Raw genomic sequence first — 137974 nt, forward strand, 5'->3', positions numbered from 1 at the left:
GAGGACCCAGAAAACGAGCTTCCACTGACTGCTGGACAATACCTTTACATCTTCGGAGACGTAGATGAAGATGGCTGGTTTCTGGGAGAGCTGACGGATGGCACAAGAGGACTGGTCCCTTCCAATCTGGTGGAAGAAGTTTCAGATGATGACCTGGATACGACTGTGCCTCCACAGCTTTGTGATCTCCTGCTGGATACCGACGATGACGAGCAACTAGGCAGCAGGAGCGGTGGCAGAAAGTGATGGTCACCATCCAGAAATCTGTGTCCGTGTATTGGCTGAGCCTGGGGGATGCGGAGATTCCTCTCCATAATACGGCAGCATCCCATCAAGATTCCATATTTTCATCCACATAGATGAAGAATACCTCCTGCTCCACTTGATGTTCAACTGAAGCATGGTCCATCGGCACAAAGACCTTGAAAATTTATCACTTGTATGACTGGGAATTTACTACATTTGGACTGAAAAAAATCTAAAAAAAATTAAAAAACACCATAAAATAACCAAACTCAAAACGCACGTGTGAAGTCTTCTTGTTTTCTGGCAGTCCGCTTTTGTAAAGGTATGAGGAAAGCAAGAGGCTGAGGAAAGCCTCCAAAGTCTTTCTCAAGCGCACTACCTACAAGTATTGGAATCGAGAGAGAAAGGAATCATTACTGCTTGCTTCTGTTCTTCGGGATACCTGAAGTACCTTGGAAGGCCACACTTCCTGAGCAATATAAACATTCTGTCCCAAAGCAGCTCTTTGACCGTTTCCACTGGGTGATAAGGCATAGCGCTTGCATCATCTGAAGGCACGGACTCAGGTGCCAATCCAAATCCTTAACTGCAGGTCCTTACATTCTATACATACATGCTCAAGCTCCCTCTTGTAATTTTCCATCCATCCCTACGTGTCAGCAGAGCGCTTAACAAGTCTCCTTTAGTCTAGACACCAACTGCGCACACAACTGAGACACAGCTGCACCATTCCTAGAAAAACAGCTTTACAATTTCCCATAATAAAGTACCCGGCTCGCTCATATCCAACTTACTATAGGACACAGATTTATGCCTTATTTGCCCATCTCTGATATTGATAGCACCTGCCAGCCCCCAGAAATTACTATTTTAACACAAGGCCCAGAGGCAAAAACAACAGAATCCTACTAGAAATCATTCCGGTCAATGAGAATAGTTTTCTGCTGTGCCTGTTTCGAAAACCCATGTAATCAGTGACACGTGAAAATACGTGAACAATAGTCACCGCATCTCTGCGGCACTACCTGAAAATATAAATTTGCTGGAAAGCATTAAGGTTTGAATCTCAGGGTTACCAAGTGCTTTGGTACAAAGCCAGCATTCATCCGCCCTATACCACGGTGAGGCATTAAATTACCAGAAGGAGCAACTCCACCTATTTCACTGATTACACTTTCGTCTTGGCCATACGTAATAGCTCAACTCTCTGCAACCAGCAGAGAAGACTGACCAGGCTTTAGGAAACGACATATTCATTGGCATCAGAGAGAGGCCTTTCTGACACTGACTTTTTTCACACAGCTCAGCTATCTCAAATGCCCACCCCCTGCCCCCTACACCCGGAAAAAAAACAGACAGACCCAAACAAAAAACACTTGCACATTGGACTCCTTGGGCTTGAGAGAGGCTTAACTGGCTTAACTTCTATTGTGCGCTAGTAACATGGAGCGCAAGAAAAGCTTTCCAAAGGGAATGAGCTGGAAACTGGGTATGTGAACAAGTAATCCTCAAAAAAGGAGCGCCTGCCGCAGCTGGCTGGGGAGGGCCTGCGTATACCCCGTGCCCTTGTGGGCTATCTGTCCAGCTGCAGGAGGACCAGAGAAGGGCAGCTGAAAAGATGAAAAGCTGCAGCTGAGCCTGATAGACCCGCACAGCTCTCGGGCCATCTTGCCGATGGCAGCTGTGACGCATCGATTCGTTCTATGCAGGTGAATTAATTTTTTCCATCTGCAAACTTAGGTGGAGAACTGCAGTTTTCGTTAGTCTTTGTGGAAACGCTGTAATGGTCCACACTAATCTCAAAACAGCAACTCTGTGCTGTGACTGCCTGCGTAGACCTGCTGGGGCCTAAATTTTAGGGCATAAAAAAGAATAAAAAGCCAAAAATGAAACCTGGAGTTGAAGAAAGGGAAAAATACATTAAAAGTAGGAACAAGACAGAGGCTGAGTGAACATTAATATGGCCCCGCGCTTTCTGCCAATGGGCTTTAATTTCGTTATCATTAAATTTGCCGGGCAGTTGCATTTTGGTCTGTGAACATTTAGAAACAATGCAACAGATGCTGGCAAAAAGAAAAAAAAAAAAAAAAAAAGAACTTATTTTTTCACAGCTACTTATAAGCACTTAGCAGAGCTTGCCTGGGTTTGGGGTAGTCTCTCTCTTTTTTTCTTCGTCTTTCCCCCCACAACGCCCCCGCTTCCAACTTCGCGCTCTTCTCCCGCCATCACAAGACAGAGAGAACGGGTCGCCAGGGGAGAAAAACGCGGGCCGATCCCGTCAGAAAAGTTCTTTCCGCGGTCTTTGCTGCCACCTCGTGGCCCATGCGCGGAACTGCCGCTGTCTGTCGCCGCGTCCCGCAAGCAGCACAACGCATGCGCGTACAAATGCGGAAGTGGCGTTTTAACCGCTCTGCGCAGCTAATGCGCCGCTCTCTATGGTGATCAGTCCTCCAGCTAATAGCGACCGTGCGCCCGTCCACTTAAAGACAGCAATTGTTTCGACAGACCACGACGGGGACGGGCAAGCAGTCGATTCCCGGGCCGCCGGCCCAGCGATATTCTCCCCCTTCTAATCCAGGATGCCCCTCGTCTATTTCCGCCCTTTTATGCCCAAGCCCACGCGGAAGCGGACCGGTTGGGCTCACAGCTGCCCCTCAGCGCCTCGTGGCATCCAACTTCCTCTCCGCCCCGGTGAACCAGCAAAGTCCCTTTCCACCCCCAGCCCTGCACCGTCCCCCAGCCGTTTAAAAGCCCTCCCAGCGGCAGTGGAACGCGAGCAGCTCGGAGAGTCGCGGTCGCGGTACTGGCGTGCAGCAGCACCGACGCGGCAGCAACCCGCGAGCAGCGAGCCTCGGGAGAGCAACGCGCACGCGCGAGCCCGGGCACTGCAGTGCGCATGTGCCGGTAGCGGCTCGGCGCTACGCATGCGCCCCTCTCGGCAGAGCACTACGCGTGCCCAAGCCTAGACGCTGCACTGCGCAAGCGCCACCCTCCGCACCGCACTACGCATGTGCCTGTTCCCGAGGCAGGCTCGAGCGTCAGACCGTCGGAGGAAATAGACAAGGAGCACTTCCGACAGCAAGAGAGAAAACCGTTGCTGAGCCAGCAGGAATTGACTGCTCGACTGCATCTCAGGGCTTGGTAGATTTGAAAGCTATTTATGAGTTCTCTGGCGCATGCGTGCTGTTGCCTGGAGGACTAACCCTAACAAAGCTCGGCAGATTCGCTGCGCAGAGCGATGAGAACGTACGTACGCCACTTCCGCGTGCCTGCGCGCATGCGTACTGCTGCCTGCGGCACCGAACATACGCGGCCGCAATTCCACCGATTGGCCACGAGGGGGCACCAGAGACCGCGGAAACAACAGCTCCGACTGGACTGACGCGGAGCCGCGCCGCAGCTTCTGGCGCTCCGCTCCTTCTCTCTCGTGAGGGCAGAGGAAAAACGCAGTTAGGTCGGGGTTGAGGGAGGAGAGAATTACGTCAGTTGGAACAAGACGAAGAAAAACAAGGAAAACTTCTCTATGCCCAGCAAAACTCTGCTAAGTGCTTAAGAATATCGGTAAATAAATAAATAACGTCATCATCAAATTGATTTTGTCATGCTTTTTTTTTTTTTTTTGAAGGCAACTGAGGTGATGAAAAAGCTGGTGTCAATTGGACAGGAGGGCGCAGTGAAGCCAAGGATGGCGAGGAATGATTAACAATCCTTAACGTTGCAAAAGAAAACAAACAAAAAAACCACCAGTAAAACAACTTCTGTACCTGGCCATGCAACTCTGAGATCCCGTCTGGGTCTCCCGGCGCTTGTAAATATCCACCGGGTCAATTTTGATATCGAGCGATTTGTTGTCAGTTCTTCCATTCACAGTCAATGCCAGGATCTGCCGCCGCAGGGCGTTCTGACCATGGGCACCACTGCTGAACTGTTTCAATATCAGTGGGATTCCCAGGCACGGTTTCAAGGATTTGGTCTACTTTTGACCCAAAGGGAGAATTGATATGAAATGCGAGGTATGCATAAGGAAAACAAACAAACAAACAAGTTTCATATGTTACCTGCTTGAAGGCGTATACCACTCTCACTCTTTAAAAGCATTAAAGAAAAAAAAGTAAAATGCATAGAGTAATCTCTTCCAACAACACGTGCATTTGGTCTGGGCAGCAAAGGGCGCAGCTCTGTATCACAAAGAACCGAAGGCATAAGCACCAGGCTCCTAAGTTCCAGCCAAACCAACCAAACGTGCCTATGGACAGGCAGAATCCTTAAGTAGGACAGCCAGTGAAAACGTCAAACAAAGCACCCGATTCTCAGCCTTCTTGTTCCTTTTTGAAAATCCAGAGGTCTCTGTGTTAGCTCCACCTCTAGCCTGTAAAGCCCGAGCTCGCCGTCTGGGGGAAGTCCAAGAAAAGGCTGGGTTATTACAGCGAGTCCCCAGTAGGATTGACATTTTTTCTAGCCTCAGGTCTCAGTTCTTTTACACATGCGAGGTATCTCTCAGGGTCATCTGGTGGTCTTTTGATGAAGGCCATGTCTTTCTTGCTGTGCACACTTGGACCTGGTTCAAGCTGAAGGATGCTTGACTCACTCCAGGCAGTCGTCTTATCAGCCACAACTCAGAAACCTTGCTGACAACACCAAGCTGTGGGGAGCAGCGACACGCCAGCAGTGACATGGGACGCCAACCAGAGGGACCCAGAGAGGCTTGAGCAGCGGGCACAGACAAACCTCATCAGCTTCAACAAATCCAGGCGCAGTGTCTTGCACCTGGGACAAGAGAACCCCCCACTACCAATACATGCTGGGGGATGAAAGGGCTGAGCCTAGGCCCGTCCCAAAAGAGCTGGTGGATGGCAAGCTGTACACGAGCCAGCAAAGTGCCCTCCCAGCCCGGAAAACCAGCCACATCCTGGGCTGCACCAAAAGACGTGCGGTCAGCAGGTGAAAAGAGGTGATCCTGCCCCTCTGCTCTGTGCTGAAGAGGCCTCACCTGGAGTACTGTGTCCATATGAAGAGCCCTCAGTGCAGAAGGGACATGGACCCGTTGGAGCACATACAGAGGACGGCCACAAGGAAAAAAAAAAAAAAAAAAAAAAGAACCAAAGGATCAAACACCTCACCTGTGAGGACAGGCTGAGAGAGCTGGGGCTGTTCAGCCCGGAGAAGTGAAGGCTCCGAGGTGACCTGGTAACAGCCTTTCGATACCCAAAGGGGAGCTAAAGGAAAGAAGGAGGGAAAATTTAGGTTAGATATAAGGAAAATATCCTTCATAGCAAGGGACAAGGGGAAACGTTTTAAGCTGGGGAAGGGAAGATTTAGGTTGGATGGCAGGGGGAAGTTCTCCACAGAGAGAGCGGTGAGGTGCTGGAACAGCTGCCCAGAGAGGCTGTGGATGCCCCGTCCATCCCTGGAGGTGTTCAAGGCCAGGTTGGATGGGGCCCTGGGCAGCCCGGTCTAGTATGAAATGGGGAGGTTGGTGGTCCTGCATGTGGCAGGGGGGGGGGTTGGAGATCCACGATCCTCGAGGTCCCTTCCAACCCGGGACATTCTGTGACTCTGCGCAGTGGACCAGGTTGCCCAGAGATGCGGTGGATGCCCTGTCCCTTCCAAGGTGACACGCAGGGCAACCTGATCTAGCTGTGAATGTCCCTGTTCATTGTGGGTGAGTCGGACTAGATCATCATAAATGGTCGCTTCCGACTCTAAGGAGTCTCTGGTATGATACCTGAAGCCATGTCCACAAAGGACATCGATGGCATGGTGAGCAACCAGGGTAGGTGGGGAAGCCTGTGTGCTCAACAGCTCCGGGGAAACTCACCAAGTAGTCCAGTCGGGAAGATTCACATCAGCCATAGAGCCTCTCTGTGCCAGTCCCAGTATTCAGCACACCAGAGGTACTGCTTCATCACACTGGTGGGTCCCACAGCGGCAGAGCTAGCTATTGAATGGGGGCTAGGGGATGGAAGGAAGAGGGGTGGGGAGGTTGGGTATCATACAGACTAGGAAACTAACAGCATCCCCTGACAATTGGGATGGAGATATCTGGGGTGATCCAGACAAAGTGGTCCAGTAGAAGACAATCCTTTGTTTCCTAGAAAGACGAAGCCGGATCTGCCATAAAAACAGAAAGAACCCTAGGACCCTGGGGTGGTCGGCCACAACGTGCTCTGAGAACTGTGCCCTGACATCTGTTACTACTGACAAATCTGTAAGGGAGGTCTAGGAGAGAACCAGACAAAACAGGAACAGAATACTCGTGTTCAGTATGCTCAAGTAGCGGAGACTGCATTACACTAAGCGAGGATGAAGAAAACGGCCACTGGGGCTGGGGCTTTTCTTAAGCTCAGGTCCCAGCCTGATACACGCACCTCACTCTATCACCAGCCACGTAGCTTATTGGGCTGGAAGAATAAACCCCAGGGAGCAAGGCGAGCCCCTTGTGACCCCCATTCCATCTCTAAGTGAGCGTCCCACAGCCATCACCAAACCCACCTGCATACAAGCGATGCATGAACAAGGGATTCATGGCGTTCCATTATCTGCTCCACAGATTTCACAGTGCTTAAACCACTAACTAGAGGAGCCCCAGAAACCCTTAAACCCCATCGAGCTGCAAAACAGAACGGGATCCAAAGAGACACGGAGCATAATTTAAATACGCGCCCTTAAACAATACTCAGCATGGGCGGAATTAATCCGTGGCAGAGGAGACACAGAGGGGACAGGGGCAGAGGACACAGGGAGAACACAAAGACACAAGTAGGACACAGAGGGAACGTGTCATAAAATAGGTTGGGACAGTGTGGTAGTTTGGAGTCCCAGGTCGATGATTGTGCAATGAGAGTCATGAAAGAGGAACGGAGACTTCACAAGAAGGTACTGGGCTTGAAAAGAGTTGCAAAGGAAACCTGGAGAATGCAGAATCTCTTTACAGAAAAGCACATTAGCTCCAGGCGTTTCCAGAGTTGCAATGCTCAGTCAGCCAACCAGCATTACCTTGGGGCTGATTGAAGCATTCCAGACATGAGATAAGAGTAAAAGAGAGGAATGAACGTCAGTCTCTTCATTACCAATTCAGAGAAAAGCAGATAACCCCTTCACTCCCCTCAGAGAACAATTGGAAGGCATCATAAGGAGAGGCATAGCGGACATAGCTACTCTAAACCAACTTAGGATCCCCACAGAAAGGCAGAAGCCAAAACCCTGCAAAAAAGAAAGGATCACTTACCTCTTTCCAAGAACCAGAGCTCACCCAACAATCCACAGGAGGCAGTCTCCAGGAAGAAACCCTGCCTTTGGGGCTGCCAGCCCTTAAATGAGGAGAGGGAGGGGCTGGAGCCAGGCTCAGCCTCATCTGGTTCTCTAGGTGCATTGCTTCCACCTGTGCTTGCAGGGCTACACCCCTCACCAGGTGCTCCGTCACTGCTTCAGGCTGTGATCTCAAAGTTCCCATAAAAGCATGAAAAAAAAAAAAAAAAAGTAATGAAGTAATGACTGGCAGCCAATTGGGCAAGGGGGGAGGGAGGGGGTTATCGATGGACAAGCTAGGATGGTCCACATGTTTTGATTCCAGTCTGTCCTCAATGGCAATTGGTGGCATTTCTAATAAATAGGGGAGCACAGATTTCTATACTGATACAGCAAGATGCTGAGAAGCTGCATGTGCAACAAAAGGGCTGAGACTACCGGTGTGAATGGAGCGAGTGCTGTCTGCCAAACTGCCAGGGTCAGCTTTGGCTCCCCAGTGAGAAATCTGTGTCATCTACTTGCACAGCAATTAAAGACCATTGTGAAATTATTTTAGGATTTGGTTCCTCAGTGGGTGAACCTGGCACCTGCCCGCATGGCAGCGTGAAGCCCTTTGGCTCAAACATCGATCCCAAACCCCAAAGAAGTCGGGAGGCTGTAGAGTGCGTACTTCGTGCAGCCCCTGCACTCCTCGAGTCAGAGATCACTGACGTACTGCAGGACCCCATTTCTGTTGCGGCACGACAGGGGATTGCTGAAGTCACTGCAGATTTGGAGAAAAGACAGATCATCTCCAGAATGCACTCCCCATACAAGCGGCCCACGTGTGTGGGGCACAAGCCCCATTCTGGGGGCAATGACCCCCACCTGTGGGGCGCTACCCCCACCCCACTGTCACAGCCGTGTGCGGAGGACACCATCACCCCACTGCGCACAGCCATCAACTTCTCCCAGGACTCCACGCACCCCACAGGCATCCCTGACCCTGCCCTCAACCCCACGGTGACATGGGCACGGAGCGAAGGGGGACAGGTAGTGTGGGGGGAGGTGAGGAGACATGAGGGGACATGTGGGGACACGGGGTTGATGTGTGGGGTCATAAAAAGCCAAAAATGAAACTTGGAGTTGAAGAAAGGCCCTTGGAAAAAAATACATTAAAGTATAAAGAAGACAGAAGCTGCGTGAACATTAATACGGCCCTGTGCTTTCTGCCAACGGGCTTTAATTTCGTTATCATTAAATTTGCTGGGCAGTTACACTTTGGTAATGCGAACATTTAGAAAAGATGCAACGGATGCTGGCAAAAGGAAAAAAAAAAACCTCTTTTTTTACAGCTATTTATAAGCACTTAGCACAGCTCTCCTGGGTTTGGAGAAGTTTCCCTCTTTTTTCTTCGTCTTTCCCCCCACACACCCTCCACTTCTAACTTCGTGTTCTGCCCCCGTCATTACGAGACACAGAGAGAACGAATCGCCAGGGACTGCGCCGCGGGTCCCCGGCAATCCGTCAGAAAAGTTCTTTCCGCGGTCTCTGCTGCCACCTCGTGGCCAATGCGCGGAACTGCCGCTGCCCGCTGCTTAGGCCGGCAAGCGGTATAACGCATGCGCGTAGAAACGCGGAAGTGGCGTTTTAACCGCTCTGCGCAGCTAATCCGCCACTCTCTGTGGTGATCAGTCCTCCAGGTAATAGCGAACACGCGCCCGTCAACTGAAAGATAGCAATTGTTTCGACAAACCACTACGGGGACGGGCAAGCAGCCGATTCTCGGACCGCCGGCTCAGCGATATTCTCCCCTTCTAATCCAGGATGCCCCTCGTCTATTTCCGCCCTTTTATGCCCGAGCCCACCCGGGAACGGACCGGGTCGGCTCAGGGCTGCCTCTCAGCGCCTCGTGGCACCCAACGTGCTTGCCGCCGCGGTGGAGGAGCAGACGTCCCGTTCCAGCCCCAGCTCTGCACCGCAGCGTTCCTGGAAAAGCAAGTCTCGCGAGAGCAACGCGCACGTGCGAATCTAGGCACTGCGCACGCGGCAGTCTCTCTAGGCACCGCACTACGCAGGCGCGGTTCTCGAGACAACAGCACGGAGTACGGACGCGCGGTTCATGAGAAAGCACAACGCATGCGCCAGTGGTTTAAAAAAAAAAAAAAAAAAAAACCACACACCACTACGCGCGCACTGGATTCTGCTCCGAACGGGGCATGCGCCGGATTCTGCCCGCCACGGCGCATGCGCCTGTCTGTGCCCCGCAATGCGCATGTGCCAAGTGCTCTGCGCACGCGCCAGCTGCAAGAGCGCATTGGGCATGCGCGACCGTTCGCACCGCTCTGCGCATGCGCGAGTCTCGGCACCGCGATGCGCATGCTCTCCTCACGGCCGCAAAACGCATGCGCCATCGTTTGCAGTGCGCATGCGGCAAGCATGTCACCGAACTGCGCGTGCGGCCGCCTTGGCACGGCACTGCGCATGCGCTTCTCGCGCGCGGATTACGGCGTACGCTCGTTTTCGGGCACGCACCTACGCGTTCGCTTTTTTCGTCGCCTCATTGCGCAAGCGGCGGGTGCACGGTCCGCCTAGACAGTACGTTCTGGAAGCAGACCGGGGCATAAAACCGCCCGAGGAAATAGACAAGGAGCATTCTGGATTGGAAAAGAGAGAATAGTGTCGCGGAGCCGGCGGTCCAAGTATTGCCTGCTCACCTGCATCTCAGGGCTTCGAAGAAATGGATGCTATTGGAAAGCTGGACGGCGCATGCGCACTACTTCCCGGAGGACCGAGCATAACGCAGATCGGCGGGGTGCCTGCGCAGAGGAGCAGGACCGTGCGCGCACCACTTCCGGATCAAACACCTCACCTGTGAGGACAGGCTGAGAGAGCTGGGGCTGGGGCAATACATGTTGGGGGATGAAAGGGCTGAGCATACCCAACCCCTTCAAAGCAGTGTCTTTCCACCCCAGTTTTTGGACTGCAGCACCAGCCCCACACAGGGTCCAGCCTTCTCCGGTTTGATCTCGTGCAGGATATTCTTGCAATGTGTGTGACAAAATATACATATATACACCTATATACAGAGCGGGCATTCCTGGGAAGATTTGGCTAGACGATAAGTGATGCAAACTATCTGAGATCTTCCCCAAGTTAAGTAGAAGGACTCCCCAAAAGAACTATGACAACGGAGTTCACGAAATATAAATATTATCCAATTCTAATGCAGAAACAACATTTGATTCCCACAACACCACCTCCTATCCGTCTCCCTCAGAGATTCCCAGGAGCACCTCAGGCTGCTGCTTTCTCGTGACAGCCTGGCCATCTGCCCCAGCAGCTCCTTAAGCAGAGTACGCCTGCAACTAGCTTCCTTTAACTGGCTGGTAGGTATGGTGAGATAGTTCCTTTACGGGAATCGAAATGGAAATCACAATGAGTTGGATGGCATCCTGCTTTTCTTCTCCAGTGCCAGAGAAGTCCACATATTCCAGCACCACAAAAGGTCATGCACACAGCCCAGTGCTGCGGAAGGCAGTTCTGTCCAACACCGCGACGTCTCTGCCACCCAACGCAGCTTGAAGCCACCGTGCCTCAGCCTCCATTTTGAGCTGGGGCCAGAAGGCCGCCCCGCCCTATAGCCCCACCCTCCCTTCATTGTGAGTTAGGCCGGAAGGCTGCACTGCCCAATAGCACTGCAGGCCGCTGCCCCACCCTCCATTACGTGCCAGGCAGGCACACAGCATAGAAGACTGTGGGCGCACCCCCCCACGGCATTCACTGTCTGCACACCCTTGCGACAGGGACGAGAGGCAGTGGGCGCTACGGGGCCAGGGGCAGCTGTCCTTGCAGGCCCCAGGAAGGAGAGTAGCTTTCAGCGGCCTTCGGCCACAGCTTTTGGAGGCTGAGGGTCTCTTCAGGTCCCTGCGACCATGCCGCAGAGACAGGCAAAGTGCTGCCAGCCCTCTCTGCGCCGGGGCCCGGCCCAGCCCCCTGCCTGCCCCGCACAGCGGGAGGAGCACAGGCGGGAGCTGGAGGCGCTGCGGGCCCAGCTGGAGGGCGAGCGGCTCCGCTCCCAGGAGATGCAGCGCCGCCGGGCCGTCGAGAGACGTGAGCTGCAGGAGGCGGCAGAGCGGGAGCGGCAGCTCCTGGCCGACCGACTGCGCTCCAACTGGGAGCGACAGCGGGCGTCAAAGCTGCAGCGCCTGCGGGAGCAGAGCCAGAGGCAGCGGGAGGCGGACATCCGCCAACTGCTGCAGATGAAGGAGGCCCAGCTCCGCCAGACGCAGGAGCGGCTGCAGCAGCGGTGCAACAACGCCAACCGCCAGGTACGGGATCTGCTGCGGCAGCTAGCAAAGGAGCTGCTGAGTGGCGAGAGCAGCAGAGAGGCCCACAGACTGCAGCAGGAAGTCCAGCGGCAGCTCTGCAGGAAGCCCTGTGCAGAGCAGGCCGCCCACGTCCTGCGCCTCCAGCGCGAACTGCAGGAGCAGAGGAGACGCTTCCTGCATTACATCCTGGAGCACGGACAGGGGCAGCCGCCCGCCTCCTGCAACGGGGCCAGGGCTGCAGCCGCTGGGCCGCGCACACGGCAAAGGCCAGCCTGCCGTCGGGCTGTAGCAGAAGCGGGTGTTCAGGCTGCAGAGCAACAACAGGCCTGCCCACCTGAGCACAGGGAGCTGCGGGAGCAGAGTGCCCATCTGCTGAGGGCACTGAAGGACTTGCAGAGACAATGCAGCCTCCTTGGAGAGGAGAACTGCCTGCTGAGGAGCAGAAGCTCTCAGCAGATGAGGGAGGAGGTGGAGCGGCTCAAGGACAAGACGCATACGCTCAGCCTCCTTACCAAGCAGCTGCGGGAAACAGTCCGGCAGCTCAAGGAGGCCTCTTCCACATCCAGAGGGGCCCCAGAAAAGGCAGAGGAAGCCAACCAGCTGCAGGGGCAGCATTTGGAAAAGGAGAGTGGGAAAAAGCTGGAGCCGCACGGAAATCCAGAACAGGAATGGCTGGAGAAGTCGGGAGGGTGGCTGATGGCAAGCTGCAGCCTGCATTCTCGCAGACGATCACCAGCACTAATTCGAAGATTCATAGCTCGTCACAGCTACAATCCTTTTGAGGGCCCTAATGAGGACCCAGAAAACGAGCTTCCACTGACTGCTGGACAATACCTTTACATCTTCGGAGACGTAGATGAAGATGGCTGGTTTCTGGGAGAGCTGACGGATGGCACAAGAGGACTGGTCCCTTCCAATCTGGTGGAAGAAGTTTCAGATGATGACCTGGATACGACTGTGCCTCCACAGCTTCGTGATCTCCTGCTGGATACCGACGATGACGAGCAACTAGGCAGCAGGAGCGGTGGCAGAAAGTGATGGTCACCATCCAGAAATCTGTGTCCGTGTATTGGCTGAGCCTGGGGGATGCGGAGATTCCTCTCCATAATACGGCAGCATCCCATCAAGATTCCATATTTTCATCCACATAGATGAAGAATACCTCCTGCTCCACTTGATGTTCAACTGAAGCATGGTCCATCGGCACAAAGACCTTGAAAATTTATCACTTGTATGACTGGGAATTTACTACATTTGGACTGAAAAAAATCTAAAAAAAATTAAAAAACACCATAAAATAACCAAACTCAAAACGCACGTGTGAAGTCTTCTTGTTTTCTGGCAGTCCGCTTTTGTAAAGGTATGAGGAAAGCAAGAGGCTGAGGAAAGCCTCCAAAGTCTTTCTCAAGCGCACTACCTACAAGTATTGGAATCGAGAGAGAAAGGAATCATTACTGCTTGCTTCTGTTCTTCGGGATACCTGAAGTACCTTGGAAGGCCACACTTCCTGAGCAATATAAACATTCTGTCCCAAAGCAGCTCTTTGACCGTTTCCACTGGGTGATAAGGCATAGCGCTTGCATCATCTGAAGGCACGGACTCAGGTGCCAATCCAAATCCTTAACTGCAGGTCCTTACATTCTATACATACATGCTCAAGCTCCCTCTTGTAATTTTCCATCCATCCCTACGTGTCAGCAGAGCGCTTAACAAGTCTCCTTTAGTCTAGACACCAACTGCGCACACAACTGAGACACAGCTGCACCATTCCTAGAAAAACAGCTTTACAATTTCCCATAATAAAGTACCCGGCTCGCTCATATCCAACTTACTATAGGACACAGATTTATGCCTTATTTGCCCATCTCTGATATTGATAGCACCTGCCAGCCCCCAGAAATTACTATTTTAACACAAGGCCCAGAGGCAAAAACAACAGAATCCTACTAGAAATCATTCCGGTCAATGAGAATAGTTTTCTGCTGTGCCTGTTTCGAAAACCCATGTAATCAGTGACACGTGAAAATACGTGAACAATAGTCACCGCATCTCTGCGGCACTACCTGAAAATATAAATTTGCTGGAAAGCATTAAGGTTTGAATCTCAGGGTTACCAAGTGCTTTGGTACAAAGCCAGCATTCATCCGCCCTATACCACGGTGAGGCATTAAATTACCAGAAGGAGCAACTCCACCTATTTCACTGATTACACTTTCGTCTTGGCCATACGTAATAGCTCAACTCTCTGCAACCAGCAGAGAAGACTGACCAGGCTTTAGGAAACGACATATTCATTGGCATCAGAGAGAGGCCTTTCTGACACTGACTTTTTTCACACAGCTCAGCTATCTCAAATGCCCACCCCCTGCCCCCTACACCCGGAAAAAAAACAGACAGACCCAAACAAAAAACACTTGCACATTGGACTCCTTGGGCTTGAGAGAGGCTTAACTGGCTTAACTTCTATTGTGCGCTAGTAACATGGAGCGCAAGAAAAGCTTTCCAAAGGGAATGAGCTGGAAACTGGGTATGTGAACAAGTAATCCTCAAAAAAGGAGCGCCTGCCGCAGCTGGCTGGGGAGGGCCTGCGTATACCCCGTGCCCTTGTGGGCTATCTGTCCAGCTGCAGGAGGACCAGAGAAGGGCAGCTGAAAAGATGAAAAGCTGCAGCTGAGCCTGATAGACCCGCACAGCTCTCGGGCCATCTTGCCGATGGCAGCTGTGACGCATCGATTCGTTCTATGCAGGTGAATTAATTTTTTCCATCTGCAAACTTAGGTGGAGAACTGCAGTTTTCGTTAGTCTTTGTGGAAACGCTGTAATGGTCCACACTAATCTCAAAACAGCAACTCTGTGCTGTGACTGCCTGCGTAGACCTGCTGGGGCCTAAATTTTAGGGCATAAAAAAGAATAAAAAGCCAAAAATGAAACCTGGAGTTGAAGAAAGGGAAAAATACATTAAAAGTAGGAACAAGACAGAGGCTGAGTGAACATTAATATGGCCCCGCGCTTTCTGCCAATGGGCTTTAATTTCGTTATCATTAAATTTGCCGGGCAGTTGCATTTTGGTCTGTGAACATTTAGAAACAATGCAACAGATGCTGGCAAAAAGAAAAAAAAAAAAAAAAAAGAACTTATTTTTTCACAGCTACTTATAAGCACTTAGCAGAGCTTGCCTGGGTTTGGGGTAGTCTCTCTCTTTTTTTCTTCGTCTTTCCCCCCACAACGCCCCCGCTTCCAACTTCGCGCTCTTCTCCCGCCATCACAAGACAGAGAGAACGGGTCGCCAGGGGAGAAAAACGCGGGCCGATCCCGTCAGAAAAGTTCTTTCCGCGGTCTTTGCTGCCACCTCGTGGCCCATGCGCGGAACTGCCGCTGTCTGTCGCCGCGTCCCGCAAGCAGCACAACGCATGCGCGTACAAATGCGGAAGTGGCGTTTTAACCGCTCTGCGCAGCTAATGCGCCGCTCTCTATGGTGATCAGTCCTCCAGCTAATAGCGACCGTGCGCCCGTCCACTTAAAGACAGCAATTGTTTCGACAGACCACGACGGGGACGGGCAAGCAGTCGATTCCCGGGCCGCCGGCCCAGCGATATTCTCCCCCTTCTAATCCAGGATGCCCCTCGTCTATTTCCGCCCTTTTATGCCCAAGCCCACGCGGAAGCGGACCGGTTGGGCTCACAGCTGCCCCTCAGCGCCTCGTGGCATCCAACTTCCTCTCCGCCCCGGTGAACCAGCAAAGTCCCTTTCCACCCCCAGCCCTGCACCGTCCCCCAGCCGTTTAAAAGCCCTCCCAGCGGCAGTGGAACGCGAGCAGCTCGGAGAGTCGCGGTCGCGGTACTGGCGTGCAGCAGCACCGACGCGGCAGCAACCCGCGAGCAGCGAGCCTCGGGAGAGCAACGCGCACGCGCGAGCCCGGGCACTGCAGTGCGCATGTGCCGGTAGCGGCTCGGCGCTACGCATGCGCCCCTCTCGGCAGAGCACTACGCGTGCCCAAGCCTAGACGCTGCACTGCGCAAGCGCCACCCTCCGCACCGCACTACGCATGTGCCTGTTCCCGAGGCAGGCTCGAGCGTCAGACCGTCGGAGGAAATAGACAAGGAGCACTTCCGACAGCAAGAGAGAAAACCGTTGCTGAGCCAGCAGGAATTGACTGCTCGACTGCATCTCAGGGCTTGGTAGATTTGAAAGCTATTTATGAGTTCTCTGGCGCATGCGTGCTGTTGCCTGGAGGACTAACCCTAACAAAGCTCGGCAGATTCGCTGCGCAGAGCGATGAGAACGTACGTACGCCACTTCCGCGTGCCTGCGCGCATGCGTACTGCTGCCTGCGGCACCGAACATACGCGGCCGCAATTCCACCGATTGGCCACGAGGGGGCACCAGAGACCGCGGAAACAACAGCTCCGACTGGACTGACGCGGAGCCGCGCCGCAGCTTCTGGCGCTCCGCTCCTTCTCTCTCGTGAGGGCAGAGGAAAAACGCAGTTAGGTCGGGGTTGAGGGAGGAGAGAATTACGTCAGTTGGAACAAGACGAAGAAAAACAAGGAAAACTTCTCTATGCCCAGCAAAACTCTGCTAAGTGCTTAAGAATATCGGTAAATAAATAAATAACGTCATCATCAAATTGATTTTGTCATGCTTTTTTTTTTTTTTTTGAAGGCAACTGAGGTGATGAAAAAGCTGGTGTCAATTGGACAGGAGGGCGCAGTGAAGCCAAGGATGGCGAGGAATGATTAACAATCCTTAACGTTGCAAAAGAAAACAAACAAAAAAACCACCAGTAAAACAACTTCTGTACCTGGCCATGCAACTCTGAGATCCCGTCTGGGTCTCCCGGCGCTTGTAAATATCCACCGGGTCAATTTTGATATCGAGCGATTTGTTGTCAGTTCTTCCATTCACAGTCAATGCCAGGATCTGCCGCCGCAGGGCGTTCTGACCATGGGCACCACTGCTGAACTGTTTCAATATCAGTGGGATTCCCAGGCACGGTTTCAAGGATTTGGTCTACTTTTGACCCAAAGGGAGAATTGATATGAAATGCGAGGTATGCATAAGTCATCATGAGGCGTGTTTCTCAGCATCACCTTTGGGAAACAAAGGATTTTTCATAAAAGTCTCAATACAGCAGTAAAATAGAACACTGTATAAAAACAATGAGAACGCTTTGTGAGCAGGCAAGGAGCTTTACGACCTCTGCCTGGGAAATCCAGAGCCACTTGCCCACAGACTCCTCTTTGGCAGCTGTTCTAGATTCAGCTGAACATTCTGTTCCAGAGCACAACTCAAAACTACAGAGGAAACAAAGGGAGTTCTACATAGGCAGAATAAAAAGAATGCTATGTTTCTTCAGTATTGAAAAACCAACAACAGAAGCCATTCCCCAAATTCCACTGCGGGAAACATAGCGGCAGAGAAGAAAGCATCCATATTTCCCCGAACCAGTGCTCGAAGGAAAAAAGGAAAACAAACAAACAAACAAGTTTCACATGTTACCTGCTTGAAGGCGTATACCACTCTCACTCTTTAAAAGCATTAAAGAAAAAAAAGTAAAATGCATAGAGTAATCTCTTCCAACAACACGTGCATTTGGTCTGGGCAGCAAAGGGCGCAGCTCTGTATCACAAAGAACCGAAGGCATAAGCACCAGGCTCCTAAGTTCCAGCCAAACCAACCAAACGTGCCTATGGACAGGCAGAATCCTTAAGTAGGACAGCCAGTAAAAACGTCAAACAAAGCACCCGATTCTCAGCCTTCTTGTTCCTTTTTGAAAATCCAGAGGTCTCTGTGTTAGCTCCACCTCTAGCCTGTAAAGCCCGAGCTCGCCGTCTGGGGGAAGTCCAAGAAAAGGCTGGGTTATTACAGCGAGTCCCCAGTAGGATTGACATTTTTTCTCGCCTCAGGTCTCAGTTCTTTTACACATGCGAGGTATCTCTCAGGGTCATCTGGTGGTCTTTTGATGAAGGCCATGTCTTTCTTGCTGTGCACACTTGGACCTGGTTCAAGCTGAAGGATGCTTGACTCACTCCAGGCAGTCGTCTTATCAGCCACAACTCAGAAACCTTGCTGACAACACCAAGCTGTGGGGAGCAGCGACACGCCAGCAGTGACATGGGACGCCAACCAGAGGGACCCAGAGAGGCTTGAGCAGCGGGCACAGACAAACCTCATCAGCTTCAACAAATCCAGGCGCAGTGTCTTGCACCTGGGACAAGAGAACCCCCCACTACCAATACATGCTGGGGGATGAAAGGGCTGAGCCTAGGCCCGTCCCAAAAGAGCTGGTGGATGGCAAGCTGTACACGAGCCAGCAAAGTGCCCTCCCAGCCCGGAAAACCAGCCACATCCTGGGCTGCACCAAAAGACGTGCGGTCAGCAGGTGAAAAGAGGTGATCCTGCCCCTCTGCTCTGTGCTGAAGAGGCCTCACCTGGAGTACTGCGTCCATATGAAGAGCCCTCAGTGCAGAAGGGACATGGACCCGTTGGAGCACATACAGAGGACGGCCACAAGGAAAAAAAAAAAAAAAAAAAAAAAGAACCAAAGGATCAAACACCTCACCTGTGAGGACAGGCTGAGAGAGCTGGGGCTGTTCAGCCCGGAGAAGTGAAGGCTCCGAGGTGACCTGGTAACAGCCTTTCGATACCCAAAGGGGAGCTAAAGGAAAGAAGGAGGGAAAATTTAGGTTAGATATAAGGAAAATATCCTTCATAGCAAGGGACAAGGGGAAACGTTTTAAGCTGGGGAAGGGAAGATTTAGGTTGGATGGCAGGGGGAAGTTCTCCACAGAGAGAGCGGTGAGGTGCTGGAACAGCTGCCCAGAGAGGCTGTGGATGCCCCGTCCATCCCTGGAGGTGTTCAAGGCCAGGTTGGATGGGGCCCTGGGCAGCCCGGTCTAGTATGAAATGGGGAGGTTGGTGGTCCTGCATGTGGCAGGGGGGGGGGTTGGAGATCCACGATCCTCGAGGTCCCTTCCAACCCGGGACATTCTGTGACTCTGCGCAGTGGACCAGGTTGCCCAGAGATGCGGTGGATGCCCTGTCCCTTCCAAGGTGACACGCAGGGCAACCTGATCTAGCTGTGAATGTCCCTGTTCATTGTGGGTGAGTCGGACTAGATCATCATAAATGGTCGCTTCCGACTCTAAGGAGTCTCTGGTATGATACCTGAAGCCATGTCCACAAAGGACATCGATGGCATGGTGAGCAACCAGGGTAGGTGGGGAAGCCTGTGTGCTCAACAGCTCCGGGGAAACTCACCAAGTAGTCCAGTCGGGAAGATTCACATCAGCCATAGAGCCTCTCTGTGCCAGTCCCAGTATTCAGCACACCAGAGGTACTGCTTCATCACACTGGTGGGTCCCACAGCGGCAGAGCTAGCTATTGAATGGGGGCTAGGGGATGGAAGGAAGAGGGGTGGGGAGGTTGGGTATCATACAGACTAGGAAACTAACAGCATCCCCTGACAATTGGGATGGAGATATCTGGGGTGATCCAGACAAAGTGGTCCAGTAGAAGACAATCCTTTGTTTCCTAGAAAGACGAAGCCGGATCTGCCATAAAAACAGAAAGAACCCTAGGACCCTGGGGTGGTCGGCCACAACGTGCTCTGAGAACTGTGCCCTGACATCTGTTACTACTGACAAATCTGTAAGGGAGGTCTAGGAGAGAACCAGACAAAACAGGAACAGAATACTCGTGTTCAGTATGCTCAAGTAGTGGAGACTGCATTACACTAAGCGAGGATGAAGAAAACGGCCACTGGGGCTGGGGCTTTTCTTAAGCTCAGGTCCCAGCCTGATACACGCACCTCACTCTATCACCAGCCACGTAGCTTATTGGGCTGGAAGAATAAACCCCAGGGAGCAAGGCGAGCCCCTTGTGACCCCCATTCCATCTCTAAGTGAGCGTCCCACAGCCATCACCAAACCCACCTGCATACAAGCGATGCATGAACAAGGGATTCATGGCGTTCCATTATCTGCTCCACAGATTTCACAGTGCTTAAACCACTAACTAGAGGAGCCCCAGAAACCCTTAAACCCCATCGAGCTGCAAAACAGAACGGGATCCAAAGAGACACGGAGCATAATTTAAATACGCGCCCTTAAACAATACTCAGCATGGGCGGAATTAATCCGTGGCAGAGGAGACACAGAGGGGACAGGGGCAGAGGACACAGGGAGAACACAAAGACACAAGTAGGACACAGAGGGAACGTGTCATAAAATAGGTTGGGACAGTGTGGTAGTTTGGAGTCCCAGGTCGATGATTGTGCAATGAGAGTCATGAAAGAGGAACGGAGACTTCACAAGAAGGTACTGGGCTTGAAAAGAGTTGCAAAGGAAACCTGGAGAATGCAGAATCTCTTTACAGAAAAGCACATTAGCTCCAGGCGTTTCCAGAGTTGCAATGCTCAGTCAGCCAACCAGCATTACCTTGGGGCTGATTGAAGCATTCCAGACATGAGATAAGAGTAAAAGAGAGGAATGAACGTCAGTCTCTTCATTACCAATTCAGAGAAAAGCAGATAACCCCTTCACTCCCCTCAGAGAACAATTGGAAGGCATCATAAGGAGAGGCATAGCGGACATAGCTACTCTAAACCAACTTAGGATCCCCACAGAAAGGCAGAAGCCAAAACCCTGCAAAAAAGAAAGGATCACTTACCTCTTTCCAAGAACCAGAGCTCACCCAACAATCCACAGGAGGCAGTCTCCAGGAAGAAACCCTGCCTTTGGGGCTGCCAGCCCTTAAATGAGGAGAGGGAGGGGCTGGAGCCAGGCTCAGCCTCATCTGGTTCTCTAGGTGCATTGCTTCCACCTGTGCTTGCAGGGCTACACCCCTCACCAGGTGCTCCGTCACTGCTTCAGGCTGTGATCTCAAAGTTCCCATAAAAGCATGAAAAAAAAAAAAAAAAAGTAATGAAGTAATGACTGGCAGCCAATTGGGCAAGGGGGGAGGGAGGGGGTTATCGATGGACAAGCTAGGATGGTCCACATGTTTTGATTCCAGTCTGTCCTCAATGGCAATTGGTGGCATTTCTAATAAATAGGGGAGCACAGATTTCTATACTGATACAGCAAGATGCTGAGAAGCTGCATGTGCAACAAAAGGGCTGAGACTACCGGTGTGAATGGAGCGAGTGCTGTCTGCCAAACTGCCAGGGTCAGCTTTGGCTCCCCAGTGAGAAATCTGTGTCATCTACTTGCACAGCAATTAAAGACCATTGTGAAATTATTTTAGGATTTGGTTCCTCAGTGGGTGAACCTGGCACCTGCCCGCATGGCAGCGTGAAGCCCTTTGGCTCAAACATCGATCCCAAACCCCAAAGAAGTCGGGAGGCTGTAGAGTGCGTACTTCGTGCAGCCCCTGCACTCCTCGAGTCAGAGATCACTGACGTACTGCAGGACCCCATTTCTGTTGCGGCACGACAGGGGATTGCTGAAGTCACTGCAGATTTGGAGAAAAGACAGATCATCTCCAGAATGCACTCCCCATACAAGCGGCCCACGTGTGTGGGGCACAAGCCCCATTCTGGGGGCAATGACCCCCACCTGTGGGGCGCTACCCCCACCCCACTGTCACAGCCGTGTGCGGAGGACACCATCACCCCACTGCGCACAGCCATCAACTTCTCCCAGGACTCCACGCACCCCACAGGCATCCCTGACCCTGCCCTCAACCCCACGGTGACATGGGCACGGAGCGAAGGGGGACAGGTAGTGTGGGGGGAGGTGAGGAGACATGAGGGGACATGTGGGGACACGGGGTTGATGTGTGGGGTCATAAAAAGCCAAAAATGAAACTTGGAGTTGAAGAAAGGCCCTTGGAAAAAAATACATTAAAGTATAAAGAAGACAGAAGCTGCGTGAACATTAATACGGCCCTGTGCTTTCTGCCAACGGGCTTTAATTTCGTTATCATTAAATTTGCTGGGCAGTTACACTTTGGTAATGCGAACATTTAGAAAAGATGCAACGGATGCTGGCAAAAGGAAAAAAAAAAACCTCTTTTTTTACAGCTATTTATAAGCACTTAGCACAGCTCTCCTGGGTTTGGAGAAGTTTCCCTCTTTTTTCTTCGTCTTTCCCCCCACACACCCTCCACTTCTAACTTCGTGTTCTGCCCCCGTCATTACGAGACACAGAGAGAACGAATCGCCAGGGACTGCGCCGCGGGTCCCCGGCAATCCGTCAGAAAAGTTCTTTCCGCGGTCTCTGCTGCCACCTCGTGGCCAATGCGCGGAACTGCCGCTGCCCGCTGCTTAGGCCGGCAAGCGGTATAACGCATGCGCGTAGAAACGCGGAAGTGGCGTTTTAACCGCTCTGCGCAGCTAATCCGCCACTCTCTGTGGTGATCAGTCCTCCAGGTAATAGCGAACACGCGCCCGTCAACTGAAAGATAGCAATTGTTTCGACAAACCACTACGGGGACGGGCAAGCAGCCGATTCTCGGACCGCCGGCTCAGCGATATTCTCCCCTTCTAATCCAGGATGCCCCTCGTCTATTTCCGCCCTTTTATGCCCGAGCCCACCCGGGAACGGACCGGGTCGGCTCAGGGCTGCCTCTCAGCGCCTCGTGGCACCCAACGTGCTTGCCGCCGCGGTGGAGGAGCAGACGTCCCGTTCCAGCCCCAGCTCTGCACCGCAGCGTTCCTGGAAAAGCAAGTCTCGCGAGAGCAACGCGCACGTGCGAATCTAGGCACTGCGCACGCGGCAGTCTCTCTAGGCACCGCACTACGCAGGCGCGGTTCTCGAGACAACAGCACGGAGTACGGACGCGCGGTTCATGAGAAAGCACAACGCATGCGCCAGTGGTTTAAAAAAAAAAAAAAAAAAAACCACACACCACTACGCGCGCACTGGATTCTGCTCCGAACGGGGCATGCGCCGGATTCTGCCCGCCACGGCGCATGCGCCTGTCTGTGCCCCGCAATGCGCATGTGCCAAGTGCTCTGCGCACGCGCCAGCTGCAAGAGCGCATTGGGCATGCGCGACCGTTCGCACCGCTCTGCGCATGCGCGAGTCTCGGCACCGCGATGCGCATGCTCTCCTCACGGCCGCAAAACGCATGCGCCATCGTTTGCAGTGCGCATGCGGCAAGCATGTCACCGAACTGCGCGTGCGGCCGCCTTGGCACGGCACTGCGCATGCGCTTCTCGCGCGCGGATTACGGCGTACGCTCGTTTTCGGGCACGCACCTACGCGTTCGCTTTTTTCGTCGCCTCATTGCGCAAGCGGCGGGTGCACGGTCCGCCTAGACAGTACGTTCTGGAAGCAGACCGGGGCATAAAACCGCCCGAGGAAATAGACAAGGAGCATTCTGGATTGGAAAAGAGAGAATAGTGTCGCGGAGCCGGCGGTCCAAGTATTGCCTGCTCACCTGCATCTCAGGGCTTCGAAGAAATGGATGCTATTGGAAAGCTGGACGGCGCATGCGCACTACTTCCCGGAGGACCGAGCATAACGCAGATCGGCGGGGTGCCTGCGCAGAGGAGCAGGACCGTGCGCGCACCACTTCCGGATCAAACACCTCACCTGTGAGGACAGGCTGAGAGAGCTGGGGCTGGGGCAATACATGTTGGGGGATGAAAGGGCTGAGCATACCCAACCCCTTCAAAGCAGTGTCTTTCCACCCCAGTTTTTGGACTGCAGCACCAGCCCCACACAGGGTCCAGCCTTCTCCGGTTTGATCTCGTGCAGGATATTCTTGCAATGTGTGTGACAAAATATACATATATACACCTATATACAGAGCGGGCATTCCTGGGAAGATTTGGCTAGACGATAAGTGATGCAAACTATCTGAGATCTTCCCCAAGTTAAGTAGAAGGACTCCCCAAAAGAACTATGACAACGGAGTTCACGAAATATAAATATTATCCAATTCTAATGCAGAAACAACATTTGATTCCCACAACACCACCTCCTATCCGTCTCCCTCAGAGATTCCCAGGAGCACCTCAGGCTGCTGCTTTCTCGTGACAGCCTGGCCATCTGCCCCAGCAGCTCCTTAAGCAGAGTACGCCTGCAACTAGCTTCCTTTAACTGGCTGGTAGGTATGGTGAGATAGTTCCTTTACGGGAATCGAAATGGAAATCACAATGAGTTGGATGGCATCCTGCTTTTCTTCTCCAGTGCCAGAGAAGTCCACATATTCCAGCACCACAAAAGGTCATGCACACAGCCCAGTGCTGCGGAAGGCAGTTCTGTCCAACACCGCGACGTCTCTGCCACCCAACGCAGCTTGAAGCCACCGTGCCTCAGCCTCCATTTTGAGCTGGGGCCAGAAGGCCGCCCCGCCCTATAGCCCCACCCTCCCTTCATTGTGAGTTAGGCCGGAAGGCTGCACTGCCCAATAGCACTGCAGGCCGCTGCCCCACCCTCCATTACGTGCCAGGCAGGCACACAGCATAGAAGACTGTGGGCGCACCCCCCCACGGCATTCACTGTCTGCACACCCTTGCGACAGGGACGAGAGGCAGTGGGCGCTACGGGGCCAGGGGCAGCTGTCCTTGCAGGCCCCAGGAAGGAGAGTAGCTTTCAGCGGCCTTCGGCCACAGCTTTTGGAGGCTGAGGGTCTCTTCAGGTCCCTGCGACCATGCCGCAGAGACAGGCAAAGTGCTGCCAGCCCTCTCTGCGCCGGGGCCCGGCCCAGCCCCCTGCCTGCCCCGCACAGCGGGAGGAGCACAGGCGGGAGCTGGAGGCGCTGCGGGCCCAGCTGGAGGGCGAGCGGCTCCGCTCCCAGGAGATGCAGCGCCGCCGGGCCGTCGAGAGACGTGAGCTGCAGGAGGCGGCAGAGCGGGAGCGGCAGCTCCTGGCCGACCGACTGCGCTCCAACTGGGAGCGACAGCGGGCGTCAAAGCTGCAGCGCCTGCGGGAGCAGAGCCAGAGGCAGCGGGAGGCGGACATCCGCCAACTGCTGCAGATGAAGGAGGCCCAGCTCCGCCAGACGCAGGAGCGGCTGCAGCAGCGGTGCAACAACGCCAACCGCCAGGTACGGGATCTGCTGCGGCAGCTAGCAAAGGAGCTGCTGAGTGGCGAGAGCAGCAGAGAGGCCCACAGACTGCAGCAGGAAGTCCAGCGGCAGCTCTGCAGGAAGCCCTGTGCAGAGCAGGCCGCCCACGTCCTGCGCCTCCAGCGCGAACTGCAGGAGCAGAGGAGACGCTTCCTGCATTACATCCTGGAGCACGGACAGGGGCAGCCGCCCGCCTCCTGCAACGGGGCCAGGGCTGCAGCCGCTGGGCCGCGCACACGGCAAAGGCCAGCCTGCCGTCGGGCTGTAGCAGAAGCGGGTGTTCAGGCTGCAGAGCAACAACAGGCCTGCCCACCTGAGCACAGGGAGCTGCGGGAGCAGAGTGCCCATCTGCTGAGGGCACTGAAGGACTTGCAGAGACAATGCAGCCTCCTTGGAGAGGAGAACTGCCTGCTGAGGAGCAGAAGCTCTCAGCAGATGAGGGAGGAGGTGGAGCGGCTCAAGGACAAGACGCATACGCTCAGCCTCCTTACCAAGCAGCTGCGGGAAACAGTCCGGCAGCTCAAGGAGGCCTCTTCCACATCCAGAGGGGCCCCAGAAAAGGCAGAGGAAGCCAACCAGCTGCAGGGGCAGCATTTGGAAAAGGAGAGTGGGAAAAAGCTGGAGCCGCACGGAAATCCAGAACAGGAATGGCTGGAGAAGTCGGGAGGGTGGCTGATGGCAAGCTGCAGCCTGCATTCTCGCAGACGATCACCAGCACTAATTCGAAGATTCATAGCTCGTCACAGCTACAATCCTTTTGAGGGCCCTAATGAGGACCCAGAAAACGAGCTTCCACTGACTGCTGGACAATACCTTTACATCTTCGGAGACGTAGATGAAGATGGCTGGTTTCTGGGAGAGCTGACGGATGGCACAAGAGGACTGGTCCCTTCCAATCTGGTGGAAGAAGTTTCAGATGATGACCTGGATACGACTGTGCCTCCACAGCTTCGTGATCTCCTGCTGGATACCGACGATGACGAGCAACTAGGCAGCAGGAGCGGTGGCAGAAAGTGATGGTCACCATCCAGAAATCTGTGTCCGTGTATTGGCTGAGCCTGGGGGATGCGGAGATTCCTCTCCATAATACGGCAGCATCCCATCAAGATTCCATATTTTCATCCACATAGATGAAGAATACCTCCTGCTCCACTTGATGTTCAACTGAAGCATGGTCCATCGGCACAAAGACCTTGAAAATTTATCACTTGTATGACTGGGAATTTACTACATTTGGACTGAAAAAAATCTAAAAAAAATTAAAAAACACCATAAAATAACCAAACTCAAAACGCACGTGTGAAGTCTTCTTGTTTTCTGGCAGTCCGCTTTTGTAAAGGTATGAGGAAAGCAAGAGGCTGAGGAAAGCCTCCAAAGTCTTTCTCAAGCGCACTACCTACAAGTATTGGAATCGAGAGAGAAAGGAATCATTACTGCTTGCTTCTGTTCTTCGGGATACCTGAAGTACCTTGGAAGGCCACACTTCCTGAGCAATATAAACATTCTGTCCCAAAGCAGCTCTTTGACCGTTTCCACTGGGTGATAAGGCATAGCGCTTGCATCATCTGAAGGCACGGACTCAGGTGCCAATCCAAATCCTTAACTGCAGGTCCTTACATTCTATACATACATGCTCAAGCTCCCTCTTGTAATTTTCCATCCATCCCTACGTGTCAGCAGAGCGCTTAACAAGTCTCCTTTAGTCTAGACACCAACTGCGCACACAACTGAGACACAGCTGCACCATTCCTAGAAAAACAGCTTTACAATTTCCCATAATAAAGTACCCGGCTCGCTCATATCCAACTTACTATAGGACACAGATTTATGCCTTATTTGCCCATCTCTGATATTGATAGCACCTGCCAGCCCCCAGAAATTACTATTTTAACACAAGGCCCAGAGGCAAAAACAACAGAATCCTACTAGAAATCATTCCGGTCAATGAGAATAGTTTTCTGCTGTGCCTGTTTCGAAAACCCATGTAATCAGTGACACGTGAAAATACGTGAACAATAGTCACCGCATCTCTGCGGCGCTACCTGAAAATATAAATTTGCTGGAAAGCATTAAGGTTTGAATCTCAGGGTTACCAAGTGCTTTGGTACAAAGCCAGCATTCATCCGCCCTATACCACGGTGAGGCATTAAATTACCAGAAGGAGCAACTCCACCTATTTCACTGATTACACTTTCGTCTTGGCCATACGTAATAGCTCAACTCTCTGCAACCAGCAGAGAAGACTGACCAGGCTTTAGGAAACGACATATTCATTGGCATCAGAGAGAGGCCTTTCTGACACTGACTTTTTTCACACAGCTCAGCTATCTCAAATGCCCACCCCCTGCCCCCTACACCCGGAAAAAAAACAGACAGACCCAAACAAAAAACACTTGCACATTGGACTCCTTGGGCTTGAGAGAGGCTTAACTGGCTTAACTTCTATTGTGCGCTAGTAACATGGAGCGCAAGAAAAGCTTTCCAAAGGGAATGAGCTGGAAACTGGGTATGTGAACAAGTAATCCTCAAAAAAGGAGCGCCTGCCGCAGCTGGCTGGGGAGGGCCTGCGTATACCCCGTGCCCTTGTGGGCTATCTGTCCAGCTGCAGGAGGACCAGAGAAGGGCAGCTGAAAAGATGAAAAGCTGCAGCTGAGCCTGATAGACCCGCACAGCTCTCGGGCCATCTTGCCGATGGCAGCTGTGACGCATCGATTCGTTCTATGCAGGTGAATTAATTTTTTCCATCTGCAAACTTAGGTGGAGAACTGCAGTTTTCGTTAGTCTTTGTGGAAACGCTGTAATGGTCCACACTAATCTCAAAACAGCAACTCTGTGCTGTGACTGCCTGCGTAGACCTGCTGGGGCCTAACACTACCCATTTTAGGGCATAAAAAAGAATAAAAAGCCAAAAATGAAACCTGGAGTTGAAGAAAGGCCCTTGGGAAAAAATACATTAAAAGTAGGAACAAGACAGAGGCTGAGTGAACATTAATATGGCCCCGCGCTTTCTGCCAATGGGCTTTAATTTCGTTATCATTAAATTTGCCGGGCAGTTGCATTTTGGTCTGTGAACATTTAGAAACAATGCAACAGATGCTGGCAAAAAGAAAAAAAAAAAAAAAAAAGAACTTATTTTTTCACAGCTACTTATAAGCACTTAGCAGAGCTTGCCTGGGTTTGGGGTAGTCTCTCTCTTTTTTTCTTCGTCTTTCCCCCCACAACGCCCCCGCTTCCAACTTCGCGCTCTTCTCCCGCCATCACAAGACAGAGAGAACGGGTCGCCAGGGGAGAAAAACGCGGGCCGATCCCGTCAGAAAAGTTCTTTCCGCGGTCTTTGCTGCCACCTCGTGGCCCATGCGCGGAACTGCCGCTGTCTGTCGCCGCGTCCCGCAAGCAGCACAACGCATGCGCGTACAAATGCGGAAGTGGCGTTTTAACCGCTCTGCGCAGCTAATGCGCCGCTCTCTATGGTGATCAGTCCTCCAGCTAATAGCGACCGTGCGCCCGTCCACTTAAAGACAGCAATTGTTTCGACAGACCACGACGGGGACGGGCAAGCAGTCGATTCCCGGGCCGCCGGCCCAGCGATATTCTCCCCCTTCTAATCCAGGATGCCCCTCGTCTATTTCCGCCCTTTTATGCCCAAGCCCACGCGGAAGCGGACCGGTTGGGCTCACAGCTGCCCCTCAGCGCCTCGTGGCATCCAACTTCCTCTCCGCCCCGGTGAACCAGCAAAGTCCCTTTCCACCCCCAGCCCTGCACCGTCCCCCAGCCGTTTAAAAGCCCTCCCAGCGGCAGTGGAACGCGAGCAGCTCGGAGAGTCGCGGTCGCGGTACTGGCGTGCAGCAGCACCGACGCGGCAGCAACCCGCGACCAGCGAGCCTCGGGAGAGCAACGCGCACGCGCGAGCCCGGGCACTGCAGTGCGCATGTGCCGGTAGCGGCTCGGCGCTACGCATGCGCCCCTCTCGGCAGAGCACTACGCGTGCCCAAGCCTAGACGCTGCACTGCGCAAGCGCCACCCTCCGCACCGCACTACGCATGTGCCTGTTCCCGAGGCAGGCTCGAGCGTCAGACCGTCGGAGGAAATAGACAAGGAGCACTTCCGACAGCAAGAGAGAAAACCGTTGCTGAGCCAGCAGGAATTGACTGCTCGACTGCATCTCAGGGCTTGGTAGATTTGAAAGCTATTTATGAGTTCTCTGGCGCATGCGTGCTGTTGCCTGGAGGACTAACCCTAACAAAGCTCGGCAGATTCGCTGCGCAGAGCGATGAGAACGTACGTACGCCACTTCCGCGTGCCTGCGCGCATGCGTACTGCTGCCTGCGGCACCGAACATACGCGGCCGCAATTCCACCGATTGGCCACGAGGGGGCACCAGAGACCGCGGAAACAACAGCTCCGACTGGACTGACGCGGAGCCGCGCCGCAGCTTCTGGCGCTCCGCTCCTTCTCTCTCGTGAGGGCAGAGGAAAAACGCAGTTAGGTCGGGGTTGAGGGAGGAGAGAATTACGTCAGTTGGAACAAGACGAAGAAAAACAAGGAAAACTTCTCTATGCCCAGCAAAACTCTGCTAAGTGCTTAAGAATATCGGTAAATAAATAAATAACGTCATCATCAAATTGATTTTGTCATGCTTTTTTTTTTTTTTTGAAGGCAACTGAGGTGATGAAAAAGCTGGTGTCAATTGGACAGGAGGGCGCAGTGAAGCCAAGGATGGCGAGGAATGATTAACAATCCTTAACGTTGCAAAAGAAAACAAACAAAAAAACCACCAGTAAAACAACTTCTGTACCTGGCCATGCAACTCTGAGATCCCGTCTGGGTCTCCCGGCGCTTGTAAATATCCACCGGGTCAATTTTGATATCGAGCGATTTGTTGTCAGTTCTTCCATTCACAGTCAATGCCAGGATCTGCCGCCGCAGGGCGTTCTGACCATGGGCACCACTGCTGAACTGTTTCAATATCAGTGGGATTCCCAGGCACGGTTTCAAGGATTTGGTCTACTTTTGACCCAAAGGGAGAATTGATATGAAATGCGAGGTATGCATAAGTCATCATGAGGCGTGTTTCTCAGCATCACCTTTGGGAAACAAAGGATTTTTCATAAAAGTCTCAATACAGCAGTAAAATAGAACACTGTATAAAAACAATGAGAACGCTTTGTGAGCAGGCAAGGAGCTTTACGACCTCTGCCTGGGAAATCCAGAGCCACTTGCCCACAGACTCCTCTTTGGCAGCTGTTCTAGATTCAGCTGAACATTCTGTTCCAGAGCACAACTCAAAACTACAGAGGAAACAAAGGGAGTTCTACATAGGCAGAATAAAAAGAATGCTATGTTTCTTCAGTATTGAAAAACCAACAACAGAAGCCATTCCCCAAATTCCACTGCGGGAAACATAGCGGCAGAGAAGAAAGCATCCATATTTCCCCGAACCAGTGCTCGAAGGAAAAAAGGAAAACAAACAAACAAACAAGTTTCACATGTTACCTGCTTGAAGGCGTATACCACTCTCACTCTTTAAAAGCATTAAAGAAAAAAAAGTAAAATGCATAGAGTAATCTCTTCCAACAACACGTGCATTTGGTCTGGGCAGCAAAGGGCGCAGCTCTGTATCACAAAGAACCGAAGGCATAAGCACCAGGCTCCTAAGTTCCAGCCAAACCAACCAAACGTGCCTATGGACAGGCAGAATCCTTAAGTAGGACAGCCAGTAAAAACGTCAAACAAAGCACCCGATTCTCAGCCTTCTTGTTCCTTTTTGAAAATCCAGAGGTCTCTGTGTTAGCTCCACCTCTAGCCTGTAAAGCCCGAGCTCGCCGTCTGGGGGAAGTCCAAGAAAAGGCTGGGTTATTACAGCGAGTCCCCAGTAGGATTGACATTTTTTCTCGCCTCAGGTCTCAGTTCTTTTACACGTGCGAGGTAATCATTCCTCCTCTTTGACAAAGATGACAGTAGCTAAGCTGAATAAAGCACAACTTTCTGCACGCACAATCCTCAGGATTACTTCCCATATCTGAGTACCAAATCAGAGTTTGTAGGCAACAAAGTTTTACTCTTGAACTCACTTTAAGCAGGTGTTTATAGCAGTTATCTTCACTGAGTTAAGAGGTAGCCTGGTAAGGGAAGTTCAATGCTTGGGTCACAAAGTACTTACCAGAACAAAAAGATCAACCATTCTGCATCGAATATAGTGACTAAAGTTGCTTACCGTTAAAGCTTGCACGTGCTGACACAGCTTTTGAAGTAAGGACTTGTGATCTTCTGCCCACTGAGAGAGAGTCTTAGGAGAAAACTGGAAAGAAAAGAAAAAAACTAATTGAACCTGGATTTTTTTTATACAAACATAACACTTCCCTAGAAGAGTAACCGGCTAATGTACCTGGTAGGTATTTGTTGGCGAGAAAGAGAACTTCTTAGGTGATGGAACTGAATATTTTACTTCCACGTGTGCAGCTGGTGAGATATTTCCGGAGGCAAGACTTCCCTCTTCACCATTCTCTCCAAGCTCCTGGATCACTGCATTCAGCATTTCCGTTACAGCTTTAACAGATACCGGCAGCTAGAAATGTATTTGAAATGCAAGACATGATCGCAATTCTTCCTCAGAGCAAGAAGCTGTGCTCTGATCTACGGCTGAACAGTTTGCAAGGCTTTCTGCACAGAAATTCTGGGTGTTTTTTGTTGTTTTTGTTCCCCCAGGAAAGCCCTATATCTGTTAACATTAACGTAAGACGACAACTCACACAAGCATTAATTCTTTTACTTACTTTGTCAGCTACTGACGGGTCAGAGGAGCTTTCGTCAGTGATCTTCATCAGGTAATGCTTTCTTTTAACAAGATAGGCTTTGTGTTCTTCTGGTAACGTATCATCACTCTCAACCTCTTCTGCCTTTCTTTGGTAAAGCTAAGTAACAGAATATGGATTAGGAGTAATCAGTCAGAATGTAAATAATAGAAAAGCATTTTGAGGTAATGCAATTTACAAACTTACAATGGCAAGATTCCAGTACGAAACCACTTTCTTAATAGCTTCAAACGCTAGTAAAGCATCAATTTTGCCTTCAGCTGCATCCAGCATTGCAAAAACTACACGTGCCTCTTCTTCATAGGCTGCAACCTGGAAGACCTACAACCAAAGCAAAAGACATATCACACATGACACAGTGTGGACACTTGGAACAGTCAGTGACTGTAAGCATCTAGTAAGTAGTTGTATAATCAATGAAAATTATATAAAGGAATATTATATAATCAAATAATATTAAGATGTTACAACAATGAAATAAGCAAGAGAGTTAGGCACAGCAAGACAAAGAGAATAAATAGGATGCTTACCCATATCGTGGGCTCGCTCAGGAAACTCCAGTGGAGTGGATCTTCCGAAGAGAGAAAGAGATCCTTCCCCACTGGTAGTCAGCTCTTAAATGGGTCTAGGAGAGGTGGAGCCAGGCTCCACCCCTTCCTGCAGCACAGGTGAATTGCTTTCACCTATGCTCCCAGGGCTGCCTCAATGCTCACCTCAGGTGATTAATCAGAGGTTCAGGCCTTGACTCAGCAATTCCCATGCAGTAGTCAAATAGGAGGAGGTACTAAGGCAGTTCAGAATCTTCCAATCAGAGTGTTTTAAAACTCAGAAGTTCAACAGAAAGATACTACCAAATCTCAGTAGTAGCAGTACAATGACAAAAACAAAAAAACAAAAAAAATAAAACCAACCACAACCCATCAACACACAAAGCCAACTGAAACAAAAAACAAACCAACCAGCTAACAATTCATATGTAAGCCTGTGACATACAACCCCTCTTACTCTCATCTTTGAATAATCCATCAGTACCTGGATGTCCACACTATTGAAATGTCTGAAGAGAGGATACGCAGGTTCGGGAATACTTCTGTGCTTTTTGATAGTTCTCAAGCTAAGCAAAGTTGTCTTCCAGTAGTAGACGCTTCTTCCAATATATTCTTTCTGGTCGTGGGAGTTAAGGCTAACGCCCTGTTGAAGAAAGAGAAATTCAAACTATCGCAGAATATTTAAATAGAGTGTTATTCATACTTATTCTTCTCTGATGCAGTTGAGAGTAGTGAGGTAAGAGTATTTGACTAGAGCAACTGCCTTGCATGACATCCCATCAAAATTAGTAGCAGCAGTTCTCAATACTACATTCTCATCTGATTTTATTTAGTCTATTAAGTTTGCAAAATTAGAGAAAAACAGATGATACTTATTTACAGATAATCTTAACGTACTGTTTTTTGCAGACTTCTTGCCCAATGTATAATTAAGGCAGGCTGAAGGCCGTGTTTCTCCAGGGCTCACACAGTACTTACTCCGTGATGTACAAGAAGCTTCAGTTTGGTTGCCGAGTCTGGTCTGAATATCAAAAGAAATATTCCTCAATTAGTATTCCCTCTTTTTCATCTGTTCACACGTCATTTGTTTGATGAACATAACAAGCAGCTTCAGTCCTAAGCTAGCTCTTCTTTACAAATGCACTGTCAGAAATGTAAAGCCCATTTTTATAAAGTTCTTCAGCATCTCACACGCCTACAGCAAAAAACATTTAACATTTAAAGGATGTCAAACAAAAGGAACTAGTTTTACGCAACCTATGGGAATCAATTCAGAAGCCATCTAGAAGGTTGGTTCCAATATTTCCAAACTGAAGCAGCCTTACGTTGTTTTTTTCTGCATAAGAGCACAAACAGCATCCCACCAGGATCTTTGCTTCTCAGTACAGAACTGTTTGCACAGCAGCAACGGTAAGAACAGAGGTTGATGTGTGCCACGCTGAGTATTAAACTTCTCTTGCAGTTCTAAGTTGCTAGTGAACACCATCCCGAGTAAAAAAAACCTGTTTTGGTGAAAACAAACAAACAGAAGGTATTAGGTAGCAAAAAACAGGCATTTAAATGCATTTAAGAACTTAGGAAGCTTGCTTACTTCAAGGTCCAACAGGCAAATGGACTCAGGAGCATCTGTTTCCAGTCTCGATGTCTCTTGGGGCAAGTGGAAAAGTTGTTGTAATGATCTGCGCAGTGGGAATAACACTGACATGGAATTCCACTGCAAGCCAAGCCATGCAAGGTGCTGGAGACTACCACTGTGCATCCGAACAGCACCTATGCAAAAACAAGGGTTGCAAGAAGCTAGGATCTGCGTCCTCGTTAGGAAAGGTATCATTCTATTCCTGTTACACTCAAATTCAAAGCCAGACTTCATCATCAAGTTAAGCCTAAAAAATGGGAAGATATCATTAGTTCACAATTCATCCTGGAATTATTTCATTTTTATGCCTGTCACCTGTGTTCATAGATTACACATAAATAATGTGGGCCTTCCTATCAGCACTCATCAGCATACAAGCACTTTCCAGCTTCAATTGGAAATGAGTCAGAACAGACTTGAAGACAACAGTGTGGAAGCAAGAAGTATGTGAGAAATTCTTCAGAACCTGGCATGATGATACTGCCCCTCAGCTACAGCTGAAAGTGAAACTTCTTGCAAAGCACCCTCTGAGTAGGGCAACCACGAGCAGCTATTACAGACACTTGTCTTTTGTGGCAAATGAAGCACTTGTAGAAGAACCTCTAATACAGAGTCATGCTTACGTTGAGTTTAAGTAGCATCTCTTACCAGTATCGCATTTACTCAGTTCTCCCTGCTCTGGTGCTTGGGGACTGACATCTCCCATATCATCTGTGCCGAGAAAAGACCTCTCTTTAGAAGCTCCACTCCCAAACAGGCCTTCAAACAATGTAAATAAACCACTTCTGTTTGCAAGCTTCCACAATCTCTTTCAAGAAGTCTTCCTTGCCGTGGCTTAAGTTCAGCAACATATGACCTAGAAAAACGTAATGTCACATAAGAACACTCAACTTAAACAAGGACAACAATATTTGATGCAGTGGGTTGTTCCTGCTGCTTTAGGCTGGGAATCCAGACTTCCCCTTAAGATATTTACAAATTTCTAACTTACACTCTCCCTATAATTAAGTCACCCTTTTAGCATATGGGCTGACAGCAGTCCCAAGGCATTTTCAAATCCAGTTCTCCAGAATTACTGTGTATTTTTATTACAATGACACTGCAATTGTCTTCAAAATAAGTAGCTGTCAGTCTCCTCTATTCAGGAACAATTCAGCCTGATGCCTGATGTTTTCTTCGTTTTCACCTAGAGCCCACAGACTGAAAACAACTACCTCGGCTTCACCAAAAAAAAAAAAAAAAAATGCACCAAACCTGTTGGAACAAAGAAGGGAACAAAAGCGACAGGAAAGGAGCAATATTTTCTTTTATACTTGGGACTAGCAATGCTTACAAATAGTATATTAGTAGGCAGAAACCAGCAGACTCGGAGACACTGATAGTTAAATTCTATCTTAATGTCCTGGAAATAAAAAGAAAAAGCCCGTTACGTGTCAGGATCAAACCGCTCTTTTGTATTTCATACGTAGCCAAAATACAGAACGTTTGATAGCATGTTCCAAGACACCAAGTGTGCTCTTTAACAAGCCATTAACTCTGACATTAACTGCTCATAAAATGGAACATTTATAATTCTTAGTTTTTATTACCAGACTGGCTTTTTCGGTCACAGGCCAACATTTCCAGCGCATCTTGCCCAGCACGATCTCCTCTTATTAGTTTTGACTTTGGTTTAGGAATCTGGCAAAGAAAGAAAAGAATTGCTACAGCTTCTTCTCAACAAAAAACAACTCACCCTCATTTAGTCTTAAAAGTTAGGAAACAAGCTTGTTTCTTTCCTGAAAAGGACACAAGGTGAGTAACTGAACAATTGCAAATAGCTGTAAGAGCGCACAAGAGAAAGCGATGTTTTGAACGCAAGCACTTGTGCAAAAGGGAAAGCTGATTTTATTCCATAAAGCAAAGAATTAAGCTTGATCAAGCTCTGCTGCTTATGCAATTAGTATATGAGAGCTACTCAGGTCATTCCCCTCCCCCCCATACTACTAACCTTAATACTAGTTATTTTAGCTGCATTACAGAGAAGGGAATAGCCTATAGGAAACACACTCATTAGCCCTTAGTCACTTTACTTCTGACAAGTGAAACAGATGAGATTTTCTTCACACTACTTGAAATCTTTTAAACAAGTATGGAAGGGTAAGATTTGGCCAGGAGACAGCCTCAAAAACAGTAGTTAGTTTTTGGAATGCAGGCGTTCAGTGCACGTACAGTGAGAGCATCCAAGAACTGCAACAATTACAGGCACAAACTGAACAGTGACTTACATGGAAACTTTTCAGATAACACAATGCTGCGAGTTCACATGCATCTCTCCATTGTGCCTCGTTGTTCTGGGCCGTTTTCAGCAGGAAAGTTCCAGCGTGCATGTAGAAGTGTCCTTTCATTTCAAGGAAGGTACGAGACAGCTCATCAGGTCCATTCGCACACGGCTTCACAGAGTGAAGCACACGATCAAAACTGGAACATAGAAAAGATTCATTTTCAACCAAGTCCTGGTCTCCCAGGATTTATACTAGACCCCTATCGCTGAGTCTTCTCTGAGGCCTTTAGCTCAGACACAGCTTGCGGATCAAGCCTAGCAACATTTGCCCTTTGCAGTTAGTACAGAGGAACTCCTCTTCCATCCATAAAACAGCTACTCACTGAAAACGATGCCTGCTAGAAGTTCAGTGACCCAGAAAAAATATTCAATTTTTTTCTTTTTTTTTTTTCTTTTTTTTAAATAAGCAGAACAGTTAAAAGAGTACCTTTCAAGGGCCCCTCTGCTTTCTCAAACATCTCTAGAAGCAAGCATCATTTTAACCAAGCTAGAATAGGCCAGCAGATGATCCTTCTTGACAGCTCTCCAATTATTTTTATCAGCCTCCAAGTCCCGTACTGATTGAAGGTATTCCTAAAGAATCAAGTTCATCACAGAATGAGGAACCGCCATCCTTCTATGAAGGCAAGAGTTTCTCCAGAACATCTTGCTACATAATCCAGTTTCCCAGGTGAGATGTTAACGAATTCTTCAGCAGCAATGTTCCAGGAACTATATGCCTCAGCAATTCCCTCCCTGATGGAGCTGCTATATCTAACTTAGTACCTCAGCTAGAAACTAAACAACTCTTTAAGGCTTAAGAAAATCCTAAATAAATCATTGTTTCCACAGACATTACATTTAAAGGAGTTAAGCCACTTGAGAATTAGCTGCCATTGTAACGATACTAAGAGAATAACACCGGTTTCAAGGACATGGGAGATTATGACAGGATCAAAACATGATTAAATACCTCAAATGTCTTTACGACGCACAAACACCACTCCAAGCTGGAGTCTACAGGTATTTTCTTCTCCGCCTCCTGACAATGAAGCACAGCATCTCTTAATCTATTATTTGAATGGTAGAGAGCAACCAGTCTGATGTTAAGGTAGGGATCGTCTGGTCTCGCATAGAGCTCGGTTTGAGTCATATCAAAGAGCTGATTCCAGCCATCTTCGCCTTTACGTTCCAGTAACTGCTCCTATCAAATACGAAGGCAACACGTTAAAATTTCATTCTCTACGAGAGCCTCTTCAGCAACTACGTTACCTGACTGTTTTCTCATTGCCATTACAGGCTACATTACTCAAACTGCTCTGGAAAGCTGGTAGGTGCTACAGAGAGTTTGACAAACATTTTAGAAGTGAGGGGAAAAAAAAAAAAACAAAAACCCAAAGCTTTAGAGTTTGCATCTTGTAGATGCTAAGTTAGATGCTAAGTTAAGACTGTCAAACCACCTGGTTCAAAGATGCCACACGTCAATACAGAACAGCTTGTCTAAAAAAATAAAATAACATAACCACACAAAAAATCCCAAAGCACAAGCCTCTCAAGACTTCAATTTCATTGCAGTTGCGCTCCAGAAAACTAACGCCTGTACAAAAGTGAGATTGTATGACTGAAAGCATTTACACAGTATTAGGGAATAACAGCATCTCCTACACTTGACAGTTTTCAACTCAAATTAAAAAAAACTAGAAAGCAGTGTAGTCATGTAATAGAGACAATACTTAACCTATCTAATCTTGACCTCTTGGGTAATATGGTTTTCCCATCACTTGACACAACAAAAGTTTCTTCTAGGCACAGAACAGAGATCAGAAGCTGGAATTTACCTTCAATCTGTAAGTAGCAGGATTCCCAGGGAAGAGCCTGGCAGCTTTCTCAACCCAGTACTCTGCTCTTCCATCAGCGATGTCGTTACTGCATAGTAACTCTGCAATCTTCAGTACAAGATCTTTCTGCATTGGATTCAGCTCCACAGAACGCTGGTTTTCCCCATGCATACACATAAGAAAAAAGGTTACTAGTAACTTGATCTTGCAGTCCACGTAGAACAAGAAAGAAAACATGTCAAACATGTCCCCCATTAAACAGACCCAGCAAGTCAAATTAGAACTATCAATAAATACTTTCTCACTACTTTAAGAAAAGCCTCCCTTTCAAGAAGGCCACCATTGGTTTGTAACACCCAGACAACTGCTGGAATTCAGAACACCGTAAGAGAAACAATGTCAAAACCAGCTCCTCTACCACCCGCTGCTGCTCTACTCAGACAGACAGACCAGGGGTATCTCTAGCCTAACCTAATACGGAGGCTTCCGGAAAACAGAATTAAGTCACAAAGACTGATGGCACTCAGTCACTGTGCTGGCAACAAGACTTTTGTGTGTATCCTCTCCCTCCCCGGTGCCCGAATAATGAAACACAGACTGTGAAGTTCACATTTATATGCTTACCTAATCGGAACTGTATTTGCCCCGTTCCCTCTACCTCTGAGGAAACAAACAAACAAAAAGCCCACCGCTAACAAGAAAAACAAACAATGCAACTGAAAAACACTCTCAGTCCAGTCTTTCAGTAGCAGGTGGATTACTGCTGTCACCATAATCCCTACTGCAGAATTCTACAGGGCTCAGATATTCTTAGTCCAAAGGGCAGCGGGAAGAAGACTATCAGAGCAGGAAGCACAAAGATCAAGTCCATTTACAAAGGAATAAAGCAGGACATCAGGGAGGTGAGTGAGGTGCTTACCTTGTAACACCCAAAAGCTTTTTCCGTGTTATCGTAGATCTGTCCCAGAAACCTGTGCGCTTTGGGATCTCTCTCTCAGACACTGAGATAAATAGATGTATATCTACAGAGTAAATAAAGAAAGAAAGAAAAACCAGAAGGATCAGTATTCCTCAGTATTACAAGTCCCCCCACACCTTGCAGCTAACGTGGGACTTTAATCTGTCATACAGGACAGTTAGCTGTATTTAGTTCAAGGGGCTTGATCTAGATCTTCAAGTGAGGCACAACATTATTGCTACACGTACAGATGTTGCATATTTGCCTGCAAGCACTGGCCTTCATTAAATAAAGCAGTAGCTCACAGGAACTGTAAGAAGAACGTAACACAGAATCACAGAATCACAGAATCATAGGGGTTGGAAGGGACCTCCAGAGATCATCGAGTCCAACCCCCCTGCCAAAGCAGGATCCCTACACCAGGTCGCACAGGTAGGCGTCCAGGCGGGTCTTGAATATCTCCAGAGGAGACTCCACAACCTCCCTGGGCAGCCTGTTCCAGTGCTCCGTCACCTCACCTAAAGAAGTTCTTGCGCACATTGGTGCGGAACTTCCTATGCTCCAGCTTCTGGCCATTTCCCCTTGTCCTGTCTCCACACACTGCTGAAAACAGTCTGGCCTCGCCACTTTGCCCCCCACACCTCAGATATTTATAGACCTGGATCAGGTCCCCTCTCAGTCTTCTCTTCTCAAGGCTAAACAGACCCAGATCACTCAGCCTTTCTTCATAGGGGAGATGCTCCAGGCCCTTCACCATCTTTGTGGCTCTCCGCTGGACTCTTTCCAAGAGATCCCTGTCTTTTTTGTACTGAGGAGCCCAGAACTGGACACAGTACTCCAGATGAGGCCTTACCAGGGCAGAGTAGAGGGGGAGGATCACCTCCCTCGACCTGCTGGCCATGCTCTTTTTAATGCACCCCAGAATGCCATTGGCCTTTTTGGCCACAAGGGCACACTGCTGGCTCATGGCCAACCTGTCGTCCACCAGGACACCCAGGTCCCTCTCTGCAGAGCTCCTCTCCAGCAGCTCATCCCCCAACCTGTACCGGTGCATGCAATTATTCCTCCCTAGGTGCAAGACTCTACACTTGCTTTTGTTAAACCTCATCTGGTTTCTTACTGCCCAGCTCTCCAGCCTGTCCAGGTCTCGCTGAATGGCAGCACAGCCTTCGGGCATGTCAGCCAATCCTCCCAACTTCGTATCATCAGCAAACTTGCTGAGGGTGGCCACTATCCCCTCATCAAGGTCATTGATGAAGATGTTGAACAGGACCGGACCCAGCACCGACCCCTGGGGAACACCGCTGGTTACAGGTCTCCAACCAGACTCTGCACCGCCAACGACAACCCTCTGTGCTCTGCCAGTCAGCCAGTTCTCAACCCACCTCACTGTCCACTCATCTATCCACACTTCCTCAGCTTCGTTATAAGGATGTCGTGGGAGACAGTGTCAAATGCCTTGCTGAAATCAAGGTAGACTACATCCACTGCTCTCCCCCCATCCACCCAGCCAGTGACAACATCATAGAAGGCTACCAGGTTGGTCAAGCACGACCTCCCCCTGGTGAACCCGTGCTGACTACTCCTAATAACCTCCTTTTCTTCCAGTTGTCTGGAGATGGCATCCAGCACAATCTGTTCCATCACCTTTCCAGGGACAGAGGTGAGGCTGACTGGCCTGTAATTACCTGGATCTTCCTTCTTGCCCTTTTTGAAGACCGGAGTGACATTGGCTATCCTCCAGTCTTCAGGCACCTCCCCCATTCTCCAAGACCTCTCAAAGATGATAGAGAGTGGTTCAGCAATCACCTCTGCCAGCTCCCTCAGCACCCGTGGATGTACACCATCGGGTCCCATGGATTTATGAACATTGGTGTTGCCTAGGCGCTCTCGGACCGCCTCTTCCCTGACTAAAGGGAAGTCTTCCATTCCCCAGACCTTCTCACTAACCACCAGGGCCTGGGATTCCCGAGGGGGAGCTTTTTCACTGAAGACAGAAGCAAAGAAGGCGTTCAGTATCTCCGCCTTCTCAGCATCCCCCGTTACCAGAACACCCCCCTCACTTAGTAGGGGACCTACATTCTCCCTAGACTTCCTTTTACTGTTAACATACTTAAAAAAGCCTTTTTTATTATCCTTTACCACCTTTGCTAGATTCAATTCCAGGTGGGCTTTAGCCTTCCTCGTCGCATCCCTGCAGGCCCTGACAACATTTCTATATTCTTCCCGAGTGGTCAGACCCTTTTTCCACATTTCATGGACCTTCTTTTTCCCTTTGAGTTTGCGCATGAGCTCCTTGCTCATCCACACAGGTCTCCTGCCACCCTTTCCTGATTTCTTGCTCACAGGGACGCACCGATCCTGGGCTTGGAAGAAGAGCTGTTTAAATGCCAACCAGCTCTCACAGGCCCCCTTACCTTCTAACACCCTAGCCCACGGGATAGTTCCAAGCAGGTCCCGGAAGAGATCAAAGTTGGCTCTCCTAAAGTCCAGGGTAGCAATCCTACTTTTTGCTTTGCTCCTTCCACTCAAGATCTTGAACTCCACCATCTCGTGGTCACTACAACCCAAGCTACCCCCAACTTTTACTTCCTTAACAAACCCGTCCTTATTTGTGAGAATAAGGTCCAGTAACACCCCTCCCCTCGTCGGTTCCTCCACCATCTGCATCAGAAAGTTGTCTTCGACACATTGCAGGAACCGTCTGGACCGCGCGTGCCTGGCCATGTTGCTTTTCCAGCAAATATCCGGATAATTGAAGTCCCCCATAAGCACTAGCACCTGGGATTGCGACGCTACTTTCAGTTGCTTGTGGAAGGCCTCGTCAACCTCCTCCTCCTGATCAGGGGGCCTGTAGTACACACCCACAACGGTGTCACCCATACCAGCCTGCCCCTTGATTCTCACCCACAAGCTCTCTACTGCTACTTCACCCTCCCCCAGGTGGAGTTCAATACATTCTAGCTGCTCTCTCACATAAAGAGCAACTCCACCACCCCCGCCTCGCCAGCCGATCTTTCCTAAAAAGCACATAGCCCTCCATGACAACATTCCAGTCATGCGAGCTGTCCCACCACATCTCCGTGATGGCAATGAGATCATGGCCTTGCGACCGCACACAGATCTCCAACTCTTCCTGTTTACTTCCCATGCTGCGTGCATTAGTGTATAGACACTTTAGGGAAGCAGCACCCCCCTGCCTCTCTCCATCCCTTTGAACTCCACCCTTTTCACCCATCGAACTCCGTTTTGAGCCACAAACTACCCGCTCAACCCCAGTGGCCCTCATTCTGTCCCCTTCCCCCTTCATACCTAGTTTAAACACCTTTCAATGAGCCCTGCCAGTTCCTGGGCTAGGATCCTCTTACCCCTTGGAGACAGGCTACTTCCATCTGCAGCCATCATGCCAGGCGCAGAGTAAATTGCCCTGTGGTCAAAAAAACCGAAGTTCCTGTGCTTGCACCAACTTCTTAGCCATTTATTTATGAGGCGGGTTTTTTGGATGCTGTCGGTATCCTTCCCTGCCACTGAAGGTAGGGAAGAAAAAACCACCTGTTCCTTCAACTACCCACCCCAGTCCCCTGAAGTCTTCCTTGATAGACCTCAGGCTTCTCTCAGCGACTTCATCGCTGCCAGCCTGAACTATCAATAACGGGTAATAATCAGAAGGGCCAATCAGACCAGGAAGTTTCCTAGCAATGTCCCTGACCCTTGCCCCAGGGAGGCAGCACACCTCCCTACAGGTAGGGTCAAACACGATGGCATAAAAGACATTTCTACCGGATGGGTTTTTACAGCACCACGCAACTACCCATGCTTTAAGTTGCCGTTTTAGGAAGATTTAAATGGCACCACATTTCCCATTTGCTGCTACCTTAAAACAGCATGACAACGGTCTTCATTTCTCCACTCTACTTCATTTAGCTTTCCCATCACACTTTAAAGAACAGAACAACATACGTAACGTTTATTACCTCTTAGCAAGTTCATATTCTTTTATCTCAAAGTACAGCTTAGCAAAAAAGAATCCTTTTAACGATCTCTGAAGAAAAAAAACCAAAAGGTACATTTTAAATATACAGTATTTTTGAAGTAATTGAGTAGGGAGACCCTTCTTTCCAGGGGTGCATAATACTTCCAAAAGTGTCTTCACAGTTATCAGCTCCAGTTCACTCCTTGTACTCTGGGCCTTGTTTTTGAAAGACACAGGAGTAAGAAAATAACATTTCTTCCCAGTAACTGGCAAAGGCTACCAAAGCGAAACTGAGGTTAGTAGCAAAGCAAGTCCTCACACTTGTTACTTTTCACAAGCACACTTCCGACTAAAGAGAGGAGAATGGGGTCAGCTACATACAAGCTGTTTCTCTTGCAACCTATCTACGTTGCAGAAGAAAACAAATGCCACAAATCAAGCTCCTCCTGTCCATGCTTCTGTCACCTTCCTCTCTCGCCTGCCCCGCCTCCTCGTAAACGGGGCTGGAAAGGAACTTCAAAAGAAACGCCGGCAGCCTCGCACAACCCTCCTCTCCAAAATCAACGCAACAGGAAGACCAGCAGCTACTTCCATCACCGACCGCGCTCCACAGCCAGTCGTTCCAGAGAGCAGGGGATCACCCGGCTGCCCAGCCACCAACGCAGGCAGCAGAGCTATTTCCCCCCGCCTCTCCCTCTCTTCCTGCCGGCGTTTCACAACGCCGTCGCACCCACGGCAACAGCAGCCGCACAGCGGCCAAACGAGCCCAAAGCCGAACGGCACGCGTTCCCTATTCCGGCTCCTCGAGAGAGGGAAGGCCGGAAGCCCGGGGACCGTGCCCACGGAACGGGAGGGAGCCGAACTCCGCCCCGCCGCCGGGCTCCTTCCGAAGCCGCCGAGGGCTCAGCGGCTTTCCGAGGCGCGCAGCTGCGGCGAACCGCGTTTCCGAGGAGGCGACTCCGCGCCCGCCCGCCGGCAGCCTCCCTCGGCTTCGACTCCCCGCCGGAGGAGCCCGCCCTCGGGCCCGGCACCCGCGGGAGGGGCGGAGGGACGGGGCGGGCGGGGAGCGGCCCCCACCGCGGCCCGGGGAAGGCCGAGGGAGCGCCGCCGGCGGCGCCGGCCGGGCCGCAGCACTCACCGCTCTGGGAGAGGAGGCGGCGGCCTGCACGGAGGCGACGTACCGCTCCACCTCGGGCCTCGTGCGCCGTGCCATGGCCGGGAGAGGGAGCGAGCGAGAGGGAGCGAGCGAGAGGGAGCGAGCGAGAGGGAGCGAGCGAGAGGGAGCGAGCGAGAGGGAGCGAGCGAGAGGGAGCGAGCGAGAGGGAGCGAGCGAGAGGGAGCGAGCGAGAGGGAACGGCGGAAGGCCGGCGCTCGCGCGCCACTAAGGGAGCTCCCCGCCGCACGCGGCGGAACGCCCTCCCTGCCGACCGCGGCGACGTGCGACGTCACAGCGCGGGGCGGGGCGGCGCATGCGCGGCACCGAGCGGCCGGTTCGCGCTTCGCGCGGCGGCGCTTTGAGCCGCGGGACGTCGGGCCGCTCGGCGCGGGCTGCCGGGCGCCGCGAGGGGCTGCGCGCGCCGCCGGTCCCGTCCTCGGCCGGCCTGCCCTCGCGCGTCTTACGGAGCTCGGCGCGGTGAGGCGTACCGAGCCGCTCTCCTCACCCGTAGCGACGCGCCGCGGAGAGCGGAAGCGTCGTTTCTGCGTCGGGTATTGGAAAGGGCGGTTGATCTGAAGAAGCGCGCTGTGGCGCATCCTTAGAAACAGCTGATGTGAAAAGTAGAAGTTCCGTGCGCACCTTAGTAACGTGTTTTAGAAACGCAGTTACCGAGTTAACGTGAGAAATCCTTTCTCACAAAGCTGCGGTAGGCTCTAGATGTCCTAAGCGATGTGGGTGTAGTGTTCTGAACCGGGAAACCCGCTGTGAGGTGGTTCGTTAGGCCAGCAGAAGTGAAACACATTGAACACGCTTTCAAGGAGCCAGGGCCTTTGCACGAAGCAGAGCTGTCCCACTCTGTGGGAACCTCAGGGTGCCGCAGGCGGGCTCCAAGACACTCCCCTCTGTCCTCCTTCCCAGCTTATCTCTGTGCGAGGACAGAGGGATGACCAGAACAGTGACCAGTGTAAAGGGCACAAATGCTAGGGGTAATTAAACAACTAAGAGCTTATGTTTCTGTGCTATCTTGGCGCCTGCCTGTCACGTCCCAACTCCTCACGGAGTGAGACAGTCCGGCCTTGTGTAGAGGCCCTGGCTTCTCTGATGTTTGCTACATCTGTTTTTCTCTTGCTGGCAGTTTCTTATCTAACAGAACAACTCTACAGTATGTTTTCTAATCCCTAACACGCTATACTCGCATTGTTTGGACCATTTAACAACTATTCAGTTTTGCAAGAAAGAATTAATCACATAATTCAGTAATAATGTTTTAAAACATGCCGCTAACATACCTAGTATTTTACTTCTTAGATCACTATTTCTAAGGATAAGTTACAGAATACAAATGCATGATGTTCTACTTCTTCAAACCAGCTGCTCTTATTAATGTCAAATGCAGAAACAACATTCCATTCCCACAATTCCCCCCTCTTTTTCTTTCAAAGTGTTGATTTCTGCAATTCCCTTTTTTTTTTCTTTTTTTCTTTTTTTAAAGGTACGATTCTAAAAACTTCTTCATTTTCTTCATTCTCCATTTTGTCTAATATCATCATTTTATCCGAGTGCGGTGGTGGTTCCACTGCTGTTTGCTTAGGCAGCGCAGTTTCTGTTAATCGCTGCACCAATCCCCCCACGCAGGGGATAATACAGCAACCGACGGTCGTCAGGACTCCTGCTGCCACAGTCAAAGAAGTAAATAAGGACACAATCATCCCTTTCCATTTGCCAAACCAGGACTCCAAACACCCAGTGAGGGAATTACCTATTCCTGAGTTTTCTGCTAATTCACTGGCAAGAGTAGTAAGCCCCCGTAATGCTCTAGTTATTGTGCTAGCTGGGGCTGTGTTATTTGCGATAAAGGTACAGCATTGGGTGCCCAACATCACACACACACACCCTTTTTCAGCTAATATCATGTCTAGGGCGATCCTATTCTCCCAGGCCATCCTGCTTGTAGCATCCAATTGTTCTGCAATTCCCTTTATTGCCTCCTTTGTATAGTTTATAAATCTCTGCTGATTGTAATAGATGTAGTTTATACAATCTACATTTTTGTTAATTGTCACCCACCAGAATAGAGATTCAAATCCTGCAGCAATTGATTTCTAGCCTTAAATTCATCAGGGACACCTCTGGGCACCCCAATTGAGTCTTTATATATTGTATCATCATCAAATGGGATTCCTAAACCTCTTCTGTTCCTTTTGCGAATGTGTGATAGATCCTTCTCAAATGCCAGAGTGAACGGTATAGCCAGTTGAACAAGTGCACAGGTACCTCCCCAATGAGATGGGAGAGTGGACCATAAGATCTTCCCACCGCAATGCCACCAGAGATCCGCTCTGGGGATTCCCAGCCTTGAATAGTTCCCCGCCAAATCCTTCGTAACATCCAAGGTTCCACTGCACAGTGAGAAATTCCCGATAGGCCTGGTAGCCCTCACACCCTGCCTTGAGAGACAAGCTGTACGGTTACCTATGGCCATGGAGAATGCAGGAGGGATTTTGGCATCTATCTCTGATATCCGGGGAAACAACAGGGAGAGTGATTTTCAGGCTTCATTTTCCCAGGCTGTTTTCTCCTGGTACAGGGCAACCATACATTGCATCCCTTGGGAATCCTTGGTCCACCCCGGAGGAAGGGGTACTACCTGAGCTACATGCCATCCCAATGCACAAGCATTGTCGGAGCTCGGTGGGAGACAAACACACGACCACAGAATTGATCAGAAAGTCTCAACTTTAATCAGAAGGTTGCGTGCATTTATGTTGGCGCTAATGAAGCTCATACACATTGCAAAGCCCGAGCTCCTGATAGGCTCTTCAGCTACTTGTTGCCCCAGCCCTTCTTTGTACTTTTTGTGATTAGACCATGCCATTCATCTTTCTTATTTCTACATTCTCCTGCCTTCCTACACATCCTGTTAGTTTGCTCAAGGTCTCTCTCCTCGTTAGCCTTGTTTACATCCTGTTACATTGCTCAAGGACTCTCGTCTCACTAGACAAATACTGTCTGTGTGACCTTTCTCAGCCAGCCAGGTCTCAATCACGCTCTCCACACCCACATTGTTCAGAACATTGAAAATGTACTGCAGTTTTGTGAGAACCCTAATCACACTACAAGGAAGGATGCATACATACAGCGATTACACACACCATCCCCACAAACAACTTCTTTAACCAGTGCAATTTGGGAAGCCAGGAAGTCACGTTGGTTTCAGCTCACATCGTCTTATGTTGTGCAGTATTTCACTCTGGTGCCATATCTTATCGCCATCTGCTTCAATTCTACCACTCTGACCTACATGAACACAACAATATCATTTATTGCTGCATGAACTCCTTCTTGTGCACCTAACAACATACCTGAAGCCCTTCTACATTGCAATACCACCCAGGCCAAGCTTTGGATGCTTTCCCCTCTTCCCTTCTTCTCTCCCCTCCCCTCCCCCCTGCCTGTGGCATCCTAACATTCCCACAGAGTGGGACAGTTCTGCTTTGTGTAAAGGCCCTGACTCCTTGTAGGTTTGTTAGATGTATTTCGCTTCTGCCGGTCTAATGAACAACGTTACAGTAGGTTTTCTAGTTCAGAATACTATACCCACATTGTTTAGAACATTGAAAATCTACTGCAGTTTTGCGAGAAAGAATTTGTTAGGTACTTCAGTAATTATGTTTCTACAACATGCCGCTAACATATACAGTATTTTACTTCTTAGATCAACTATTGCTAAGGATAAGTTACAGAATACAAATGCATTATGTTCTACTTCTTCAAACCAATTGCTACTTTTTAATATCAAATGAAGAAACAACATTCCCTTCCCTTCCCTTCTCCCCTTTTTTTCCCTTCTTCCCTTTTTTTTCCCGTTTTTCCATTTCCCTCCCTCCCCCCCTCCCTCCCTCCCTCCCTCCCTCCCTCCCTTTCTTCCCATTCCTCCCTCCCCCCCTCCCTCCCTATCAGCCTGGCTCTCACGCTGTTGTCCAGATGCCCGTCTTCCTTTTCCCACACCTCCATGCTCTGCCCACATCCCCCTGTTTGGCTGCATCTCCCTGCGGATGTCCCACCCCACAGCCCCACTCACAGCCGCCATCCCCGGAGCTCTGCCCTCCCCCAGTCGCTCCCCCACCTCCCCAGGAGATCCCTGAGGGCTCTCCGTTCCCCCCCCACCCTTCTTCGCCCCCCGCTGCCCCTCGAGCCCCACTCGGGCTTCAGGCCGTGCGTGCAGGCCGCGCTGCCACGGCGACAGCGCGCCCTCCCTCCTTGCGGCGCGGGAAGCCGTCCCCGCGGCGACAGCGCATGCGCGGCGGCGTCTCCATAGCGACAGCGCCCCGGCGCGGCCGTTGCTCGAGCGACGCGCCGTCCCCGCTCCCCGCGGAGTGACGTCATCACGCGGCGACGCGAGGACGCGGCCACGCGGAAGCGGAGCGGGGCCCCGCGCTGCTCCAGCGCCGCGGCGCAGCCCCGGGACTCCGAGCGCCGCCTCAGCTTCTACGAGTGGGTGTTCGGGGGCGGCGGGGGCACCGGGGGCACCGGGGCTGGGGCCGTCCTGTCTTGGCCGCGTGGGTCCTCTGCTGCTCAGGGCCTCTGCTCGGCGGCGGGAGGTGCCCTGTGCCCCCCGCCCTTCCCCCCCACCCACGGTGTTTCACTGCCTTCCCCCCACCTCCCCCGCCGCGGGTCGCCCACAACCTCCCGAGTCCCTCAATCTGACCCCTGGGCTTACGCTCTCCCCCCCCGTTCCCCGCCTCCACTTCCCCCATTCTCATCGCTGGAGTCCTCTTCCACCCGTCCCCTCAGTTCCTCCGTCACTGTCTGCCCCTGTTCCCCATTCTGACCCCCAGGGTTCCGTGTCTGTCTGTCTCCCACTCTGATCCCTTGTGTCCCCAATCTCACCCCCCTATGAGTCTTCTCGTTTTCTCCCCTAGATTTGTCTGCCCCCTGTCCGTTCTATCTGACCCCCAGAATTCCCTGTCCCCTCAAGTTCCCCTGCTCCAATTCCCCCATTCTGATCCATAGAGTCTCCTACCATCCCCCAGTCCCCTCAATTTACCCCGCAGGGTCCCCTGTCTTCCCTTACTCCCCCCGCTCCTCACCCCATTTCTGACCCCTACAGTCCCCTGTACCCCCATGCCCTCCTCCCTGCCCTCTGGAGTCTGGGACCTGATCCAGGTCTATAAATATCTAAGGTGTGGGGGGCAAAGTGGCGAGGCCAGACTGTTTTCAGCAGTGTGCGGAGACAGGACAAGGGGAAATGGCCAGAAGCTGGAGCATAGGAAGTTCCGCACCAATGTGCGCAAGAACTTCTTTACGGTGAGGGTGACGGAGCACTGGAACAGGCTGCCCAGGGAGGTTGTGGAGTCTCCTTCTCTGGAGATATTCAAGACCCGCCTGGATGCCTACCTGTGCGACCTGGTGTAGGGATCCTGCTTTGGCAGGGGGGTTGGACTCGATGATCTCTGGAGGTCCCTTCCAACCCCTATGATTCTGTGATTCTGTGATTCTGTGAGTCCGTTTCCCCTATGTTGGCCCCCAATTTCCCCGAACTGGACCCCCTTCATGTCCCAAAGAGGCCCCCCCCACAACCTCCAGTTCTCCCCTCCCACCCCTCCCTCCATCCCCAGACCCCCTTTCCACTCACGTGGTCAGCCTTGTTCTCCTCTTTTCATTCCCCTCACTCTCTTCCCCCAGACTCCCTTTCCACCCCACAGAAGCTCCACACAACTCTCCAGTTTCCCTCTTCCACCTCTCCCTCCATCCCCAGCCTCACTAGCTCATTTCTCCCCCTCCCACCCCCCGCTGAACCCTCCTTATCCTCCCTTGGAATCATGCAGAAGGATCTGCAGGAGAAGTCCTCGAGAGGTTTGGGTGCATCCAGGCGGTTCAGGACTCAACCAGAAGAGTCTGGAGATGTCCCAGGTGGGTTTTGGGTGTCCAGGGAGTCCCCAGGTTGATCCCATGGGCCCCTGGAAGGATCTGTGAGCTCCCACTATGTGTTCAGGAGCACTGAGAAGTCCCCGGGCTGATCTGAAGATGGTCCCAGTTGAGTCTGGTACGGTCCAGAGAGTCCTCATGAGGGTCTGAGTGATCCTGGAGTCATCCAGAAGGTCTGGGGATGTCCCAGAGAGGATTTGGCGCGTCTGGGGAGTTCTCATGTTGATCCATGGGGTCCGTGGGTTCATCCAGAAGGGTCTGGAGATGTCCCAGAAGGATCCTGTAGGGTCCAGGGGGTTCCACGTGTGCCCAGGACATCCTCGGAGGCATTCAGAAGCAGCTCGAGGACTTCCCAGGGGAAGTGAGGACACCGCATCGTGGTGTCACATCCCCAAACTTGGGGACACTCCCAGAGCGTGAAGTTGGGGACAGCCCTATGTCATCCCCACAGTGGCACACCCAAAAGCTGCGAACAAATCTGTGTCACCCCAATGGTGTCCCACCCCGAAGTTGAGAACACCCCTACAGTGTCACGCCATGAAGCTGGGGACACCTCTCTGTCACTCGAATGGTGTCACACCCCAGCGTTGGGGCACCCCCACAGAGTCAAACCCCAGGGCCCCATCCAATCTAACTTGAGCACCTCCAGGGATGCACGGGGCATCCACAAGCTCTCTGGGCAGCTGTTCCAGCACCTCACTACTCTCATAGGAAAGAACTTCCCCCGGACATCCAACCTAAATCTTCCCTGCCTCAACTTCAAACCATTTCCCCTTGTCCTGCTGTTATCTCCCCTTTCAAAGAGTGGACTCCTCCTGTTTGTAGGCTCCCTTTAGGTACTGAAAGGCTGCAATGAGCTCACCTCGCAGCCTTCTTTTCTCCAGGCTGAACAAGCCCAGCTCCCTCAGCCTGTCTTTGCAGCCCCCTGATCATCTTTGTGGCTCTCCTCTGGACCCTCTCCAACAGCTCTGTGTCTTTCTTGTCCTGGGGGCTCCAGGCCTGCACACAGTACTGCAGATGGGGCCTCGCAAGTGCAGAGTAGAGAGGGACAATCACCTCCCTGTCCCTGCTGGCCACCCCTCTTCTGATGGAGCCCAGGATCCCATTTGCTTTCCGAGCTGCAGGAGCAAGCAGCACTTGATGTGGGATTTGGATGTGGGATTGGGATTGAGATTAAGAATGGCACTGGGTTACGGACGTGGGATTGGGAGGTGGGACTGGGATATGGGATCGGGATTGGGATGTGGCTCGGGGTTGAGATTAAGATGTGGGATTGGGATGTGGGATATAGGATTAGTGATACGGGATTGGGATTGGAGATTGAGATTACGATGTGGGATGTAAAGAAATGTGCTCTGTTCACAGATGGATTGTGTCCTGTTGTGGGGAAGCGTTGCAGACGGAAAGCTGCTGTGTGGAGCCCCACACGACGAGCTGCAGAGGCCGCTGAAGGAAAAGGAGAATCAAGGCAATGTGCAGAGGTAAAGGCTGTCCAGCTGGCCTCAGATGCTGCTGAACGGGAGAGGTGGCCAGTGCTCCATCTTTACACGACTCATGGATGGTGGCAAGCGCCTTATGGGGGTGGTTCCAGCAGTGGGAAGAAAACAACTGGCGGCCCAAATAGGGCTAAATCTATTTGGGTTGCTGAGCTGTGGAAAGACATTGCTGCCCAAACAAAGAATACGGGTGTAAAGGTGTGCCATGGCGATGCTCATGTGCTCAGCAGTCGGGCCAGTGAAGGACAACAAAACAACCGTCAGGAAGATCAAGCTGCCAAAATTGAGGCTTCGTTTATTTTCCCTTGCTTTGCTTTGGTTTGCTCTTTTGTTCTTCCTTTTCACCTCTGCTTCACATTGCTTTGCATTGCTTTCTAGTTTTCTTTCTTTGCTTTGCTTTACTTTCTACTCTGCTTGTTCCCGCTTCTTCCCTTTGCTTTTGTTTTATCTTTTTTTTTAGTTTTTTAAATTTACTTTATGTTCTGTTGAGTCCTTTTTCCTTTTCTGACTCGTTTAACTCAAGCCTGTTCCCGTGCTTTCCTTCTGTGCTTGGCGCTGTTGCAGTTCTGTCTCAATGTCACGAGTACCTTTGCATTCCTTTGCACTGCTTTTTAGTTTTCTTTCTTTGCTTTGTTTTCCTTTCAGCTTTGCTGGTTCTCTTTCCTTTGCTTTTTTATTTTTTTCTCAGTGTTTTTTCATGTACTCTTTTTAGCTTTAGTTAGTTTTTTTTTTTCTTTCCCTTTCTCTGTTTGAATGCTTTACTTTGCCATGATATTGCATTCTATGGTTTTGATTTTTCTTTGCATGTCTTTTTTTTTTCTGTGCTTTTCTTCTGCTCTTTTTTTATTGTTTTATTTTTCTTTGTTTTTTAACAAATTTAATTTGTTTTGTTTGTTTCTTTTGTATTGTTTTGCTTTGGATGTTGTTGCTTTGCTTTGCTTTTTTTTCTCTTGTATTTTTACTAAAACATTTTAACATTTCTTTTATGTTGATTTGGATGTTGTTGGTTTTCTTTGCTTTTTTTTCCCGTTCTTTTTCCTTACTGCGTTTTTCTCTTTGCTTTCCACTGTTTTCTTCATTTTGTCATTTTTTTTTCTTTGCATTTCTTTCTTCCCATTATTGTTCTTTTTCTATGAGAATTCCTTTTCATCTTCCTTCTTTTCAAAAGATTTTTCTGTGCTATCTTTCACTTTGATTACTTTTTTCTTTCTGTTCCTTTTTTTTGTTTTTCCATTCCCTTGGTTTCCTCTTTTGTTTTTCATTCCAAATTTGCTCATTGTTTTTTAGTTTTCTTTCTTTGCTTTGCTTTCCTTGGCTTTCTTGTTTGGTCCTTCTCTTTTTTTTCCTTTGCTCTGATTTTTTTTTTTTTTTAATATATATATTTTTAACCTTGATTAAATTTTTTAGATTTCTTCCTTTCCTTCTTTCTCCCCTTCCTTGTCCCCATGCCTGCCTGCTTCCTCTTACATTGCCTTTACTTACCTGACATTAGTCCTCTGGATTCTTCATTTTTATCTTTCCTTTGCTGACTTGTTTAACTCAAGCCAGCTCCCTCTGCTTTCCTCCTCTGCTTGGTGCTTCCTCAATGGCTCAGCTGGCTTCCCGCCTCCTGGGTGTCCTTGCCTCATGCCTCGACATGGACTGGAGGCTTTCATCAGATGGCCGGCACATCCGTGCCCGGTAGCTACCCTTACCTCCTCCTCGGCATGACCACGAGCGCTTTCCCTTCCTCCAGAGAGATGGTTTGTCCTCATTAGCAGCCGCGGACTCCTGCACGGGCGCTAGCTGAGAAAGTGCATCTCTGGTGGAGGTCGCAGCATGCCCAGTAGCTACCCTTTCCTCCTCCCAGGCACGGATGGTTTGCTTCTGGCTGCACCACAGTCTCTTGTCATCTTTGCTGAGCCATCCAATTGAGGAGCAGATTTCTTTGCTCTTCTGTTGGTTGGTGTGGGTTCTTTTTGTTTCTGTTTCTTGTCTCTTTTTCCGCTGGGTCGCATTGGTTTGCTCTCGTTTGTTCACTTGATTTCATTTTCTTTACTGCTTCTTTGCTTAGGTTTCCAAAGTTTATTTCATTTTTATTTTTATTTTTATTTTTACTTTTATTTTTATTTTTATTTTATTTTTTCCTTTGGTTTGCTTTCCGTTTTGTTGTTCTTTCTTTTCCTTGGCTTTTTGGTTTTCTTGTTTTGCTTTGCTTTTCCTACTTTCTACTTTGCTTCTTCCCCTTTTTTGTCTTTGCTTTTTTTTTGTTTTTCCCTTTTTGGGTTTGCTTTGGATATTTTTGTTTCTTTTTTTGTTGTTGGATTTTTCTTTTTTATTATTGTTTTTCCTTTTTATCTTTTTTTCTCTTTACTGTGTCATTTTTGCCCATTTCTTTTTGCATTTCTTTTTTTTATGCTTAGTTCTTTTTTTTCCTGTTTGTTTTTTCATTTTGTTTTTTTTTTTCTTCATTTTGTGTGTGTGTTCTATGGTAATTTTTGTATTGTGTGTTTTATTGTAACTTTTGTATTTGTGGTGTGCATTGTTGTATTTGTATTCTGTTTTTTTTTTTGTTTGTTTTTGGTTTTTGATTTGTGATTTGTGCTCATTCTGGTTTCTTATTTTCTGTATTTGTGGTTTTTGTTTCGTTCCTTTTTGCTTTTTTGTTTCTATTTTATGCTTGTTTATTTTTTGCTTTTTTCTTTTTTCGTTTTTACATCTTTTTGGTTTTTTGTGCTTGTGTGTTTTTTGTGCTTTTGTTTTTTGCTTTTCTGTTTTTTATGATTAATTTTTGCTTTTCTTTTTAATTTTTTTCTGTTTATTTGTGGTTTTTGTTTTATGCTTGTGTGTTTTTGTTGCAATTTTTGTATGTTTGGTGTTTAGATTGGGGTTTTTTTAATTTATGTTGGTTTTGCTTTTTATTTTCTTGGGTTTTTTTGTTTTTGTGTGTGTTTTTCTTTTTGTGCTTTTTTTGTTGTTGTTGTTGTTTTTTTTTAAATATATCATTGTGTGTGTGTGTGTGTGTTTTCATTTTTTGTCCTTTTGTTCTTTTACATGTTTTGCCTGTTTTGTCTCTTTTTGTATTCTGGGTTGTTTTTGAACCGTTGTTTGTTCTTTTTTTTTTTTTAGGTTTTCTGTTTTCTTCCCTTTTTCTTTTTTCTTTGCCTTTTTATTTAGTTTTTACTTTTCTGTTTTGGTTTGCTTTCTTTTGTTGTTGCTTAGTTTTCTTACCTGTTGTTTTTTTTCCTTTGCTTTCCACTGTTCTCTTCACTTGGGTTGGATTTTCATGGCAGTTTCTTTCTTTCCATTTCTTTTCTCTTTTTCCTGAATATTCCTTTTCATTTTATTCTTTTGTCCATTGCTTTGCTCTCCTTTGCTCTTGGTTTTCCTTCCTACCTTTCCTTTGCATGGCCTTTCATTCTGCTTGCTTTACTTAGTTCTCTTTTATTCCCTTTCTTTTTCTTTTCTGTTTCTTTTTCCGTTTACTTCCTCTTGCATTAGTTTGCTTATTTTTTTTTGTTTGAATCCTTTGCTTTGCCATGATACAGCATTGTATGTCTTTGCCTTTTCTTTCCATTCCCTTTCGTAGTTTTGCTTTGATTTTTCTTAGTTTTTTTTTTCTCCTGCCTGTTTTTCTTTCATTTTGTTAGTTATTATTTATTTTCTGTTGGGCATTTTGTTCCCTTGGATGTCATAGGCTTTGTTTGCTTTTTTTTCCCCTCAGTTTTTCCTACTGCTTTCCAATGTTTTCTCTACTTTTGTTGATTTCTTCCTTGCAGTTTCTTTCTTTCCATCGTTTTTTTTCCTATGAATATTGCTACGAATTTCTGTGGATCTGGTAACTCTTATACATGCCAGAAATGTGTCACCCTTAACACTTATCACTAACACAAAATGGCAACCACTAGCCACATCCAAAAAAGGTAGATCTTGTGCCTAATGCAAAAGGGTATCCCTGAATCCTAAACCCCAATCCAAACCTCGAAGGGCAACCATTAAACCAAACCAAAAATGGGTACCCATCACTCTTACCGCTTCTCCAACACGGTAACCCTTTACCCTTCCGTAACGGCACAACCCCGAACCCAAACTGATAACAAGCCTAACCCCAGAGAGAAACCGGTAACACAAACCCCAAACTGTTTGCCTTAACGCTTCGCCCTCAGCCAAAAGGGTGACCTTTAAAGCTGACCCGAATGCAGAACGCTTGACACGTAACCCTGAAGCAGAACCCCATCTGGGAAGCCCTAAGCCGAAAGCCGAACCCAAGAGGGTAACTCAGCACTCACCAATCACACAAACGGTAACACTTCGCCACAACCCAGAGCGGGATGAGGCTGAGCTTCTCTGCTGCCGGGGCTGCTCTGAGGCACAGGGCACGGCGAGCGGCTGCGGGCAGCGCAGCTCACAGAGGAGGTGCCTGCACCCAGCTGCCTTGGGCAGGGCCCTCCGTCCTCATGGAAACGCACTGTGACAGCATAAAGGCTCCAGGGGCCCGGCTGATGTCATCTGTGCTGTGACGTGCTCTGTGCTGGTGCTCTGCCTGGCCTGGAGCCAATGCCTCCAGCTTGTAGTTTCATGGTGTCTTAGTGTTTCTTGTGTGTTATTTTCTGTTTGCTTTTTGTTTTTTCTTTTTCTTTTTCTTTTTCTTTTTCTTTTTTTTTTTTTTTTTTTTTTTGTCAGTTGTCATCTCTGCTTTGCCATGACATTAAATCCTGTTTCTTTGGTGTTCTGTTGGTTGTGTTTCTTTATATTTTGGGATATGGATATGGGATCAATTTGGGATAGGATACGGGGGTATGGACTTGGGATTAGATGTGCACATGGAATGAATATGGTCTGGGATATGGATAGAGGATGAGATACGGGATGGGAAAAGGGGAGATGGTTATGGGATGGGCTGTAGATATGGGATGGATTTGGGATATGGGTATGGGATGGAGATGAGGGTCTGTATATGTGTTATACATATGTATATGTATAAAACATATATATATTGCCCCCACCCCATGGGAACAGTGTGGTCTGTGGTGGGGGACACACAGAAGGGCCCCCCCAGCTTTGGAATGTGACACCATGGGGGGATGTGGGGGCGCCCCCAGCTGTGGGACTGTCCCCAACTCTGGGGTGTGACACTGTCAAGGTGACATAAAAGTGTCCCCAACTTTGGGGTTCAACACTGTGGCAGTGTCCCCAATGCTGGGGTGTGACACCATTGGAGTGACAGAGAGGTGTCCCCAGCTACATGGTGTGACACTGTGGGGGTGTCCTCAACTTTGGGGTGTGACACCATTGGGGTGACACAGATTTGTTCGCAGCTTTTGGGTGTGACACTGTGGGGATGACATAGGGGAGTCCCCAACTTCAGGGCGTCACACTCTGGAGGCATCCCCAACTTTGGGGATGTGACACCGTGATGCGGTGTCCCCACTTCCCCTGGAAAGTCTTCAAGCTGCTCATGGTGTCCCCAACTTCGACAGAATGTCCCCAGGGGGGTCCTTTTGTCCCCTCTGCGTGAGGATGACACCCAATGACAATGACACCCCGTCAGAGCTGTTCCACACTGATGTCACCCCTAGTCCCCTCTGGTGGTGGCACAGAGTTCACCCCTGTGTGCATCCCTGTCCTCGTGACAGACGATGGTGACAGCTCCAGAGGGCGCCGGTGTCACTGGGTCCGGCTGTAGGCAGGCCTGGAGGGGTGACAAAGGACAGTGTGAGACTCAGTGACAGCACGGTGACTGTGTGGGGCCACCTGTGCCTGCCCCCATGTGGTGGTCACAGCACAGGGAATGCTGTCACCTGAGAGATGGTGACACACAAGTGATGGTGATACAAAAGTGATGGTGACAAAAGTGACAGCCAGTGATGCGGACACTGTGCCACAGCTGTTCCACACTGAGGTCACATGCAGTCACCTTTTTAACAGTGTCACCAGAGTGATGGTAACACCCAATGACAGAGACAACAGTGACACCCAATGATGGTGACACCCCAAGGACAGTGACACTCAGTGGTACCCAGCGATGGTGACAACAGAGACACCCAAAAGCAGTGACACCCAATGATAGCGACACCTGAAGACAGTCACAATGGTGACACCCAGTGATGGTGACAGCTGTTGACGGTGAGACCCAATGACACCTGGAGGCACCCAATGACGGTGACATTCAAAGATGGTGATAACGGTGACACCCAAGTGATGCCGACACCCAATGACACCCAATGACGGTGACAGCAGTCACCCTGTGCCCCTCTGGGTCATCTCCAGACCCTTCCAGTAGACAACAGGTCCCTTGGAACCCACCTAAGGACCCCCCAGACCCTACAAGTCCTCTCAGGGACATCCTCAGATCCTTCTGAATCCCTCTGAGGATGTCCTGGACACACCTGGGACTCCCTGGACCCCACAGGATCCTTCTGGGACATCTCCAGACCCTTCTGGATGAATCCACAGACCCCATGGATCAACATGAGGACCCCCCGGACCCGCCAAGTCCTCTCTGGAACATCCCCAAACCATTCTGGATGACTCCAGGACCATTCAGACCCTCATGAGGACTCCCTGCACCGTACCAGACTCTACTGGGACATCTTCAGATCAGACCAGTGTCTCACTCCGATTTATAGGAGGGAGAGGAGGTTCTTTTAATATCTGTATACCCGGCGTGAGATTAAGAAACAACGGTTCAAATGTTGGTCCAACCAGTTTATTACAGATCTTAATTAGGGAGATGGGGAAGGGGAGGATGGATGCTATTATGAATTAGGGTAATGGGGAAGGAAAGGAGGGTGATAGAAAAGGTAGGAAAGAAGAAGCAAGGAGTCTTTATAGGAAGAAAGAGGGACATAGTCACCACCATGGATCCAGCGTGGTTCGTAGTTCAGCCTTTGATCTTCAGTAGTGGTGGGTCATCGGGCATTGTTGTTGATGGCGACGATGACAACGGTGACCATGGTGATGATGGCCCTTTTTCAATGCTTTCAAAGTGGTCGAGTCAGCTGTCTTTGGAGTGACAGCTCAAATCCAAAGTGGTTGAGTCAGCTCTCCTTGGAGTGGCAGTTTCTGGCTCTGGGATCTCAGCAGAAATTCCTTTGTTCCCACCTTCCGGGCCTTGCCAGCAGATAAGAGGGAGCAGGGATGCCCATCTGCATCCTGTTTTTCACAGGACACGATGGTATCGTTCCCCAATTTTCCCATACAAGGTTGGAGCTATTTAGTCACAGGCCAGATCTTCCGCCAGTAAGCACTTCTGAGCACTCTCTTCCAGAGGTAAGCAACTCTGGAGGAAGGGGCTTTCAAATGTTCCCAGAGGGATGTCAATTGTCACACGGTAGCACCCATCTCTTGCCTCCTCAACAAATCAATCAGAGTCTTATCACAAGAAATACCTCAGGAAGCAAGCTTTGAGCCAAAAAACAAAGAAAGATTCTCACAACCAGAGACTTCTCAGTGCTCCTGGACTCCTAGTGGGAGCTTACAGATCTTTCCAGGGGCCCATGGGATCAACCTGGGGACTCTCTGGATGCCCCAGTACCACTCTGGGATAACTCCAGACCCTTCTGGATGAGTCTGGAACCCCCTGGATGCCCCCAGACCTCTCCAGGACTTCTCCTGCAGATCCTTTTGCATGATTCCAACAGGGGATAAGGGGGGTTCAGCAGGGGGTGGGAGGGGGGGAAATGAGCTAGTGAGGCTTCTGTGGGGTGGAAAGGGGGTCTGGGGATGGAGGGAGAGGTGGAAGAGGGAAACTGGAGAGTTGTGTGGAGCTTCTGTGGGGTGTAAAGGGGGTCTGGGAGGAGAGAGTGCTAGTTGGGGGGGGGGTAAAGAGGAGAGGCAGACCACATGAGTGGAAAGGGGTTCTGGGGGTGGAGGGAGGGGTGGGAGGGGAGAACTGGAGGTCGTGGGGGGGCTTCTATGGGACGTAAAGGGGGTCCAGTTGGGGGAAATTGGGGTCAACATAGGGGAATGCACTCCAGAGGGCAGGGAGGAGGGCATGGGGGTACAGGGGACTGTAGGGGTCAGAAAATGGGGTCAGAAGCAGGGGGAGGAAGGGAAGACAGGGGACCCTGCGGGGGTGCAAACAGAGGGGACTGGGGAATGGTAGGAGATTCTATGATGTGAATGGGGGAATTGGAGCAGGGGAACTTGAGGGGACAGGGAATTCTGGGGGTCAGATAGAACGGACAGGGGGCAGACAAATCTAGGGGAGAAAACGAGAAGACTCATAGGGGGGTGAGATTGGGGACACAAGGGATCAGAGTGGGAGACAGACAGACACGGAACCCTGGGGGTCAGAATGGGGAACAGGGGCAGACAGTGACGGAGGAACTGAGGGGACGGGTGGAAGAGGACTCCAGCGATGAGAATGGGGGAAGTGGAGGCGGGGAACGGGGGGGGAGAGCGTAAGCCCAGGGGTCAGATTGAGGGACTCGGGAGGTTGTGGGCGACCCGCGGCGGGGGAGGTGGGGGGAAGGCAGTGAAACACCGTGGGTGGGGGGGAAGGGCGGGGGGCACAGGGCACCTCCCGCCGCCGAGCAGAGGCCCTGAGCAGCAGAGGACCCACGCGGCCAAGACAGGACGGCCCCAGCCCCGGTGCCCCCGGTGCCCCCGCCGCCCCCGAACACCCACTCGTAGAAGCTGAGGCGGCGCTCGGAGTCCCGGGGCTGCGCCGCGGCGCTGGAGCAGCGCGGGGCCCCGCTCCGCTTCCGCGTGGCCGCGTCCTCGCGTCGCCGCGTGATGACGTCACTCCGCGGGGAGCGGGGACGGCGCGTCGCTCGAGCAACGGCCGCGCCGGGGCGCTGTCGCTATGGAGACGCCGCCGCGCATGCGCTGTCGCCGCGGGGACGGCTTCCCGCGCCGCAAGGAGGGAGGGCGCGCTGTCGCCGTGGCAGCGCGGCCTGCACGCACGGCCTGAAGCCCGAGTGGGGCTCGAGGGGCAGCGGGGGGCGAAGAAGGGTGGGGGGGGAACGGAGAGCTCTCAGGGATCTCCTGGGGAGGTGGGGGAGCGACTGGGGGAGGGCAGAGCTCCGGGGATGGCGGCTGTGAGTGGGGCTGTGGGGTGGGACATCCGCAGGGAGATGCAGCCAAACAGGGGGATGTGGGCAGAGCATGGAGGTGTGGGAAAAGGAAGACGGGCATCTGGACAACAGCGTGAGAGCCAGGCTGATAGGGAGGGAGCGAGGGAGGGAGGAATGGGAAGAAAGGGAGGGAGGGAGGGAAATGGAAAAAGGGGAAAAAAAGGGGACAAGGGAAAAGAAGGAAAGGAAAGGAAGAAGGAGAGAGGGGAAGAGGGGCAGAAAGGAAGAAGAAAAGGGAAAAAGTCCAGAGCTTGGCCTGGGTGGTATTGCAATGTAGAAGGGCTTCAGGTATCTTGTTAGGTGCACAAGAAGGAGTTCATGCAGCAATAAATGATATTGTTGTGTTCATGTAGGTCACAGTGGTAGAATTGAAGCAGATGGAGATAAGATATGGCACCAAAGTGAAATACTGCACAACATAAGACGATGTGAGCTGAAACCAACGTGACTTCCTGGCTTCCCAAATTGCACTGGTTTAAGAAGTTATTTGTGGGGATGGTGTGTGTAATCGCTGTATGTATGCATCCTTCCTTGTAGTGTGATTGGACTGTGGAGATGTATCTCTAAGTATGAAAGGTCAAAGGTGGTGAGGATTAGGATGTGAACATTGTAATCCTCAAAGGAAAAGGGGGGATTGATGTGGGGTGCTCTGTTCAGCAGTAGGGATTAGCACATCAGTTTAAGAACCAGTGTATGAGTTTAGCAAAAGGAATCCATGAGTGATCGTTCTCAAACTTTCATTTCAGCTTTAGTGGGAGAACAGCCTCGTTCCTCCTCAATAACTTTCCACAAATGAATACTTCTACCTTCTGCCTCCATGACTGTGCCTCACGAGAAGCACCAGAGTCCCAGTAGAATACTTTTATCTTTTGCCTCAACACGCGCGAGGACATTTTCCTCAGGTCCCACATACACTGCTAGGAAAAAGTGGCTCACTATGGCCTTATCAGCCGCTCCGCTCGGCAGCCAGTAACGTCTGAGTGCGAAAACACAATGCGCTGATGGAACTGCATGTTAAGCTCTGCAAATTGCCACAGCGCTGCGTTCCTGCCAGGGCTGCTGTCTGTGTGCAGGGGTAGGATTAGGAAAGCCAAGGCACAGGTGGAGCTGAACTTGGTGTGGGATGTGAAAAATAACAAGAAGGGGTTCTACAGGTACGCAGGCAGAAGACAGGCCAAGGAGAGCGTTCCCCCTCTGATAAATGAGGACAGAGAACTGGCTTCCTCAGACATGGAAAAAGCTGAGCTGAGGTGCTCAATAAGTGTCTTGCTTCGGTCTTCATTGGTGGTCAGGCTCCTCCCCATGCCTGCCAGGACCTGAAGAGAGGAAAGTGGGACTAAAGAAGGCTTCTCTGAGAGCTGCCGCTGCACGTGCAGAGGTGAGTCCTTGGTGAACACAGACACGGCTCTTGTTCTTCTCAGCGCCTCCGTCTGTCAGAAGTGAAAGAGATTGCAGAGTCCCAAGGGAAATGGTGTCCTGTTACTACACTCACTTTGTTTCTTTCCAGTCCTCACACCTTCTTCTACTGTCGTCTTCTGCAGTTCCTTCTTCACTGTCCTCTCTCCTCTTTCTTCATGTGATCTTCTTTTACTGTTCTCTTCATAGCATGATCTGCTCTTCTTTACTGCTCTTTTCGTTTTCTGCTCTTCTGTGCTCACTTCTCTTCTGCTCTTCTCATTTGCCACTTTCCTCTCTTACCGTCTCTTGTACTTCTGCCAGACTTCCTTTCTCGCTTTTCCTCTTCAGCTTCTCTCCAACTTCTGCTTTTGTCTTCTCTGTATACGCTCTGTATATGCTAATACCTCTTTTGCTTTTCTCCTTGTCTGCTTGTTTTTCTTACCTACATCCTTTTTCTTCTTCTCTGCTCTTCTTTCTTTCTTGTCTGTTCTCCTTCTGCTCTTATCCTTCTCAGCGTCTCTTCCCTTTATTCTCTCCGCTACTGCTCATCTCTTTTGCTGTCTTGCCTGTATCCTATTGTGCTTTTCATCTTCTGCGCTTCTTCCTTACCGGTATCCTTAATTTTATCCTCTCTTCTGTTCTTTTTCTCTTCTTCTCCGTGTCCAATGCCTGCATCGCAACTCTGTCAGAATTAGTTTTGGGGTGGAAAAAGGTACCCAGATACATAGGTTTGTACAGTGGAACCTCTTACACTTTGCCTGAAAGGTGATCCAAAGGAGCCCTCAGGAACCAAGACCACAAAGGAGCTGCTTTTGAATGGAGAATTTTCCAGAGTTCCTTCCAGTCGTTGCTCAGAGGAACTGAGGTTTTTATCCTTGTATCTCTGCAGAAAAGCAGGGTGGAGGGAACACATATGGTGAGGTGCTCGGGTGAAATTGCCCTCCTTGCACAAACAGCCTGTTTGTGTCCATGTGATGCACGGTGAAGAGAAGCCTGCTGTTCTGTGAGTAAGCCTGCCAAAAGGGAGTTCTGGCCTTTTTGGCAAGTCTCTGAGGTGAGGTCTTTAGACAGGCTGGTTGTTTTGCAGGGGAAATGCCATTTCAGCTGTTTGTTGCCACGCTTGGTTGGTGCTTGTATGAAAAACATTCATCATCTAGACAAGCAGTGCTCTAGCACCAGGGAAGGGAAAAACCTCATGTACATCCAGTCTTCTCCATGAGCCTTATGTTGCCTTTCCACAGAGTCTCTAAATGCCTGTGGAAATCACGGGGGGGTGGGGGGGGCAAGGGGATGGGGAAGAGATGAGGGGCAGTTTGTGCGCATCCTGTGCCCACGGAGCAGGTATTACCTACAAAGAGCTAGGAACCCTTCACGGCATCCTGGACTTGTTTACTTTCCTTGTTTGAGCGTGATGGTTTTGTAGGTACTTTGTGCATTTTAAGTAACTGTCAACTCTGCTGAGACAACAGGCGTCCTAGAGAGAGCCTCGCCGTTCCCTTTTTGTTCGGGCTGTTTTATTCCCTCCTGAGATTAAAAGGGACTGTGGTCTTGCTTAGCAAAGGGAAGCGTGTGCATGCTTCCAAAGCAAAGGCAGGTAGGTGCGTGCTTGCTTAGCAAAGGCAGGTAGAGGCATGTGATGCGAAGGCAGATGGTTGCTTGTGAAGCCATGTCAGGTGGTGTGTGCGCTTCAGTGCTGGTGGGTCAGAGTTGAAGATGCACGAGCTGTGTGACAGCTCTGAGAGTGGGATGGCCAAGGAAGAAGCCTATGGTCCTAGCCCCCTGGGGAGAGAGTGAGATCACTAAAGGGAGGGAGGATTCTTAGACTCTGAGGGGTCTAGAAAGGGAGCTGAAAGGTTTGGGGCTCCCTTGCTGTGCTCTGCGCAGGCTGTGGCAGTGCTGGGGTTTATTTTGGAGTCAGTCTGAAAACAAAATGAGACAAGGGGGTTTTCTGTGCAGTTTGAAGCCCTGCAACTCTGCTGCCGGGGCTGCAGCCCAGGGTAGGCACCCTGTCCCCACAACTGCTGACCACGTTCTTTCCTTCTCTGCAGTGACCACGTCCAGCCCTACGAAGACACTTTACATCATGTCGGACACCAAAGTGTCTGCGCTGACCACGTCTGTGATGGGTGAGGCTACCTCAGTCCCTCTCAAACTGCCAGGCATCCAACCTTCCTCCTCCGCCAGCTCTCCTCCTAGCCCTGTCACCTTTGCCACCTCCCCATGTTGTGTCGTGTCATGGAGATCTGTGGTGCTGGGGCAGGCCTGAACTCCCCTCCCTGACAGCAGACGCGTTTCTGAAATCTCTGCTCATTTCCTCATCCTGCTGGCTCATTCTGTATTTACAGGTTTGTGTCCTTTACTTTTCTTGGGTAATTTAGGACTGGTTTAAAGCAGCTGTATTTGCTATTGCCTTTGTCTGCAGTTACCCTTGTGGGTGATGGTGATGGGATATACCCTTTTGGGTTAGGTTTTTATGGAAGGGGAAATGGTGGAATCACCATCCCCAGAGGTGTTCAAGGAGTGTTTAGGTGTTGTACCGAGGGATGTGATTTAGTGGGAAATGTTGGACTAGATGATCTTAGATGCTGTTTCCAACCGTGGTGATCCTATGATCCTAAGGTTTACACTTGTGGATTGTGATGAAGTGTTAGTGTTTAGTGCTAGAGCTAAGTGCTGAGGGTAACCCTTTGGGGTTAGGGTTTCATGTTACTGTTTTCTGTTAGATTTAAAGGTTAAGGCTTAACACTTGATGTTAGTGATGGTGGGGGTGTGCCCACCTGGTTGGGGGTTTATGGCTTGTCCTTTTTGTTAGGGACAACAGCAGCACTTTTGAGATGGGAATGAGGGTTAAGCGTTAGCATTTTGGATTAGGGCTGAGGAGTATCTTTTGGGGTGAGTGTTAAGGATTAGCCTTTTAGGTTAAGGTAAAGGGTTAAGGGTTGTCCTGTGGAGTTAATGCTAAGGGATGCTGTAGTGTAAATGCTGAGACATGGCTTGAAACCTGATTTTTCACCTGGTAGAAAGGCAGGGCCAACCCAGAGCATGCAATGTTCCAGAATGACAGAAGGGGTGGAGCCAGGATCCACCCCTTCCCAGCCCTCATTGAAGGGTTGGCAGTGTAGGCAAAGGAGATCCCTGCCTACCTGAATCCTTCTGAAGATAAGCAGCTTCTTGCCTTGATTTCTGTGCCCACGGCTGTTGCCTTTGAGCAAATTCTCCCTTGCTGCAGCCTTGGACCTTGCTCCTCTGCTGTCATGGCATGAGGCCTGGCCTCATGGGGCGCAACCCTGCTGACTGATAGATGTGTTGGTTTGGTTGGGGGTGGATGCCGTAGCTAATGGCAAAACCATTTCCTTAGTGCAACTAAGGAGGTAAGTGAGAAAACAAGAGAGTCTTGAGAGGAAAGAGTGACTGATGGCAGCGCTGTACTGGAAGCAATAGAGAGGCTGACAGTGGCTGTCGGTGGCAGTAGAGCGATCCGAGTCTGTGTCTAAATGGTTCTTAGAGCTGTGTCTGTTCCTTGGAGAGGCCAAACAGTGTGGAGGTACTTGTACTCACAGTTGTTTGACTTAGGAATGAAGTGTTTCTCAGCTCATGCACCTGACAGCGTTGTGTTTGCTTGTGCAGCTTTGCTTTGTGCATTGTAGAGCTGTCAGACAGATGTGGATTCATTTGCCACTCACTCAGCAGGAATGAGACTAGTAATACTTTCTGTAAATGCATTTCAGTTGAAAAAATGAGTTTGTTTTGGCTGTAGAAATGGTGTATTGGAGGGATTTTGGTGGATGTGGGCTAACAGGATAAGGATTCTATTGGCAACTGCTTTCTGTGACATGGAAAGGCTGTACTTTATTTTAGGGATGGAGCATGGGATTCTATTGACTCTTATTGAGAAAGGGGGAAATGGAAAGCCTCTGTGGGTAAGAATGTTTTGTGAGCTGTATTTTGGGTACTTTCATCTAAATAGGACTGTGTGAAAGGGTGTGTGTGATGGAGGAGAGAGAAAAGTGCCTCGTGTTGACTGTAAGGAAGGCATAACGTTAGAGCAGTGGAAAGGCAAATTTAAGAAACTGTGCTTGAAAACTTGAAGTTAGTGGCTGGCTGTGCTAAAATCTTCTTCCAAAGAGTTGCTCTTCAAGTATTTCCTGCTTTCTCTCTGCGAGAAACTGACGCCAGTGGCCTTCCACTGCAGCATGGCCGTGCGGAAAGGCTGGGGAAGAAGACAGAGCTGGAGAAAGCACCAAAGAGAGGTACAGATACATAACAGGCATCTGGACTTGATGCACTGTCTTTCTGCCCAGGCTTTCTGTTTCTTCATTGCTGGGACAGTTCTCTGCAGTTTGCATCCCAGCTTTCTCCCAAGTCCTGGCTGCACAAAAATGCAAGCATTCAGAGGAAAAGGAAAAAGCAGAGGAGTGGGCTTCTGAGAAAAGAGTTGAGGGGGAGCGTGAGGAGCTTGAGGCAGAGTTTCAGAAAAGTGGTGCTTTCACTTAGGATTGCTCTGAGATTTCCTTGCCCTGGGTTATGATTGAGTGTAGCTATTGGTTTCTTGGTTCCTGTGTATGCATTGTTGGTAGACAGATTAGTGTGTGGAAAACACAGCTGAGAATCCGGGACATGGTAATGTACCAAATGGACTGAACTACTGGAAGGATTGTGGGAATGAGAAGAGAACCTGGATTTCTCTTGCACAACAAGCCTGTATCAGTTGTGTCTCCTTTCACTGAGCTGAACGCACGGTGTGTGTGAAGCCTTCTGATGGGAAACCCACGGTCCCACAAAGTGGGCGTGGAAATGAAATGGAGCTGACGTGCATCTGTGTGCTGAGTCATACTGCTGAGGACAGAGAGGAGCCCCAGCTGAAAAAGCAGCTTTGGTAAGAATAGTGGTGAAAGTAGGAGTGGGTATGGAAGGTTTAGACTGCTCTTGGAGGAAAGGTGAAAGTTTCAAATGTTCTGCAGATTCAGTATGCCTTGGTGTGCCACATCTGCCTGCCCTGTCAGCACTATGTCAGGCTTTTTTTCCTTTCCTTTTTAAGGTAGGAAAAACAGTTTCTGGCTAGGAGAAGAAGAAATGCAAGTCTTCCCTGCATTGCTCCTTGGGCAGTGGGTGCTGATGAGCAGTCCTTGTATGAGAATAATGTATTGTCATTTGATCTGTCTTTCCATTCCTTCAGCAACTGGGGTGTTGATGCAGCTGCACGTATCTCCTGTTTTGTCCTGCTTTGTGTAAAAGAATAGTATAGTATGCAATCTCTGTGTGAAATTTTCTTAAAGTATTTTACTTTATTTGCCCCTAGGAAGCAATGGCTTGGAAATGATGGCAGTGTCACCCAGCAGCCCACACAGTGACCTGATGTCTCATTGCTTGCGTCTGTTAACAACCACCACGATGAGAAAAGAACGTTTGCATGGATTCTGTGCTGACTGTGTCAGTACAGCCCTTAGGAGTGGTGTGGACATGGCATGGCAGGGAGAAGGGAATTCCCTTCTGATGGGAAAGTGCCCGAGGAGTGTTGACATCCCGTGTGTTGGTGCCCCATGCCCACCCCATGCCCCAAGCACTTCTGAATGAGCAGCACAGCTTTTGTGTCATTCAGCCACCTGTGGCAGAGCAGATCAGGCTTTCTGCAGGCGTCAGCAATCATCCCATCGCTTTCTGCCTTATAAGGAGTTGAAAACCTTTTCATTTTGGAATCCTACTTCCAAGCTTAACCACCTCGAGTGAAGCAGATGTCATTTTTCTTGTATCCTTCAATTCTGAGTCCATATTCTTCCAAAAGCAAAAGAGTTTGGAGGTAACCACCAATAGTTAAGTGAGTGATTTCAGTATGTATTTCTGATCGTGACAATTACTTCAGTTTAGAGGTCACAGTTAATGTACTGTGCCTGTTTTAATTCTGACCAAGGTTGTAGTTGTAGCTGACTTCCCAAGGCTGCAGTACGTGGTGGTGACACAGCCGTGGGCTTCTGCATTTGCATTAATCCCACATTTCCTTGCAGGTCAGCTTGTGCTGGAAGTGGACGGTATCAGAGTGTGAGTGAAGGTCAGTGCAGGAGCAGCTGTTGATGGGAGTCCAGGCTAATGAACTCTGGAGCATCTCCCAGTACGGTACCGGAGGAGGCAGGAATGATGTTAAGGAGCTCCTCAGCAGGAAGGTGGCTCATCCAAATGCTTGCTGACAGTTTGAAAGCCCAGACCCTTCCAGCCTCCACCTCAGAGGCAACATCTCCTTTGTCCGATCATGCAGCACCTGAGCAAGAGGGGGACCTGAGCTGGCTACACAAGAGTCATCTTAACTTCTTTGTTATTTTACTTCAGATAACTCCATTGGGTGACCCTGCTGTTGGTTTCTTAAAATTTGGATAACGTCTGATGGAGGCCCAGAAGTGTTGTGGGCACTCACAGAGGTCACAACTGTTGCTAGGGTGGGAGCGTTTGTCCCACAGCTGGTGAGCAGAGCTGGTGCTGCACGCAGAGACTGGGCTCTGGGCCTTCCTTGAGAGAGATCGCCCTGTGAGAACCCGTCAGAAGCACTGCTGCAGCACGTGCATGAGCTGGGCACAGCTCAGGCTGAGCAGGCCGAGTGGGTGAACTGGGTTTGGTGCTGGGTGGTTGCTGGGAGGTGTCTCAGAAGAAAAGCTGGGCTGGGGTGGGCCCGCTGTGTCAGCCCTTGTCCCAGCTGGTGGTGAGAGCAGGGTGGAGGCTGATGGGTGCTGCCCACTGTCACTGCTGCTCTTACCATGTGGCACAGCAGTGCTCTGGTGTGTGAGCTGGGAGGGAGAAGGACAGCCACTGTGCCTGGCTAAGGCAGAGCTGAGGTCTGTTGAACACGTGGATCGTACCAGTGCAGCTATTGCGGCTGCAGTAGGGGTGGAAGACAAAGGGAGTTTTCTTCATGACAGCAACACCATCCACTTGCTTCAAGGTGTGTAAATGTTGAGGAGATGGAGAACACTTGCTGTCAGAAATCATGGCAGCTGTACAGAATCTAGTTGTATTTTGGGGATGGTTCTTGTAACCAGTTGATTTTAAGACACTGTCCTACTCAAGAGTCTAAAGTGCATGATAGAAGAAAGCTGGGAAAATGCTTCTCCTTACTATTTTTCACTTGCAGATTCTTTCTTTAGGGATTCTTTCCAAAAGGAGATTTTGGGGATTGAGGCAGTTGAAGAAAGAGTGAAGCCAGGGGGCAGTCCCTGTGGAGAGGACCCCAGGAACTGAGCTTCCCCACCACTGTCTCAATGAGAAGACAGACGCAGTTCCCATTCCTGCTCTGCATATGGAAAAGTATGGCTGGATTTATTTGTTTGGGTTTTCTTCCTTTCTTCTCTCATTCTGAAGGGGAAAAGCTGGAGCAGGGGGAGCACTACTGGTCCTTTGTTGCCTCCATAACCGGTTGGATTCTGCATGTGCTGCAACAGGACAGCATTGCCAGGCTCCTTAACCTGCTGGGGCAGGGTGGGAGCAAAGAGCGTGAACTGCCCTCCTGCCAGCTGCACCTAGTTATGGTTTGCCAGGTCCCTGCTGCCCTGAATTTCACCTGAAAGGTTTGTTCTAGCTGCTTGCAGTAGTAAAATTTAGGGAAGAAATGGAAGTCAAGAGCTAAGGCTCTGCACAATAACTTTGCGTGGATTGAACTGTGGCACCTGAAGACTGTTTCCTGAATAATGCTGGCATTTTGTAGGTGTGTTGGTTTAACCCACTGAACTGATGTCTGTGAGCGCCAGTCTTCTCCACCTGAACAGTAAGAAAGCTGGGATATGCCCAGAAATTGCAGCAGTTGCTGTGAATACTCTCCCAAATGTTTGTTTCCTTTAGTGGTAGCTAATGACTCAGCACTGTGATATCCTGTCTCTGGCACGATCTGGAACGCTGCATCTCTTTGCAGATGTTGGGTGCCCATTTCCATGGACCCTCCTTTCTTTCTCTCCTCAGAAGCAGCACAGTGCGGTTCCCTGCGTTAGAGAGCAGCAGCCAGCAGGCTGCCAGAATGCCAGCTGGGCCTTGCAGCGCGCAAAGGGACGTGTTGGGGATGGACCATCCTTAGCACCACGCAAAAGTGAGTCTCTTCAGTCCTCTGTCATGAAGTATGGAAGAATGCATTTTAAGTATTACTTCTGAGCGGGTGCAGGACTGTAGGGATGTCAGGTAACCATGGTGGAAGCACTGGGGAGGCCGACAGCAGCAGCTGATGGCAGCAGTGTGACAGAAGGCCGTGTATAAGTGGTGGTGCTCAGAGCTGAGTGCATTCCTGAGAAAGGCACTCTTGAATTTATGGCGTTTTCTTTCACCTAGTGATATGTAGAAAGTTAGTGAAGAAAGGAACAACAAGAACAAAAATACCCTACTGCAAGGGCAACTGCATTTGGATATTTACAGCATGCTAGAGCGTTATGTGAGAACCAAGAACTCCGTGACCTGTAGGATGCAATGTCTTCTGAGAGATTATTGGAGGACTTTGTGGACGGAGACGTGTTTAGCTCACTCTGCATCATCTACACTGCCTAAGGAAGTTACACTGCAGTAAGAAAACCATGCTCTCTGAAAGCACAGTTTCCCATTGAGAAGAATTATTTGGCTGACCACCTTGGGGTCAAACTATAAAGCGGATTACAGGGCAAGTACAAGGGGCGAGACAAAAACGCCTAAGGCATGGTTTATTACTTCTCAAAGTAGAAATTAAGAAAGGGTTAGCTGAACTTCTCCCTAGAAATGCCTGTTACTTTTGCTGGAATCCTTAGTGACTAATTCAGACAGACATCTGTGCTGCAAATGTCTGTAACTGTATGGATAAAGTTTATGATCTGCACGTCCTGTAAAGCTATAGCTACATTGTCTTTGATTTTTACTTAACAGATTGCAATGTCTTGCCTATGCTATATGAATTGCAAAGCTTGCCTGCAAGCTGGATCATCCAGCAGCTTTCACACTCTCCCTTTGTGGAAATGTAATCAACTCATTCAATGGTGGGATCATGAATGAGTCCAACAAGAAAGCAGCATCAACAGTGAAAGTTTGACTATAAACTGAAATAATGAATTACCATGGTTGAAGCTGAACCAGTAGTCCAGTAATAGTTCTATGAAGTCTCAACACCTACCAGATACTTTCTAATGAATTTAAAAGATTCTTAATGATAACTTCATAGTGCATGAGTTGGTTCCTTTACACAGGTTGGTTCTTCCTTAACTTATTCCATACAGGTTTTAGTATCACTCTAGGGATTTTTTTGATAGAAAAGGACTTCTTGAAGGTTATCACTTGTACATTATGCTTTTACATAACGTACAGTGTGGATTTGTTCCTAAGAAAATTGCATGAACAAAACGAGGAACAAATAAACTTTCATTTATTTCTTTCAAAATTTTTTTTTTAAATATGTATTTGCTGACCAACTTCCACACGGAGCTTTTGATCTCCTTGTTACAGCATGTAGATCATGGGATTAGTCAAGGGAAGACAACCGTATGGAAAAGAAAGGTTTCCCAATGGAAACCTTTTCCATTGGGACAGCCTCAGAGGGTAGGACATATATGTAGACAGCTGGGCCAAGCATGACAAAAACTACGATGATGTGGGAAGTGCAGGTGGAGGTTATTTTGTTCTTTGTTTTGGTGTGTCTGGAGCTTCAGCAAGAGGATTATGTAGGAGATGAGGAGAAGTGCAAAGCACATGACAATGACAACTCCATTGTTGAGGAACATCAGAAGTTCCGCCGTGTAAGGTCAGCACAGGCCAAGTTCGCCAACTGACGCACATCACAGACAAAGTCGTCCAGGACGTTGGGGCCACAGAAGGGGAGCTTGATGGTGAGAGCAAATAGAATGATGCCATGAATGAAGCCACCGCCCCACGAAGCTCCAACCAGGGCACAGCATACAGTCCTGTTCACAAGCATGGTGTAGTGGAGAGGTTTGCAAATAGCAACGTAACGGTCACAGGCTATGGCCAACAGCAGGAAAGCTGCTGCTGCTCCCTTGAAGTGAAGAAACAAAGGCTGGGTCAATCAGGCCTTGTAGGAGTTGATCTTAGGATTTGAGAAAAAGTCAGCCAGCATTTTGGGTGGGGTCACAGAACAGTAGCAGATATCCAAGAATGCCAGATTAGCCAGGAAAAAATGCATGGGTGATCCCAGCTGGGAATCCCCCTGAATTGTGAGAATGATAAGGATGTTGCTTGGGAGAATTATGATGTAGAACAGGAGGAAGAAGAAGAAGGGAATTGACTGGACTTTGTGGGATTGAGACAATCCTAGCAGAATAAACTCTCTAACTACAGTTTTCATGCTCCATTTTGACTCTTGCAAGCCCTGAAAAACAGACAGCAATAAACACACAATGCCAATATGTTGCAATATTTAAGCAACTTGGGCTACGCTTAGGCTACTGAAAATGCACATCCTGTGACCGTTACCTGGTTTTATGGAGGACCACATCCCTGTATGTAAAGGAACATCAGATTTATTGGGCCATACCATACGGCAGGCCGCCATTAACCATTCTATTATTGAATGGTTTTCATCATTATATTGATTACCTGCATATAATCTCTGTCTAAGAGCAGGATGGACGGTCATTGTGGCCAATTTGGCTATTTCCAGGCCATTCACCAGAACACTTTCTGCCCCAGAATCCCATAGTCTTAATAACCAAGCCGGCACACTTTCTCTAGGTTTCTGCCTGAATCGTTGGACTAAGTCCATCAGTTCTGTTGCCGTGTACGGTTGGGCTGTTACGTGCAAGTGGGTTTGAGCGGGGGGCCACTGATCAGGCGGCACCCCTGCTGGTCTGTCCTGTACCTTTTTTGTTTTTTGAGATATAACAGGACGGACTTCTAGTGCGTCCGTCAAAATTGGGGATTCAAGATCCGATTTAGATGGTTTATTTTCCTGATCAACACAGTCCGTTGATTCAGGAGCCTGGTCATTGTTTGTTGAAATACTACGAACTTGACCTATTGGAAGACGTAGAATTGGTTTTTTTTCCTGTTAATAGGCCAAGTTCCTGTTCTAACTTTTCAATACGATCTTTTAAAAGTTCATTTTCATTCACTGAAGTATTATTCCTTATTTCGGCATTGTTTAAAGCATTTAATAGCAGCCATGCCACTGTAGAAGCAGCTAATTGTCTTTCTCTAGTGACTAATATATCTTTGCCTAGTCCCTGAAAGTAATCCGCTAGGCGATATGGGGAAACGTTTCCCACAACACTTAGGGGACCCCATTTTTCAATGATAGTTGCCAATTCATAATAAGGGGATCCCGCAAATCCTGGGATCTGCCCTGGAATTATCTTATCTAGGGGGGTAGTGTTCTCCCCCTTGAACCATTTACAGAAATTCCAAAGAAAGGACATAGTGTAAGTTTCAGTATATTCGGCTTGCCTGCCTGGCTCGCCAAGTGTATAATCAATGAAAATTATATAAAGGAATATTATATAATAATATTAAGATGTTATAGTAATGAAATAAGCAAGAGAGTTAGGCACAGCGAGACAAAGAGAATAAATAGAAGGCTCACCCGTGTCGTGGGCTCGCTCAGGAAAGACCAGTGGAGTGGATCTTCCGAAGAGAGAGAGAGAGATCCTTCCCCACTGGTAGTCAGCTCTTGAATGGGTCTAGGAGAGGTGCAGCCAGGCTCCACCCCTTCCTGCAGCACAGGCGAATTGCTTTCACCTGTGCTCCCAGGGCTGCCTCATTGCTCGCCTCAGGTGACTAATCAGACGTTCAGGCCGTGACTCAGCAGTTCCCATACACTGAAGTAATCTACCTGGACTTGTGCAAGGCTTTGATATGGTCTCACTCCACATCCTTATCTCTGATTTGGAGATACGTGGATTTGAAAAGTGGATTAGTAGCTGGCTGTATGATTGCAGCCTGAGGGTTGTGGTCAGCAGCTCTGTGTCCAGGTGGAGGCTAACAATAAGTGGTTATATTAAGGAATCCCTCAGGGTTCCATCTTGGGACTGCTGTTTTTAATATCTTTGTTGGTGATCAAATAAATTCTTCACTGTGGGGGCTGTCAGGCACAGGAAGAGGTCCCCCAGAAAGGTTTTGGATTGCCCCATCCTATGAGGCATTCAGGGCCAGGGTGGATGTGGCTCTGGGCAACCTGATCTACTGCATGACAACCCTTCCCATGGCAGAGGGGTTGGAACTGTATGATCTTTAATATCGCTCCAACCTAAACCAGTCTATGATTCTCTGAATCTAACTCGGTTCAGTTGGTCAATCTGGGACCCAAATAAATATCTGTATAAACATGCCAAGGCACCCTAACAGCCTAACACAAGTGCATGTGGCTGGCACAGGATGGATCCCCTTCCACCCCAGTGCAAGGAGAAAGGATGAGGAAAAGCAGACAGGTTCTCAATGCCTTTTTTACATCTGTCTTTAATAGTCAGGCCCGTTATTCTCAGGGTACTCAGCCCCCTGAACTGGAAGACAGGGTGGGGAGCAGAATAAACCCTCCACAATTCAGAATAAAACAGCACGTGACCTGCTGCTCCACCCGGGCTGTCACACATCCGTGGGATTGGACTGGATCCACCTGAGGGTACTGAGGGAGTTGGTGGACGTGGCATCCTAGCAGCCCTAATCAATCAGGGAGTTCCCAGGTGACCAAATACTTGCTAATGTGGTGCCCATCTACAATAAGGATCATCCTGATGTCCTCCTATGACTACATACCCACCTGGTGGATGAGATGCTGTGGGTGGAAGCTACCTGGACTGGAGCAAAGCCTCTGACACCGCCTCCTGTAGCATTCTCCTGGAGAAGCTGGCAGTCCATGGCTGGGATGGGTACACTCTTTGCTGAGTAAAAAACTGCTAGGAGGGCCAGGCCCAGAGAGATCCAGATGGAGTCCAGTTCTGAGAGGCGTTCCTCAGGGGTCGGCGCTGCAGCCTGTCCTGTTCAGTGTATTCACTGACGAGTCGGATGAGGGAATTGGGTGCACCCTCAGTAAGTTTGCAGATGACACCAAGTTAGGAGGAAGCGTCCCACAGACGGACTGAGATAGGCTGAATGACTGGGCTGACTGCAACTGCATGAGCTTTAAGAACGTCAAGAGCTGAGTGCTGCTTTTCGGCTACAGAAACCCCAGGCACCGTCACTACAGGCTTGGGGCAGAGCGGCTGTAAGGCTGCACGGACGAAAAGGGTCTGGGGTGCTGGTGACAGCCGGCAGTGCCCTCCAGTGGCCAAGGAGCCCAATGGCAGCCTGAAATGGGGCAGTCAGGAGCGGGGATGCGATCGTCGCTGTGATTTGCCAGTGGCCCCAGGCGATCTAAATTGCTAGCGGTTGTCCTTGTCCCATCAACTGCAGCCCAGCCCAGCCCAGCCGCTCCCTACAAGAAGACATGGCGGCCCTGGAGTGTATCCACAGAGGGGCACCAAAGCTGGGAGGGGTCTGGAGCGCAAGACTTAACGGGGAGTGGGAGAGGGAGCTGGGATGGTTCCGTGTGGAGAAGAGGAGGCTCAGGGCAGACCTTATCGCTCCGTCCAGCTACCTGGAGGGAGGTTACAGTGAGATGGGACCTCTTCTCCCAGGTAAATAGCAATAGGACTACGGGGAATGGCCTCACATTGCACCATGGGAGGTTCAGATTGGATATTAAGAAAAGTTTCTCCCAGAAGGGGTGGCGAGGCATTGGCACAGGCTGCCCAGGGAAGCGGTGGAGTCTCTGGAGGTGCGTAAGGAAAGGGTAGCTGTGGTACTTCAGGACAGGGTTTGTTGGGCAGTGTTGGTGGCAGGTGGATGGTTAGACTGGATGAGCTTTCCAACCTTAATGATTCCGTGATTCTCCTCTCAGTACCTTACGTTTGCAGAAGTAGCACTAAATATACTGTGGATCTTTCTAAAGTGCAGAAGGTTACAGTGAGCTGTGTCTGTTCCATAATGTTCTTCCATTGGCTCTGGAGCATCGTTCTCCAATTGACGTGGATCCAGGGTGTCCCTTAAGGAGACCTGCATAGGCAGGAAGAGCAGTTGCTTAATCTGACACTGCATGGACAACGTGACTGCCCATCTCCCCAGCCCTGTCTGCTTAATGCCACCTGGCACTTGCCTTGCTTTTCCTTACATCAGACTTCTCTTCTAAAGTCTGCACTGAATGTTTCAGATCCTTTGTAGCAGCTGCCACCTGCTCTCCTCAGAGAACACGGGTGCAGAAGGGTTTCTCTTACCTTTAAACAAAGAACAGTAAGCGTAACAAAGCGTAACACAGGTTACCAAGAAATAGAACGTACTCCTCAGCTGTATGCCTCCACTGAAGTTCTCCTTCCCAAAAGATAACTGTACAAGAAATATGTCACGTACATAGATAGGAAATGATAAATATTAATATGAAAGGCATATTAATTAAACAGTTAGCTGGCTAAGGACACAGTGAGACAAACTGCTAAGGAGGGACAAACATTAGCTCCCTGAAACTCAAAGAACTGCACTCATTAAAAGGGCTATAAATGATCAGAGATTAAGGGGAGAGGAAATTGGGATAACAATAGAAACTGCAAAGGTTGAGACAGGCAGCTGGAAAGGTGGCTTCCAACGTGGTCAGCCTAATCAGGGCAGGTGGAAATACCTGTAAAATGAGGGCAGTTACATGCACAGAATGAGAGAGAGTTGTCAGTGCAAGAACAGCGGAAGATTGGTATTTCTTTCCATACAGTGAATATCCATCCTGAAAGGTCACGTTTTCTCATGATAGAAATTCCACTTATTGTGTGCATGTTTCACTGACAGGATTGAACCAGGGCAGCTCATGAGGAGGTGCTGAGTGTTTGAAAAACACTGAAGATGACTTCAGGTTTTCAAGCAGAGCTCCACCGTGTGACCACAAGCAGCCGGTGCCATCTCGAGAGGCCCTGGTGTTCCTGAGGTACCTGCCTGGGACTAACAGTTGTCAGAGAGAACCTGCAGGAGACCAGAGCCCTTTGGGACTGCAGATGGAGCCTGGAAGGAGAGCCCCAAGGGATCTGATTGCTAGCAGTTGTCTTTGTCCCTGTACTGCAGCCCAGCCCGGCACTAAATCCTCCCCCCCACAATAAGACAGTGGATCGTTGGGGATGATCCACAGTTGAAGTGGCCACTGGAATCCAAGAAACTCTTCCTGGTTCTTAGTAGATATCCAGATATCCACGAAACATGCTGGATTATCTGTGGCAAACTCAGACTGAAAGAGTCGAGTGCAGGTCACGCCAAGTAACTGTGGTAGAATCCATTATTTGGGGAGAACATCTCCTTCCAGCTAGGGAAGTTAAGTGGAACAGTGTGAAAAGATCCATCCGGCCAATCCTCTGAGTAAGGGAAAATCAAATGTATTGTGCTATAGTGGCAGAAGGCAAACATTATTGGACTGTGCCTCAATTTACTAAAAGCTGTCTAATCCACTTAACCCATGAGCAAAAACAAATGGTCTAAGCGGAGTGAAGGACACTGATTTGTGACGTAACATGAGGAAGACAGTAGATTGCTGATGTAAGAACTGTCATGCTTGTGCCCTGACCAGTGCTGATTATGCTGGAGTAAAAGCCTCAGGCCAGCACCAGTGTACCGAAGGCCCAGGGGAATGACTGCAGATTGACTTTGCAGGACTCCAGCCCACGACAGCTCAGAGCAACAAATGCATCTTGGTATTAGTAGTTCCTTTTTGCAACGGGGCAGTAGCCATTTATCCCTTCACAAATGCCAGTGCTGAGAAACCAAAGGCTCTACAATATCGTTCATATAACTCTATGTGTAGAGAAAATGGCTTTGATCCAAAAAGCTAATAGTATAGACAGATAACAGAGAAGGCAGAATACCAGAAGACATGCCACAACAGCAAAATGACACATCAGTGACAATGAGCTTGTCTTTCTCTGTTTATTTCAAATGTGTTTTTTTCTCTCTTCTGCATTGATTGCCATATTGTAGAAAGGATTGAAGGGAATAAAAAGCTAAATAAATATATTAGAATTAGTCGGGAAGAAAATGAATGTAAGCAACCTCAAAAACACTTCTTTATTTTTCGCATAAGCTTGACTTAGTAAAAGGTGCTCCTTTTCTGTAGGTATGAAACAACGGATACACCAGGAAATTTTGGCTGACCTCCCCAGATCACAGCCTTTAAAGGGATCATTAATTGCAATGGAGAAAGATTTTGGTGGGCTACATCAAGGGGAAAATGAAAAAGCTTTGTTAGGATTATAAAGCACCAGGACTACAGCACCCTCTTATGGCTTCAATTCAAATGCACTGGGTGCCCTGCCACTGGCTGGGAGGGCGGGTAGAAGGCAAGGCCAAGTGAGGAGGAATTGAAGGAAGAATGGAGGGAGGGATGGAGGGAAGAAGAGATGGAGGGAGAGGGAAGCAGAGGGCAGGGGCTGCAGCTGCCCCACAGGGAGAGTGCAGGAGGGACAGAATGCATCCAAACGGCACCAAAAGGAGTCAGAAATTGTGCTGAGGGCTCCAGAGGACACTGGGTGCTACCTCTGGTGGGCTGTCCCCCCCAGCGTCACTCAGTGCCATCTCCTCGACTTCAGTACTGTGTTCAACCCACTGGATATCACAGAATCGTGGAATAATGGAGTTACTGCAGGGATAATGGGTACACATGGACAAAAGGACAAAGGGACTGATGGATGCAAGAATAGAGGGACACACAGACACAGGAGCTTTGCTGGCGGTGTTTATTGGTGTTTCTTTATGGGAAAACGGACTGTGTTCTTTCAAAGATCTGGTGGCGATATGCAGGGATGATCAAGTCCTTATGGAACATGGTGGGGACAGCACCAGTGTTTCATCCTGAAAGTCAAAGTGCAGGCGGTGACCTTATGGTCACTTTATTTGGTCTGTATGGCACCAGAACCCTTTGTGTTCTTTGGGTGACCTTATGGGGTCCTTATGGTACCACGACGATCACCTGCACCTTACAGGGATGGCACTGTTCTTCTTGGATCCTTTTTGATCTCCTCCACACCTCCCAGTCCAGAGGGATTTGGGGTCCCCCCACAGCCCAGGACCCTGCAGGATACAGGGGTCCCCCAGTGTCACTCACCTTGATAGGAAGATTCACAACCACGGGATCTGGGAGCGCCAGCAGAGGGGGAAGGGAATGGGAGTTCCGCTTTCCTCGTAGCAACTTAAGCTGCAGTGGGAGAAATGAGGAGATCCCAGTGGGCACCAGAACCTCCTCAAAAACCACTGAGGACCTGGGGCTCCCCAAATGGGAGGCACCTCCTGAGGGCACCGTAGTACTCACTCCTAAATCAAAAGCTCCGCTTGCTCCCACCTCGAAGTCATCCAGGAGCTGAGGAAGGAGGATGAGGGACAGTTTGGGTTGGAGTTAATAGGAAAGCATATGGCAGCGGGTGATGCCTTCGCAACAACCCCATATGGCCTCCCCTTGGTCTTAAAGGGAAAATCCCTACTGGTTCCCACAGACCCAATTGCTTCCACATGTCATCTGGAGTCCCTGGAATGTGGGGATTGGCTGGGGGTGGAGACCAGAAGGTGGAGATCCAAAGAAGGAAACAAGGGGACCCAAGAAGGGGGGCCGAGAGGATGCAAGGAGAGGGGACAGAGGGGACCTAAAGAGGAAACCCAAAGAGAAGAAACCAAGAAGACCCAAAGAAAGGGAATCAATAGGACTCACAAAGAGGAAACCAAGTGAACCCAGGGACCCAAAGAGAAGGAACCAAAGGAACCCAAAGCGAGGAAACCAAGGGGACAGAGGGGACCCAAAGAGCAGGAAGCAAGGGAACCCAAGGAGAAAGTGGTTGCGAGCCAGCCCGTTACCAAGAACCCGTCTGCACACCCTAGCCTGTGCCTGGAGGCACATGGAGGCGAGGAGCAGGAGCACGATGACAGCAACTGCTTTCATCTTCCACTGTACGCTGGGAGCTGGGTGAGGCTGCAAGAAGCCAGGGCTGCATTTATTCTCTTGGGACCCCCCTCACGTTCCCAAATGCCCCTGGGCTTGGCAGAGTCCCCTGGCACAGGCTGAGCCTGGCATGCAGCCAGCCCCTACCTTGGCTCCAGGGCATGGGAAGGAGCCAGGGATCAGGGGAAGGGCACTAAGTGCTGGGAACCCAATGGCACCGAGCCCCAAAGGGGGGAATCCTAATATCATGCCCGAATCCCAGAGTCCTATTGTCCTAGAATCCCAGAAGAACTAAGTTGGAGAAGACCTCTAAGAACATCAAGCCCAACCAAGGATGTGCCATGCCATTGTCCCCGCACCTACTCCCCAGCACCACAAGCCCGGGGCCCAGCAGGGTGACATGATGCAGATATGGTGACATGTCACAGGTTGTGGGTTTAGCGGTGGAATTGGCAGCACTGAGTTAATGGTTGGATGACCTGAGAGGTCTTTTCCAAGTTAAAAGAAGCCATGATTCCATGCTCAGCTGCTGGCTGAGCAGCCTGAGAACCTCGGACCCCATCACACTTTACGTTTCAGCATTGTACAGTCACAAAGAACTTAGGATTCCTTTTTAGATATCATCAAACCAGCAAAGAGGGTTTTCCTGAGTGGAACCTTTAATGTGAAGTTACTACCAAGTATCACCCACCTGCTTTGCCTTTATCTTAAAAACAGTCTTCACCTCACCTAAGTGTGATGTCAGTCTGTATTTAAATACAGCAAAACACACAGCACTGATAAGCTCCCTGACAAACGCTGCAGAGCAGAAGCAGCCCAAAGGAAACTCTTCCAGCTGACTGCTCTCTGGGCAATTTCCAAAGCAGACATTCAAGTGATCTTTTCAGAGCACAGCAGCTCTCTTATCTATGGGAAACGTCCCACAAGGCCGTGACCAGCTATCCATTCTGCCAGACATAACACTTAAAATTAGCACACCGCTTTTCCTTGAGGAACCGTTGAGCCATTTACAGTTCTGAGCCATTTATCAGTGTTTTATTATTTCTTTTCATCTGGATAAAACAAGAGTCACTTTCTTTGAAGCCATGACAGGAGGCTGGACCATCACGGGAACAAAACCAGTAGGACACCTTTTGTTCTGCTGAAACTCAGGCACACAGCCCAGTGACTCCAAACCCCAACACAAATTTTTGATTGCCTGACTGCGTGTCCTAAGGACAAATTGTCCTCATGGACAGAGGCAGCACTACTGCCGTTTCAGATTCATGATGCAGATTTCTGGATGTAACGTGGTGACTCCTGATGTTGGTTATGAGCAGAAAATACACGACGTGTCTCCTGATGAGACTGTAGGGGTCTTGTCACACCCAAGTGACTCCTTGACTTTATAGTTCTACGATACTGTGATTCTGTGGTTCCATGATTTGTTCATTCTATGAGTCTAAGACCCCACGATTCTGAGATTTCAAAGATCTAAAAGTCATGGTCTTTGGGTTTTGCAGCAGTAAATGACAAGGAAACCCAGCTGCCACTGCCAGATTTTTATTCACTCCCGATCTCCTGCTTGGCAACAAGGGCGCTGAGTGGACACTGCCAGGGACGCGTGTCTTTGTTGCCCTGTATTCTGATGTCCCTGTCACCCACCTGCTTCTATGTGTCCCCCTGTCCTCATGTCACCACGATGTCCCCGTGTCACCATGATGTCCCCACTGTCCATGTCCCATTGGCCTCTCACTTCTCAGTGTCCCCAGATGTCATGTTCCTAGGGCCCCAAGGGATCGGTCTCTCACCTTGGTGCCTCACAGGACTTAAGAGGACTCTGGCATACCTACTTGGACAAATCCTTGATATAGGGACCATCTCCAGGTGGTCCTGGAAGACAGAAGGCAAGTACCAGATGCTTGATTTGGTGCTTGGGGCTCGGTGCCATTGGGTTCCCAGCACTCAGTGCCTGTCCCCTGATCCACGGCTCCTTCCCATGCCCTGGGGCCGAAGTACGAGCTGGCTGCAAACCAGGCTCAGCCTGTGCCAGGGGACTCTGCCAAGCCCAGGGGCATTTGGGAAGTTATTCAAGAGTTAATTAACTACGGCTGAAAAAAGGTCCTGGGCTCATGGTGGTTAGCCTTGCTGCCAACTCCTCTTCTCGAGTCCCCTCATCTCGCCTCACCTCCTGTCTTGTCTTGCCTTTTGTTTCGCCCCTTCTGGCGCCCCCTTCTGTCCTCCCCTCATCACATCTCACCTTTCATCTTGCCCTATCTGGTGTCCCCTTCTGGAATCCCTATCTGGTGTCATCTCATCTCACTTCTTATTGACCCCCTTCTGGTGTCCCATTCTGGCACCCCCTTCTCCCATCCCCTTCTCATCCCCCTTTGTCTCCCCTAGCCTTTTGTCTCACCTCTTTTGGATTCTCCTTCTGGCATCCCCTCATCTCACCTCACCTCTTTTGCCATCCTCTTCTGGCCTCCCCTTACCTCATCTCGCTTCTTGTCTTGCCCCTTCTGGCTTTTTTTGTATTCCAGCAATACCAGAAGACATTCATTTTGTATTTTTTGTCACTGATGACACACTCCCTGGTGGTTCTCTCAGTCAGAAGGCAGCATCCAGAGATGCTGGAGGAATACGCTCTGAGGCACGTGATTTGATGTCCAGGAGCTGACCTCGATGCCCCTTGTCTCGTCTGAAGCTTCTCTCCTCCTACCCTGTGGGTTCTGTGATCCAGCAGGGACCATGCAGGGACACACACACAGCAGCAGTGGGAACCCAGAGTCCTTTCAGAGGAGATCCAATTCTGTCATGGCCTACTAACAGGGCAAAAAAGGTGACTCTCACATCCAGCGTGTTCTGATGGTAATAATGAAACTTAATGGTGCACGATTCCATGACTTGCACAAGGGGCAACGGGAAGGGAAGGGAAGAGAAAGAAACTGGTGGGAGATGCCACAAGGTAATGGAAGAGAAAGGAGACCAGGAGGAGACACCCCATGGGAAGGGAAGGGAAAGGATAGAAATGGGAGAGATGACATAAGGGAAGGGAAGGCATGGGAAGGCAACTGTGGGGAAATGCCGTATAGGAAGGGAGGGGGACAGGGGAAATCGTGTAAGGGAAGAGAAGGGAATGGGATTGGGACTGGGAGAATTTGCCACATGGGAAGGGAAGAGAAGGAAACCAGGGTGAGACATTACAAGGGAAGGGGACAAGGGGGAAAGGCTGGAACGAAAGGGAAGGGGACCGGTATGAGATGCCGCAAGGGAAGAGAAGGGAAGGAAACCGGGGTGATGATGCAAGGGAAGGGAAGGAGACCAGAGGGAGATGCGGGAAGGGAAGGGGACTGGGGGGAAACGCCGCAAGGGAGGGGAAGGGAAGGAAACTGGTGGGAGATGCTGCAAGGTAACGGCAGGGGATGGGAACGGGGCAGGGGAGAGACGCCGCAAGGGAGCTGAAGGGAAGGGGAGCGAGAAGAGAGCCGGCGGCGCCGGCGCTGACCAATGAGAGGGAGGCCGGTGGCGGGGCGGCGCCGGCGCTGACCAATGAGAGGCCGGGCCTTCGCCGTCGCCCCGCGCCGATGGCGGCCGGCTCAGCCTGCGTGCCGCCGTTCCCCACGGCTGAAGCGGCGGCCGGGCGAGGCTCAGAGCTGGTGGGCCTCTGCCCGGAGGGACCGCGTGCAGCACGGCAGGTTCGGCTGCTCAGTGTGCGAGGCCGGGAAAGCTCGCGGGCTGCGGCTCCAGGGCGGGCAGAGGAAGTCACAGCACCGGTGCTGCTGGAACCCGCGTGCTGTCACGCTGCGTTTCCACGAGGACGGCGGGCCCTCCCCGAGGAGCCGAGGGCGGCTTTGCTGCTGTGTTCGTTACCCGATGAAGCCCGACGCAGAGGGGCTGGGCAGACAGTCTTGCTAAAGAGGCCCGTGCTAGAGCAGGATTGACAGCACGACTCCTTTCGTTCCCCTTGAGCCCTGGCCAGGCTGCGGGGAGAAAGCCACGAGGAGAAAGAGGGCAGCGGCTGTCCCCCCGCACCGCTCCGTATGTTGGTTTATTCCGTGCGAGAAAGGCTGGAGCTGCTTGCAGCGGCTCTGGACGCCTCACCGTGGGATGGATGCATTGCTGTGCAACTTGCCCATGGCTGGGAGAGGTTCTCCAGATCCTCATTGCAAACGGGGCTCCGCAGTGACTGCGGGTCTGGGTGATGGTAAAGTACTGGGGCAGTTGGTGAGGCACCTGAGCTCAGGTGGCAATGAGGGATCGGGAGGGGGAGGGGGCAGGCAGGTGGACCCCGGGGGTCAGAACGGGGGAGGCACAGACAGGAGGGGTGGAAGAGGACTACAGTGATCAGAATGGAGGAACTGAAAGGGGAAAAAGGGGAGGGGAGGCGCAACCCCGGGGGTCACACAGAGCGACGGGGGAGGTTGTGGGCGACCAGTGGCAGGGGGAGGGGAGGAGGGCAGTGAAATACACGGGGTGGGGGAGGCGGGGAAACACAGGGCAGCTGCCCCCGCCGAGCGGAAGCCCCGAGCGCCACAGAGACCCCGCGGGGCCAACGCAGAGCGGCACGTGGCCCCCAGCCCCCTTAACCCCGGGGCCCCCCCCGGAACACCCACCTGTAGAAGCTGAGGCGGCGCTCGGAGCCCCGGGGTGTCCCGCCCCACTTCCGCCTCCTCCTCAGTCGCGGGGCTGATGACGTCACTCAGCGGGGACGGCGCGGCGCCACAGCGACGGCGCGGCGCACGCGCTGAGGCGCTGTCGCCATGGGGACGCCATCACGCATGCGCTGTCGTCACGAGGATGGCTTCACGCGCTGCAATGAGGGAGGGCGCACCGTCTCCACGGCATCAGATGGAAAACGGCACTTGGAGACTGCAGCTGCGGGGCAGCAGCTCAGCACAGCGCTGCCGATGACTGGAGCCGAGCGAGAAGCGGACTCCGCTGGGCCGGACTCCGTGCCGGGCTCGAACGCGCCTCGATCCGCGCGATCGCTCCCTCTCTTCCGGGGCTGCCCGGCTCAGCCAGGAGCCGCTCCCGGACACCGGGCGGGTCCCGCCTCTCGCGGTCAGCCGCCGCTTCTCGCAGCCCGGCAGCGCCTCGCCGCAACGACGGAGGACGGCTCGGTTCCTCCTCCGAGGGCAGCCGGATTCTGACGGGGGATGAACGTGCCCCCGCGCCGCCTTCCCCTGACCGCCCGGCGTCCCTGAGGCACGGGGAGGGCGGCGGCGGGGACGCGGGGCGGCGGACCGCCGCTTTCCCCGCGCGGAGCCCCGCGGCTCCTCCATCCCGCCGTCGCCATCAGCATCTCCATGGCGGCGGCCCCGCGTCCGCAGCCGCCATTGGCGGAGAGCCCGCGCTCGGCCCCGCCTCCTCCGCTCTGCCATTGGTCGGTGCGCCGAACGGGGCGGGCGCTCCGCGCGGGGTCCTTTCTGTCCGCGGGCGCGCCGTCATTGCGACATCACCGCGCGCGTCCCCGTGGCCCCGGCCCCGCTGCCCTCGCGATGCCTGCCGTCGTGCGCCCGCTCCGCTTCCGGGCCCCGGCTGCGGCTGCGGGAGGAGAAGGGCGGGGATGTGGGGGACCTCAGCGGGGCCGGGCCCGCGCCGCCCCGTCCCGCTCCGTGCGGGCCTTCCGGGAGAGCGGCGAGCGCGGGCTGGCGGCCGCCGGCAGGTGGGGGAGCGGGGCGTCCGGGCGGGCGGCGCGGCCCGGCGGTGGCGTGGGGAACCCGCTGGAGACGAGCGGCTCCGGGGCACCTTGACGTTCCGCTCCAGGCGGTCGCGGTGCCGGCCCGAGGCCGGCGCTGTGCGGGGCGGGGCTGAGCGCGGGGCGATCGCCTCCTGCTCCTGCTGCCTTCGCTGCTGCCGGTAAAGCGGGCTTCTCGGCCGCCTGCACAAGGCGCGCTGCTGGCTCGCGTTCAGCCGAGCGTCGGCCCGCAGCTCCAGAGCCTTTTCCTCCACGCGGCCTTCCGGCCGCTCTGCCCCAAGCCTGCAGCGGTGCCTGGGCTTGTTGTGAACAAAGTGCGGGACCCGGCATTGAGTGATGTTGAACCTCGTGCCGCTGGCATCAGCCATCGATCGGCCTGTCTGTAGCCCTCTGCAGGGTCCTTAGGCAGATTATAGGCGGATGCCGTAGCTGAGGGGCGATGGGAGACAGGGAGGGGAGCATCCTGCCGTGCCACCGGCAGCCCGGGGACCACGTGCTGTGGGTGCCGGCACGGAGCTCCTCCATCCGTCAGCACGGGAGCTGCGGTTCTGGCTGCAGCGGCAGGAACTCAGCGCAGCCCTGCAGAGAGCGGTCCGGCAGCACGAGAAGAAGATGACGGCCGTGGAGTGCGAGAGCCTCAGCAGCGTCTGCAGCCCGCGAGGAGCTGAGCGGGGCTGGGGAGAGGAAGCTGTGGGAGTCCTGGGGGGGACGCGCAATGACAGCATCAGTGGCAGAATCATCTGCTTCCTCCTCCGCTCCTGATACCGTGCGCTGGTTTTCTTTGAGAAGCCAGTGCAGAACCAGACTCCACTGTCACATCTGTGGGGTTCCACAGAACACACAGACATGGGGTAAGTTTAGGTTGGATATCAGGACAAACTTCTCTACAGGAAGGTTCTTAAGCACTGGAATGGGCTGCCCAGGGAGGTGGTTGAGTCACCATCCCCAAACGTGTTTAAAAACCGTTTGGATGTGGTGCTCCGGGACATGATTTAGAGGAGGGTTGTTAGAGTTGGGGTACTTCAGGTTGTGGTTGGACTCGATGCTCTTGAAGGTCTTTTCCAACGTGAGCGATTCTGTGATTCTACAGGGACACAGTGTGTTGGACTGCTGTTTGTTGCAGAACACCAGCACAGGGCAGGACTGGGGACTGGGAAGATCACAGAAGATCACAGAAAAACCAAGGTTAGAGAAGACCTACAAGATCATCCAGTCCAACTGTCCACCTATCACCAATAGTTCTCACTAAACCATATCCCTCAACACGAAATCCGAACGTTCCTTGAACAACTCCAGGGTTGGTGACTCTACCACCTCCCTGGGCAGCCCATTCCACTGCCTGACCACTCTTTGAGAGAAGTAGTATTTCCTAACGTCCAGCCTAAATCTCCCCTGGTGCAGCTTGAAGCATTCCCTCTAGTTCTGTCACCAGTTACACGAGAGAAGAGGCCGAAGCCCAGCTCACTACAGCCTCCCTTCAGGTAGTTATAGAGAGCAATAAGGTCTGCCCTGAGCCTCCTCTTCTCCACAATGAACACTCCCAGCTCCTTCATCCCCCACCCATCAGGCCTGTGCTCCAGACCCCTCACCAGCTGTGTTGCCCTTCTTGGAACACGCTTTGGGGGCATCCTCAGGTGCGTTCAGATGGTCCTGTAGTCTTCTGGAAGGGTCTGGAAATGTTCCTGAAGTGTCTTGGGGTGTCTAGTGGATCCTGGACTCATCCAGAAGGGTCTGGAGATGTCCCAGAGGGTTTGTTGGGGTGAGCAGAGGGTGCCCAGGGTTTCCTGGAGTGTTCCAGAGTTCTCGAATGGGGATTTTGAGGACAACCTCACATAGTGACACGTTCTTATGCTGCTTTGTCCCCATGGGATCGTCCCCAAAAATATCTGTTTCCATTAAAATAAATACTATGTCAATTTTGTTGTATTTTTTCGCCACTTCCTTTCAGAAATGGATGGTTCTCGCCAAATCTCCGTGCAAAGCTCCACAGAAACAACTCCCCACAGGCCACCAGGTGACACCAGGACAACCGTCAGCAGTGTCAGCACCGGGACAACCACCTGTCCCCGAAGTTCTCACTGTCACTGTAACCGTGGAACCTGGGGCCATACCAACCCGTCTACCTCGAGAGCCCCATCAGCATCCTACAGCTCCTGGAGCCTGGTGACGCTGTCACCCTGGCTGTCCATGACTGTCCGAAGCTGTCCCCCCTGCCTTGGTGGCACAACTGCAGCATGGTGACATCCTCATTGAAGAGGTGACGAGGAGGATTACAGGGAGGGAGCTGGGGACAGTTGGGGGACACATGGGGTGTGACATGGGGTTGGTGGTATCATCGTTGGTGGTACTGTCATTGGGTGTCACCTTCACTGGATGCCATTGGGTGTCACTGAGTGTCACTGTCTTCAGGTGACACCATGACACAAGGTGACCTCGATGTGGAACAGCCATGACGCAGTGTCCCCATCCCTGGCTGTCACTGTTGTTATCATCATCTGGTGTCACCATCACTTGTGTGTCACCATCTCTTGGATGACACTATTCCCTGTACACTGAGCACCACACAGAGGGTGGGACTCGACTGTCATCCGGCCCCGCAAGCCCTGCGTTGTCACCATGCTGTCACTGAGCCTCTTGCTGTCCTTTGTCACCCCTCCAGGTCTGCCTACAGTCGGCCTCTTGTGAGGTTCAGATGTGCTATGTGGATCAGGCTTTGTTTTTAAAGTCCTCGGTGGCTGCTTGCTTTGTACTGCTGGCTGTTGTTTGATAGGAGCAAGAGAAGTCTTGTGTGCTAAGAAGAACCTGGTGGTGGAGGGGAAAAAAATCCTCAGGGTTTGGATGCTTCCGTGTGTTACGAGTGATGGTGATACCGCTGCTCGATCAGTTTGAGTGCATGAAACAAGTCTGCAATCTTTTATTAATGGAGTAATGTGAAGGGAGTCCTATGGATTTGAGAGTTGACTTTAAGTCTGTGGGCATTTTCCAGGAGCTGGGGTAAGGGATGAGGCAAGGAAAGTTGTGGTAAGAGGATGAGGTGTAGGAATAAGAACAGCTTCCATTGATATCAACTCCCGCGGTTACTTTTTGACTTGGAATGCATGCTTTTTTTAGTAAAGAACAAACTCATTGTGCAGCTTTTGAATGAATTCATTCACACCTGTTACTGTTTGGTGTTCTTCTCTACATGGAACTGCAATTGAAATGGAGACTCCTGGTCTGATTGCCAGCCCCCTCCCGCATGCTCAGATCAGCCAAGTTTGCAAGGCCTGGCTCTTGGTGCCCAGTTGTGCCCAAGGTCAGAGAGTTGGCTCTTCTCGGCTTTGAGATGTGTTTTCCAGTTGCATGTTGTGTTATTTCTGTTGCGTTGACCTCTTGAGCTGCAGCCCCAACTGGGGATCCAAGTAAACTAACACAGCAGGAATGGTTGAGGTATATGTGAACTTGGATTGGAAATGCAATGCCAAGGACTGCACAAATGTGGGACAGTTCTGTCAGTGTAAGGAAAGGCATCTGCTGGCTGAGTGCTTTGCTGGGTGGGCATCACCCTGCTGAAGAGTAGGCAGCTGTTGTCTTTGCAGACAGCCACATCCATGGGGATTGGAAAGCTTTTTCTGCCTTCCAGCTCTTGGCTGTTGATCTGAGAGCGGAGGTTCTTGCCTGGAAAGAACCACCAGCAGAAAGGATCCCATGCATGGCTTCTGAGCCCTTTCAGATAAACCAGCTGGATTAACGTGGCCTGTGACCTTGGTTTGGAGTTAATCCAGCAGGCTTTGCCCAAAGCAGAATGACCTGTGGGCACAGCGTCCAGCAGGTAGAAGTGACCAACAGCTGGAGACAGCAGCAGCTTGAGCAGCGCTCTTGAGGGAAATCCTCACTGGGAACAAAGGCCCAGAAGAAGAGAGTAGCTTGTCCCTGTGTTCACATAGTAAGGTTTTCCTTTCTCACCTGACTGTTACCTCTCAGGTGGTGCCTACAGCTGTGTGATGTGCTCTGCAGGAATTGCTAATGTTTTGCATTTAACCTTGTCTTTCATCTTCTTTTAAAGCTTAGAGGCAACCTTAATTTCTACAGTCCTGAGCTTTGTGCCACAAGAGCTCTCCAGTTTCTACCTGTGATGTGAGACTGTATTGTGTCTACTCTATGTCAGGCTCTTCTTCTCTTTTCATTTTAAGCTAGGAAAATTCATTTCTGGGACAGGAGAAGAAGAAATGCAACAATCTTCCCTGCACTGCTCAGTTTGCCTGAGTTGCCATGTGCTCCTCATTTTTCTTGTATCCTTCAATTCCAAGTTCATATTTTCCCCAAAACAAAAGAATTCAAAAGTAACCACCTACAGTTAAGTAAGCGATTTCAGTATTTATTTCTGATTGTGGCAATTACTTCAGTTCAGAAGTCATGCTTAATTTACGGTGCCTGTTTTAATTTTAACAAAGTTTGCAGTTGCAGCTGACTTCCCAAGGCTGCAGCACATGGTGGTGGCACAGCCTTGGGCTTCTGCATTTGTGCTAATCCTCTGTCTTGCAGGTCAGCTGGTGCTAGAAGTGGACGGCATCCCAGTGTGAATGAAGGTTTGTGTAGGAGCAGCTGCTGATGGGAGGAAGGAAGTGCAGGCTAATGGACTCTGAAGCATCTCCCAGTACGGTACCAGGGGAGGCAGTAGTGATGTTGGGGGGCAGTTGCAGAAGAACACAAGGAGCTCCTCAGCAGGAAGCTGCAAACCCTGCAGAAAGCTGCAGGAGACTCAGAGCACATGTGGATGCCCAGGAGGAAATGGAGGCCCAGTATTTGAGCAGCGCCTGGCCATGGAGTGCTTTCCAGTCCAAATGCTTAAAGCCACAGTCCAGTTAGAGAGGCTGACACACGTCCTGGGGCCTAAAGATGCTGCTAGAGAAGCCAGGACTGGCCCTGAGGCCTAAAAACAGAGCCAGAGAGACTGGCAGTGGCCACAGGACCTGAAGCCACAGCCAGAGCGGCCAGCACCAACTCTGGGGCATAAAGCCACAGCCCCAGCCAGAGAGGCTGGCACAAGTCCTGGGGTATAAAGCCACAGCCAGAGAGGTCTGCGCTGGCCCTGAAGTCTGAAGCTCCAGCCAGAGAGCCCAGCACCAGCCCTGGGCCATAATGCCACAGTTATAGCCACAGAGGCCAGCACCAGACCAGATGGGGCTTAAAGCCACATCTACAGCCGAACAGGCTGGCACCAGATGTGGAGCCTAAAGCCAAATCCTGAAAGGTCGGCACCAGCCCCTGCGCCTGAAGCACAGCCAGAGAAGCCGGAACCAGGCCAAGGGCCTAAAGACAAAGCCACAGCTGGAGAGGCCTGCACTGGCCCCAGGTCCTAAAGCCACAACCACAGCCAGAGAGGCTGGCACCACTGCTGTGGCCTAAAGCCGAAGCTGGAGAAGCCGGCACTGTCCCCAGGACTTCAATCCACAGCCTGAAAGGCTGACACCGGCTCCAGGGCCTAAAGCCAGGCACAAGAGGCCAGCACCAGCTTCGGGTCTAAACCACAGCCACAAAGGCCTACGCCGGCCCCGGGGCCTGAAGGTGCAGCCACAGCCCGAGAGGCCGGAACCAGGCCAAGGGCCTAAAGCCACATCTGCAGCCCGAGAGGCCGGCACCAGCCCTGGGGCCCAAAGCCAGAGGCACAGGCCAGCTCCGGCCCCAGGGCACACAGATGTGCCTTCCTATTGGTTTCTACTGATTCCTATAGGACTCCATTGACCACTCTGAGGCCATACTGGTCCTTACTGGTTTTTACTTAGCCATACTGGACTTTTCTGGTCTATACTGGTGTGCACTCCTCCCAGTTCCTACTAGTTCCTCTGGGACTCTACTGACCACAACGAGGCCATATTGAGTTTTTATTGGGCTGCATAAGAGTCATGTTCACTTCTCTGTTGCTTTACTTCAATTAACCCCCATTCAGTTAACCCCATTCACCCCACTGGGTGACCCTGGTGTTGATTTCCTAAAATTTGGATCTAGGAGATCAAGGCAGTTGAAGAACGAGTGAAGCCAGCTCCTTCTAAGAGCGAAGGAGGTTCCTGTGGAGAGAACCCTCAGACCTTGCAAGTCTTCCTCTGACACTTCAGCCATCATGGCTCAGCAAGGAGATGACCGTGGTTCTAATTCCTGCTCTGTGAGAGGAAAAGTATGGCTGGGTTTCCTTTGCTTGATGTTTCTTTCTTTTTCCCATGTTTAAGGGAAGGGGTGGAGCAGGAGGAGCCCTACTGGTCCTTTGTCACCTCAAAAACCACTTGGATTTTGCGCTCCCTGCTGACAGTCTGGGCTAATGACGTGGACATGGCTTAGGCTGTATTTTCCCTTAGTGATAATTAATCTCTCAGCACTCTGATAATCTATCTCTGGCACAATCTGGAACCTCTCTGCAAACCTTGGCTGCCCGTTCCCACTGACGTTTCTTCCTTTCTCTCCCCAGAAGCAGCGCAGCGCGCTTCCCCGTGTTTGGGAGCAGCAGCCAGCAGGCTGCCGGAGATCCAACCGCATCTTGCAGCGCGCAGAGGGACGCGATGGGAACAGAGCGTCCTTACTGCCACGCAAAAGTGAGTTTCTTGAGGCCTCTGTTATGAAGGATGGAGGAATGAATTTTGAGTATTACTTCTGAGTGGGTGTAGTGCTGCAGGGGATGTCAAATAAGCCACTGTGGAAGTGTTGGAGAGACCGACAGCGGCAGTTGGTGGCAGCAGTGAGGCAGAAGTCTGCATATAAATGCTTAGAGTCGAGTGAATTCCTTTTAGAGCCACAAAATGTGTCTCAACTTTTGCACCTGATAGTGTTTTGTTTGGTGATGCACCTCTGCTCTGTCAAATGTAGAGCTGTCAGGGAGGCTGGGGTTCTTCTGCTGTCATCTGAGCAAGAATGAGACTTTTGGTTTTTTGTTGTTTTGGGGATGGATTTGGTCTGACAGGACAATACTTCTACAGGCTACTGGTTTCTGTTAAATCAGCAAATTGTATTTTGTTGTAGGGACGGAGCCTGCGCGTCTGTGGAATGGTGCTGGGCAAGGGGGGAAGCGGAAAGCCTCCGCAGGTAAGCAGCTCTTGTGAGCTGTGGTGTGGGTACCTGCCTCTAAATAGGGCTGCATGCAGGGCTGTGTGTGATGGAGAGGAAAGGACACTGCAGATCTGTGTTGACTGCAGAAATGGCACAGTGTTGAATCAGCAGAAAGGCAAATGGAAGAAACTATGCTTGAAGACCAGAAATTTGTGTCTGACTGTGCTAAAGTCTTCCTCCAAAGAGATGCTCTTCATGTCTTTCTTGTTTCCTTTCTGTCAGAAGCTGATGCCAGTGGCCTTCCTCTGAAGCGCAGCCTTGCAGAAAGGCAGGGGGAAGCTACAGACCATGACATGGCACCCAAGAGAGGTACAGACGCACAACAGGCATCTGGGTTTGGTGCACTGTCTTTCTAACTAGGCTTTCTGTCTGTTCTTCCTGGGACTGTTCTCACTGCGTGTTGCTTGGGGTCTTAATCCCCGGGACTTATAGTTACCTTTCCTGTGCTGATTTGAAATACAAACCCACAGTTCATCCACGATTCTAAGATCCGTGACTGTGAACACTGCAGATGAGATGTGCTAGCATTGTGACCCATTTTGCAGACCGAAAGTAGTATTGGACTCTTGTTATATCTTCTTGCTTCTTCTTTCTTGCCAGAGATAGGTGCTGAGCCCAATGGAAAGATCTACACGAAAGTGGTGCAGGAAGTCCTTTCTGAGAGAGCTCATCTCCAGGCTGGAGGGCTTCCTACAACAGCAGGTCCCAGCTCAGGGAGAAGACCTTCCCCTGCAGCGTGCCCCCGCTCTGTCTCCAAGTCCCTGGCTGAATGTAAACGCAAGGGCTTGGAAGAAGAGCAGCAAACAGCAGCGCAGTTGCCTGCTACCAAAAGAGCGAGGGGTCAGAGCGGAGACAGCGTGCCGGCTCCAGCAGCACAGCCTGGGCCTGCTGCAGCACGGAGCTCCAAGCTAAGAGGTAAGAAGGTGCTGTGGTACCCACCCTGTAGGGTAGGTGCTGCCCTTATCAAGCACACTGAAGTTGCATAGGGTTTGCTTTGCTTTTTCCTTCTCTGCAGAGGGGAAAAGAGTTGAAGCCTACAAAGTCCAAAGGCAGTGAGGTGCCACAGTATGTAACCCCGACTCCATTAACTCCATGGTAGTCTTCTGCACCTTTCCACTGGAAATGTCATTCACTGAGAGGCTTCCAATTTCCTTTGTCTTTTTTCTGCCATCTGTTTTTATGGTACCCATGTTTCTGCAGTTTTGCTGCTGACAGAACGAATTCAGTTTTATTCTTGCTTTATAGCAAGAAGACAACGAAAAGAGAGAAGAGTGGAATTGAAGAAGGCTTCTCTGAGAGCTGCCGCTGCACGTGCAGAGGTGAGTCCTTGGTGAGCACAGACACGGCTCTTGTTGTTCTCAGTGCCTCTGCCTGTCAGACATGAAAGATATTGCAGAATCCCAAGGCAAGCAATGTAATAGAAAAACACCCAGCTGTATGTTTAAGGAAATCACACTGTCAGTGACAGCTGCCTAGGGGAGCTTGGATGCCTTCCTCTGGCTTGAGAAGGACACTGTTGGTAACGGCTGGAGGGTTTTTCTGTGATAAAGAGCCTTGCCATGTTGGGCACTGCGACCTTTGGGACCTCATTCCCCCAGCAGAGCATGAATCTTACCATAGGCAGCGTGTTATGGGAAGGAATGTCAGTGACCTGAATGGCAGGAACGTGCTGGGCTGCATGGGGCCGTTCTGGAAGGTTTACTGATCAGACTTTCTTAATGAGATCGCCCTAGATTGTTTCTGTCCTATCTCTATACTTGCCTTATTTCTTTCCAGTCATCCGCAATGAACACCCTTGTGGAGATGATGCAGAAGCTGCAGCTGAAGGACTGAGAGGAAGAGCATCAGAAGGCAGCGGCTGCAGCACGCAGAGTTACAGGGCAGCGTTCTGAGTGCCACCCAACTTGGCACTCCATGTTTGGTTGTAGTCAATAAAAAATAGTCACAATTAGAGATTGACAAAGAGCGCATGGCCTGATTTGTCCAGTGGCATTCCATGAGCTGCTGCACTACTGCTGGTCCAGAGTAGAAACTATGCAGCTTCGGACCACCAAGCTGCCATCCTGGCATTGTTCTTCTTGGAGGCAGTGGAACTTGGAGGTTCTCCTGCTGTTGCTGACACCTGACGTTGCCTAGGGAGGACTTGGCCACTGCACTCTGCTCCACCCCCTGCGCCACACACACGTGTGCAGCCCACCACCCTTCCACCTGCCATGCAAACGCACCATCCCATCTTGCACACTTCAGCCACATGGCTTTCCTCCTCCTCCCCCCACCAGATCCCATTCCTGCTTCCCCTTCCCCACCCCGCCCCCCCATTGCTTTGGCCCCAGTAGCGTGCCACCCCCCGTAGCCCTCCAGTTTGCATGAGGCTTTGCTTCCTTCGTGCACAACCCCTCCATTGCTGTGCCCCTTGTTGCAGCCTTCTTTTGCAGCACCATTTAGCGATTTCACAGAATCACAGAATCACAGAATTGCCAGGGTTGGAAGGGACCTCAAGGATCATGAATCTCCAACCCCCCTGCCACACGCAGGGCCACCAACCATTCCACCTAATGCTAGACCAGACTGCCCAGGGCCCCATCCAATCTGGCTTTGAACACCTCCAGGGACGGGGCATCCACAACCTCCCTGGGCAGCATGTTCCAGTACCTCACCACTCTCTCTGTAAAGAATTTCCCCCTGATGTCCAACCTAAATCTCCCTTCCCTCAGCTTAAAACCATTTCCCCTTGTCCTGCTGTCACTCACCCTTTCAAAGAGTTGATTCCCCTCCTCTTTGTAGGCTCCCTTTAGGTACTGAAAGGCTGCAATGAGGTCACCCCGCAGCCTTCTTTTCTCCAGGCTGAACAAGCCCAGCTCTTTCAGCCTGTCCTCGTAGGGGAGGTGCTCCAGTCCCCTGATCATCTTCGTGGCCCTCCTCTGGACCCTCTCCAACAGCTCCCTGTCTTTCTTGTACTGGGGGCTCCAGACCTGGACGCAGTATTCCAGATGGGGCCTCACAAGAGCAGAGTAGAGGGGAACAATCACCTCTCTGTCCCTGCTGGCCACCCCTCTTCTGATGGAGCCCAGGATCCCATTTGCCTTCCGAGCCACAAGGGCACACTGCTGGCTCATGTTAATTCATCTATCAAGACCCCCAGGTCCTTCTCCACGGGGCTGCTCTCAAGGACCTCTCCTTCCAATCTGTAGGGATGCTTGGGATTCCTCCGGCCCAAGTGCAAAACTCTGCACTTTGCCGTGTTGAACCTCATCAGGTTCACCCGGGCCCACCTTTCTAGCCTCTCGAGGTCCCTCTGAATGGCATCCTGTCCTTCAACCGTGTCAACCACACCACTCAGCTTGGTGTCGTCAGCAAACTTGCTGAGGGTGCACTCGATTCCGTCATCGATGTCATTGATAAAGATGTTAAAGAGCACCGATCCCAAGACAGACCCCTGGGGGACGCCGCTCGTTACCGGCCTCCACCTGGACATGGAGCCATTGATGACCACCCTCTGTCTGCGGCCTTTCAACCAGTTTCTTATCCATCGAGTGGTCCACCCATCAAATCCACATCCCTCCAGTTTGGAGAGAAGGATGTGGTGGGGGACCATGTCAAAGGCCTTGCTCAAGTCCAGGTAAATGACATCGGTCGCCTTTCCCTTGTCCACCGATGCCGTCACTCCATCATAAAAGGCCACCAGACTGGCCAAGCATGACCTTCCTCTGGTGAAGCCGTGCTGGCTGTCACGGATCACACGCCCTTTCCTCATGTGATCAAGCATGTCATCCAGGATGATCTGTTCCATGATCTTCCCAGGCACAGAGGTGAGACTCACTGGCCTGTAGTTCCCGGGGTCCTCCTTGCTCCCTTTCTTGTAAATGGGAGTGACGTGACCCTTCCTCCAGTCATCTGGGACCACACCAGACAGCCACGACTTCTCAAATATGATGGAGAGCGGCTCGGCAACCACCTCAGCCAGCTCCTTCAGAACCCTGGGATGCACGCCATCCGGCCCCATAGACTTGTACACATTCAATCTCATGAGGCGGTCTCGGACCTGCTCTGTCCTCACAGCGGGGGGGGATTTACCACCCCAGTCCCCACCCAGAGGTGTAGGGATGCAGGGCTCAGGGACGGAAGGAGTACTGGAGTCCTGGCTGCAAGTGAAGACCGAGGCAAAGAACTCATTCAGTACCTCGGCCTTCTCTTCGTCTGTTGAAACCAGTTCTCCTTTTACATTTACCAAAGGAGGTACACTCGCTTTGGCCTGTCTCTTCTGGCTAATGTACCTATAGAAAGTCTTCCTGTTGTTTTTCACGTCCCTCGCCAAGTTCAGTTCCACCTGCGCCTTGGCTTTCCTGATCCCACATCTGCAAGTCCGGACAACATCCCTGTATTCTTCCCAGGTGGCACGTCCTTGTTTCCAGAGTTTGTACACACCTTTCTTCGCCCTCAGCTCCCTCAGCAGGTCCTTACTGAGCAACGCCGGCATCCTCCCTCCTCTGCCCGCTTTCTTGTTCAGTGGGACAGAGAGTTCTTGCGCTCTTAGGAAGGCGTCCTTGAAGAGTAACCAGCTCTCTTCAGCATTTTTGTTTTTAAAGAGAGCATCCCAGGGGATCTCGGCCAACAGTCCATTGAACAGCTTAAAGTTTGCTCTCCCAAAGTTCAGGGTCCTGATGCCACTCTTCACCAGGCCCACAGTTCTCGAGATCACAAACTCAACCAGAGCGTGGTCACTGCAACCCAGGCTGCCTCCAACCTTAACACCATTAATTATTTCCTCCACATTGGTGAGCAGCAGGTCCAGCAGCGCTTCACCTCTGGTCGGTCTGTCCAACACCTGGACCAGAAAGTTATCACCAACACATTCCAGGAGCCTCCTGGACCTCTTGCAACTCGCCATGTGATCTATCCAGGAGATATCCGGATGGTTGAAGTCCCCCATCAGGACAAGAGCCCGTGAGCACGAAGCCTCCCGCATCTGAAGCAAGAAAGCCTCGTCAACAGTCTCCCCTTGATCAGGTGGCCTATAGTATACTCCTATCACCAGCTGGCCTTTGTTAGACCCATTCCTAATTCTAACCCACAGGCTCTCAACCTGATCATGACTGTTTCTCAGAGGAAGCTCCTCACAGTCTATCCACTCTTGGACATAGAGGGCTACTCCCCCACCCTTCCTACCTAGCCTCTCTCTTCTAAAGAGCCGATAGCCCTCAATGGTGGTATTCCAGTTATGGGAACCATCCCACCACGTTTCCGTGATAGCAACAAGGTCGTAATTTTCTAAGCACATCACGGTTTCCAACTCATCCTGCTTGTTTCCCAGGCTGCGTGCATTAGTATAAAGGCACTTCAGCTCGGCTTTCCGTCGCACCGCCTTTATAGATGGTCTAGGTTCCCCTAGAACAGCAGCATCCCCAGCACCCCCCTGCCCCAGTCCATCCCTTCGTACTTGACTGTCGTCGCCCAGCAGGTTCGGTACGAGCCCTGGAATGACCCGCTCAAGCTCGACATCCCTGATTTTGCTCCCTTCCCCCTTCATACCTAGTTTAAAGACCTGTCAATGAGTCCTGCTAGTTCCTCAGCTAAGATCCTCCTCCCCCTCAGAGACAGACTACTTTCATTTGCTGCCATCATGCCAGGTGCTGAGTAAGTTTCCCCATGGTCGAAAAACCCAAAATCCCTGGATTTGCACCAACTTTTGAGCCATTTATTTATGAGGTGTGTTTTTTGGTATCTCTCGGTATCCCGCCCTGCCACTGAAGGTATGGAAGAAAACACGACCTGCACACCCGCTCCCTCGACTACCCACCCCAGTCCCCTGAAGTCTTTCTTGATAGCTCTGAGACTTCTCTCTGCAACTTCGTCACTGCCAGCCTGGATTATCAATAACGGGTAATAATCGGAAGGGCGAATCAGACCAGGAAGTCTCCTAGAAATGTCTCTGACCCGTGCCCCAGGGAGGCAGCACACCTCCCTGCGGGTAGGGTCAGGCCGACATATAGGACCTTCCGTTCCTCTCAGCAGGGAGTCTCCTACAACAACCACCCTTCTGTCCTTCCGGGCAGAGGCAGTCTTGAGGAGTGGGGCCAAGTGCTTTTCCCAAGGCAACCTCATAGGCTGACCTCCCCCTACATCCCCACTCACCTCTCCCTCGAGTTCCAGGGCCTCAAACCTATTACTCAGAGGCACCTGGGGAGCCGAGGATGGTCGGGATGGGGGACGCCTACTTTGTCGAGCCGGTATATTTTCCCCCCTACTAAAAGTACAGTTAGCTCAGAAATCCATATTGTTTTCAATTAGCATTTTTAATTAAAACACAGCCTTGCAGCCAGTGCTGTGAATCTTTATCACTGGACTGTGAGCTACTCCTGGCAGTGAATTCTCTCTCTGTACCATTGGTTTTGTAGCAGTCATTGTTACCTTTGCCTCAATATCCCTCTGGGTTCTCTGTATGTGTCCCTTTCTGGAATCTTACTTCTCATTGGTAAACCCCCTCACAACCTTTCCGCTTTGCTTTTGTGTATGGAACATCTTATAATCTTACGTGGGTTAGAGTCTGATTCTGCAAATCAGCAGAGAGGATGGAGCCAGGCTGCACCCAGCGCTGCAGAGCAGCAGGACCAGAGGCTCACGCTGCAGCACAGCAGGTTCCCGTGCAAAGCTGCCACCACCACGCTGCTTCTCTCTGCTTGCACTGGGCATGCTGCAGAGCACGTGCAGACAGTGCATGCCAGAATCCCCCAGTTTCCCTCTTCCACCCTTTCTCCAACTCCAGACCCTCTCTTCACCTCACAGAAGCCCCATTCACACCTTTCCCCCTGTAGATTCCCCACAACCCCCCTACCCACCCTCAGACTTTCTTTCCACCTCTAGAAGCCTACTAACCCCTTTCTTCCTCCCACAACCTCTCCTATCCACCCCTGGAGTAATGCAGAAGAATCTGGAGATGTCCTAGAGTGGTTTGGGGCATGCAGGGGGTCCCCAGGTGGGTCCAGGGGGTCCTTGGATTCATCCAGAAGGGTCTGGAGATGTCCAAGTGGGGTCTTGAGGGTGTCCAGGGGGTCTCCAGGATAGTCCTGGGGATCCCTTGAAGGATCTGGAAGCTCCCAGGATGGGCTCAGGAGCTCCAAGGAGCCACTGGGATGATCTGGAGATGTCCCACCAGTAAAGTCTGGTACGGGCCTCGTGTGGTCCTGGAGTCATCCAGAAGGATCTGGGGATGTCCCAGTGAGAACTTGGAGGGTCCAGGGGATCCTCATGTTGATCCAGGGAGTCCTTGGACTCATCCTGTGGGGTCTGCAATGTCCCAGAATGATGCTGTGGGGTCCAGGGGGTTTTCAGGTAGGTTCAGAGGGTCCTGTTGTCTTCTGGAAGGGTCTGGAGATGTCTCAGAGATGTCCGGGGGTGTCTAGCAGGGTTCTGGACTCACCTAGAAGGGTGTGGATCTGTCCCAGAGGGATGTTGGGGTGACCAGAGGGTCTCTAGTGGATCCTGGTGTGCTGTCACTGAGCCTCTTGCTGTCCTTTGTCACCCCTCCAGGCCTGCCTACAGCCAGACTGAGTGACACCGGAGCCCTCTGGTGCCCATCATCGTCTGTCACGAGGACGGGGACACGCATGGTGGTGAACTCTGTGCCACCACCAGAAGAGACTGCATGTGACATCAGCGTGGCACAGCCATGGCACGGTGTCATAGTCATTGTGCATCGTTTTGGCAGCTGGCGTCGGGTGTCACCGTCATGAGGGGGGACAGAAGGACCCCGTGGGGACATTGCGCCAAAGCTGGGGACACCTTCCTGGCACCCTGGTGGTGTCACATCCCGGAGTTGGGGACAACCCCACCGTCTCAGACCCCAGAGTTGGGGACACACCCCTAAGGGGACCCCATCTGTGCCCTCCCCCACAGACCACATTGTTTCCATGGGGCGGGGGTGACCCCCCTTACCTTTGTAATTAAGGTTTATTTTTTGGCACGTCGTAGCGCCGACGCTCCTGAAGACGAATGAGCCGGTTCCTCAGGAGGTGACAATCCAAGAGGACGCTCTCTGGCACGCAGCGCTGCACCACGTGCGGCGGGACAGCGGAGGCTCACGAGAGCCAGGTAGACCTGGATGCAGATTGCAATCCGCTCGGCAGAGACCTCTGGTCGCCTCCGCGGACCGGACGAGCCGCTCGGGGCCGGGTAGACCGTGTGCAGTCCGGACTCCGCTGCGGAGCGACCGGGTCGGTTGTCTGTGGTTCGTTCGTTCAATTCGTCCGCACGCCGGGCTCGCCCCGAGCCTCTCTCCCGGCGGGAGGGCAGCTCGCTGGCGGACAGACGGTCGCTCGAAGGCGGGGGGGAGAGAGGAAGGTGAAAGATGGAAAGATGAGTGAGCGACTACAGGCGTGAGGACGAACGCGTCCATCCTCGCACACCCGCAGCCCCGGTGCGGCCCGGCCCGGCACCTCCAAAGAAAAAAGAAGAAAGAAATGGAAAGAATGCGCGTGGCGGGCTGGGGGTGGGTCCGCGGTCGGCTCGAGGGGTGCGGGGACCGGTCGAGCCATCGGGTCTAGCCCACCGGAGGGAAGAAAAAACACATGGGGGTGGGGAAAGCAAAACCGAGGACGGGGGGGAGAAGGAGTGGGGATAGAGATGGGGGAGGGGGCGGGGGGGAGATGAATAGGTTAAGAAAAAAAAATAGGGCGGGAAAGACAAAGGAACCGAGGCCGACCGGGCGGGGAGGATCCGGGCGGTGGGGTGGGGGTGCCGCCGACCCTCACGTCTCGCCACCGTTCGGCCGAGCCATCGGTTCCGGGCTCCCGGGAGGCGGGTGGTGGGAGGAGGACGGGTGCGAACTGCGATAAAAGAACGGAAAGTCTCCCCAGAGCCTTCTCTTCTCCAGGCTCAACAAGCCCAAACCGCTCAGTCTCTCTCCAAAGGAGGCGTTCCCGATGCTGGCCTTTCAAGTCATGTTGCTGATGTCCAAGTTATGCCGTCATGTGCCAATCGATGGGCTCAACAGGAGTCTCTTTTCATTCCTTGCAGTGTATTCCTCTGGTCCCCTTCTGTTCCCTTCCCTTCCATCATCCTTTGTTTTTTCCATCATCTTCTGTTCCCTTTGTCCTTCCCTTCCCTTCCCTTCCCTTCCCTTCCCTTCCCTTCCCTTCCCTTCCCTTCCCTTCCCTTCCCTTCCCTTCCCTTCCCTTCCCTTCCCTTCCCTTCCCTTCCCTTCCCTTCCCTTCCCTTCCCTTCCCTTCCCTTCCCTTCCCTTCCCTTCCCTTCCCTTCCCTTCCCTTCCCTTCCCTTCCCTTCCCTTCCCTTCCCCCATCTCCCCCCTGTCCCATTCCCTTCCCTGGCACAAGAACTTGTCACGTATCACACAGGCTGAATTCAGCTCAGCAGAGGCTGGGTGCTGGGCGCAAGAGAATTCTGTCACAGCATTTCTGTTGCAGGGAGGGAGCTATGGGGATACGAGGGGACACATCAATTCTTCTGCACAGGAAGTGTGCACGGCCAGCAGAGATGGCTGCCGTCCTGGGAATCCGCTCTTGGAGAGCATGGGCCTACCGGGCCTTGGGAGCAGCTCTTGTTGCCACCCAAACTCCTCTCTCAAAGCACGGCTCCATCACATTAGTTGATGGCAACAGACACGACACCAGCAGACCGACTGGAAATAAGGCCAATTTATTTTTATTGGGAGTACTGCGTCCAGGGCTGGGGCCCCAGTACAAGAAAGACGCAGAGCTTTGGATCGAATCCAGAGGAGGGCCACTAAGATGATCAGAGGGCTGGAGCACCTCTCCTATTGAGAAAGGTGGAGGGAACTGGGCTTGCTTAGTTTGGTGAGGAGAAGGCTCCGGGGTGACCTCATTGTGGCCAATTCTTGAAGGGAGGATATAAAGTGGAGGGGGAACGGCCGTTGACGAGGCTGGATAGTGACAGGACAAGGGGGAATGGTTTTAAACTGTGGAAGGGGGGGCAGAATTTGGTTAGATGTTAGCAGTTCTTCCCGCGGAGGGTGGTGACGTGCTGGAACAGCTTGCCGAGAGGTGGGGGATGCCCCATCCCTGGAGGCGTTCTAGGCCAGGCTGGATATGGCTCTGGGCAGCCCGGTCTGGTGGTCGGCGACCCCGCACATAGCAGGTGGGTTGAAACTAGACGACCTTCAATGCCCTTTTCAACCTAGGCCATTCAATGAGTCTTTGATTCTACGATCTTCCATTCACAGGTGGAAATCTGGACAGCTTCCCAGCCCCCTTGCCGAGAGCTCCACCGCGGTCACCACCGTTGGCTGCACCTTCCCCTCTGGAGCGACGCGAGCATCGAGCACTACGGAGGTGAAAAGAACAGCGCACGGAGCGTTACGGGCTGAGCGCAGGCAAGTAGTGCAGGCTGGGCTCCAGCCCGGCTCTCAGGATCTGCTGCCTGTGGAGCTCACCAGGGGAGCTGCCGCTTCAGCTCCAGCTTCTGCCGGTTTCTTTCCGCTGTGCTGGCAAAAGCCTCTTGCTGATGGAGGTGCGGCTCCAACCTTTGGAGCACCTGAGCCACTCGTGGGGAAAGGAGGCTGCAGCAGGAGGAGAAAGTCATCCCTTGGGCTCTGCTGAGCCCCCCTGCCTCTCCCCTCACCCAGCCCAGCATCCCCGTGCTGCCGCGTGTCCCCACCCTTGCACCCCGCCAGAGTTTTTGGCCGGGCCGTGCCTGTCCCCGAGCTGCAGGGTCACAGCTGCCCGAGTGCCTCAGGCAGCCAGCAGAGCCCGCACACACTTACTCAGCATGCAGTGCCAGCTTGGTCGCTGTTCCCATTTTACTTCCCAGCAGAGGATCCACATCCTTCCTCCACCTCCTCTCCACTTGCTGTCCCCTGGGCTGGGCTGGAGGATGCGGAGCACGCATGCTCTGCCTGGCCATCAGCTGCCAAAGAGGAGACGCTGTCAGCAAAGTGGCTGGGAGCACGGGGCTGTTTCTCAGAAGCCCTCTGTCAAGGGCCCTGCAGCAGGCCCCGGCAAGCAGGAGACTTGGCCCTGCCAGCCCACGGCTGCCCGCCGCCCTTCCCTTCTCCCTGCAGGGCTCTCCCTGCGAGGTGCCAAGCTCTCCTCCCAGGGAGGAGCAGGCCAGCCCCTGCCATGCTGCACGGCGCCTGTCCCACTCCCCACCCCCTCAGTCCTGCTGAGCTCGCAGCCTGGCTCAGAGGATGGCGGCTGTTGCCAGCAGGCTCGATCCCTGACAGTACCTGGGGTGGACGCTGGTCCGCCCCTACGCTCCAGCCTTCCCACACCGCCCTTTCTGCCCGTGCTTGCTCTACTTGCTGCTGGTGCATGGGCCACGTGCGGTCTACTTCTTTCCACAATGCAGACACTTCCCGGAGCTCCTGCAGAGACACAGCAGCATACAGGATCAGCCTCAGCCCCTGGGACTTTCCTTCAGCTCCACGCTCCTGCTCCTCGCCTCTGGCAGCCGGTCAGCACTGTTTTGTCCCTGAAAGACCAGGGGCCCTAAAGGCAGGACGGGATCCGCAACTTGTAGCAAACGTGGCTCAGAGGTCGTATTCCACTCTCATGGTCCCTGCTCAAAATCAGAGTGCTGTGGCAGGTGGCAGGCCAGGAGGCGAGAAAAGATAGGGAAGGTGTGCAGCACCCTCCATCTACTGAAGAGGAGCTGAAGGAGCGGGTAGAAATGTGAAATGATGGCACCCCAAGGGCTGTGCTCCAGGTCACTGCACACACAGAGGCTTTTGCTTCCCTCCCTGTGGAAGCACTCAAGGCCAGGCTGGGTCAGGTTTAGAGCAACCTGGTCTAGAGACAGGTGTCCCTGCCTACAGCAGGGGATTGGAACTAGGTGGTCTGAGTGGCCCCTTCCAACCCAAACTTCTCTATGATTCTACCATTCTGTCATTTGTGCAGTCTCAAGCAGCACAGTCCCCGTAGCAAGGCAGGGCCGGTACCTGCAGCACCCTCTTAGACTCCTCTGTGGCAGGGAGTGCAGTGCTGGTCTGGGCAGGAGTAGATGCTTCCTTCTGTCCCGCTGTCTTCGTCCTGCGGGAGCTGCCTGCACATGGCGGGAGCGCGCTGCAAACAGACACAAGAGGAGTCTGCAGGAGCCCAGGGCACCTCAGTCTCCCCCCGTGCTCCCACAGCTGTAAAGATGGGCTCCGGTGCAGTGCGGAGAGACCCCTGAAGGGAGAAGAGCTTCTGCCATCAATGGGGATCAGCATTCAGCTCCCCCAGGGATCGGGGGCCAGGGTGGAACATGAAGCTGGTGTGTCTGCCTCGAGCAATTGTGCCACGTGCTTGCCATCCCTGGAGAGAACGGCTCCCACTGGGACACGTGTGTCAGGAGCCTTTCTGGGTGCTGAGAGCTGGCAGCTCCAAAGGGGAGGCTACTCCTACACGAGCACACGCATCTCCTTCTTCTTTTCACCCAAGGCTCTCACCTGGCAGAAGGCTCCTTCGCCACATCTTTCTGCCTTGAGCTTGGCTTGCGCTGCAGCAGCATGGAGGGGGGAAGTGTCTTCCGCCTCTGCAGCAGCCTGCCGGCAGAGCCCCCTGGAACCAAGACAGAAAAAAGTTCTTCAGAGCAGCCCAACGGACACAGCACGTGAACCTGGATCCAGCCACCCGGCACGGGACAGGGCCCACCTCCCTACAGCTGGGACCCGTTCCCTCACCTCTACTCATCTTCCGCTCTACTGCAGCTTTCTTTTCCGCGGCAACCTCTGCTCTGCTCTTTTCCACAGTGAGCTGAAACCTGGAAACAAAGAGTGACAACCCTTGAAGAAGGATGACCTCCTACCCATGCAGCTGTTGGCGGTATTTATCTATGTGCTATGCAAAGCGTGGCATCCTTTTCCTTCCTGGCCATGCCAAACCAGCACACGTAGCCCAAATTCCTCTGCACGTGCAGTCCATTCTCTCTGATGAGAATCGGGACAGCTTGGGCACCAGTAACACAACCATGATTCCCAGGAGCCAGACTTTCCAGGATTTCTACCCAACTGGATGCCGAGCACGGAGACCCAGCAGGGCACGTCTCAGAGGAGGAGGTGGGAAATAAGCCTGTCTCCTGGCCAGCTAAGTGCTGCAGAGGAAATGCGCTCACCTCGGGAACACCCGGATCCCATGGGCGGTGGTCTCTGGCCCGAAGTCAGCAGAATCTTCTGTCCAAAATCTCTGCAAAGGGACACAGACCTGCTGGAGGCTTGCCAAGGCCATTTTTTCATGGCTCTTCTTGACAGGAAGCAAGCCTGGCTCCCATGCCAAGAGAAAGCTGCTCTCCACCAAAGCCTCTTCCGTGAACATCAGAGCTTTGTTCTGCTCTGAAGGAGCAGGATGGCCAAATAGAGAGGCTGTGCAAGAGCACTGCCAGGCTTTCTGCAGGGGCAGAGATCCAGGAAATCTCTTTGCTAGTGGAGAAAGCCGTGGGGACAAGCATTGGACTGGCCTGCCACATCCAGGCTGGCCAGCAGTGATCTGATGGCGCACCCTCAAAACCTCCTCAACTTACAGTGCGGAACAGAGAAAGGACGGTGGCATTGCTTTCCAGCGTTGCAATGCAGCTGCAGAAGAACCTCATGAGGAGGAAGTCGTCTTGGCACGTCATAACGCCGATGTTCTTAAAGACAAATGAGACGGGCTCCCTGTTCCTCAGGAGGTGACAGTATAAGAGCACGCTCTCTCGCACGCAGCGCAGCACCACGTTCAGCGGGACGCCGGAGGCTCGCGAGAGCTGCCGGTAGTTGAGCGACTCAATCTTGACATCGTCTGCAAGGAGAAGGCACAGCCTCACTGCCACAGCAAGCCACATTCCCATGCAACATGATCGTGACCAAATCCCATAGAAAAGGTCTTTCGGAGAAACAGCTCTTGAGCTGTGGTTCCTTCGGGATGAACTCACGCTGTACCCCGAGCTTTGCAGACAATTCTCTGCTGCTCCCGGCCATTTCCAGAGAGCAGGGATAACACACCCAGCCAGACGTGGGACAGGAAGGGGAAGGTGGCTGCTGCCTTCTCACCAGGGATGATGTCATTGGGTGACTGGAGGTCCTGCAGCCACAGCACCCCGATGTCCAGCTGGAAGACAGGCCTTAGCACCGAAACTGCCTCTTCTTTGCTGTGGAATTGCTCTCGGACCCCAGCAAAGACCCCGAGCCCCGGAACCAGGACTCCCTGCACGGGGAAAAGACAGAAAGGCTGACGAGTGTGTACTTTAGGGGCGGCAAAAGCCACAAACATCAAGAGCATGGGGTCACTGCTCTCCGCCCTCCCCACTCCTGATGGACAGCAGGGTGAGATGGGGCTCTCTGGAAAGCTTTGGAAAAATCTGTGATCCCTGCAAGACAGTCACCTTCGCATAGTATTTCCCAACATCCTTTGGCTAGAGAAGAGCCCGGGCATTTACAGCACAGGGCTTAAGCCTGGGACTTATTCCCAAGGACATCCTTGGCATAGGGCCAGAAAAAATCCCCCACCCATTTCTCCCTTGGCTCTCCCCGTTCTGATCACAGGGCAGAGCAAAGCCCCTGCGTGTGCCGAACGTTTGCTCAGGGCAGCTCTGGCCTTGGGTTTCCCTCCCAGTTGGCCAACAGGCTGCTCTGGGCACCCGGCTTGGGCTCAGAGTGCTGCTCAGTGTGGTGCTCAGGGAGGGACTGCTCTGTGAGGCCCACACTCTTGGCGGGACTGAACCTCTCTCCAGGGCAAGGGCCACCAGCATACCAGCCCACCTTGTCCAGCTTCATCTGTTCCAGGATGTAATCAGACACGGCATCCCAGACCGCCACAATCTCTGCAAAGGAAAGAAAAGACATGTCATGCTCCAGGACAGCCTCTTCACAACTGCTTGGCAAGCTCCTCACACAGACAGTGATCGATACAGGCACACGCACACACCCCAGAAAAGCACCGCCATGGCTAGCGGAGCTGGGCTTTGCTCTGATTTCAGCCTTATTCAGGGCCCCGAGGGGAAACGGGGACATAGGAAACCTGTGGGACACAGGATGCCTTTCCTCCCAGAGCAGGAACCTACGGAAACACCTGTAGGTGTGTTCTCCCAGGGAAACCTGGTCTTGGACTGCCCTATCACAGGGGACTGAGCATGCCTAAAGGAACCTGGGGGCTCTGGGCAGCTCTACTATTGGGACCTGGCTGCCACGTGGTCCCCAGAAGAGCTGGACCCTTGGGCAGGGCTCTTGCAGCAGCCCCCAGCCATGCCCAGCCAAGCACAGAGAGCAGGAGCTGAGGCTTTGGACAGCTAACAGCCCCGTGCGATGCCTTGGGAAGGGAGTCCGGAAAGCCTTACCTTTGGTAGAGAGTTCCAGCAGCGTTGGGAACGTGTAGACCAGCTCCGAGCTGAGGCTCACAGTCCAGCAGCCTTCCATGTCGCTGGCCGACAGCCCTCAGCTCAGAACTAAGGATGCCCTCCACAAACAAGGCTCCTCAACCAACCAACAATTCTCCGCAAAGTGCCCCTGCTCCTCCACGTGTCAACAAAGGTCACCCAGTGCAGCCTTGCTGCCCCTGAGCCAACTCCTGACCGCAGAAGGACAGAGCCCCTGAGCAGTGCTGCAGCAGCGCCCAGGCCTTGCAGGGAAGTGCTGGCACTGATGCTGCCCTGCGGAAGATCTCCTTGTGATGCAGCGCATCGCACTGTGACATCAGCCCGGGTCACCTGGAGCTCTGTTGGGTCACTGGCATGGAGAGGAGATCTCCTCTTCCAGGAGGAGTTCCAGTTAACTTACTGAATTCTGTTATGAAAGAACGCAAGCCTAACTTTAATGGCTTAGTAAGAGAAGTTGTTTCACGTCTGCTTAATAAACAAAAACCTGTGCGTTCACAGGCACACACACACCTCACGAGGTTGAAATATCATTATTGACAGTCACCGTGGTTTACTCGGCAAATGGCACGAGAACTTGCCACGTGTCATACAGGCTGAAGCTGGTGAGCTGCTGGCGACGCACAACGATGATGACACTGCATCACGGCTGTGCCACGCTGATGTCACATGTGGTCTCCTCTGGTGGTGGCACAGAGTTCACCACCGTGTGTGTCCCCGTCCTCGTGGCAGACAATGATGGGCACCAGAGGGCTCCAGTGTCACTGAGTCCGGCTGTAGGCAGGCCTGGAGGGGTGACAAAGGACAGCAAGAGGCTCAGAGACAGCACGGTGACAACGCGGGGCCACCAGTGCCTACCTCTGTGTGGTGATCACAGCACAGGGAATAATGTCATCCAAGGGATGGTGACACACGAGTGATGGCGACACCGGATGACGGTAACAACAGTGACAGCCAGGGATGGGGACACTGCATCACGGCTGTTCCACATCGAGGTCACCCTGTGTCACGGTGTTACCTGAAGACAGTGACACTCGATGACACCCAATGGCATCCAGTGAAGGTGATACCCAACGATGGTGACACCACCAACCCCATGTCACACCCCACGTGTCCCCCAACTGTCCCCAGCCCCCCTCCCTGTACCCCTCCTCGTCACCTCTTCAATGAGGATGGCACCGCGCTGCAGTTGTGCCACCATGGCAGGGGGGACAGCTTGGGACAGTCATGGACAGCCAGGGTGACAGCGACACCAGGCTCCAGGAGCTGTAGGACGCTGATGGGGCTCTCGAGGTAGACGGGTTGGTACGGCCCCAGATTCCATGGTTACAGTGACAGTGTGGACTTCGGGACAGGCGGTTGTCCCGGTGCTGGCATCCGGTGCTGGGACCGGGGGGGGGGGGGGGGGCAGACAGGTGGACCCTGGGGGTCAAAACGGGGGAGGCACAGAGGGGAGGGGTGGGCACCTTCGGCCCACGGAGCCGAGCGCGTTCCACCGCCGCCTCCTCCTCTCCCTCCCTCCCTCCGCCGCTCGGGCGCGTAGCGCTTCCCCACGCCGCTCTTCCTTCCCTCCACCCCCTGCCGCTCCTCCCTTTTCTCCCCCCGGCCCCCTCCGGGCCCCGTCCTCCCTCCCCACCGGCTCCGCTCCCTCCCCCGGCTCCCGGGGGTCTAGCCGAGCTGCCCTCCCCCTTCACCGCCCCTACCCGGCACCGCGCCCCTTTCCCCGGGCCGTGCCGGGGATTACGCGCAAATCGCCTCGGCCTTAACCCTGTTTGCGGCCGCTCGGGCTGTCGGGGAGCTCCCGGGGTGTGCGGACGGCCCTTCACGCCGCCTCTCCGTTGCCCCGGACCGGACCGGACCGGACCGGCGACCCCCGGCCCTCATCGAGCGACCTTCGAGCTCGGCGCCCCCTAGACTCGCAGGAGGGGCCCGAGGGGGTGAGAGCATAAAGGGCAGCCCTACTGAGCAGCCCCTTGCCCCCGCTGGGGGATCTGGGCTCAGCAGCTGGTCCCGCGTATAGGGCGAGCACTGCGATGTAGTCCTTCGAGGCATGGGTCGGGACGCGATCCGTGGCTGGGACGTGGGCTGGGACATGGGCCCTGCGTTAAATGCAGAGCAGAGATGGACACCGTGTGCATCCGTTCATGGGGGCACCACGCCTTAAGGAGCAGCACATTTCTCTGCCCTCCACCAAGCCTTTTATTGACACACTGAGTGTTTACTTGGAGGCTTCTCAGTTTACGAGTTACCAGCATACCCTTGAACCAGCATACCAGCCAACGTCTCATGGCTCTTCAAGTGGAGCTCATGTCTCCTACAAACTCAACCCTTTCACTGATTGTTTTTTTCCTCTTGCTGTACAACAGCAGGGTATGTGAAAGAGCAGAATTTCAGAGGAGATAGGAAACAAAGCTCCATCACCACGTGAAGCCACGCTGTTCTTTTCTCCAGCATTGCTGTGTTGCTTTCGTTCCAGCCTGCCCTTTTGAGTTCACAGCTGCCAGGTTTGATCACAGAAAGTAATCACTGGGTTGTCTACTTGGTAAGTGCAAACATCAGGAAAGCAGTTGGAATTCACAAGAATAGAAGAAAGGAAATTGCATTGCTAATATTTAAAGATATAGTCATTTTCTTTGTGGTTTTAGGCTTTCATACAGAGCATTAGGATACTGCAAACTGAGGGTAGTTTGCAAGAAGTAGCAATTTTTGCCTCTCCTGCCCTCCCTCTCAGTAAAAAGGTGAAGTACCTTCTGTATTTTACTAAGCCTACTAAGTTAAAGTGGTGCACCACTAACTCAAGCCCAAAGAAGTGCTGCAGTGGTATAGCTCATCGGGAGACTGAAACTGCTGCAGCTCTTCCAGCAATAGAAAAAAAGAACTATTTTTGTTGACCGTGAGTTTATGAGTGGTCTGTTGTTGAATTGCTTTTGTTGAAGGGTTGTAACCTCAGAAGGGAGCAAGCCAGATGACTGACAGCAGGTTACTTTTTTGATGATGGTGAGAAATTGCATGTGGTTGTCCGAGGATGTTTGGTCTCCTTCCCTTTACCCCCAGGTGAGAGATACTGCTAAGGAATACCATCCTACAAAAGCCTGTAGACTAAGAATTGGTGTCAGAGTCATATTAGCTCCCCTACTTACCACGTGATGCACTGGATAATCACACGACTGCTGTTCTGTATCCTTTGACATCATCCAGCCTCTGTAGCCATGGCCATGCTTTGTGGCAGAAGTGGTCTGCTATTAAATATTTGTCATCCTTGCACCCTGCTGAACCACAAAAGCCAAAAACAAGAAACAAGACTCTTATTTAAGCTACTTCTTCAGCTCCAGCCCTATACATATTCTACTACCTTAAAGTTCAAACCGGTTCTTGGTGTCCCTTTTGCCCCATTTTTTATTTCATATGCCTTAAATCTTACAGCTGTGACTAGATAGATAGACAATTTTGTTCACCTCATTTCATCCCCTGGAGTTCAAAACTTAGTTTCCATTAGTGGAAAGCTAGTATAGGCCCCTGAAGACTACAACAACCTACTTAAGCTTAAGGTATGTTTCAAGGTCGTGTTGGATAAGGAGGAAAGAAATCAGCTCCTACTAGCTAATGAAAACTGCAATGTCATTTCAGATCAGGCCTGCCAGTTTGGGCTCCAAGATGCCAAATTTGTTTTTTCACTTCTTTTTGTTCAGGGGATAGATTCAAACCTGCTGACAAGCCTGCCCTTAGTGATTTCCCCTCATGTGAGCTTTGCTCACCCTATCTGAGAGCCCCATTTTACAGAGACCAAGGTCTGTGCACTGCTTGACAGAACTAACTGAAAATCACAGGCCAAGTACTCCTCTAAAAACATGTAATTCTGTCAAAGCAGACATGGAATTTGAGGACAGGTGTCAAAACCACAGGATTATTTATTTATTTCTTTGTTTATTTTTAGGGGCATGCTGCTGTGTTTGCAGAGGGGCAAGAGAACTGAAGGCAAGGGAACTTAAGTTGAGGAGGTGCTGCCCACTAAAATAAACCATGGCACCTGTCCCCTGAAGGAAGGGGGTGGTGGTCTGGGAGGAAACCTTCCAGAGGTCTACGGTTGAACCAGATGATATTCATGGCCTTTTCCTACCTTAACGATTCTGTGAGTCCAGAATTCAGAGAGCAATCTTCACAGCTGGCCTGGGAGCAGGAAGTGAGCATATAGCTGGTCTGCCAAACTGCATCAAAACATCTCCATGAGGGGAGATGGAGTTTGTTTCATTTCATCCTGGTTTTTTGACTTCGTTCCAAGTTGTGTCTTTGTGTGTTGTTTTTATTTTCTTTTCCTTCAAGTTTTTCCACTTAGTCTAGACGTTTGGGTTTGAATTTCTCAGTAGTCCGCTGTATACGCTGCGTTCAAAGATGTCTCATATCCTTCTGTCTCTTCTGTTCCCTGCCCTTAATGACTCAGTGAGAACTGGATCAACAGAGTGAATGCTTCATTATTGACTTTTTTTTTTTTTTTTTTTTTAAACATGAAACGCATTGAAAATAGTAACACATGCCTGCCTTCTCTAAGCAAAATATTTTGGCTGTGTTGGACACGCTGAAACATACAGATTTTGAATTCAATGCAAATGTTTTGTTTAGACATTGACAACAAAACCCCCATCTCTTGAAGTACTTCCATTCTTCATGGAAAACAAACAAACAAACAAACAAACAAAACAACAAAAAAGCCTTTCCATTGAAGAACTTGCCATTTTCTTTCCCTAAATTGAGGCAGGAAGACCTTAAAACAATGATTTTTCTTCATATTTTTTTTTTCCAGCATTGCCTTCAGCATGTACCATATAAAGAATATATGCTAATGTTCATCAACTGATGCTAGCATCAAATTTCCTTCTTTTCTTGGCACATAATACGCACGCCTACTTTGAGTAAATTCTTCAAGGAAATGTTGCTCATTCTCCTCATAGTAGATATGCCAGTTGGATTCTTTTCTGTTAAGTAATTTTGGATGACATCCAAAGGTAAGGTTTGATCAACGGGGTAACGGGGTAGTTCCTGCCAGACAGATAGGTGGTAACAACCCACAGGAAATGGATTACAAGCAGAGAAAAAAGCACTTAGTTTTCAACCCTTCAGATAGAGCCAAAGTAACACAATGGGTTAAGGAACACATTTAAAACTAAAGGTATGTTTTATTATTGGCCAAATCCTGATACCTGTCTTGAAGCCCGCTCCTTTCTCTTTGTGAGGGCATTCAGACAAAATGCTGTAGAAGTTCTGGATTTCTCCCACTTCACAGTGTCTGTTGCTTGGGAATATTTCGTGCAAGGAACCTGAAAAAATGCTTTCGCCCACACTTTCTTCACAGGCTTTTTCCACCTTGTGCTTTTTCTTGTCGTTATTATTCCTCTTGTTACTGTAATTGCTGCTTCTGTATGTATCTGTACAAGACAGGATGCTTTTAAACAGTTCCCCACTGTTTTCAGTGTCACAAGGTGGAAGTTATTAATGCAGCTGGCAGGAATGTGTCTGTTGCCTTAGGGAAGGGCTGCAGGAAGCAAGAAATTGCAGTGAGAAGAAAGCCCTGCCCTCAGAAAAGAATTTTAGTGAAGGACCAGCAGAGGTATGGAGGGACAACCCACCTGCCACTTCATTGCCTTCTTCTTGTTTTACTTCCCCTTCTCAGTATTTTTTCTCAGATGTTAGCATCTCCTACTTTCTCTGTTGTTCTACTGACTTGATTCGGAGATATCTAGCAGGAGGTTGATGTGTTTCTCATTCAGTATTGTCAGGGCATTAGGAAAAGTATTAACAGCAGGTTGTGTGTTTATGGCCTCAAGTTGTGCCAGGAAGATTCAGATTGGACATTAGGAAAAATTTCTTCTTCAAAGGTGTGGTTAGATGCTGAAATGGGCTGCCCAAAGAGATGGTGGAGTCACCTTCCCAGGAGGTGTTCAGAAAACATTTAGATGTCGTACTGAGGGACATGGTTTAGTGGGGAAATATTGGTGGTAGGTGGATGGTTGGACTGGATGATCTTGAAGGTCTTTTCCAACCTTGGTGATTTGATGATTTGATGATGATGAAGAGGACTACAGTGATCAGAATGGGGGAACTGGAAGGGGGAAAAAGGGGAGGGGAGGCGCAACCCCGGGGGTCACACAGAGCGACGGGGGAGGTTGTGGGCGACCAGTGGCGGGGGGAGGGCAGGAGGGCAGTGAAATACACGGGGCGGGGGAGGCGGGGAGACACAGGGCAGCTGCCCCCGCCGAGCGGAAGCCCCGAGCGCCACAGAGACCCCGCGGGGCCAACGCAGAGCGGCACGTGGCCCCCAGCCCCCTTAACCCCGGCCCCGCCCCGGTGCCCCCCCCGAACACCCACCTGTAGAAGCTGAGGCGGCGCTCGGAGCCCCGGGGTGCGCCGCCCCACTTCCGCACGGCCGCCTCCTCCTCGGGTCGCGGGGCTGGTGACGTCACCCAGCGGGGACGGCGCGGCGCACGCGCTGAGGCGCTGTCGCCACGGGGACGCCATCACGCATGCGCTGTCGCCGGGGGGGCGGCTTTACGCGCTGCAATGAGGGAGGGCGCGCCGTCTCCACGGCATCAGATGGAAAACGGCGCTTGGAGACTGCAGCTGCGGGGCAGCAGCTCAGCACAGCGCTGCCGATGACTGGAGCCGAGCGAGAAGCGGACTCCGCTGGGCCGGACTCCGTGCCGGGCTCGAACGCGCCTCGATCCGCGCGATCGCTCCCTCTCTTCCGGGGCTGCCCGGCTCAGCCAGGAGCCGCTCCCGGACACCGGGCGGGTCCCGCCTCTCGCGGTCAGCCGCCGCTTCTCGCAGCCCGGCAGCGCCTCGCCGCAACGACGGAGGACGGCTCGGTTCCCCCTCCGAGGACAGCCGGATTCTGACGGGGGACGGACGGGGCCGGCGGCGGTGCCCCCGCGCCGCCTTCCCCCGACCGCGCGGCGTCCCCGAGGGCGGCGGCGGGGCAGCGGAGCGGCGGAGCGCCGCTTTCCCCGCACGGAGCCCCGCGGCTCCTCCATCCCGCCGGCGCCATCGGCATCACCATGGCGGCGGCCCCGCGTCCGCAGCCGCCATTGGCGGAGAGCCCGCGCTCGGCCCCGCCTCCTCCGCTCTGCCATTGGTCGGTGCGCCGAACGGGGCGGGCGCTCCGCGCGGGGTCCTTTCTGTCCGCGGGCGCGCCGTCATTGCGACATCACCGCGCGCGTTCCCATGGCCCCAGCCCGGCTGCCCTCGCGATGCCTGCCGTCGTGCGCCCGCTCCGCTTCCGGGGCCTCGGCTGCGGCTGCGGGAGGAGGGCGGGGACGTGGGGGACCTCAGCGAGGCCGGGCCCGCCCCGCCCCGCTCCGCCCCGCCCCGCTCCGTGCGGGCCTTGCTGGAGAGCGGCGAGCGCGGGCTGGCGGCCGCCGGCAGGTGGGGGAGCGGGGCGTCCGGGCGGGCGGCGCGGCCCGGCGGTGGCGTGGGGAACCCGCTGGAGACGAGCGGCTCCGGGGCACCTTGGCGTCCCGCTGCAGGCGGCGGTCGCGGTGCCGGCCCGAGGCCGGCGCTGTGCGGGGCGGGGCTGAGCGCGGGGCGATCAGCTGCTGCTGCTGCTGCTGATGCTCGGCCGGCTTCTCGGCCGCCTGCGCAGGGCGCTGCTGGCTCGCGTTCAGCCGAGCGTCGGCCCGCAGCTCCGGATCCTTTTCCTCCACGCGGCCTTCCGGCCGCTCTGCCCCAAGCCCGCAGCGATGCCTGGGGTCGTTGTGACCAAAGTGCGGGACCCGGCGTGTGGTGGTGTCGAACCTCGTGCCGTTGGCATCAGCCGTCGATCGGCCTGACCGGAGCCCTCTGCAGGGTCTTTGGAATCCTTAGGCAGATTATAGGCGGATGGCGTAGCTGAGGGGCGATGGGAGACAGGGAGGGGAGCATCCTGCCGTGCCACCGGCAGCCCGGGGACCACGTGCTGTGGGTGCCGGCACGAAGCTCCTCCATCCGTCAGCACGGGAGCTGCGGTTCTGGCTGCAGCGGCAGGAACTCAGCGCAGCCCTGCAGAGAGCGGTCCGGCAGCACGAGAAGAAGATGACGGCCGTGGAGTGCGAGAGCCTCAGCAGCGTCTGCAGCCCGCGAGGAGCTGAGCGGGGCTGGTAGGAGGAAGCTGTGGGAGTCCTGGGGAGGGACTCCCAGAATAGCAGCGTGAGTGGCAGGATCAGCTGCTTCCTCCTGACACCGTTTCCTTTGAGAAGCCAGTCCCCATTGTCACATCTGTGGGGTTGCACAGAACGCACAGGCATGTGGTAAGTTTAGGTTGGATATCAGGACAAACTTCTAAACAGTAAGGGTTGTTGAGCACTGGAATGGGCTCCCTGGGGAGGTGGTTGAGTCACCATCCCCAAACATGTTTAAAAACTGTTTGGATGTGGTGCTCCGGGACATGATTTAGAGGAGGGTTGTTAGAGTTGGGGTACTTTGCTCAGGTCATGGTTGGACTCGATGCTCTTGAAGGTCTTTTCCAACGTGAGCGATTCTGTGATTCTGCAGGGACACAGTGTGTTGGACTGCTGTTTGTTGCAGAGCACCAGCACAGGGCAGGACTGGGGACTGGGAAGATCACAGAAGATCGCAGAAACACCAAGGTTAGAGAAGACCTGTAAGATCATCCAGTCCAACCGTCCACCTATTACCAATAGTTCTCACTAAACCATATCCCTCAACACGAAATCCAAACGTTCCTTGAACACCTCCAGGGTCGGTGACTCCACCACCTCCGTGGGCAGCCCATTCCACTGCCTGACCACTCTTTGAGAGAAGTAGTATTTCCTAACGTCCAGCGTAAATCTCCCCTGGTGCAGCTTGAAGCCATTCCCTCTAGTTCTGTCACCAGTTACATGAGAGGAGAGGCCAACACCCAGCTCACTACAACCTCACTTCAGGTAGTTATAGAGAGCAATAAGGTCTGCCCTGGGCCTCCTCTTCTCCACACTAGCTGCTAATGGATCGCTCCATTAATGCAAAATTGCTGTAATTAAGAGCAGGTAAATGCTCCTGCACAAGACTGGGCACTGAGACCTTTGTGTCTGTCAGTGATTCTCCAGCACGTTCTGTGTTAGCTGCACGGGGCTGCTTTCCTTTCTAGGGCCTGGGAACAGATGACAGCACTCTGATCAGAGTGATGGTGTCCTGCTCCGAAAAAGGATCTTTTTAGATCTGCTCTTCTTACCTGTATCCTCTCTTCTTTTCTGCCCTCTTTCTTCTCCCCTCTCGTTCATCACTCTTCTCCCCCTTACAAGCTCCTCTCTTCCCTTTTTCCTTTGTTCTGCTCAATCTTTTCTCTCCTCTCCTTCTCTCCTCTCCTCTCCTCTCCTCTTTGTTGGCAAGAGGGCTCCGAGCTCCCTTGCTGGTGCGGAGAGGCTCAGACTCCCTTGCTGGTGCAGAAGGAACGATGAAGGACCTTTACTGAAGATGCTTACAACCTTTTATACCCGTGCAACAGCAACTTACATGTAGGAAGCAGGAGCCTCGTGTGTGTTTACGTCTGGCTCAAGTTACTGCTAAGTTTCTTTACTCATTAGCAAGATAATGACTTTCTTTATCCCACATCTCCCCCTTCGCTATTAAGAGAAAAAGAAGCACGGTTCAAAAACAATCCTAAAAGTAGCTAAACTAAAATTAATACACTGAACAAGGATGGGTTCTGTAGAGTACAAACAGCAGTCCATATTAACCAGTTCCAACGATTCCAATTCTTATGATTCCTTGGTGACACAGTTGACAAAGTGCGTCTTGTCGCTGTGAGTCCAAACCACTGATGAAAGTGCTGTGGTCATGTTACAGCAGATGATGAGACGGATGGCCAGACCCCCCAGATTCGCATGAGCACCCACTGGACACCCCAGGACTCCTCTGGGACATCCCCAGACCCTTCTGGATGACTCCAGGACCACTCAGACCCACATGAGAACTCCCTGGACCCTACCAGACCCTGCTGGGCCATTTCCAGATCAGCCCAGGGACTCCTCAGAGCTCTTGGGCCCATAGTGGGAACTTCCAGATCCTTCCATGGTGCCACAGGACCAACCCGGGGACTCCCTGGACATCCCAAGGTCACAGAATCACAGAATCGTAGGGGTTGGAAGGGACCTCCAGAGATCATCGAGTCCAACCCCCCTGCCAAAGCAGGATCCCTACACCAGGTCCCTCTGGGATATCTCCAGACTCTTCTGGTTGAGTCCAGAAGAGCCCCCTGGAGCCCCCAAACCTCTCTAGGATGTCTCATGCAGATCCTTCTGCATGATTCCAAGTGGGGATAAGAGGGGATAAAGGAGGGTGTGGGTGGGGTGAGAAAGGGGTCAGTGGGACTTTTTTGGGCTGGAAAGGGGGGTTGTGTGGAATCTAGGGGGGGAAGGTGTGAGTGAGTGGGACTGCTGTGGGGTGGAAAGGGGTTCTGGTGATGGAGGGAGGGATGGAAGGGAAAAACTGGGGAGTTGTGGGGAGCTTCTATAGAGTGTAAAAGAAATAATTAAAAAAATATATATATTAAAAAAAAAAATAGGAGGACCCTGGGAACTACAGGCCAGTGAATTCTCACCTCTGTGCCTGGGAAGATCATGGAACAGATCATCCTGGATGACATGCTTGATCACATGAGGAAAGGGCGTGTGATCCGTGACAGCCAGCACGGCTTCACCAGAGGAAGGTCATGCTTGGCCAGTCTGGTGGCCTTTTATGATGGAGTGACGGCATCGGTGGACAAGGGAAAGGCGACCGATGTCATTTACCTGGACTTGAGCAAGGCCTTTGACATGGTCCCCCGCCACATCCTTATCTCCAAACCGGAGGGATGTGGATTTGATGGGTGGACCACTCGATGGATAAGAAACTGGTTGAAAGGCCACAGACAGAAGGTGGTCATCAATGCCTCCATGTCCAGGTGAGGCTGGTAATGAGTGGCTTCCCCCAGGGGTCTGTCTTGGGATCGGTGCTCTTTAACATCTTTATCAATGACATCGATGACGGAATCGAGTGCACCCTCAGCAAGTTTGCTGACGACACCAAGCTGAGTGGTGTGGTTGACACGGTTGAAGGAAGGGATGCCATTCAGAGGGACCTCGAGAGGCTAGAAAGGTGGGCCTGAGTGAACCTGATGAGGTTCAACACAGCAAAGTGCAGAGTTTTGCACTTGGGCCGGAGGAATCCCAGGCATCCCTACAGACTGGAAGGAGCGGTCCTTGAGAGCAGCCCTGTGGAGAAGGACCTGGGGGTCTTGATGGATGAATTAACATGAGCCAGCAGTGTGCCCTTGTGGCTCGGAAGGCAAATGGTATCCTGGGCTCCATCAGAAGAGGGGTGGCCAGCAGGGACAGGGAGGTGATTGTTCTTGGTTGTTCCCCTCTTGTGAGGCCCCATCTGGAATACTGCGTCCAAGTGTGGAGCCCCCAGTACAAGAAAGACAGGGAGCTGTTGGAGAGGGTCCAGAGGAGGGCCACGAAGATGATCAGGGGACTGGAGCACCTCCCCTATGAAAACAGGCTGAGGGAGTTGGGCTTGTTCAACCTGGAGAAAAGAAGGCTGAGGAGCGACCTCATTGCAGCATTTCAGTACCTAAAAGGAGCCTAAAACAGGAGGGGAATCAACTCTTTGAAAGGGTTGATGACTGCAGGACGAGGGGAAATAGTTTGAAGTTGAGGGAGGGGAGATTTAGGTTGGACGTTGGGGAAATTCTTTACAGAGAGAGTGGTGAGGTGCTGGAACAGCTGCCCAGAGAGGTTGTGGATGCCCTGTCCATCCCTGGAGGTGTTCAAGGCCAGATTGGATGGGGCCCTGGGCAGCCTGGCCTAGCATTAAACAGGGAGATTGGTGGCCCTGCATGTGGCAGGGGGGTTGGAGATTTGTGATCCTTGAAGTCCCTTCCAACCCTGGCCATTCTGTGATTCTGTGATTCTGTGATTCTGTGATTCTGTAAAGGGGGTCTAGGGCAGAGAGTGGGGGTTGTGGGGGGATGACTGGGGGGAGGAGAATGAAGCTTCCATGAGTGGAAAGGGGGCCTGGGGGAAGGAGGGAGGGGAGAGCTGGTGGTTGTGGGGGGCTACTATGGGACATAAGGGGGGTCCTGTTAGGGAATATTGGGGGTCAAAATGGGGGAATGGACTCTAGAGGTCAGGAAGGAGGGCATGGGGGGTACAGGGGACTCTATGGATCAGAAAATGGGGTCAGGAAGGAGGGGGGCAAACTGAGGGGACTGGGGGATGGTAGGAGACTATGGTTCAGAATAGGGGAATTAGAGTGGGGGTATTTGGGGGGACAGGGAATTCTGGAGGTCAGGTAGAGGGGACTGGGGGGGGGATGAATCTGCGGGACAAAATGGGAAGACGTACGGGGGGGGCGGGAAAGGGGACACAAGGGATCAGAGTGGGGGACTGAGGAAGGAACGGGATGGGAGGGGGCCAGGCATGGGACCCTGGGGGTCAGAATGGGGAACAGGGGCAGACACTGGTGGAGGAACAACTGGGGAGGGGTGGACGAGGACTCCATCGATGAGAATGGGGGAATTGGAGGTGGGGACAGGGGAGAGAGTGGAACCCCAGGGGTCAGACTGAGGGACTCCAGGGGTTGTAGGCGACCCGTGGTGGAGGTGGGGGGAAGGCAGTGAAATACCCTGGGTGGGGGACGGGGGGCACGGGGCCTGAAGCCTGAGTGGGGCTCGAAGGGCAGTGGGGGGCGAAGAAGACCGGGAGAGTGGGGGGACGGAGAGCCCTCAGGGATCTCCTGGGGAGGTGGGAGAGCGACTCGGGGGAGGGCAGAGCTCCAAGGATGGGATGCAACAGGCAGGCATCAAGATACTCCCCTCGATCCTCCTTCCAAGCGTCTCTCTATGCAATTATCTGGATATTTCCAACCATACAAACACCATAATCCTCAAAGGAAGAGGAGGGATTGATGTGGGGTGCTCTGTTCGGCAGCAGGGATTAGCACATCGGTTTAAGAACCAACGTGTGAGTTTAGCAAAAGGAACCCATGAGCGATAGTTCCGAAACTTTCCGTTTCGGCTTCAGGGGGGAGAACAGCCTCGTTTCTCCTCCGGAACTTCGCACGGGGACACAAATGAACGCTTCTCCCTTCTGCCTCGATGACTGTGCCTCGCAAGAAGCCTCGATCGCCGAGGTTCGCTGCTTCGGAGCTGTTCCAGCCAGAACCGCAGCGACCGACCGCGAGGTACGGGGGCTTTCGCTCGGTCCCCTCACCCAGGATCCCCGAGACAACAGAGCGGCCGGGCAGCTCTGGCGAGAGCGGCTGACGCGGCGGGGACGTCGCCAGGGCAACGGCTCTGCATCCGCGCCCCCGCCGAGAAGAAGCCTCTGGGAGGGCAGCCTCGCGTCGCTGCCCACCACAGACGGAGAGGAGGAGTCGGGCTGTGAGGATCAGGCGGGCTGTTTCAGCGAGGAGAAACCGTAAGCCGCCCGTACGCGGGACTACACCGCAAGGAGGGTTGCGATCGCTGTCGGTGAGCGGTAAGTGCGGGGGCTCCCGTTAACGAGCCGGCAACGGGGCGAGGGCAGAGCCAGCAGTACCGGCAGCGGGGCGGGGCTGATCAGTCACACCCCATTAGGCTATCGAGTAGTGTTAGTGTGCCCCCAGATGGACCCCTGGGGGACAGCGCTGGTGACCGGCCTCCGCCGGGATGTGGAGCCACTGACAACAACCCTCTGGCTTCCACCATCCAGCCAATTCTCTATCCACTCGAGAGGCTGCTCCTCAAATCCATCTCTCTCCAATTAGAGATAAGGATATGGGGCGGGACCATGTCAAAGGCATCACACAAGCCCAGGTGCATGACATCAGTTGCCCCTCCTTGGACCACCAGTGCCGGCACTCCCAATGTAGAAGGCCACCAGATGGCTCAGGCACGATCTGCCCTTGGTGAAGCTGTGCTGGCTGTCTTGGATCGCGTCCTCATCTCGCATGTGTCTGAGCATCTCTTCCAGGAGCATCCACTCCAAGATCTCCTTGTGCTCAGAGCTCTGCCTGGCAACCATCTGCCTTCCTTTCCCCTGTTCTGGATTTCCCTTCCAGCTGTGTTCCCCGTGAAAAGGCAAATGGTTTCTCACTGTACAGCTGTTCCAGTCAAGCTTAATGTGGCCTTCAGACTGCCAGCTCAAATCTTTGTCTCAGTGCTGTCAGAGAGAGAATGTAAATGTTCCCCTTGTGGACGGCAGTGTTGGTTTGAAACTCCCTGCCTACAGTTACAAGCAAATCCACCTTTGCAGAGCTCCTGGCAATACAGTTCCCAGCTGCAGGCAGGAGTGCTCACAAGCCCTCTGGGGAAAGGAGAGGCCTTTCAGAAGCCCTCATGTTCCCTATGCCCCTGCCTGCTCCTCGTCCCCACAGAGCTCCCCTGCGGTTCTCCCACGGAATTTCTGTTGCTGGGAGGGAGCTATGGGGATACGAGGGGACACATCAATTCTTCTGCACAGGAAGTGTGCACGGCCAGCAGAGATGGCTGCCGTCCTGGGAATCCGCTCTTGGAGAGCATGGGCCTACCGGGCCTTGGGAGCAGCTCTTGTTGCCACCCAAACTCCTCTCTCAAAGCACGGCTCCATCACATTAGTTGATGGCAACAGACACGACACCAGCAGACCGACTGGAAATAAGGCCAATTTATTTTTATTGGGAGTACTGCGTCCAGGGCTGGGGCCCCAGTACAAGAAAGACGCAGAGCTTTGGATCGAATCCAGAGGAGGGCCACTAAGATGATCAGAGGGCTGGAGCACCTCTCCTATTGAGAAAGGTGGAGGGAACTGGGCTTGCTTAGTTTGGTGAGGAGAAGGCTCCGGGGAGACCTCATTGTGGCCAATTCTTGAAGGGAGGATATAAAGTGGAGGGGGAACGGCCGTTGACGAGGCTGGATAGTGACAGGACAAGGGGGAATGGTTTTAAACTGTGGAAGGGGGGGCAGAATTTGGTTAGATGTTAGCAGTTCTTCCCGCGGAGGGTGGTGACGTGCTGGAACAGCTTGCCGAGAGGTGGGGGATGCCCCATCCCTGGAGGCGTTCTAGGCCAGGCTGGATATGGCTCTGGGCAGCCCGGTCTGGTGGTCGGCGACCCCGCACATAGCAGGTGGGTTGAAACTAGACGACCTTCAATGCCCTTTTCAACCTAGGCCATTCAATGAGTCTTTGATTCTACGATCTTCCATTCACAGGTGGAAATCTGGACAGCTTCCCAGCCCCCTTGCCGAGAGCTCCACCGCGGTCACCACCGTTGGCTGCACCTTCCCCTCTGGAGCGACGCGAGCATCGAGCACTATGGAGGTGAAAAGAACAGCGCACGGAGCGTTACGGGCTGAGCGCAGGCAAGTAGTGCAGGCTGGGCTCCAGCCCGGCTCTCAGGATCTGCTGCCTGTGGAGCTTACCAGGGGAGCTGCCGCTTCAGCTCCAGCTTCTGCCGGTTTCTTTCCGCTGTGCTGGCAAAAGCCTCTTGCTGATGGAGGTGCGGCTCCAACCTTTGGAGCACCTGAGCCACTCGTGGGGAAAGGAGGCTGCAGCAGGAGGAGAAAGTCATCCCTTGGGCTCTGCTGAGCCCCCCTGCCTCTCCCCTCACCCAGCCCAGCATCCCCGTGCTGCCGCGTGTCCCCACCCTTGCACCCCGCCAGAGTTTTTGGCCGGGCCGTGCCTGTCCCCGAGCTGCAGGGTCACAGCTGCCCGAGTGCCTCAGGCAGCCAGCAGAGCCCGCACACACTTACTCAGCATGCAGTGCCAGCTTGGTCGCTGTTCCCATTTTACTTCCCGGCAGAGGATCCACATCCTTCCTCCACCTCCTCTCCACTTGCTGTCCCCTGGGCTGGGCTGGAGGATGCGGAGCACGCATGCTCTGCCTGGCCATCAGCTGCCAAAGAGGAGACGCTGTCAGCAAAGTGGCTGGGAGCACGGGGCTGTTTCTCAGAAGCCCTCTGTCAAGGGCCCTGCAGCAGGCCTCGGCAAGCAGGAGACTTGGCCCTGCCAGCCCACGGCTGCCCGCCGCCCTTCCCTTCTCCCTGCAGGGCTCTCCCTGTGAGGTGCCAAGCTCTCCTCCCAGGGAGGAGCAGGCCAGCCCCTGCCATGCTGCACGGCGCCTGTCCCACTCCCCACCCCCTCAGTCCTGCTGAGCTCGCAGCCTGGCTCAGAGGATGGCGGCTGTTGCCAGCAGGCTCGATCCCTGACAGTACCTGGGGTGGACGCTGGTCCGCCCCTACGCTCCAGCCTTCCCACACCGCCCTTTCTGCCCGTGCTTGCTCTACTTGCTGCTGGTGCATGGGCCACGTGCGGTCTACTTCTTTCCACAATGCAGACACTTCCCGGAGCTCCTGCAGAGACACAGCAGCATACAGGATCAGCCTCAGCCCCTGGGACTTTCCTTCAGCTCCACGCTCCTGCTCCTCGCCTCTGGCAGCCGGTCAGCACTGTTTTGTCCCTGAAAGACCAGGGGCCCTAAAGGCAGGACGGGATCCGCAACTTGTAGCAAACGTGGCTCAGAGGTCGTATTCCACTCTCATGGCCCCTGCTCAAAATCAGAGTGCTGTGGCAGGTGGCAGGCCAGGAGGCGAGAAAAGATAGGGAAGGTGTGCAGCACCCTCCATCTACTGAAGAGGAGCTGAAGGAGCGGGTAGAAATGTGAAATGATGGCACCCCAAGGGCTGTGCTCCAGGTCACTGCACACACAGAGGCTTTTGCTTCCCTCCCTGTGGAAGCACTCAAGGCCAGGCTGGGTCAGGTTTAGAGCAACCTGGTCTAGAGACAGGTGTCCCTGCCTACAGCAGGGGATTGGAACTAGGTGGTCTGAGTGGCCCCTTCCAACCCAAACTTCTCTATGATTCTACCATTCTGTCATTTGTGCAGTCTCAAGCAGCACAGTCCCCGTAGCAAGGCAGGGCCGGTACCTGCAGCACCCTCTTAGACTCCTCTGTGGCAGGGAGTGCAGTGCTGGTCTGGGCAGGAGTAGATGCTTCCTTCTGTCCCGCTGTCTTCGTCCTGCGGGAGCTGCCTGCACATGGCGGGAGCGCGCTGCAAACAGACACAAGAGGAGTCTGCAGGAGCCCAGGGCACCTCAGTCTCCCCCCGTGCTCCCACAGCTGTAAAGATGGGCTCCGGTGCAGTGCGGAGAGACCCCTGAAGGGAGAAGAGCTTCTGCCATCAATGGGGATCAGCATTCAGCTCCCCCAGGGATCGGGGGCCAGGGTGGAACATGAAGCTGGTGTGTCTGCCTCGAGCAATTGTGCCACGTGCTTGCCATCCCTGGAGAGAACGGCTCCCACTGGGACACGTGTGTCAGGAGCCTTTCTGGGTGCTGAGAGCTGGCAGCTCCAAAGGGGAGGCTACTCCTACACGAGCACACGCATCTCCTTCTTCTTTTCACCCAAGGCTCTCACCTGGCAGAAGGCTCCTTCGCCACATCTTTCTGCCTTGAGCTTGGCTTGCGCTGCAGCAGCATGGAGGGGGGAAGTGTCTTCCGCCTCTGCAGCAGCCTGCCGGCAGAGCCCCCTGGAACCAAGACAGAAAGAAGTTCTTCAGAGCAGCCCAACGGACACAGCACGTGAACCTGGATCCAGCCACCCGGCACGGGACAGGGCCCACCTCCCTACAGCTGGGACCCGTTCCCTCACCTCTACTCATCTTCCGCTCTACTGCAGCTTTCTTTTCCGCGGCAACCTCTGCTCTGCTCTTTTCCACAGTGAGCTGAAACCTGGAAACAAAGAGTGACAACCCTTGAAGAAGGATGACCTCCTACCCATGCAGCTGTTGGCGGTATTTATCTATGTGCTATGCAAAGCGTGGCATCCTTTTCCTTCCTGGCCATGCCAAACCAGCACACGTAGCCCAAATTCCTCTGCACGTGCAGTCCATTCTCTCTGATGAGAATCGGGACAGCTTGGGCACCAGTAACACAACCATGATTCCCAGGAGCCAGACTTTCCAGGATTTCTACCCAACTGGATGCCGAGCACGGAGACCCAGCAGGGCACGTCTCAGAGGAGGAGGTGGGAAATAAGCCTGTCTCCTGGCCAGCTAAGTGCTGCAGAGGAAATGCGCTCACCTCGGGAACACCCGGATCCCATGGGCAGTGGTCTCTGGCCCGAAGTCAGCAGAATCTTCTGTCCAAAATCTCTGCAAAGGGACACAGACCTGCTGGAGGCTTGCCAAGGCCATTTTTTCATGGCTCTTCTTGACAGGAAGCAAGCCTGGCTCCCATGCCAAGAGAAAGCTGCTCTCCACCAAAGCCTCTTCCGTGAACATCAGAGCTTTGTTCTGCTCTGAAGGAGCAGGATGGCCAAATAGAGAGGCTGTGCAAGAGCACTGCCAGGCTTTCTGCAGGGGCAGAGATCCAGGAAATCTCTTTGCTAGTGGAGAAAGCCGTGGGGACAAGCATTGGACTGGCCTGCCACATCCAGGCTGGCCAGCAGTGATCTGATGGCGCACCCTCAAAACCTCCTCAACTTACAGTGCGGAACAGAGAAAGGATGGTGGCATTGCTTTCCAGCGTTGCAATGCAGCTGCAGAAGAACCTCATGAGGAGGAAGTCGTCTTGGCACGTCATAACGCCGATGTTCTTAAAGACAAATGAGACGGGCTCCCTGTTCCTCAGGAGGTGACAGTATAAGAGCACGCTCTCTCGCACGCAGCGCAGCACCACGTTCAGCGGGACGCCGGAGGCTCGCGAGAGCTGCCGGTAGTTGAGCGACTCAATCTTGACATCGTCTGCAAGGAGAAGGCACAGCCTCACTGCCACAGCAAGCCACATTCCCATGCAACATGATCGTGACCAAATCCCATAGAAAAGGTCTTTCGGAGAAACAGCTCTTGAGCTGTGGTTCCTTCGGGATGAACTCACGCTGTACCCCGAGCTTTGCAGACAATTCTCTGCTGCTCCCGGCCATTTCCAGAGAGCAGGGATAACACACCCAGCCAGACGTGGGACAGGAAGGGGAAGGTGGCTGCTGCCTTCTCACCAGGGATGATGTCATTGGGTGACTGGAGGTCCTGCAGCCACAGCACCCCGATGTCCAGCTGGAAGACAGGCCTTAGCACCGAAACTGCCTCTTCTTTGCTGTGGAATTGCTCTCGGACCCCAGCAAAGACCCCGAGCCCCGGAACCAGGACTCCCTGCACGGGGAAAAGACAGAAAGGCTGACGAGTGTGTACTTTAGGGGCGGCAAAAGCCACAAACATCAAGAGCATGGGGTCACTGCTCTCCGCCCTCCCCACTCCTGATGGACAGCAGGGTGAGATGGGGCTCTCTGGAAAGCTTTGGAAAAATCTGTGATCCCTGCAAGACAGTCACCTTCGCATAGTATTTCCCAACATCCTTTGGCTAGAGAAGAGCCCGGGCATTTACAGCACAGGGCTTAAGCCTGGGACTTATTCCCAAGGACATCCTTGGCATAGGGCCAGAAAAAATCCCCCACCCATTTCTCCCTTGGCTCTCCCCGTTCTGATCACAGGGCAGAGCAAAGCCCCTGCGTGTGCCGAACGTTTGCTCAGGGCAGCTCTGGCCTTGGGTTTCCCTCCCAGTTGGCCAACAGGCTGCTCTGGGCACCCGGCTTGGGCTCAGAGTGCTGCTCAGTGTGGTGCTCAGGGAGGGACTGCTCTGTGAGGCCCACACTCTTGGCGGGACTGAACCTCTCTCCAGGGCAAGGGCCACCAGCATACCAGCCCACCTTGTCCAGCTTCATCTGTTCCAGGATGTAATCAGACACGGCATCCCAGACCGCCACAATCTCTGCAAAGGAAAGAAAAGACATGTCATGCTCCAGGACAGCCTCTTCACAACTGCTTGGCAAGCTCCTCACACAGACAGTGATCGATACAGGCACACGCACACACCCCAGAAAAGCACCGCCATGGCTAGCGGAGCTGGGCTTTGCTCTGATTTCAGCCTTATTCAGGGCCCCGAGGGGAAACGGGGACATAGGAAACCTGTGGGACACAGGATGCCTTTCCTCCCAGAGCAGGAACCTACGGAAACACCTGTAGGTGTGTTCTCCCAGGGAAACCTGGTCTTGGACTGCCCTATCACAGGGGACTGAGCATGCCTAAAGGAACCTGGGGGCTCTGGGCAGCTCTACTATTGGGACCTGGCTGCCACGTGGTCCCCAGAAGAGCTGGACCCTTGGGCAGGGCTCTTGCAGCAGCCCCCAGCCATGCCCAGCCAAGCACAGAGAGCAGGAGCTGAGGCTTTGGACAGCTAACAGCCCCGTGCGATGCCTTGGGAAGGGAGTCCGGAAAGCCTTACCTTTGGTAGAGAGTTCCAGCAGCGTTGGGAACGTGTAGACCAGCTCCGAGCTGAGGCTCACAGTCCAGCAGCCTTCCATGTCACTGGCCGACAGCCCTCAGCTCAGAACTAAGGATGCCCTCCACAAACAAGGCTCCTCAACCAACCAACAATTCTCCGCAAAGTGCCCCTGCTCCTCCACGTGTCAACAAAGGTCACCCAGTGCAGCCTTGCTGCCCCTGAGCCAACTCCTGACCGCAGAAGGACAGAGCCCCTGAGCAGTGCTGCAGCAGCGCCCAGGCCTTGCAGGGAAGTGCTGGCACTGATGCTGCCCTGCGGAAGATCTCCTTGTGATGCAGCGCATCGCACTGTGACATCAGCCCGGGTCACCTGGAGCTCTGTTGGGTCACTGGCATGGAGAGGAGATCTCCTCTTCCAGGAGGAGTTCCAGTTAACTTACTGAATTCTGTTATGAAAGAACGCAAGCCTAACTTTAATGGCTTAGTAAGAGAAGTTGTTTCACGTCTGCTTAATAAACAAAAACCTGTGCGTTCACAGGCACACACACACCTCACGAGGTTGAAATATCATTATTGACAGTCACCGTGGTTTACTCGGCAAATGGCACGAGAACTTGCCACGTGTCATACAGGCTGAAGCTGGTGAGCTGCTGGCGACGCACAACGATGATGACACTGCATCACGGCTGTGCCACGCTGATGTCACATGTGGTCTCCTCTGGTGGTGGCACAGAGTTCACCACCGTGTGTGTCCCCGTCCTCGTGGCAGACAATGATGGGCACCAGAGGGCTCCAGTGTCACTGAGTCCGGCTGTAGGCAGGCCTGGAGGGGTGACAAAGGACAGCAAGAGGCTCAGAGACAGCACGGTGACAACGCGGGGCCACCAGTGCCTACCTCTGTGTGGTGATCACAGCACAGGGAATAATGTCATCCAAGGGATGGTGACACACGAGTGATGGCGACACCGGATGACGGTAACAACAGTGACAGCCAGGGATGGGGACACTGCATCACGGCTGTTCCACATCGAGGTCACCCTGTGTCACGGTGTTACCTGAAGACAGTGACACTCGATGACACCCAATGGCATCCAGTGAAGGTGATACCCAACGATGGTGACACCACCAACCCCATGTCACACCCCACGTGTCCCCCAACTGTCCCCAGCCCCCCTCCCTGTACCCCTCCTCGTCACCTCTTCAATGAGGATGGCACCGCGCTGCAGTTGTGCCACCATGGCAGGGGGGACAGCTTGGGACAGTCATGGACAGCCAGGGTGACAGCGACACCAGGCTCCAGGAGCTGTAGGACGCTGATGGGGCTCTCGAGGTAGACGGGTTGGTACGGCCCCAGATTCCATGGTTACAGTGACAGTGTGGACTTCGGGACAGGCGGTTGTCCCGGTGCTGGCATCCGGTGCTGGGACCGGGGGGGGGGGGGGGGGCAGACAGGTGGACCCTGGGGGTCAAAACGGGGGAGGCACAGAGGGGAGGGGTGGGCACCTTCGGCCCACGGAGCCGAGCGCGTTCCACCGCCGCCTCCTCCTCTCCCTCCCTCCCTCCGCCGCTCGGGCGCGTAGCGCTTCCCCACGCCGCTCTTCCTTCCCTCCACCCCCTGCCGCTCCTCCCTTTTCTCCCCCCGGCCCCCTCCGGGCCCCGTCCTCCCTCCCCACCGGCTCCGCTCCCTCCCCCGGCTCCCGGGGGTCTAGCCGAGCTGCCCTCCCCCTTCACCGCCCCTACCCGGCACCGCGCCCCTTTCCCCGGGCCGTGCCGGGGATTACGCGCAAATCGCCTCGGCCTTAACCCTGTTTGCGGCCGCTCGGGCTGTCGGGGAGCTCCCGGGGTGTGCGGACGGCCCTTCACGCCGCCTCTCCGTTGCCCCGGACCGGACCGGACCGGACCGGCGACCCCCGGCCCTCATCGAGCGACCTTCGAGCTCGGCGCCCCCTAGACTCGCAGGAGGGGCCCGAGGGGGTGAGAGCATAAAGGGCAGCCCTACTGAGCAGCCCCTTGCCCCCGCTGGGGGATCTGGGCTCAGCAGCTGGTCCCGCGTATAGGGCGAGCACTGCGATGTAGTCCTTCGAGGCATGGGTCGGGACGCGATCCGTGGCTGGGACGTGGGCTGGGACATGGGCCCTGCGTTAAATGCAGAGCAGAGATGGACACCGTGTGCATCCGTTCATGGGGGCACCACGCCTTAAGGAGCAGCACATTTCTCTGCCCTCCACCAAGCCTTTTATTGACACACTGAGTGTTTACTTGGAGGCTTCTCAGTTTACGAGTTACCAGCATACCCTTGAACCAGCATACCAGCCAACGTCTCATGGCTCTTCAAGTGGAGCTCATGTCTCCTACAAACTCAACCCTTTCACTGATTGTTTTTTTCCTCTTGCTGTACAACAGCAGGGTATGTGAAAGAGCAGAATTTCAGAGGAGATAGGAAACAAAGCTCCATCACCACGTGAAGCCACGCTGTTCTTTTCTCCAGCATTGCTGTGTTGCTTTCGTTCCAGCCTGCCCTTTTGAGTTCACAGCTGCCAGGTTTGATCACAGAAAGTAATCACTGGGTTGTCTACTTGGTAAGTGCAAACATCAGGAAAGCAGTTGGAATTCACAAGAATAGAAGAAAGGAAATTGCATTGCTAATATTTAAAGATATAGTCATTTTCTTTGTGGTTTTAGGCTTTCATACAGAGCATTAGGATACTGCAAACTGAGGGTAGTTTGCAAGAAGTAGCAATTTTTGCCTCTCCTGCCCTCCCTCTCAGTAAAAAGGTGAAGTACCTTCTGTATTTTACTAAGCCTACTAAGTTAAAGTGGTGCACCACTAACTCAAGCCCAAAGAAGTGCTGCAGTGGTATAGCTCATCGGGAGACTGAAACTGCTGCAGCTCTTCCAGCAATAGAAAAAAAGAACTATTTTTGTTGACCGTGAGTTTATGAGTGGTCTGTTGTTGAATTGCTTTTGTTGAAGGGTTGTAACCTCAGAAGGGAGCAAGCCAGATGACTGACAGCAGGTTACTTTTTTGATGATGGTGAGAAATTGCATGTGGTTGTCCGAGGATGTTTGGTCTCCTTCCCTTTACCCCCAGGTGAGAGATACTGCTAAGGAATACCATCCTACAAAAGCCTGTAGACTAAGAATTGGTGTCAGAGTCATATTAGCTCCCCTACTTACCACGTGATGCACTGGATAATCACACGACTGCTGTTCTGTATCCTTTGACATCATCCAGCCTCTGTAGCCATGGCCATGCTTTGTGGCAGAAGTGGTCTGCTATTAAATATTTGTCATCCTTGCACCCTGCTGAACCACAAAAGCCAAAAACAAGAAACAAGACTCTTATTTAAGCTACTTCTTCAGCTCCAGCCCTATACATATTCTACTACCTTAAAGTTCAAACCGGTTCTTGGTGTCCCTTTTGCCCCATTTTTTATTTCATATGCCTTAAATCTTACAGCTGTGACTAGATAGATAGACAATTTTGTTCACCTCATTTCATCCCCTGGAGTTCAAAACTTAGTTTCCATTAGTGGAAAGCTAGTATAGGCCCCTGAAGACTACAACAACCTACTTAAGCTTAAGGTATGTTTCAAGGTCGCGTTGGATAAGGAGGAAAGAAATCAGCTCCTACTAGCTAATGAAAACTGCAATGTCATTTCAGATCAGGCCTGCCAGTTTGGGCTCCAAGATGCCAAATTTGTTTTTTCACTTCTTTTTGTTCAGGGGATAGATTCAAACCTGCTGACAAGCCTGCCCTTAGTGATTTCCCCTCATGTGAGCTTTGCTCACCCTATCTGAGAGCCCCATTTTACAGAGACCAAGGTCTGTGCACTGCTTGACAGAACTAACTGAAAATCACAGGCCAAGTACTCCTCTAAAAACATGTAATTCTGTCAAAGCAGACATGGAATTTGAGGACAGGTGTCAAAACCACAGGATTATTTATTTATTTCTTTGTTTATTTTTAGGGGCATGCTGCTGTGTTTGCAGAGGGGCAAGAGAACTGAAGGCAAGGGAACTTAAGTTGAGGAGGTGCTGCCCACTAAAATAAACCATGGCACCTGTCCCCTGAAGGAAGGGGGTGGTGGTCTGGGAGGAAACCTTCCAGAGGTCTACGGTTGAACCAGATGATATTCATGGCCTTTTCCTACCTTAACGATTCTGTGAGTCCAGAATTCAGAGAGCAATCTTCACAGCTGGCCTGGGAGCAGGAAGTGAGCATATAGCTGGTCTGCCAAACTGCATCAAAACATCTCCATGAGGGGAGATGGAGTTTGTTTCATTTCATCCTGGTTTTTTGACTTCGTTCCAAGTTGTGTCTTTGTGTGTTGTTTTTATTTTCTTTTCCTTCAAGTTTTTCCACTTAGTCTAGACGTTTGGGTTTGAATTTCTCAGTAGTCCGCTGTATACGCTGCGTTCAAAGATGTCTCATATCCTTCTGTCTCTTCTGTTCCCTGCCCTTAATGACTCAGTGAGAACTGGATCAGAGTGAATGCTTCATTATTGACTTTTTTTTTTTTTTTTTTTTTTTTAAACATGAAACGCATTGAAAATAGTAACACATGCCTGCCTTCTCTAAGCAAAATATTTTGGCTGTGTTGGACACGCTGAAACATACAGATTTTGAATTCAATGCAAATGTTTTGTTTAGACATTGACAACAAAACCCCCATCTCTTGAAGTACTTCCATTCTTCATGGAAAACAAACAAACAAACAAACAAACAAAACAACAAAAAAGCCTTTCCATTGAAGAACTTGCCATTTTCTTTCCCTAAATTGAGGCAGGAAGACCTTAAAACAATGATTTTTCTTCATATTTTTTTTTTCCAGCATTGCCTTCAGCATGTACCATATAAAGAATATATGCTAATGTTCATCAACTGATGCTAGCATCAAATTTCCTTCTTTTCTTGGCACATAATACGCACGCCTACTTTGAGTAAATTCTTCAAGGAAATGTTGCTCATTCTCCTCATAGTAGATATGCCAGTTGGATTCTTTTCTGTTAAGTAATTTTGGATGACATCCAAAGGTAAGGTTTGATCAACGGGGTAACGGGGTAGTTCCTGCCAGACAGATAGGTGGTAACAACCCACAGGAAATGGATTACAAGCAGAGAAAAAAGCACTTAGTTTTCAACCCTTCAGATAGAGCCAAAGTAACACAATGGGTTAAGGAACACATTTAAAACTAAAGGTATGTTTTATTATTGGCCAAATCCTGATACCTGTCTTGAAGCCCGCTCCTTTCTCTTTGTGAGGGCATTCAGACAAAATGCTGTAGAAGTTCTGGATTTCTCCCACTTCACAGTGTCTGTTGCTTGGGAATATTTCGTGCAAGGAACCTGAAAAAATGCTTTCGCCCACACTTTCTTCACAGGCTTTTTCCACCTTGTGCTTTTTCTTGTCGTTATTATTCCTCTTGTTACTGTAATTGCTGCTTCTGTATGTATCTGTACAAGACAGGATGCTTTTAAACAGTTCCCCACTGTTTTCAGTGTCACAAGGTGGAAGTTATTAATGCAGCTGGCAGGAATGTGTCTGTTGCCTTAGGGAAGGGCTGCAGGAAGCAAGAAATTGCAGTGAGAAGAAAGCCCTGCCCTCAGAAAAGAATTTTAGTGAAGGACCAGCAGAGGTATGGAGGGACAACCCACCTGCCACTTCATTGCCTTCTTCTTGTTTTACTTCCCCTTCTCAGTATTTTTTCTCAGATGTTAGCATCTCCTACTTTCTCTGTTGTTCTACTGACTTGATTCGGAGATATCTAGCAGGAGGTTGATGTGTTTCTCATTCAGTATTGTCAGGGCATTAGGAAAAGTATTAACAGCAGGTTGTGTGTTTATGGCCTCAAGTTGTGCCAGGAAGATTCAGATTGGACATTAGGAAAAATTTCTTCTTCAAAGGTGTGGTTAGATGCTGAAATGGGCTGCCCAAAGAGATGGTGGAGTCACCTTCCCAGGAGGTGTTCAGAAAACATTTAGATGTCGTACTGAGGGACATGGTTTAGTGGGGAAATATTGGTGGTAGGTGGATGGTTGGACTGGATGATCTTGAAGGTCTTTTCCAACCTTGGTGATTTGATGATTTGATGATGATGAAGAGGACTACAGTGATCAGAATGGGGGAACTGGAAGGGGGAAAAAGGGGAGGGGAGGCGCAACCCCGGGGGTCACACAGAGCGACGGGGGAGGTTGTGGGCGACCAGTGGCGGGGGGAGGGCAGGAGGGCAGTGAAATACACGGGGCGGGGGAGGCGGGGAGACACAGGGCAGCTACCCCCGCCGAGCGGAAGCCCCGAGCGCCACAGAGACCCCGCGGGGCCAACGCAGAGCGGCACGTGGCCCCCAGCCCCCTTAACCCCGGCCCCGCCCCGGTGCCCCCCCCGAACACCCACCTGTAGAAGCTGAGGCGGCGCTCGGAGCCCCGGGGTGCGCCGCCCCACTTCCGCACGGCCGCCTCCTCCTCGGGTCGCGGGGCTGGTGACGTCACCCAGCGGGGACGGCGCGGCGCACGCGCTGAGGCGCTGTCGCCACGGGGACGCCATCACGCATGCGCTGTCGCCGGGGGGGCGGCTTTACGCGCTGCAATGAGGGAGGGCGCGCCGTCTCCACGGCATCAGATGGAAAACGGCGCTTGGAGACTGCAGCTGCGGGGCAGCAGCTCAGCACAGCGCTGCCGATGACTGGAGCCGAGCGAGAAGCGGACTCCGCTGGGCCGGACTCCGTGCCGGGCTCGAACGCGCCTCGATCCGCGCGATCGCTCCCTCTCTTCCGGGGCTGCCCGGCTCAGCCAGGAGCCGCTCCCGGACACCGGGCGGGTCCCGCCTCTCGCGGTCAGCCGCCGCTTCTCGCAGCCCGGCAGCGCCTCGCCGCAACGACGGAGGACGGCTCGGTTCCCCCTCCGAGGACAGCCGGATTCTGACGGGGGACGGACGGGGCCGGCGGCGGTGCCCCCGCGCCGCCTTCCCCCGACCGCGCGGCGTCCCCGAGGGCGGCGGCGGGGCAGCGGGGCAGCGGAGCGGCGGAGCGCCGCTTTCCCCGCACGGAGCCCCGCGGCTCCTCCATCCCGCCGGCGCCATCGGCATCACCATGGCGGCGGCCCCGCGTCCGCAGCCGCCATTGGCGGAGAGCCCGCGCTCGGCCCCGCCTCCTCCGCTCTGCCATTGGTCGGTGCGCCGAACGGGGCGGGCGCTCCGCGCGGGGTCCTTTCTGTCCGCGGGCGCGCCGTCATTGCGACATCACCGCGCGCGTTCCCATGGCCCCAGCCCGGCTGCCCTCGCGATGCCTGCCGTCGTGCGCCCGCTCCGCTTCCGGGGCCTCGGCTGCGGCTGCGGGAGGAGGGCGGGGACGTGGGGGACCTCAGCGAGGCCGGGCCCGCCCCGCCCCGCTCCGCCCCGCCCCGCTCCGTGCGGGCCTTGCTGGAGAGCGGCGAGCGCGGGCTGGCGGCCGCCGGCAGGTGGGGGAGCGGGGCGTCCGGGCGGGCGGCGCGGCCCGGCGGTGGCGTGGGGAACCCGCTGGAGACGAGCGGCTCCGGGGCACCTTGGCGTCCCGCTGCAGGCGGCGGTCGCGGTGCCGGCCCGAGGCCGGCGCTGTGCGGGGCGGGGCTGAGCGCGGGGCGATCAGCTGCTGCTGCTGCTGCTGATGCTCGGCCGGCTTCTCGGCCGCCTGCGCAGGGCGCTGCTGGCTCGCGTTCAGCCGAGCGTCGGCCCGCAGCTCCGGATCCTTTTCCTCCACGCGGCCTTCCGGCCGCTCTGCCCCAAGCCCGCAGCGATGCCTGGGGTCGTTGTGACCAAAGTGCGGGACCCGGCGTGTGGTGGTGTCGAACCTCGTGCCGTTGGCATCAGCCGTCGATCGGCCTGACCGGAGCCCTCTGCAGGGTCTTTGGAATCCTTAGGCAGATTATAGGCGGATGGCGTAGCTGAGGGGCGATGGGAGACAGGGAGGGGAGCATCCTGCCGTGCCACCGGCAGCCCGGGGACCACGTGCTGTGGGTGCCGGCACGAAGCTCCTCCATCCGTCAGCACGGGAGCTGCGGTTCTGGCTGCAGCGGCAGGAACTCAGCGCAGCCCTGCAGAGAGCGGTCCGGCAGCACGAGAAGAAGATGACGGCCGTGGAGTGCGAGAGCCTCAGCAGCGTCTGCAGCCCGCGAGGAGCTGAGCGGGGCTGGTAGGAGGAAGCTGTGGGAGTCCTGGGGAGGGACTCCCAGAATAGCAGCGTGAGTGGCAGGATCAGCTGCTTCCTCCTGACACCGTTTCCTTTGAGAAGCCAGTCCCCATTGTCACATCTGTGGGGTTGCACAGAACGCACAGGCATGTGGTAAGTTTAGGTTGGATATCAGGACAAACTTCTAAACAGTAAGGGTTGTTGAGCACTGGAATGGGCTCCCTGGGGAGGTGGTTGAGTCACCATCCCCAAACATGTTTAAAAACTGTTTGGATGTGGTGCTCCGGGACATGATTTAGAGGAGGGTTGTTAGAGTTGGGGTACTTTGCTCAGGTCATGGTTGGACTCGATGCTCTTGAAGGTCTTTTCCAACGTGAGCGATTCTGTGATTCTGCAGGGACACAGTGTGTTGGACTGCTGTTTGTTGCAGAGCACCAGCACAGGGCAGGACTGGGGACTGGGAAGATCACAGAAGATCGCAGAAACACCAAGGTTAGAGAAGACCTGTAAGATCATCCAGTCCAACCGTCCACCTATTACCAATAGTTCTCACTAAACCATATCCCTCAACACGAAATCCAAACGTTCCTTGAACACCTCCAGGGTCGGTGACTCCACCACCTCCGTGGGCAGCCCATTCCACTGCCTGACCACTCTTTGAGAGAAGTAGTATTTCCTAACGTCCAGCGTAAATCTCCCCTGGTGCAGCTTGAAGCCATTCCCTCTAGTTCTGTCACCAGTTACATGAGAGGAGAGGCCAACACCCAGCTCACTACAACCTCACTTCAGGTAGTTATAGAGAGCAATAAGGTCTGCCCTGGGCCTCCTCTTCTCCACACTAGCTGCTAATGGATCGCTCCATTAATGCAAAATTGCTGTAATTAAGAGCAGGTAAATGCTCCTGCACAAGACTGGGCACTGAGACCTTTGTGTCTGTCAGTGATTCTCCAGCACGTTCTGTGTTAGCTGCACGGGGCTGCTTTCCTTTCTAGGGCCTGGGAACAGATGACAGCACTCTGATCAGAGTGATGGTGTCCTGCTCCGAAAAAGGATCTTTTTAGATCTGCTCTTCTTACCTGTATCCTCTCTTCTTTTCTGCCCTCTTTCTTCTCCCCTCTCGTTCATCACTCTTCTCCCCCTTACAAGCTCCTCTCTTCCCTTTTTCCTTTGTTCTGCTCAATCTTTTCTCTCCTCTCCTTCTCTCCTCTCCTCTCCTCTCCTCTTTGTTGGCAAGAGGGCTCCGAGCTCCCTTGCTGGTGCGGAGAGGCTCAGACTCCCTTGCTGGTGCAGAAGGAACGATGAAGGACCTTTACTGAAGATGCTTACAACCTTTTATACCCGTGCAACAGCAACTTACATGTAGGAAGCAGGAGCCTCGTGTGTGTTTACGTCTGGCTCAAGTTACTGCTAAGTTTCTTTACTCATTAGCAAGATAATGACTTTCTTTATCCCACATCTCCCCCTTCGCTATTAAGAGAAAAAGAAGCACGGTTCAAAAACAATCCTAAAAGTAGCTAAACTAAAATTAATACACTGAACAAGGATGGGTTCTGTAGAGTACAAACAGCAGTCCATATTAACCAGTTCCAACGATTCCAATTCTTATGATTCCTTGGTGACACAGTTGACAAAGTGCGTCTTGTCGCTGTGAGTCCAAACCACTGATGAAAGTGCTGTGGTCATGTTACAGCAGATGATGAGACGGATGGCCAGACCCCCCAGATTCGCAT

The 137974-nt window shown here is 52.3% G+C and overlaps 4 protein-coding genes, 5 long non-coding RNA genes and 2 pseudogenes across 39 annotated transcripts; 4 read left to right on the forward strand and 7 right to left on the reverse strand.

The window, feature by feature from the left end:
- Positions 1-5364: 5364 nt before the first annotated feature.
- On the reverse strand, positions 5365-7695 carry LOC149911899 (uncharacterized). The gene is made up of 3 exons (XR_016462752.1): positions 7475-7695; positions 6065-6198; positions 5365-5462 (listed from the first exon to the last, which is right to left on the reverse strand). It is a non-coding gene; the product is annotated as an uncharacterized LOC149911899 (long non-coding RNA).
- Positions 7696-18360: 10665 nt separating this feature from the next.
- On the reverse strand, positions 18361-20695 carry LOC149911900 (uncharacterized). Its single transcript, XR_016462753.1, has 3 exons — positions 20475-20695; positions 19065-19198; positions 18361-18462 (listed from the first exon to the last, which is right to left on the reverse strand). It is a non-coding gene; the product is annotated as an uncharacterized LOC149911900 (long non-coding RNA).
- A 9120-nt stretch (positions 20696-29815) lies between these two features.
- LOC149911901 (RANBP2-like and GRIP domain-containing protein 1) lies at positions 29816-44116 on the reverse strand (annotated as a pseudogene).
- A 3877-nt stretch (positions 44117-47993) lies between these two features.
- LOC149911902 (uncharacterized) lies at positions 47994-52947 on the forward strand. The gene is made up of 3 exons (XR_016462754.1): positions 47994-48541; positions 49876-49960; positions 51341-52947. It is a non-coding gene; the product is annotated as an uncharacterized LOC149911902 (long non-coding RNA).
- Positions 52948-57317: 4370 nt separating this feature from the next.
- Positions 57318-78140, forward strand: LOC149911903 (uncharacterized). 5 transcript variants are annotated; one of them, XR_016462730.1, is made up of 6 exons: positions 57318-61908; positions 63977-64273; positions 67228-67725; positions 67931-69990; positions 76674-77563; positions 77983-78140. It is a non-coding gene; the product is annotated as an uncharacterized LOC149911903 (long non-coding RNA). The 5 variants fall into 5 exon arrangements; XR_016462731.1 differs by having other exon boundaries at positions 58131-61908; positions 76674-76809; XR_016462733.1 differs by lacking the exon at positions 76674-77563 and having other exon boundaries at positions 58133-61908.
- On the reverse strand, positions 70048-73351 carry LOC149911904 (olfactory receptor 4M1-like; annotated as a pseudogene).
- An 89-nt stretch (positions 78141-78229) lies between the features above and the next one.
- On the reverse strand, positions 78230-85839 carry LOC149911905 (uncharacterized). 7 transcript variants are annotated; one of them, XR_016462728.1, is made up of 5 exons: positions 82266-82710; positions 79729-79824; positions 79174-79221; positions 78970-79059; positions 78230-78716 (listed from the first exon to the last, which is right to left on the reverse strand). XR_016462728.1 is itself a non-coding variant. In XM_090133097.1 (4 exons), exon 1 carries the CDS (start codon positions 85837-85839, stop codon positions 85069-85071), a length of 771 nt encoding a protein of 256 aa, XP_089989223.1. In that variant the 3' UTR covers positions 78230-78716; positions 78970-79059; positions 79174-79221; positions 84387-85068. The 7 variants fall into 7 exon arrangements, 5 of the variants coding, with proteins under 5 accessions (XP_089989223.1, XP_089989227.1, XP_089989224.1 ...); XR_016462727.1 differs by having other exon boundaries at positions 79710-82710; XM_090133097.1 differs by lacking the exons at positions 79729-79824; positions 82266-82710 and adding an exon at positions 84387-85839.
- Positions 85498-94702, forward strand: LOC149911906 (zinc finger CCCH domain-containing protein 11A-like). 5 transcript variants are annotated; one of them, XR_016462726.1, is made up of 9 exons: positions 85498-86952; positions 87420-91625; positions 91914-92037; positions 92462-92524; positions 92771-92857; positions 93149-93463; positions 93564-93613; positions 93794-93867; positions 94325-94381. XR_016462726.1 is itself a non-coding variant. In XM_090133096.1 (9 exons), exons 3-9 carry the CDS (start codon positions 91572-91574, stop codon positions 94379-94381), a joined length of 774 nt encoding a protein of 257 aa, XP_089989222.1. In that variant the 5' UTR covers positions 85889-86952; positions 87420-87728; positions 89996-91571; the 3' UTR covers positions 94382-94702. The 5 variants fall into 5 exon arrangements, 4 of the variants coding, with proteins under 4 accessions (XP_089989222.1, XP_089989219.1, XP_089989220.1 ...); XM_090133096.1 differs by lacking the exon at positions 93564-93613 and having other exon boundaries at positions 85889-86952; positions 87420-87728; positions 89996-91625; positions 94325-94702; XM_090133093.1 differs by lacking the exon at positions 93564-93613 and having other exon boundaries at positions 85889-86952; positions 94325-94702.
- Positions 94703-102387: 7685 nt separating this feature from the next.
- LOC149911907 (uncharacterized) lies at positions 102388-114826 on the reverse strand. Of its 9 annotated transcripts, none has more exons than XM_090133151.1 (17): positions 113038-114184; positions 111960-112876; positions 110983-111108; positions 109002-109225; positions 108356-108860; positions 107807-108272; positions 107232-107293; positions 106524-106677; positions 106016-106272; positions 105611-105681; positions 105180-105259; positions 104946-105057; positions 104457-104580; positions 103746-103883; positions 103284-103426; positions 102954-103079; positions 102388-102844 (listed from the first exon to the last, which is right to left on the reverse strand). In XM_090133151.1, exons 6-17 carry the CDS (start codon positions 107883-107885, stop codon positions 102724-102726), a joined length of 1467 nt encoding a protein of 488 aa, XP_089989277.1. In that variant the 5' UTR covers positions 107886-108272; positions 108356-108860; positions 109002-109225; positions 110983-111108; positions 111960-112876; positions 113038-114184; the 3' UTR covers positions 102388-102723. The 9 variants fall into 9 exon arrangements, with proteins under 9 accessions (XP_089989277.1, XP_089989275.1, XP_089989280.1 ...); XM_090133149.1 differs by having other exon boundaries at positions 110983-111111; XM_090133154.1 differs by lacking the exons at positions 111960-112876; positions 113038-114184 and adding an exon at positions 114203-114826 and having other exon boundaries at positions 110983-111111.
- Positions 114827-115176: 350 nt separating this feature from the next.
- Positions 115177-123108, forward strand: LOC149911908 (uncharacterized). Its single transcript, XR_016462760.1, has 3 exons — positions 115177-121030; positions 121133-121326; positions 123018-123108. It is a non-coding gene; the product is annotated as an uncharacterized LOC149911908 (long non-coding RNA).
- LOC149911909 (uncharacterized) lies at positions 122464-135084 on the reverse strand. Of its 9 annotated transcripts, none has more exons than XM_090133141.1 (17): positions 133312-134306; positions 132234-132560; positions 131257-131382; positions 129276-129499; positions 128630-129134; positions 128081-128546; positions 127506-127567; positions 126798-126951; positions 126290-126546; positions 125885-125955; positions 125454-125533; positions 125220-125331; positions 124731-124854; positions 124020-124157; positions 123558-123700; positions 123228-123353; positions 122464-123118 (listed from the first exon to the last, which is right to left on the reverse strand). In XM_090133141.1, exons 6-17 carry the CDS (start codon positions 128157-128159, stop codon positions 122998-123000), a joined length of 1467 nt encoding a protein of 488 aa, XP_089989267.1. In that variant the 5' UTR covers positions 128160-128546; positions 128630-129134; positions 129276-129499; positions 131257-131382; positions 132234-132560; positions 133312-134306; the 3' UTR covers positions 122464-122997. The 9 variants fall into 9 exon arrangements, with proteins under 9 accessions (XP_089989267.1, XP_089989266.1, XP_089989272.1 ...); XM_090133140.1 differs by having other exon boundaries at positions 131257-131385; XM_090133146.1 differs by lacking the exons at positions 132234-132560; positions 133312-134306 and adding an exon at positions 134477-135084.
- Positions 135085-137974: the final 2890 nt, after the last annotated feature.

This window comes from Phasianus colchicus, unplaced genomic scaffold, assembly GCF_987193195.1.
Source record: "Phasianus colchicus unplaced genomic scaffold, bPhaCol1.hap1.1 HAP1_SCAFFOLD_53, whole genome shotgun sequence".
In the NCBI taxonomy this organism is placed as follows: Eukaryota; Metazoa; Chordata; class Aves; order Galliformes; family Phasianidae; genus Phasianus; species Phasianus colchicus.

What these genes read in the sequence shown, in the direction of transcription:
- LOC149911905 (XM_090133098.1), bottom strand. Translation starts at nt 85,839, where the DNA reads ATGGCTGATGCCAGCGGCACGAGGTTCAACATCACTCAATGCCGGGTC.
- LOC149911906 (XM_090133093.1), top strand. Translation starts at nt 91,572, where the DNA reads ATGGCTCAGCAAGGAGATGACCGTGGTTCTAATTCCTGCTCTGTGAGA. An exon ending in GTCCTTACTGCCACGCAAAA is followed by an intron (nt 92,038 to 92,461) that starts GTGAGTTTCTTG and finishes ATTTTGTTGTAG; the next exon opens with GGACGGAGCCTGCGCGTCTG. An exon ending in GAAGCGGAAAGCCTCCGCAG is followed by an intron (nt 92,525 to 92,770) that starts GTAAGCAGCTCT and finishes CCTTTCTGTCAG; the next exon opens with AAGCTGATGCCAGTGGCCTT.
- LOC149911907 (XM_090133148.1), bottom strand. Translation starts at nt 107,483, where the DNA reads ATGTCCCCGTTTCCCCTCGGGGCCCTGAATAAGGCTGAAATCAGAGCA. An exon ending in AACAGATGAAGCTGGACAAG is followed by an intron (nt 106,678 to 107,231) that starts GTGGGCTGGTAT and finishes TTCCCCGTGCAG; the next exon opens with GGAGTCCTGGTTCCGGGGCT. An exon ending in AGAGCGGAAGATGAGTAGAG is followed by an intron (nt 105,058 to 105,179) that starts GTGAGGGAACGG and finishes TCTTGGTTCCAG; the next exon opens with GGGGCTCTGCCGGCAGGCTG.
- LOC149911909 (XM_090133138.1), bottom strand. Translation starts at nt 127,757, where the DNA reads ATGTCCCCGTTTCCCCTCGGGGCCCTGAATAAGGCTGAAATCAGAGCA. An exon ending in AGAGCGGAAGATGAGTAGAG is followed by an intron (nt 125,332 to 125,453) that starts GTGAGGGAACGG and finishes TCTTGGTTCCAG; the next exon opens with GGGGCTCTGCCGGCAGGCTG. An exon ending in CTGAAGCGGCAGCTCCCCTG is followed by an intron (nt 123,119 to 123,227) that starts GTAAGCTCCACA and finishes TCACCTCCATAG; the next exon opens with TGCTCGATGCTCGCGTCGCT.